Genomic DNA, 144,179 nt, shown 5'->3' with positions numbered 1-144,179 from the left:
ATCACCTGTAAGGGGCAGAATTGAGATGAGAATGCTGGTCCCATGACTCCAAGACTGGCATCTTACAACTTACCCTGGATTCTTGAGCCCCCTTTATAGCTACAAGATGGAGATACTGAGACTTGGCTTTGGAGTCCTTGAATGAATAGTACTGGATGCTTGGGAATACCAGCATCAGCCACACTGATGTAATCCCAAGCCAGGAGACAAAGTCAATTTCACCTTTTTCCTTTCCATCCCTTGCTTCTTTCTCTCTCTCTCTCTCTCTCTCTCTCCCCCCAAGATTGTAAGCTCCTTCAGGGCAGGAACTGTGTTTCTTTTATTAATTGCATCCCCAACCTTTAGCACAGTGCCTGGCACATCATAGGTGCTTAATGAATGTTTATTGGATTTTCTTTATAGCTCACTTCAGGTCAGTTCTCTCACAGCTCTTGTCTCTCAAATATCATTGGCAAAGTGAAACACTAACCACCCAGGGGTGATAATTATAGCAATAAACACTGAGTTGTAATTACTCCCACATTAGCTTCCATAACCCTGAGCTAATTGAAACTGACTCTGGCTGTTAGATTAGGTATGACAATCTATCGTGGCATAATGGGAACTGCGTTAGGGGATCCAGGATCGAATCTTTGCTGTGTGTGACCTGGGTCAAGTCCCTTCCCCACTCTGGGCTTCAGTTTTCTCATCTAGAATATGAGACAATCGGACCAGATGATCCTATAGGTCTCTTCCAACTTTAAATACTATGAATTTCTATATTGGCCATGGTCTTAAAATTCCTGGGAGAAGTTTCTGGCAGTACATACAGAATCCTTTCACCCTCAGGGTCAGGGCGTCTACTTTTGCCCCCTTCAGTGAAATTTGGGTTGGGTATGCAACATGGAACACTTGGAAGTTTGGAGCCTGAAGAGGTTGGTTTGAAGGCTGAGAGGCGAGTGGGACAGAGGGATGAAACTGGTTCTGGGGCTACAGGACCCGGGTTCAAATCCCATCTTAAATACTTCCCATCTGGGTAACCTTGGGACAGGTATTGAACTTATGAGGGCGTCAGTTTCCTCATGTGTAAAATGAGGGTGTTGGAATAGATGGCCATTGATCTGACGTCTATGATCAGGTGACTGTGGGCAAGTAACACCTTTTTTCAGTCTTTGTTTCCCTAGCTGTTAAGTGGAGGATAAGATGACCTCTCAGGGCCCTTGTAGCTTTAAATCTATGAGTGTAGAGCCAAGGCTTATGTTTGAAAAAAAACCTTTTTCAAAGAACAAGAAACAGATGAGAGGAATCCAGGCAGCCAGGCAGCCAAGAGAAGAGTCATCTCAATGGACGTGGAAGGGCATTGAAAACAAGTGAGAGGAGTTTGAACGCAGGCTATTCCCAGCCCTCATTTGTACTTGGACAGTTGCCTTCTCCCCATCCCCATCCTTAGCTCTTTCTCTCTTTTTGGTACAGAGGAACAAGGGCTGACTCAGGATTCAAATCAATGTGTGACCTTGGGCAAGGGCTTAGAAACAGTACCTGGAACATAGTAGACGCTTCACAAATGGCTATTGAGGCGAATTATTGAATTTAAGTCACTTCACTTCCTGGGCCTCAGTTTCCACATCCATAAAATTAGGGAGGTAGACTAGATTGCCTCTGAGATCCCTTCCGACTCCCAATCCATGACCTTATTGTCTCCAGTTCTTAGAGTACTCAGTTGGGAGCCCTCCCCTTCCTTTCTTAGGGAGGCCAGTGGCCTCCTGCTCTCAGGGGCTGGAGTGTTCTTCCTGGGCACCCAATAGTCTTAGCCTACTGTACCTCAGACTTCCTAAGCTCCAGCAGTCCATTGGTCTCAGCCTTTCCCAACAGCAGGAATTACAAGCGTGTGCCACCATGCCCGTCATTCATTCCAGCTTGAAATCTGTGATGCCTAAATGGAAACTACTTAAAATCCCACCAGAAGAACCTCCATACAATATTCTTAGAAATAGATGGATGAGGGGATAGGAACATACGAGGTGAAAAGTTGGATTCCTTTGCCCAATCCCCATATTCTTTGTCTCTGCCAGAAAAGAGGCTGGATCAGGTTACCCCTCAGGTTTTTCCCAGCTCCCAAATTCTAGGATTTTGTGGTTAGTTCCACTCTGTCCCCTGTTCCCTGACTATTGGCTTAGCTGGGGCCCCTGTGGCTCTCTTCTAGACCAACTGGAAGGGACAAGTATGCTGAAACTTAACAAGCCTATCTCTCTTACCCTCCCCTCCATCCTTTGCAGATGTCTCTGTCAAGGTGACCTTGAAGCATCAGGCCCTGAAACTCAAGAGGAAGCAGACAAAGCGGGCCAAGCACAAGCTGAACCCAGTGTGGAATGAGATGATCATGTTCGAGGTGCCCGATGACCTCCTGCGGGCCTCCAGCGTGGAGCTAGAGATGCTGGGCCAGGACGAGGCCGGCCAAAGCCACATGCTTGGCCGCTGTAGCCTGGGCCTGCACTCTTCAGGCACCCAGCGCAGCCACTGGGAAGAGATGCTTAAAAATCCCCGCCGGCAGATCGCCATGTGGCACCAGCTCCAGATGTAGCCCCATGAGGCCTCCACCATGATGCCAAGGCCCCTCCTCCTTGTCTCGCCCACCTTCATCCAGCCATGTCCCTGCCTTCTCCCCATTCCACTCTCAGTAGACTGAGGGCTCAGGAGACCATGGAAGATGCTTGGGAAGGCTGAGGCCCCCAAGGATCCCTGTCTCCATCAGTCAGGACATCCCTCAATGAGCATTTATTAAGCACTCACTGGGTGCTAAGGAAAAGGCCTTTGATCTCTGATCACAGAGCAGATATAAGACCTCGGTGGTCATGCTACTGAGTGCATACAGTGATTCTCTTCCTACTTGCCAAAAAGAAGGGTGAGTTATAGCCCATGTACATGAGACAGCCCACACACAGATGGGCAGACAAGCCCTGGAAAAAGGCAAAGGAAAGCTTGATCTGACAAACATTTCATTATGTTTGAAATGCCTGCTCTGGAACACCATGTTCCCTTTTATTGGGTAAATAAAAGTTTCCCTATTTTTTAATACTTAAAAGAACCCCAGAATGTCAATGGGGAAGGACTTTCAAGGTCCAATCTCCCATCCAGAATAGGCCAAAATGGCCCAGGAATAAATTCTACAGCATATCTGAGACATAGTCTTTCAAATTAATCAAGAAACATCTATTAAACACAGATCCACCTTCTGCTTGAATACATCCAGTGATGGAGAACTCAGACGCTAGGTTTGGAGTCAGAGGGCCTGGGTTTAAATCTCTTCTTAAATCTGCTTCTTAATACCTGTGTAGCCTTGGGCAAGAGAAGTGAAGACCTCTCACTTCTGTAAAATGAGATGGGTTAACTAGACTCTAATAATGGAATTATTAACTAATTAGCATTCATAACTAGACTCTAATTAACTAATCTCTAACATCCCTTCCATCTCCAAATCTATGATCCTAGTGAGGCAACCAACTATTTTTTAAAATAAATTTTATTAATTCCTTTTTGTTTTAAAATCACAGTTCTGGAAATGCCTCTCTCTCCTTTCCAGCTTTAAATCCTATGCCCCTGTGAACCAAAAATAATCTGGATTCCACTTCTGGCCCCATCACTTACTTTCCATGTTAACTACAGGCAAGTCACATCACGCCTCTGGGTCTCAGTTTTCTCATCTGTAAAATGGAGACACTAAGACTACTACCTGCCCTACTGGGTGAGGGAGCCCTTTTGTAAGGAGTAAAGTGCCACAGAATTATCAGCTACCATTATTTATTTAATTGTGTAGTCCTTGAATCAAGCTTCCCTCTGCATTTTGGCACTGTACAGAAGGGTCCACCCATTAGTGAATGGGCAGTTGCACGAGGCTTTGTGACATCCACACCAAACACAATGTCTGAGCTGAACTGATTTCTTGGTTCACATTTATAAGGAGAGTGGCCTCCGTCCAATGTGACTTATTGGCCATAATATTGGAAGACAGCTGTAGTACAGTGGGAGGTCCTGGCTCTAGAGCCAGAGGACACAGGTTCAGAAACCGCCTCTGACATTTACGACCTATGTGACTTTGGGTAAGTCCCCTCCCAGGGCCTCAGTTTCCCCATTGTAAAAACAAAGGGGTTGTCTGATACCCCTTCCAGATCTAGGAATCTCCTTTTCTAGCATAAGAATCTCCAAAGAGCTGGACACATGAAGAGAACATGCATTGTAAGATGATACAGTTGAGTGGACAGAACACCGGGCTATGAGCCCAGGGACACCTAGGTGCTATGTATTCCCTGCCTTTGATTCACTGAGGAGCACAGGGCACCTCCCTTGGTCTTTAATTTTCTTGGTTTGGCCGTATCTAAAATTAGATGAACGATACCTGAGCAGGGTGGAAGTTGTAGGTAGAAGAGATGCCCAGACAGTCTTGGGGGCCTCCTGGAGGATTTTTTTAAATGAGGAATCCACAGTGTTATTATTATTGGCTTGGTTCACTGTCTTTTCCTCCTGATTTTCTAGGAGGAAACATCAGAGAAGCTGTAGAAGTGTGCACAGCTATGGTTTCTAGATCTGAGAGGATGAGCTCAGGTACTCAGAAGTATCTGGACTTTGGAGTCCTAGTAGTCAAACACTTATCTTTCAGTGTTCTAAAAGATGAAAAAGTAGATCCCTTGCTCCAATGGGAAAGATAAAGGCTAGAACTCATAGAATATTTGTGCTTATAAAGTATGACATCAGTGCTAGAAGAGACCTTATAATCTGGAACACAGAGTGCTAAGCCAATTGGGACCTTAGAATGCAGAATATGAATGTCACAGCCAGAACATAAAAGCATAGAACATATAATGTTAGAGTGATAAGAGCCCTTAGAACACAGGATGTCAGAATTGGAAAGGACTTTAGAACATAGAATATCAGAGTTTGGAGGGGCCATAGAACATAGAAGGTCAGAGGTGAAAGGGACCTTTGAACGTAGAAGGTAAGACCTGGGAAGGACTTCAGGACATAAATTGTCAGAGGTGGGAGGGCCCTTAGAACATAGAATGTCCAAGTTGGAGGGGTCTTAGAACATAGAATACTGGAGCTGAAGGGACTTTGGAGATCATTTACTCTATCCTTTATTGAACATATAGGGAAACTGAGGCCCCAAGAAGGGGACAGACTTGCCTGAGCTTACAAAGAGAATGAGGAGCAGCATCAGGACTTGAAAGCACATCTCCTGAATCTTACCCCCTTGCTCGCTCCTGTGTGCCACATAGTAGAGAGGTCAAAATAGCGTGTCACCCCATCTGTAGATCACCCCTGACATCTCCTATTCGAATTCTACTGCTGGAACTTGGAGCCTTTGTTCCCTGCTGCAGAAGTTTCTTGGGAGCTCTCCATTTGTCTTCTGGAATGGGAACTTGATGTACCTGGTAACTGGAGGACTGGCACTGGAGAGAGAGAGAGAGCCAAGGAGCTGGAGCTGGGGAGGAGCAAAGCCAGCCTCTGAGCAGTGACCTTGGTGCAGAAGGTTGTGGAGTGAGAGTGGCCAGACTCTGTGTCTGGATTCTTTTTTGTTCCTTTAATCACAGACGTGCTTATTATTCATTCATGGCCTCTTGGCTCTGCCTCACAGGCATCTTCCCTTTCCCTCCTGTTAATAAGAGAGTGTGTGCATGATAGGGTGAAGCTGTGGGGGCAGCAGTATACATGGCAGCTCAGCCACACAGCAACCTTGACAGCAGCCCAACTAAACCATGTTCCTTGTGGCCTGGCTTGATGAATGCCATCCAGCAGGCCAGCCTGCATCCTAACTGAGCTCTGGTCCCTCCCCACTTGGATCTATTGTAGGCAGAGAGTTCCAGAGGAGTGCTTGGGTGGCTTGATTTCAAGGGTCCCAAGAGGGCTCAACTGACCCTAAAAAAGCTTCCTCCTCCTGGCTTACTTGTGACTAATATTGAAATTAGGGCTTCATTCATTTGACTTAAGGCTTTATCATCTTGTTGAAATATAAACGCAAAGGGAGGGGGTTGGACAAGATGGCTTCTGTGGTACTTTCCAACTCTAGAACTATAACCCTATGGTCTCTGATGTCTTTTTCGGGACTAATTTTATGATCCTATGGTCCTATGATCTCACTGGGAGAGGCTGTTAGTTCTTTATAGTTCAATGTAGTTGAGTTTTTCAGATCCCTTAAAGGGACCGAGTTCAGAGGAGGAAGAAAGTAGAAAGATTAGGAGGCTCCTGGGTCCTATGGAACAGAGGGGTGGGGGAAAAGGAGTGAAAGAAAGAGGAGAAAAGTGACAGGGCCCAGAAGAGGATACTGAGGACACCCAAGAGCAGTCTGTCCAAACTCACAATTTGTTTGTAGGTGCTTGTAAGGGGTGTCCCATGCCTAGTTACAAGAGGAAAGACAATTAGCTCCATTTTTGAACATATTGAATTTGAGGTGCCTATAGGACATCCTAGTCCCTTCTTTATCCATCAGAAAGGGATTCCTACTCAAATTGAGTCTTGACAGAACCCAGCTAAAGATGAAGGGGAAGAGAGGATATCACAGAAACCAGGAGACCCACAGAAGTGGGTAAAGGCAACCCCACTGCCAAGTTCAACTATAAATATGGCCTAGATTGAATTAAGCAGTAGGCTTCTGATGAGTAATTCTATTCATTACCTACCAGTCAGTCAGTCAACAAGCATTATTTAAGCTCTTACTACATGCTTGACACTGAGCTAAGTTCTGGGGATACAAAGAAAGGCAAAAACATATTCTGCCCTTAGGGAGCTCCCATTCTAATGGGGGTGATCACATATAAATTATTAAGTACATTCAAAAGACATGCAGAACAAATGGAAGGTAATCTGAAAGCAGAAGCCACTAGCAGCTTGGGGTGGGGTGGGGAGACTAGGAAAGTCCTACAGAAAGTGGGATTTGAGCTGACTGAGTCTTGAAGGAAGTCAAGTGGCCAAAAAGTGGAAGTGATGGGTGAGGGTCTCTGGCCATGGGAGACAAGCACTTCAAAAGCTCAGAGATGGGTTGGGAAGAACAGCAAGGAGGTCAGCATCACAGGGTCCCTTGGCCCAGCAGATGGAAGAAAATGAAGCATGCGAGCAGAAAGGAAGGAAGAGGCCAAGTTACAGAGAGCTTTAGCTGCTAAATCAGAAGTTCTATATTGAATCTTGGAGATCACAGGGAGACTGACAGAGTAGAGGGGTGACATTGGGCAAATCTGGGCTTTAGAAAAATCACCTTGGCAGCTAGGTGGAGGATGGATTGGAGTGGGGAAGGTCAAAGCGAGAGAGGAAAATTAGAAGGGTATTTCAGTAGTCCAGCTGAGAGGCAATGAAGGCCTGATCTAGGGTGGTGGTTGGGTGACGGGAGAGAAGTACATGCACATACATACATATATACATACATATGTGTGTATAATATGCGATATGTTATATACTATAGATGTGTGTATATGAGAGAGTGAGAGAAATATGGAGGCAGAAACAAGAAGAAATGGCAATGGATTGCATATTTGGGAGTGAGAGAGAATGAGGAGCTGAGGAAGACACCCAGGTTGTGGTCCTGGGTGATTAGGAAGTTGATGGTGCCCTCAACAGTGACAGGAAAGTTGGGAAGAGAGGAGGTGGCACGAGGGGAGAGACAATGAGCTCCATTTGTGAACACAGTGAATTTGAGGCGCCTACAAGACAGCCAGCGGAGATATCCAAAAGGCAGTTGGCGATACATGATGATAGCTCAAGAGAGACTGAGTATGGATGCGCAGGTCTTAGAATCATCTGGATGGAGGCGATAATTGAACCCATGGAATGAGAGGACCCAGGAGAGAACCCAAGGTTAATGTGTGTGTATGTGTATGTGCATGTGGGTATGTGTGTGTCTGTGTGTCTGTGTGTCTGTGTGTGTGTGTGTGTGTGTGTGAGAGAGAGAGAGAGAGAGAGAGAGAGGGAGAGAGAGAGAGAGACAGAGACAGAGACAGAGAGACAGAGAGAGAGAACGAGAGTGATATGAATGAAGAACCAGTAAATGAGACAGAGAAAGAGCAGTCAGATACGTAAGAGTAGAACCAGGAGACAGCAGTGTCGCAGAAACCCAGTGAGGAGAGAATATCCTAGGGAATGTGGCAATGGTCTCAGGTGCCACAGAGAGGTCATGAAGGATGAGGATGAAGAATAGCCCATTAGACGTGGTAATTCAGATCACTGGTACCTGTGGTTTTCTTGGCACCTCTCCAGTGCGCTCACATGCAGTGAAAGGATTCTATATCACATCTGTTTTCAGGTTCATAGGGACCTTAGAGATGACTTGATCCAGACCCTTCATCGAAAAGATGGATATTTTTGAGGGTCAGTCTTGCTGTCCTGTGTCCTGGTCAGATTATACCTGCAGTATAGTGTTTAGTTCTAGGTGTCACGTTGTAGGAAGGATGTTGTTAACTTGGAGAGTATCCAAAGGAGAGCAGCTAGGATGGTGAAAAGACTGAAAAACTTATTATTCAAGGATCATGTGAAGGAACTGGGGATGCTTTGCCTAGAGAAAAGAAGATTCAGAGCAGGACATGTCCTTCAACAGCCAAAAGAATGAATTGCTAATGGTGGAGGGGCAAGTAGTAGAGTTGATATTGTGGGGCAGTAAATTGCTGGTTAAACCCTATCATGAGTTTTGTATTCAGTTTTCTTTTAAAGGGGAATTGACAATTAATAATATCTGGAGAAAAGCAATGAGGATGGTGGAAAGCCTGTCCTAGAAGGGATGGGTGAAGGGATTAGAGATGGATAGTCTGGAGAAGTCTTGCTGGGAATGGGAAGGATTTGGCAGCCATTTGTGGATGGAAGTCACACCTTGACACTGTAAACTTACTTAATTTCTCTGGGCCTCAAGTTCCCTCATCTACAAAAGGAAAGGATCAGACTAAATGATCTTTAAGGCTCTTTCCAGTCCTGGGTCCTATCATTCTATGAAATAAAGTCAGTGAGGAAGAAAGACAACAAATTCCACCAGCCTGGCCAAAGATGGAAAACATGTATACTTATCCTTAAAACTAGAGCTCTGAACATAGAATGCCAGGCTGACGGGGACCTTAAAACAGCAATAAGGGCATAAGGAACCTTAGCATAAAGGGACTCTGAATATTAAAGTAGACAGAAAATTTTCAAAATACAAAGTTGGATTCCAGAGCTGGAAGGCTCCTTTAGCAATTGAATATCCAAGATGGAAGGGAGCTTAGAACATTGAATGTCAGAGATAGAAAAGACTTCACAATGTAGAATGTTAGAGCTATGTTACAGCAGTAAAAGTAGAATGTCAGAGCTGAGAGGGACCTGAAAACAGAATATAGGATGTCGAAACCAAGAGGGACTTTGAACACAGACAAAAAATGCCAGATCTCAAAGGACCCTAAAAGCACAATATTATAAATGAAGGAGGAGCTTAGGACATAGAATATGGGATGTCAAAACTGGGAGGGACTTTAGAACACAGAAAAAAGAATGTCAGATCTCAAAGGACCCTAAAAATAGATTAAAATGGAGGAGGAGCTTAGAACATAGAATAGGGGATGTCAAAACTGGGAGAGACTTTAAAACACAGAAAACAGAAAGTCAGATCTGGAAGGGACCCTAAAAATAGAATATTAGAAATGAATGGGGAGTTTAAGAAGATAAAATGTCAGTGGTAGGAAGGACCTTAGAACATGGAATGTCAGAGATGGAAGAGACTTCACAATGTAGAATGTTAGAGCTATGTTACAACAGTAAACATAGAATGTCAGAGCAGGGAAGGACCTGAAAACATAGAATATGAAATGTCAAAACCAAGAGGGACTTTAGAACCCAGAAAATAGAATGCCGGATCTCTAAGGACCCTAAAATAGCTTAAAAATGGAGGAAGAGTTTAGAACATAAAATATTGGATGTCAAAACTGGGAAAGACTTTAAAACACACAAAAAAACAGAATGCCAGATCTCTAAGGACCCTAAAATAGCTTAAAAATGGAGGAGGAGCTTAGAACATAGAACATGGTATGTCAAAACTGAAAGGGGCTTTAGAATACAGAGAAAAGAATGTCAGATCTAGAAGGGGCCCTAAAAATAAAATACTGGAAATGAATGAAGAGTTTACAAAGATAAAATGTCAGTGGTAGGAAGGGTCTTAGAACATGAAACACCAGAGCAAAATGGGACCTTAGACCATTGTCTATTAGCACTGGGATGGACCTTAGAACATAGCCCATGGAATGTCAGAAGTTAATATTCTACATACCTTGATGTGTATTCATATCTTTAGATCATGAGATGAGGATAAACATTGTGGGACTCATTTCAGAATGTCTTTTGACTTCAGTTCTATGTAGCAAATATTTACTTATCAGTCAACCAGACTTTATAAGCACAACTATGTGTCAGACATTGGGCTGAGTGCCAAAGAGAAAAAATAAGAAAAAGAAAAAAAAAAAGAAAGGCAAAAATAGTGTCCTCCCTCAAGAAGCATATATTCTAATGGATGAGGCCCCATATAAATAACTGGGTACATACAAGATAAAGGCAGAATAGATAGAAGGCAATTTCAGAGAGAAGGCAGTGCAGCTGAGAGGCCTGAGAAAGGTTTCTTGCACAACGAGGGCTTGGGCTGAGTCTTGAGGGAAGCCAGGGAAGTTAGGGGACAGATGAGAGGAGTGGGAGCTCTCCAGGAGTGGAGAACAACCCATGTAAAGACACCTATGTGCAAAGTTGTGGCAACCATAGTGCAAAGAGCACGGGGTTTGGAGTCAGGAAGACTCATCTTCCTGAGTTCAAATTTAGCCTCAAATACTAGCTGTATGATCCTGGCCAAGTCATTGTTTACCTCAGTTTTCCCATCTGTAAAATGAGCTAGAGAAGGAAATGGCAAACAACTCTACTATCTTTGCCAAGAAAACCACAAATGGGGTCACAAACATTTGGATATGACTGAAATGACTGCACATGTGCTAGTTAGTTCAATAAGTCAGCAGTATAATTTGGCAGCTAAGAAAGCTGCAATGTTAGGCCACATTGAGAAGCCTAGAATCCAGGAGTAAGAAGGTGAGAGTTGAGATTCTCTGGTCTAATCACAATACGTCTGGAATATTGTGTTCAGTTCTAGGTGATATATATTAGTAACTATATTGCTAACTTAGAAATAGCCCAGAGGAGGGCGAACAGCATTGAGAAGGGTCTTGAGACTGACAATGTGCAAGTGAGTTGAAGGAGCTGGAAACGTATAAGCTAAAGAAAACTTAGGGGCAGGGTATGATCAGAAATATGCTGGTAAATGTTTAACATCTGGCTCTCTGGAAAAGAAAAAGCATGCATGATACACTTTTAAATTTAATCTACATTATTAACATTTCCCCCATTACTTGAAGTCTAGACAATCAGCTACGTGATAAATTGTCTTGGTTTGTAGCATTTGTGATTTCTGAGGTGCAAATGCTTTCAAAGAAAAGTTAATAGTTGGTTCCTACGAGCTGGTATGAGCTGGCCCCAGCACATCCCTGGGTACAATAGTGGATTTTAAGCATCTGAAGGGCTGTTAATGGAACAGGAATTAGATGAATCCTGTTTGGTCCTAGAGAGTAGAACTAAAGGCAATGCATAGAATTTGCATTTAAATTTGGGCTAGTTGTCTGGAAAAACTTTGTAACAATTAGTGCTGTCCCAAAGTAGGATGCACTATCTGGCAAGGGGCAGCAACCTCTTCACTGGCCATCTTCCAGACAAGGCTGGATGACCCCTTGTTAGATGCATCATAATGGAGATTCCTCTTCACAGGTGTTGTTAGGGGATAGAGATAAGACCTATCATTTCATTGATGTAGAGAACTGTCAGATGAGGAAACTCCTTAGGGATGAGTTGGTCCAAATGACTGCTAAAATTGAAATTCTGTGACTGTGAAACCCAGGTCTCCTGACTCTAAACCCAACACTCTTTCCACTATGCCAGAGGTGTCAAAACCAAATAGAAAAGGATCTCTACAGGTGGCTTTTTGACTTAGAAAAGCACACACTAACATTCTCTATGTTATGTTGTATGTTTATCGATTTTGTTAAACATGTCCCAATTATATTTTAATCTGGTTGGGCTACACTCTCAAGATTTGTGGGCAATGACCCTTTTTCATTACTTTATATGTCCTTGTGCCATGACAAGGGACAAAGAGATCCGATGTCCTTTTGAGGCCCACTTGTCTTTGCTATATTTTCAAGGTCTTTTTCAGGGTTCATATAGAAGATTTTCTAAGATATTCGACCTAGACTCTCAAGGAGGTAATCTGCCAGCCATAATTCATTGCTTATGACTTCTCATATCATTTTGGTAAAAACACTAACTTTCATATACTGAGAATTGAGGCATTGAAGGTGGACCAGCTGTGTGGCAGCTGGAATTTCTGACATGAGCCAACACATTCAGGAATTATTCCTTAAATCATCATCTTTTTACCTGACAATGCTCTTGGGTATGCTGGGCCACAGGGACTTGAGTAGCTTTACCCCCTCCCTCCCACCAAAGGCTCTCTAAGCCTGGCTCTTAAATTATGCCCATTTTTGTTGTCCTCATTGTTCCAAACTTGAGATGCTACAGATAACTTTCATAATAACGGAGAGTGTTGGATGTGAAATCACAGGACCTGAGTTTGAATCCATTTGGAGTTCTTTAAGAGAAGGGAGATTGTGTCTTAGCCATTGGCCCCCAAGCCTAGTATTCATAATCCAGATCCAATTATAATTATCTTGATTTCATTTACAAGAGCTGAATACAAATGCCTCTTGGTATAGTGGATAGAATGCTGGATTAAGAGTCAGAAAGACCTAGGTTTAAGTCCCACCTCAGATACTTACTAGCTGTGTAACTCTAGTCAAACCATCATAGGGTCAAACAATCAACAAGTATATGTTAAGCCCCAGTGATTTGCCAGGTACTGTTCTAGAAAGAAACAACTTCTACTCTCAAGTAGGTTCTCAGATTGTCATCTAGTCCAATCTCCTCATTTTAGAGGTCAAGATACTGAAATAATGGTGAAATGAGTTGCCCAAGGTCACACAGGGCCAAGTTGACCCTGAGACTTCAAGCTCTCTCTTTCCACAGTGCTGTTCTGCTTCCCAATGGCATTAACTTCTCTAAACCTCAGTTTCCTCACCTTTAAAATGGAGAAAACAATAATACCCCTCCCAGAATTATTGAATGGATCAAATGAGATAGTGGATTGTTTTGCAAACATAAAACACCTTGAAAATATGAGCTGAAAAAAAGAATAGGACACTAGTCTTAGAGCCAAGAAGACCTAAGTTTAAGTCCCCATTTGACCACATACTGGATGTAAGGCCCTGTACAATTCGCTTAATCTCTGAGTGTCCAAGGCAACTCACTAAAGCAAATAAATTGCAAAGATGCCCATCTGCATTGGCAGAAGAAGTCACTCACTGGGGATGTGGGGGGGGGTCCCTAAACCAATAAAATCATAGATCTGGTAAAAATTTGAGCTTTTTTATTTTTCCCATTTTGATGTTTGGCTATAAATGGTTCTGGGTCAATCAATTATCATCCTTTCATTTCATATTTGGTTAACTACTGCACTGGTGATTAAAATGACTGATTTTGCAATTGAATCAAAGTGTTGGGATCAAGGCCCATCTGTAGATTGAGTAAATTATTATTATATCATCACCACCATCACCATAATTATTAGAAGGCAGGTTGGTGTAGCAGAAAGAAAGCTGGATTTGGAGTCAGTCAACCTGGGTCCAAATCTTGGAGCTAACATTGCTAGCAGGGTAGACATGGGCAAGTTGTCTCAACTCCAGATTCCTCCAAGCTCCTGGCATGTAAATCAGTGACAAGTGCTCCCTACCTCACAGAGTTGTTGGTAAAGAAAACCCTTTGCAAACCTAAACATGTGATATAAATGTGTATTATTACATTGATGTAATGAACAAGAAAGAACAGTCCCACCATGATTGTCCCTCACTGGAACTCTATCCCAGAGAATTTCCAGCCTCTGATTGTTTCCAGTTGCCCACATGTGAGAAGATCCTTTGTTATGTCATCTGACTATGTGTGTAATGGATTTGTTTGTGGTGGCCCCCAAAGTCAGGGTAATTGACCACATGTAAAGTGAGCACATCATTCTGGGATAGACCCATGTGCATTTCACTATGGAGGAGTTTCTAAAGAATTGAATGAAGGACCGGAATCAGAGATGAGACAATTAAGAGATACCAGTTCAGGCAGGGACATGGTTACCGCTAGAACGCAAAAGAAAATATCTACTCCCTCCAGAGCTCAACTGAGGTCCAGGAGTAGACATGTCTTAGACCATTATGTCTTGCACTGAATCTGAATGGACCAACCACCATTTGCTAGGTAGTTGCTATGGATAAGAGATGCTGTGTGCAGATGTATGTCTATCCCAGATGGGGTCCTAGATGTGAATCCTTCAGTAAAATGGCCAAAAGGAATCCCAGGAAGTGTTTATGCCAGGAACCTCATTGCTGCTGGACCTCAAGGAGTACAAGGTGTGGGAGGTGAATGAAAAGACAAATGGCATTGGGGGATAGGTAGCTGATGAAGAGAGTCCTACCCCTGTGATCCCGTGTTCCTGTTTCCTGTTGTCCATTCAGTGCTGAATGTTTTGGTGTTTGCATTTTAACCACGATCTGAAGCACAAGGAGACAGCATGGGGTTTCTGTTGTTCTTGTTATGTGTCTGGTGTGATGGTGTCAGAGAACAGAAGAACTCTGTGATAAATAAATAACCTTCAACTGGGAGATCTGAGTGATAGCCTCTTTTTTGCCCAGGCTCCAATATCTATCTGTGTTTGGAACTTATTCAATTCAGTACAACAAATACTTTAAAACTATTTTAATTAAATTTTATTTTATTTTCAAATGAAGATCTGCCTTCTCTGCCTCCCACCTCCCCTCCCCACCCACCACTGACAAAGCAAGAAAAACAAAACCCCCATTACAGACATGTAAACTCAGGTAAAAACAAATTCTTACATTGGTATTGTCAAAAGAATAAGCTCAATATGTATTCTGAGACCATCACCTCTCTATCTGGAGAGGAAGAGCGTGTTTCATCATGAGTCCTCCGGAATCGTGGCTGGCCATCGTGTCAATCAGCGTTCCTAGGCTTTTAAAAACAACAATATTGGAAGGACAAAATTGTTTGTCCTTCCAATATTGTTGTATTGTATAAATTTTTCTTCTGGTCCTGCTCTCCTCACTCTGCATCAGTTCACATAAGTCTTCCCAGGTTTCTTAAAATGTCCCTTTCATCTCTTCTTATAGCACAGTAGTATTGTATCACACACACATACCATACTTGCTCAGTCATTCCCCAGTTGATGGATACTCCTTTAATTTCCAATTTTTTGCCATCACAAAAAGAGCTACTATAAACATTTTTGTACATACAGGTCCTTTTCTTCTTTCTTTGATTTCTTTGGGATATAGGCCTAGTATTGATACCTCTGGGTCAAAGGGTATGTACAGTTTCCTAGCTTTGGGGGCATTGTTACAAATTGTTTTCCAGAATGGCTGGGCCAATTTATAGCTCAACCAATAATACATTAATGTACCCTGTTTTCTCATTACCCCCCCTCCAGTATTTGTCTTTTTCGAGGGGGTCAACTTGGCCAATCTGATGCATGTGAAGCCAACGTACATTTATTAAGTGCTTACTATGTGAAAGGTTAGAGGCATGGTAGATAGAATACTAGAGTTGGAGATGGAAAAACCCAGATTACAATCCAGGCTCTCACACTGACTGGTTGTTTACCATGGGCAACTCATAGCCTTTCTGAGTCCCTAATTATGCTCTAAGATTCAGTTAACTTACTGTGATATAGTTAATAAGAGAAGGTATCTTGTGGTCATTCCCACACTTATCCCAGTGGAATTTAAACTACTCAAGAGGATCCATCAGTTGTATCTACTAAGTGATAGCTATTTGTGGTCTGTCTTGGTGGTCTCCACTGTTGAAATCCTAAAGCCTTGACTTAATAATGTATTCTTAAGTCATCAGGCTACACATTTTTTAAAGGATGGGGTGGGGGGGCAGACAATGACAGAACCCCTGGTTTTGAGAGGCCCACAGTCTGTTTGGGTAGAGAGGGGGAAGAGAATGACATGTTCTTGAGTTAGGTGCCCAAAGTCAGAAAGTTCACATCAAATTTGAGTAGGGGGCAATGTGGTGTAGTGAAAGAACATTGGAACTTGAGCCAAGGTCATAGGATTAGAAGGTACCTTAGAGATTACTTAGAACAACCCTTTCATTTTATAGATGAAGAAACAGTGCTAGCTAGGGTTGTGGTTTGCCCCAGGTCCCACAAGTAGCTGGAATTCAAACTCAGGACCTGTGATTCCAAGTTCAGCCTTCTTTTCACTGACCCTCACAGTTCTCGGTTTGAATACTGGATGCTTCTGTTTGCTGACTTGTGTGACCTTGGGCCAATCACTTTTCATCTTTAGGGTTCTCAGTTTCTTCCTCTGTAAAACAAGTAGATTCAACTAGAAGATCACTAAGATGTAGCTCTGAATCCTTCAGGCCCAGGATCCCAAGAGATGTGTTACAAAGGGACCTTTAAGGTCCTGGCAAATAAAAAAAAGTCAAGAAGCCACATCGCCTCCCTTTGGACAAAGGGTTGGAGAAGCTGGGCTGATGTCCACACACCCAAGGATGAGAAGGGAACAAATGGATTCCTGAATTCCATTGACCTCGGCCATCTGTGGTCAACTCCTTGGCCATGAGCCTCTCTGCACTGAGCTCTCCAGCATCCCCATCCCAACCTCCAGCACTTTCAGGTTGGTCAGATCTTCCAGAGCTTTCTCTCTAATGGCGCAGATTTCTACAACTCAGGGAAAACTCCGCATCACGTTGGGCATTCAAGTGAAACTTTACTGGCAGCACTTGTCTATTACCTACATACTAAAAACTTCCCTTCTATTAGAGCACTTAACTCAGACACTCCCTGCCCCCCCCAGTCCCCAAATTTACACGTGTCTAAGGTACTGCCCTTTGGCTGTCCCAATGGCTGTCCTTCCTCATCCCTAGAATGGATTAGATGACTTCTAACATCCCTTCTAGCTCTTACATTCAATGTTCTATGTTCCAATGAGCCTTCCAACTCAGACATTGTATGTTTTTTTGCGCTAATGCCCTTTCCAGATCTAACATTCCTTCATTTTTCTTAGGTCCCTTCCAGACTGGCCATTCTAAATTCTAAGGGCCCATCTGGTTCAGACTTTCATTGTCCTGTTTCATTTCTCCCTTTCAGTTCAGATATTCTTTGTTATATGGTCTAAGGTCCCTTCCAGTGCTGATAATTTTTTTCTAGGTTCCTTCCAGATCTAATATTCTATGTTTTAAGTTCTAATGCTTCTTCTAGCTTTAATATGCTCTGCTCTGATGTCCTTTCCAGTTTGGATATCATGTTTTAAGTTTGTATTTTTTTAATTTTTAATTAATTTATTTTGAATTAACAACAATCATTTCCATAAGCTTTTGAGTTTAAAATTTTTCTCCCCCTCTCTCCCCACCTCCCTCCCCAAGACCGTGCTCAATCTCATATAGGCTATACATATACATTCCTATTAAACAGATTTTCACATTAGTGATGTCTTAAGTAAGAATTAGAACCAATAGGAGGAACCACCAGAAAGAGGAAATAAAACACAACAGAAGGAAAAAAATAGCAAATAATATGCTTTGATCTGCATATTTTAAGTTTGAATGCATCTTTTAGCTATGACATTCTATGCTCTAATGTCTCTGTTAGCTCAAACATTTAGTTTTCTGAGGCCTTCCAGGCCTTGGCACTCTGCCCCTAGCTATGTCACTTGAGGACCCGGATAAACCATTTCTCATTTGTTTAAGTGCCCAAGTGGTATTTTCCACCAAACACTTTCTAGATCTATAGAGCCAGTTGGAAACACTCCACCCCCCACCCCATGGGAAGGATAGGCAAACCATCAGCTCCCATCTTCCTCCCAGGGCAGACACCTGGCAAGGAGAGAGGTGCAGAATGTGGTAAGCAGCAACCTCAGGGTTCCAGCCATTTCCCTGATGGAAGTACTGGATCATTGCCCTTATTTTCTTCTCCTTTACCCTGTGAAGGTGAGTCAGCCCAGATGGCCCTTTGGCATGAGCTCTTGCCTTAGTAGGTCCCTCTGGTCAAATGGAGGAGGCACCTACCTGTGAAGGGAATAGAGCAGAGTTAACTCTTGGCTTTGAAAGGCAAGTGTTGCCATGGAAACCAGCCTAGAGTCAGCCTGTTTCCCAATGGAGAAATCCCACATGGAAGGCTCCCACCACATGGAGGGCACGACAGGCCCTTGGTTCTGCCCACTTTCCAACCACCTCTCAGACACTTCATGTATAGGTCCTTGTGTCTCCCCCTCATTTCCTCAGCCTCTTCTTGAGACAGCCCATTGTCAAGGGGCCAGTGATTCTGCCCCACACAAGTACTATTACAGCTAGAAAAACTGACCCAAGGCTTGGACAAGGAGGGACCTGGTCATCAGGGGGAGAAATGACTCTCTCCCCTCTCCTCCAATTGCCAAGTGTTACAGTGGTTTCAAAGCAAATTTGGGTCATGGAAGGAGGAGGGAGGGAAGAACTTCAGAGCCCTAATGTGCTTCTGAAAAGTAGTGGCTAAAATGGATTTGGTTCTAGCCATCAACTTAAGCATGATGATTAAATGATCTCAAGCCTGGCATACGGGCAGGTGAACCCCAGTCTCATGAAATGCTGCCTAATGGCTACCATTTTGCTAAAGGAGCCACCATGGCATAAACCAATGAAGGTCTCTGTCTTGGGTATCATCAGGAGTGATGAGGGAAAGACACTGGCAGCAAGGAAGAGCAAATATTTCTTCTGCTCTCACTCCAAAGAAATTTAAGCAGCCATAACCAAGTGGAGGATATTGACTGCATTTGGTGTCAGGAGACTTGGGTTTGAATCATAGCTTATATATATTTACCAGCTGTAGGACCCTGGGCGAGTCACTTAACACCTCTGAAAGGCAATTTCTTCACCTGTAAAATGAGAGGGTTGGATTAGGTGATCTCTAGGTTCCTCCCAGCTCTAACACTCTAAGTTCTAATGGGATCCCCAACATTCTATGTTCTATGGTTCTAAGGGGCCTTTCAGCTCTGATATTCTATATTTTAAAAAATTCAAGCTGAGGGAGTAGAAGGAGAACTAATCAGAAGCCCTAGTTCAAATCCCAGCCTAGCCATCTGACAAGTCACTTCTTCCCAAAATGAAGGAGTAGGGGTGGAGTCAGACCAGATGGTCTATGAAGTTCCTCCCACCACTAAATCTATAATCCTACCGTTCCTTCTTCTAAGTGCTTCTCCAACTGACATCTTATGCTCTAAGTGCTGGCATGCTATGGTCTAAAGTTCTGACATTTTGTGCTTTGTGTTCTAAGGTCCCTGCCAGCCCCAAATCCAGTGACTGTGACCGCTATCTCTGTACACAATTCTCCCAAATTGAAGATGAGAGTTGCTCTAATCTGTCTTGGCTTTTATCATGGAATTAATATCCAATAGTTCCTCTCCCCAGGCCCCTGGCAGCTGCCAACTTCCCTTCTTGGAGAAAGAATTTAGGATTTAGTGAAACGAAGATGAGGTCTCCCCACATTCTATCCAGTTTTCCTGTTTTTCTATAATAATTGTGATCATTGTCACTGCTTTTGTCTGGGCCTGTACTTTTGTGGGAATAGTCATCTCCTGTGACAAAGCTCCCTTCCTCGGCATGGACTGTAATCTGCTCAGCAATTTTTGTTCAGAGCTGCCCAAAGCTTGGAGGGTTGATTGACTTGTCCACAGACACACAGCTGTCAGAGGTAGGATTTGAACCTAAGTCTTCTTGACCTAGAGGCTGGCTTCTCTCCATTGTCATGCAGCCCCTCCATATTTATATTACATATAATATATCATTAATCAAAAAGCATTTATTTCACGCCAACTTTGTCAGGCACTGTCCCCAGTTCTAGGGAAACAAAGGCAAAAACAGTCCCTGCCCTCGAGGAGCTTACATTCTAAGGGAAGGAACAGCATGTACAGGACCTTGGAGAGCAGCTAGTTCAGCACCTCCCTCCACCCACTCAGTTTGGCTGGTGTTCATCAATTCTCCTTAGCATCTCTCAAATCTATCTCCTTCTTCCTACGTGTATGGTGATTACCCTCGCTCTGTAGCTGCTATGCTCAGGTTAGTACATAGCACACAGTAGGTACTAAATAAATGTTTATTGATACTAGTTACAACAAATAATGGAGAACAACAGGGCCAGGGTTGGGAGGTGGGGGAGTGGGGGAAAGGCAAGGATTTGAGGCCAGCAAGTAGATTTAAATGATTTTATTAACAATCATCTTACATTACAAGGATAATATGACAAAGGGAAAGTCTCTGTGTACATACTATGATATACCAACATAGCTCTATTTGTATCCAGTGTTCTAGGGCCCCTCACACAGGTACTATAAAGCAGAGTCTGTCAAATAATAACATTGAGAGGTTTTTTTTTTCTTTCAGAAAGGTGATATTAACATATTAATACATATGTAATAATAGACTTCTAGATACTCCCCTTTAATTCCCCCCTTTTTTATTTTAGCTTTTCTTGGTGATTGAAATGAACTGTTCAGCAGCAAAGGGAGAGAGAGAGGGAGGAGAGAGAACAGGGTGGGAAAAGCCCCCAAACCAATCTCTTGGTTTTCCCAGAGACAAAAGTGAGGAACTGGAGAGAGGGGATGGAAGAGGGGAAACCTATGCCTTCACTTTGTTTTCAGCATTGTCCCTCCAGGGACCCCCTGTCTTCTCTCATGGAGGGTCTGGGATTGCCTCCATGCCCCAAGGAGCTGAGGTACAGTGCATAAGGGATCCCTACCTACCCAGGGAATGCCCCATTTCCTGACAGTCCACTTGATTGGATTTCTGTGGAGGGAGAGGCAGAGATCAAGCCAGGACTGTACATATCTCAAGCTGGGCACTGAGGGGCTTTTTGAAGCCTGTTTGGCAGTTGTAGCCCAGCAGAGATCATGATGGATTGGGTGGTGGGGAGCACTGGTAGAGCTGGAGGTTGGCACACCAGAGGCATGATCCCGAGACCCTGGTTTGCAGTAGAAATGGGGATCTATTGGAAGATGAGGTACATCGGTAGAATGGTGAGGAGGTGGGGACAGGGCCAGGGTCAGAGGAGGCTGCTTCATCTCTCTGTGTCTGTTTCTTCATCTACAAAATGAAATGGGGAGGGGGGTTGGACCAGAGGACCTGCTCAGAGATTCTAGGAAGTGACCCAGTCTGAGAGCTGGAGAGTGGAGCTGGACAAGGGGTCAGCCCATTTCTAGGGTAACCACCAGGCCTCTTCTGACCCTTTCCTTATCCACCCCTCCCTACCTCCTGCAGAAAGAAAACTATTTGGCTACACGTGCATCTGATTCCCGTCAGGGCTAGATGAGCCCTCCGTCTATGGTACATACAAGATGGTACATACAAGCTGCTCTATTTACAGGGCTCCTGCTGCCTCTGATACCTTCCCCCCTTCCCTTCCTGGGAGCTGGGAAAGGGCAGAAGAAGGAGGCCCTGATGGTGGGACCTCAGTCATTTGCCCTGGAATCACAGAATCAGAACAGTGTAAAAGGACTAAATAAACTTGCCTAGGGTGGGGTGGGGCTGAACCTCTTGGGAGGAAGAAGAGGATGGGGGAAAAAAGTGCTGTCCTGAGCTGAAGCCAGGTTGTGCAAAGTTGATTGGGCTGAAGCCCTTGGTTCTGAACTTGAGTAGTTTGTGTGTGTGTGTGTGTGTGTGTGTGTGTGTGTGTGTGTGTTTTGACCCCATTCTAGCAGCAGGTGCCCACCCTGACCTCCTCAGTGTCATCCACTTCACATCTTCACCTGCAAGGACACTGGTGAATTAATCAAGAGAGGCAGACCTAGGCTGCTGGGCTTCAGGGGCAGGGGCTGGAGAGGTCTCAGACACTCTGGCTAGGATACCTCACTGAGCTCTGTTTGCTGGCCCCACTGCAGTGCCTGGTCCCACTCTCTACCTTGTGGTGTCCCTCAGGTACCAGGCACTGCTGGGTAGCAGCCACTCTGAAAATCCTTGGCTAAACTCCAATGGCCCCCTGAATCCCTTGCCTGGAGTTAGGGGGAGAGGAGGAGATGGTACTGCTAACCTCATGGGGGACACCTATCTCCTTGTCCAAGACAAAGGACTTGGTCCCACTGGGTGGGGGTGAGAGATGAAGCTCTTGGGAGGAAGGCAGTAAGCTTCTCCCCCTCCCCCTACACCCCTCAGGGCCATCCCAGCAACCTAGCACGGGATAAGAACGTCTCTTGGATTCCAAAGCTCCATGAGGAAAATGTTTCCATTTCCCCCCACCTCATTCTGCCCTTCAGAGATAGGCATTCCATGGGGCTGCCTCAGCTCCCAATAGACTCTATTTTTATATCTATTCAAAACGTAGAAATGTATAAATATATAGGATATTATTTATAGATATATAGACATGATTTAATCTGTTCCTCTGCACGTATACATACTGCATATGTCCATATATACTCTCTCTATATATGTATATATATATATATGTATGTATGTATGCACCTATATTATATTATACACTGATATAACCCCTGCATCCATGCACACACTCTATGCGTCTCCGAAGGAGACTGGAATTGCATAGGTCTTAAGGGGGTGATACCATTTTAAAGATTTGGGAGGGGAGGCTCTATAAAAAGAGGCACGTACCATTTCCTCCTACCTAAGAGGACACCTTTCTTTAGGTTAACATGCAAAGATGAACTGGGCGCCCCCTTCTCCACCCAAGGAAAGCATACTGGCCAATGGGGCAAAAGAGCCCTCCCTCTGAATTTCAGGAGGGGGAGGGCCTGGATGATCTCACTGACAGGTTTCTTCCAGTCTGAGGATTCTGGAAGGCTAGAATCTCCAGAGCAGCCTGCAGGAGGCTGGAATGTGGAACAGGGGCAAGAGGAGAGTAGCATTTGGATCTCATGGGTCCCAAAAGGGTCCTGCTCTTCTCTAAGAAAGTCTGACCTCGGCTTAGGGCATTCTGCTAGGGTCAGGACGGTCACATCAGACCTTGAGTCAGACAGAGTCCCTGAGCCCCCTGCCCAAAATACTGGGTGGACAGGCTCAGTAGAAATGATGAGGGGGACTCAGGTTTGGTAACCAACTTAGTGCTTAGAGGAAAAAGAGTCAAAACATTTTCCAAACTGAAAAGAAAGTGTTCTAATTCCGATTCCCAAGTCCCACTGTTGCACATTGGAGCAGATGGTGAAGAAAGAAAGAAAGAAAGAAAGAAAGAAAGAAAGAAAGAAAGAAAGAAAGAAAGAAAGAAAGAAAGAAAAGAAAGAAAGAAAGAAAAGAAGAAAAAAAGAAAGAAAGAAAGAAGAAAGAAAGAAAGAAAGAAAGAAAGAAAGAAAGAAAGAAAGAAAGAAAGAGAGAGAGAAAGAGGGAGAAAGAAAGAAAGAAAAAGAAAGAAAGAGAGAGAGAGAAAGAAAGGAAGGAAGGAAGGAAGGAAGGAAGGAAGGAAGGAAGGAAGGAAGGAAGGAAAAAGAAAGTAAGAAGAAAAGAAAGTAAGAAGAAAAGAAAGAAAGAAGAAACCTTGATGTTCCTAGTCCAAAAGCTGGAGGTTAGATGTAGAATGCTTACTCCTGGAGAACAGGAAAAGAGAAGATGGAGTCAAGGAGGAAACTGAAGGAGTAAGAAGGTAGGGAGAAGAAAAGAAAAAATGGAGAACAAGACAGGAAGGTAACCAAGGTTTGCATTTGGAGCTGCCCCTGGCTCCTGACACTATTTCTCAGGGCAAAGAACGTCATTAGCTGCCTTTCTGATATCTTCTCCCATTTAGAGGGAACTTGGCCTCCTATCTCATTCCCTCAGGCCACCAGGTGAAGGATGAGAGACTTCCTTGCCTTCCATCATCAGCCTTTCCCATGAGGCAAACCTAAGTGCCTTCAACTCCCCCATTCCATCCTCTGCTCTACTGTCAAGAACCTATGTCCTACCTCTTGGTATGCTTTTGAAAAAACACACACAAGCACATAACAAAACTGAAATAAAAAAATCCCTTTCCAGAAAACAAAGAAATTGGCACCAACTGCTAGGCAGGGACACTGGTGAAATGTGACATAGAAACACATAGAAAGGACCCAAGTCATAGATGCACAACCCTGAATATTATTAGTGGGATGGTGCTCCTTCCCAATGCCTTGGAGGCAACAGAACAGGGAGGGCCCCATACCTAACTATGGATGAAGGTGTGAGAGAATGAGGTTTTAGGGCTAGAAAGGACCTTGGATAATGGAACACAGAATCCAGAACTAGGAAGAACTTCAGAATACAGAACAAGGAATGTCATAGCTGGAAGAGAGCTCAGAACATAGAATGTTGGATTTGGAAGCACCTTAGTACATACAGAAGTTGACAGAATCCCATCTTGCATTAAAAGGCTTAATATGACAATAGGAAAGTCTACAACACATACTATGAAATGTCAAAGCTGGAAAAGATCTCACTCAGAAAACAGAACATAAAATGTTAGAATGTGATGGCTCTTCAGAACATAGAACATCAGAATTGGAAGGGAGCTTAGAACTCAGAATTCAGAGGTAGAAGGAATTTTAAAACATAGAACATTAAAGTGAAGAAACTTTAGAACATAGACTGTCTGAGCTATAATGGACCTTAGAACCTAGAATAGAGAATATCTGAGCTGGAAGGAATCTTAGAACATTGAATCTCTGAGGTAGAAGGAATCTTAGGACATTAGAACTAAAAGGAACTTTAGAACACAGACTGAGCTATAATAGACCTTTGACCCTGTAAAACAGAATGTCTGAGCTGGAAGGAACCTTAGAACATAGATGTCTGAGGTAGAAAAGATTTTAGAACATTAAAACTAAAAGGAACTTTAGAACAGGCCATCTGAGCCATGATGGACCTTAGAACCTAGAACACAGAATGTCTGAGCTGGAATGAATCTTGGAACACAAGACTGTTAAAATTGAAAGTGACCTTAAAACCTAGAATGTCAGAGCCAGAAGAAACCTGAGAACACAGGAAATTCAATATTCAGAGATCATCTAGTCTAATTCCATCCTTTTTCAGATGAAGAAACTGAGGCCCAGAGAAGTTGTGATACAATTTTCCCGACATCCTACAGGCTCTTCCATCTTGAAACTCTCTGGTCTTGTGTAAATGGAAGAGCTGTTATGAACAACTCAACAGCAGGTTGTGACCTGGGTTTTGTCAGGGATTAGGAGGTCATTCAGAGAAGTCACCTCTCAAGTGCTTAGTCTGAAGACCACATATGGAAGGGTAACAATGGACCCCCAGTTGAAAAACACATAACATCTCTGTCATGGGGGCTTCTCTCCTTGTCATGGTTCTATTGCACCCACTTGACCAGTGCCCTGACCTTGCCCAAGCACAAGAGACTAAATTTTCTTCACTTAGCCCATGGCCAGTGCCCCAGAGCACTGAATGCTGAGTCCACAATTCTCACTTGGGAGCCAAAGAATAGGTAAAAGGTCCTGCTCTAGACTAAAGTGACAGTAACAGGGGGGCTTGGGGCCCCAAGAGAATAGGAGCCTGTCAGTGGTGACTCAAAGGGGAGGAGGTCTGAGGATCAGCTTAAGGGAATGAGAAATATAGTATTCTGGGCAGTTCACCTGAGAGTGCCATCCACCAGAAGACCCCTTTCAAGGAGGCTGAAGGGGGAGAAATAGTTTGGGAGCATTGGAGCATAAGAATTCACAGGTTAGATCTGTTGTGGAGGTTTAGATCTCTTAACAGCTCAACGGCATGTGAGAGAAGGCCTAACACTATGAGGCGAGATCAGCGAGGATGCTGCCCTGGGCCTTCGACCTGGGGGGCCCATGTCCCCCTGGAAGCCTTGCCTGGGACAGCCAGAAGCTCCTGCTTCTTCAGGCCCCCCTGCACATTCTATGACATCTTCGGCCTGGCTGAGGGTACAGACGTCAACCCGACCTTAGGAGAACAAGTCTAGAGAGATTACTGTCCCTTGCTAGTGTACTCTTCTGGAGGCTGGAAGGGCATCGAGGGAGGACTTAGGACAGCAAGCTGACCAAAGAGCCCTGGGGACACATGTGTATCCACCCTTCCAGGACCAGAGCCTAGGGCTAAGCCCCAAAGGCCAGCACACGGAACCTCCCCTCCTGATTCTACATTGAGTGGTTTACACATGAGTAAAAGAGTACCCACCCTGTGAGACAGGCTAGGAAAAGGTGCATAGGGCCCGTTGGCCTCGTTTCCTTTGCTTTGGGGCTGCCTTGGCACTAATCTTATTAAAGTCCAGCCCCGCCCTCACACATTTCTCCCTCTTGTCCAGCCTTCCCAAGCTGCCTCAATGGAAATCTTACTGACAGATATGATTGTGGATCTAAGTGTGGTCCAGATGGGGAAGCAAAGGGGAAAAGGGAGGGTCCAGTCTAGTGCTTTCCAGAAGTACAAACCCAGAGCTGGAAGGGACCTTTGAGGCCATGGACTCCAACACTCCTATTGGACAGAGGAGGAGGCCAGGAGTGAGTGACTTGCTCAAGGTCACAAAGGGAGTAAGTGACAGAGCCAGGATTTGAACCCAGGTCACCTGGCTCTATATTTAGTGCTCTTTTCATGACATCACCACTGCCTCCCATCACCATACCTACATGATGAATGCAGGGGAGTCAGGGGTCAGTGCGAAGCCAGGTCAGTGGGCCTACTCTTTGGGGGTAAGGCAGGAAGTGCTTGGGTCCTTAGGTACAGGTCCTGCCCACCTCCCTCCTAGATTAGGGTGGGAGAGGGTGTGAGGGTAGGAAGCGGTGGGGGGACGCTGAGTGAGAGCCAGGCAGGGTTGCTTTGTTTCATTGTAGAAGGCAGCTTATGAGGCCCGGCAGTGAAACAAGTAAGTGGGAGAGACTAGATTTTGACAACATGCTACATCACTGTTGAAAACAAACAAACAAAAAAAGTTTCAAAAATAATATATATATATATATATAATAGATATAATAGATTTATATAATGAAAAGCTATCGACTAGCAGCAATGGTTCTAGAGTTCTCTTAGCACCAAAACCAAGGGGGATGAGGAATGGGGGTGGGAACAGGAGACAGTGGAAGGACAGGGAAGGGAGAGTGTGAAAGGTTCAGTGTTGATGACGTCTACACTATAGGTTTAGGTTCTAGACGGCCAGCTTCTGGCAGGGGACCAGGTCCTCTGAGAAAGTGAAGGAGGAAACCTTCTCAGCCCTGGTGTTTCTCAACAAGCCAGGCTGAGGATGCTGGTGACCCGACCAAGCTGCTCCCCATCTGACCCATTCCGCTGCCTAGGATGAGGTGTGTGAAATGTGAACGGTTCCCACCCCCACCCAACAAAATGGACCTGCGTCCAGAGTATAGGGAATTGGGTTTTGATTTAAATACACATATATGTCATCCTTATAAATAAGTACAAAAGTTTATCAGCCCACACGATTATTTTTGATTTCCTTAGGAGGTACAGTGGTAGCAAATGAATGAAACAGCCCTAATTTAGACTTCCTTGGCCTAAATTGGTACTTGTCTTAGAGGGCAAGTAAGTGGCTATTTCTAAAGCTTATGATATTTTCATTTGTCAGTGTGTCTGGTGTGTGTGTGTGTGTGTATGACTATGCATTTGTATGCATTCAGGTATGCTTTGCTTGGACCCATGTCCAAGCACGTAAGCCCATATGGGACCATGTGCATGTTAGTGTGTCCAGGTATGTGCATTGTGAAAGTGCATGTGTGTGACCATGTGTGCAACCATATAAGTGTGGCTGTGTGTAGGCTAATTCACTGAGAGGCCTGTCCCACTTTTTGCTTTTTTCATTCTCTTTAGGACATTTTTACCCTTCAAAGAATAAAGATTTCACAGGGATAGACAAAGCATCCAGCTTCCTGCCAGGCTGTGGACTGACTGTATGATCACCTTGGTCACAAGAGAAGGAGTGAACCTCTGGGAAGTCCCCAATATGACTAACCCAGGACTCACCTTGCATTGATAGCCCCTGCTACTGAATAAGAGCAGGTATTCTGTGATTCTATTACAAAATAATAATAACAACACCATCCCACCCCCCAACACAACAATCTATGCCTATAGAATATAAATAATTAGAATATCTTTTTGTTGTTGTCATTTTCTCATTTTCAGCCCCAAATCTTTGCCTCATTTTGAGTCTGGACTTGGAGGCTTGTTGACTGTTCCCAAGGGCCCTGGAACTGAAAGAAGTGTTACTGTCTTATCCCCTATGACATCACAACAGAGATGTAAAAGGTTCACCCTCTCTTCTACCTGGTTCAAACCACATCATCTATTGCTGGGTGGAGACCAGGGGAGGAGCAAGGGGAGATCAACCGCTTGGCTTTCTTCCTTCTCCTCCCACCAGCAGGAACTGGGGAGGAGGGGACGGATGAAAGGTGTCACGATTTGCCCGACATTTTTGCTTCTAAGACAGTGAGGAAAATAAAATCAGGAAGTCAATTCCCAAATTGAAGTAAATGGAGAAAGGAGAAGGGAGAAAACACTCCATTTTACAAACTGCCGTCAGAAATAAGAAACCCGACTCCAACTGGGCCAGAACCAGTGAACAAAGCCACCTTCCCCCAAAACAAACATACAGACAAATAAACAACAACCTCCTCAGATCAACCAGAGGAACCAAAAAACAAACAAACAAACAACAACAACAACAGGAAAAAACACCCCCAAAAACCCCAACAAGAACATACATGAGGTGAGCTACCAGAGAGGTGGTTGACAGAGACCCGTCATTTTAGCTTATACTGTTGATCGGTTGTTAGATTGGAATCCCAGTGGCCCCCAGCATGGGCCAGGATGAGGAAGAGTGAATTGCCATGGATACTGCAGCTGCCAAGTTTTGTAGGTAAGAGGAAAGTGTTTGACATCATCCCATTCTGAAAACTCCAAGTAGCTTCAGTCAGATGCATGTCCCCTTAATTTTTTTTAAATTTTCAGTGTGGGTTTATATATATATATATATATATATATATATATATATATATATATATATATATATATATATATATATATTTATATAATATATCAAAGCTTAGGAGTATAGATATTATTCTTTTAAAAAATTATTCAACAGCTTGGTAAAATCTGAGGCAATGACTTCCTAAAGATCTGAGTAAAACTCTGACCCGTGGTCCATGCTTGGAAGCATTGGCTTCTGGTCCAGGGCAGACATCCTACTGAGCACTTCAGCAGACAGTGTGTAACTATTGCCAGACTTCTCCTCGAACCAGCTATCCAGTGCCCTTTTGGCATCAAAATTGGCAATGGGCGGTCCGTTTACAGCAATTGTCAAAAGGTCACTGAGCTGTTCCAAGGTCAGGCGGGAGCGGTTGTTTTTCCGCACTCGTTGGAGGGCCACTCGGCCTTTCTCACAGCAGGCTGTGGAGGTGGGGAGGACCTTAAGGATCTGGATGATTTTATTCAATAGGGGAAACCTCTGTTTGTACTTGCAGATGTGGCTGATGAGGTCTTTGAAACCATTTTTAGTGTAGTAGTCAGCCTTGAGTTCCCGCCACTCCATCAACAAGCTGCCCCTCGGGTCCATTCCTTCTCGGCAGATCTCCCTGGAGAACGATGGGATGGCTTCCAGATGATCGAAGATCTGGACCATGTCCTCTTTGCCATAACTCATGAGCTCCTCGGTGCTCCTGGGCCAGGCTGCCAGGTCAAACACCTGGCAGGCCTTCACAAAGGTCCGGCTACGGGAATCAAACCTCTGGGCCAAGATTACCTGGGTCTTCTGGCAGATCTTCTCCCTGATGGACTGGAATTTGGCCTCAGCCACCCGCAGGTTCTTCACGGCAACACCGTTGAAGCTCTCTCGGAAATTCTCCTCGAACTCTTGCAGGTACTCCCCAGGAGAGTCGGCCAGCCGACTGATCTCCTGGATGGCCTCTTCGATCTTGTCATCCACCTGGGACACGAGGAGATACTCACCCTGGAAGATGTAGGCCAGGCGGGAGAGCACGGCGATCACATCTAATAAGAAGTAAATCAGTTTGATTGACTGGTAGTCCATGAGGAACTGGAGGAGGGCCAGAGCGATGGCAGACGCATCCGCGCGTTGCGTTTGCCCGCTGACGTCCTTAAGGTGAGCAACCACTTCCAGGTAGTCCTTGATTAGTGCATTGAGAACATTCTGCTCCCCGATGATCCACCTCACGGCCCGGATATCTCCCAGGAACTCCGTCTCCTCACAAAGGGTAGAGGCCGTCAAACGAAGTTCACACATCAGGCGGGGTGAATAGCGGTAGAAACTCAATAGCTGTTTCAGGTTATTCTCGAGCTCCTCCAGGCAAGGGAGCTCCTTTCCACTGATAGCGTCCAAAATTTCCAGGTGGGGCCGGTGCACCATGAAGGGCAAACAGAGTAGCCAGGGCAGAGTCTTCCTGATTGTCATAAACATGCTAGCGCGCAAACTGGCCGTGATGTTGGCTCCATCCACACCCAGGCCAATGGTCGGCTTCTCATCCTGCAGCCTGATCCCCAAGGAAGAGAACGCCCGATCTAATGCTTGGAGATAACTATCCGTGGTCGAGAACCCCAGCTCCTGTAAGGACAGGAATTCTGTGGCAGGGGGCCCATCACTACTCGTGTATTGGACATAGACGGCCACGGTGTCAGCCAACACGTCGTCACTCTGCCCATCCAGGATGATGCTAAGGAATGGCGACTGACGGATGCGCTCCACGAGGTCTTCCCGCAGAGCCCTGGCGATGTGGTGAATCAGAATTTGGCAATCCCCTTCGTTCATGTATTGGTCCACCACCTTGAGCTCACACTTCCTCAGCAATTCTGCCAAGGGCCGGAAATCAAAGTAAGGCCTGCCCTCCAGGGCCAAGTGGTAGGCAGTATTGAACAGCAGAGTCATGTTCCGGCACATCTCTTCTGTCTTTTCCGGGTGCATCCGGAGCTTATAGAGCTGCAGGCATTTCTTATGCAGGTTGCTTTGGCTATGGAGCTTAATGGTGTGGATCTTGAACTGTTTGGAGCCGATGATGAAGGCGGAGGTCCGGGAAGACTGCACCGTGTACTGCCGGCACACGTGACACCACATCTCATTGAGCGTGGGCGAGTACCGTAGAAACCAGAACTTCTTCAGCCACTCCTGCTTGAAGCGCCGGATCCGGCGTCCCGTGGCGGAAGACATCTTTGAAGGCTCATCCGTCGCGGTGATCATCTCATTGGAGACGGACTCATCTGCCGAGTCCACCTCCTGGTCATCGTCCTCCAGCATGGTTGGGATGGAGACCACGCTCTCTGAGGCTGAAAGAGAAATTGAAAGGGAAGTTTATGCCCTGTTGGAAAGGACATGGGTCTTCCGAAGCTGACGCCTTATTGTCCAAGGGCTCTACTGTATCAAACAAGTTAATGCCTCAATTTCAGATCCCATTTTCTAAGGGATATAATTTAATTTTGGTTTATTTTAAAATTATTTTTTATTTATTTTGTTAAATATTTCCAAATTACATTGTTTAAAATTTTTCTAATTTGAATCTTTGGAAATGTTGAGCATCAAATTCTCCCCTGCCCTTCCCCCTACTCACTGAGAAGGCAAACAACATGATATCAATTATACATGTCAAGTCATGCAAAACATATTGCTATATTAGTAAGGGATCTGATTTACCAATAACACTAGTGACCCATATCGATCATCCACCTTCCAGGGCATGCCTATAAATGCCACCCTGGCTAGTTCCCACCACCCAGCTGCCTCCCTTCACCCAGGGTCAAGGCATGCTCTTGAAATGAGAATAAACTTCCAGTATTCTGGCTTTGACAACTAACAGCATTTCCTAGGCAGTGAGACTTTAAGTAAGTCCCTTGCCCTTTCTAGGCTTCACCTTCCTCAACTGAAAAATGGAGGTGATAAAGATGTGTACCACTTACCTCTCAGAGTTTCTGTAAAGAAAAGGCTTAGGAATTAGTGAAGCACTAGGTTCCTGAGTATTACAAAGAATTGCAGTTTCTGCAGATCACAAGCCCTCCCTGCCTTAGGGGACACTCTTCTGCCTATTATGTTGTCAAGTGAATGGAAATCTATTACCCAGAAGCCAACCCAGAAGAGATGAACTTGTATGTGGTAAGCAGGGCTGGCCCTCAGAGGACAGACACATGCCATTTGTCCAGCTTGGAAGACTTTATCAGAGCTAAATCCAACTGTCCTACCTTTGACAGCCCAGGCTCACTTCTCTAATGTGATTAGACATTGAAGCAGGATAGAGAGAAGGTATGTGCTGTTATGATAACAGAATAGCCAATATTATACTCTATATGTACTCAGGCTGGGTGATCTAGCAAGGCAAACTGGATGCCAATGCACAGAATCAGAGAAGGCATTCATGAGATGGAGCAATGACTTCTGGGTGATCTGGGTCACTGTTTCCAGCCATGTCTATAGCCAACTGACAGCTAATAGACCTGGAGACAGTTGTCACATAAGGGTGTGATGAGATTTTAGCTAATGCCCCCTCCCCACCCACCATTCCATCATTCTCCTTCTTACAAGTGACCTTGTATTTATTTTGACAGCATGGTATAGGGGATTGATATTTAGCTTTAGAACCAGAAGACTTGGGTTGAAGTGCTGCCTTGACATGTATTGGCTGTGTGACCCCTCTCATAGAACCTTTCATTGCCATCGGTAATTCTCTCTCTAAATTTGCATTGATAGAGGCAGTTTCTGAATTGGGAGTTCCCTACACTTATGACATCACAGGTCCAATCAAAAAACCAACATTTGGCATATACTGTACACATATAGGTACACATTGTCTCCCCAAATAAATGTAAGCTTCCAGAGAGTAGAGCCTATTTTACTCCCATCCTTTTATCCCCAATACCTAGCACACAGTAGACACTTGGTAAATGCTCGCTGACTGACAGACTGATTACACCACTAGGAAGGTAAATCAGTACTCCTGATGGCTTCAGTTGCATGGCCAGCCAGGCCTAACAGATAAAGGTGGTCAAGAGTTAGAGGCAGGTCCATAGAACCAAATGTGACTACCAGGGGCTCTGCAACCTACCACCCAAGGACAGTCTGTTCCTCTGGTCACTTTAACCCTGGATGCAAGGACGGCAGCATGATAGAAGGTGGGAAGGTGGGGGGAAGTTAAAGGCAAGGCTCAGACAGTTCCCTTGGGAGCAGTATTCTCAAGCCATGCTACCAGATTAAATTACTCCATCTCATTCTTTGGGGTTTTGAGAAAGCTTCACAAATGCATAAACAGCAAACATAGCTTCTGTAAACTGAATAAATATGTCTCATACATCCATGCACTGCTATTTTATCTGTAGGTACAGATGTATATGTATAAATATGTATATGTATGTATATACATATATATATCAATATGTCCTTGTGTGTGTGATTAAGAAATACACATTTATTTCTATCTTAGAGATTTTTGTCAATTTCCTTTCAGTTTTAAATGTTCAGCCTTTGTCAGAGACATTTATTTGAAAGGTGTTTTTTTTAACTCATTCTATATCTTTCTTTCTGATGTCAACACTGAATTTAATTATGCAAAACTCTTTTAATTTTACATAACTAAGTCTGCTGATCTCAGCATTTGTGATCTCTTCTGTCTTGTTTCTAGTTACACATTTTTCCTCTATCTCTAGTCATGACAGATTTAACCTTCCATCATTCTCAATTTGTCAAACAGACAAATGTCAGGTATAGGTTCACAGTAGCTTTTTGTCAGAGATCAGGGATTTTTTTTCCAGTCAATAGATACTAAGAGGATAACTACTATTAGGTAGCTAATGTTAGAAAGGGGTCCTCATATCCCAAAGGCTGGGAACCACAGGACTAGATTGTATGTTCTATCACACCAATAAGTGGCATTTACATAGCGCTTTAACATTTGCAAAGTGCTTTACAAATATCATCTCATTTTATCCTCACAACAAGCTTGAGAGGTAGGTGCTATCATTATTCCCATTTCACAGATGAGGAAATTGAGGCAGAGGTGAAGGAACTTGCCCAGGGTCACACAGCTAGTAAGTATCTGAGGCTGGATTTGAACTCATGAAAATAAGTCTTCCTGATTCCAAGCCCAGTGCACTATCCACTATGGCACTAGCTGGGCACGGACTACTCCTTGTTTATATTTCCTCCTGCATAGAACAGGCACTTCATACTGGCTGGATTGATGTAGGTTAAGGCAGACAAGGCAACATGTCTTTTTACTCTCTGAATACCACCCCACTCCTCTCAATTTTGGCCCCCACTCCAACCTTGGGCACAGTCAAATTGGGAATAGAGACTGGCTAGACTCAGTAGCCAGGTTCTGGAAGACCCTCCACTGGGTTCCACCGCGAAGATGTCAAGAACACAGCACACACCCCCTTCCTGCAGTGGAACTTGCTTTATTGACAAGGGGTGGGGGTACAATGGAAAGTCCTGAAGCAGTCCACCTGCTGGAACGTAACCCAGACATGTGGGACCCTCCCCACCCCGAGGCCATGGGTGCCCTCTGCCCAAGATCTGCCCTGTCTCTAGACACATCACATCTCCCCTTGGAAGGCTCAAGCAGTGGCATTTCCGGCCACCTCTACACTGCCTACTCTGTGCTCCTCCCTCTAGCATCATCTCAACCAGGCCAACTCACCTGCGGGGTCTGAAAACTCAGGGAGCTCCGGTACCTGGGGTGGCAGCAGAGGGGGCTCAGGCAGCTTCCCGGACTTGAGCATGTCCAATTCTGCCTGCAGCTCTCGTATCTTCTTTTTTAGGCGGATACAGTTAGGGCAGAAGGAGGTGGTGGGGAGCTCGTGAGAATCGGATGCGAGAGAGGCCTCGGCTGGGCTGTCTGCCTTGAACGATGAAGGCTCTTCCTCCTCATCCTCCAGCAAGCCTGTGTCTTTGGAGGGGCCATAGGAGGCCCCTTGGGGAGCCTTCCACTCCTTCTCCCCCTGGTTCCTGGAGAGGTCCTGGGGCCCATGGGGTATGGCCATCCCACACTGATCATACATGTCTTCTGTGTGGAACTTGGGAGCTTTCCTGAGGACAAGTGGGCTGCCTGGGGCCAGAGGGTGCTCCTCTATCTTCGAAGTCTCCAGCGAGGCCTCCAAAACATCCTTGAAGATGAGGTCAATCTTCTTCTTCTTGGGCGGAGGGTGGGCATCTGCCTCATCCAAGCCACGCTTGTAGGCACTCTTGCCATGCCTCAAGACCGTGAGCTGAAGAGGGCCTCGAAGGTCCTCCTGGTGATCCAGGGCCTTCTCAGGCTTCTCTCGCTGCAGTCTTCTATCTCCTAGGAAGGAAAACCAGGGTATGAGGAGGTGGGGAGAAAAGATCAAATTGGAAACACCGAGCTAGATCAGCACAACTATCCTCTGGCCACCCATGGCTGGTCCTGGCTTCCAGATCCTGCCCAAAATGGCAGCTGGGTCACCCAGAGGATGATGAATGGAGGACCCCAGGAGCAGATGTGAAGATGGAGCCTTATGGGCAAAGCAGTGTGCTGGAATGGAAAGAACCCCAGAACTGAAGTCGGCAGACATGGGTTCAAATCTTGGCTCTTCTACTGACTACTTACTGCATTACCGGTAATAATAATAATAACAATGACAAGTAGCTAGCATTTATATGGTGCCTTAGGGTTTGCAAGGGTATATTATCTCATTTGATAATTTGGTTTGAACCAGTCACTTCCTTCTCTGGGCCTCAATTTCCTCACTCTATAAAATGAGGGGTTTAGACTAGGTGAGTTCTAAGGTTCTTCCAGCTCCAAATCCCAAGATCTCATGAGTCATTCATTCATTCATTGAAAAGGGGAAAACTTGAACAACCTTTATGATCCCTACCATCTGCAGGACGCTAGAGGAAGAAGACTCACCTAATCCACCTTGGGGGAGGATGCAAGGCCAGCCAAGGGAAGTCACTCATCACTCCCCCCACTTCCCAAAGACTCCTCCTTCTTCCCTCCTCCCGCCTTCACTCCTAATAACCTGAGAATGACAGCTTCAACTTGGTAAAAGGTGTCAGGCACATAACATGTTGGAATTGATATTTTCCATGAGTCACTGACTTCCCTGTTCCCCTTCCCAAGACAACCTATATTGCAATAAGACTTTTCTTATAACGCCCTCTCTGGTGGGAAAAACAAAACAAAGAAAACACTGGTTCTGGAGTCAGAGGGCCTAGGTTCAAATCCTACCATAGCCACTTACTACCCTTGTGGCTTTGAGTGACTTAAGCCCTCTGTGCCTCAGTTTCCTCATCTGTAAAATGAGTGAGTTGAACTAGAAGACCTGTGACTCCCTTCCATGACTAGACCTAAGAATCTTTTTCTTGATGAAAAAAGCTGGATGATATAAGAGCAAGCAAGGTTTTTCCTCATCCCCATAGCTGTTAGTGTTCTTCCCAACAAAACCCCTCTCCAGAACACACACACACACACACACACACACAGACACACACACACACACACACAGAGAAAGAGAGAGAGAGATAGAGACAGAGAGAGAGAGAGAGACAGAGGAGAGAGGAGAGAGGAGAGGGAGACAGACAGAGAATGGTTACCTTAGAGACAGTGTGGTACTGAAGAAAAGAATGGTATGTTTGAAGCCAAAGGACCTAGCAAGAAATTTAGCATGCTTGGCCCCACTTTTCCTCTCTAAAAAATGAGGGGGTGGGCTAGATGGCCTCTGGGGCCCCTTCTAGCTCTTGATTTGTGAAATTCTGTGTATATCTTGCATTTACTTATCTGTGTTCATGTCTCTTCCCCTGGAGAGGAATGTAAGTTCTTTGAAGGTAGGGATCATTTCACTTTTGTCTTTACCTACCACGGTGCCTAGAATGTTGTAAGTACATAAGTGCAAGTTAGATTGACTTGAACCTCCTACTCAAGACAGTAGGAGGAAATGCAGGATAAGAGACAGTGCATTTCTCCGAAAAGTACACTAAGGTCAAATTCTGGTGTTACTGACTGAGTGACTCTGGGTAAGTCACTGCCCTCTGATGGGCTTTGGTTTCCTCATACATAAGATAATGAGGTTGTATTACATTAAACAGGCAGCATGGTGTAATGAGAAAAGAAATGGCTCTGGAGTCAGAAGATTTTGGTTCAAATTCTGCCTCTGATCCTGACTATCTATAAGACCTTGGTCATCACTTAATCACTCTGGGCCTCAGTTTCCTCTCCTGTAAAGTGAGTAAGCTAGACCAGATGACCTGCGAGGTTCCTTACATTTCAGTGTCTATGATGCCAGGTTCTCAAGGTCCTGTCCAGCTTTAAATCTATCATCTTATGGGAAAATACACTCCCAGGTGGGCAGGAAGACTTTGACAACTCAAGGGAAAAATGACATTGACCCCCAAAGTCATAATTTCTAGAATAAAGCTGGATTTCCTCGCTTGGAAATTTAGAAAGCATTCCAATTTTCATGACTCTTCTAGCTTTGAAATGATTTCTTTTATGTTCTGACACAGGGTGACCTCACCACCACAGGATTAGTTTACCCTGAGTGACACACGGTTCCATATCAGGGAGGTGCTACTGTCTCCTAGAAGGGGGGAGGCAACGGAAAATGGAGCTCCTACCAAGTCTGAGCCCTTTTCCAATCACACTGTGGCAGCATGAGTGCTTCAGCTTTCAGTGGGCTTGTGGCGGAAGGTCCTGATCCCTTTGGGGATTGAAGGAGAGGCAGCAGTGGGGAAAAGATGATTAGGTTTAGAGCCAGAAAATGTGGCCCTGATGCTTCTTAGCTGTGGGAACATGGGCAAGTTGACTTCTCTGGGCCTCAGTTTTCTCCTTTGTAAAATATGGATATCAATACCTATAGCACTTATCTCAGGGGCTTGTCATGAGGCTTAAATGAGATAATACAGGCAAACATTAAAGCACTCTAGAAAGGGGCATGGTCATTAGCCCATCCTAATCAGTGATTAGTTCATTTTGAAGCTATACCATAAACCTGAGATTATAAAGGTAGTTAGATAGATAGCTAGATGGACAGCTGGATGGATGGATGGATAGATAGATAGACAGACAGAGAAATAGCAGAGAGAGAGAGAGATGGTTATATGGTTGTACATGCATATAGATAAATGGATGGATGGATGGATAGAATTATTTATTAAGCACTTACCATGTGTTAGCTACTATGCTAATCTCTAGTGATACACATATAAGTAAGTGTAATGGCATAAAATTTATAGGTAGGAGGGACCTTAGGAATAACCTAGTCCAATATCCTCATTTTACACATGAAGAAACTGAGACACACAGAAATTAAGTATTATTATCCCCATTTTACAAATTTAGGAAACAGACTCCGAGAAATTAAACCTTTTCATCCCCATTTTACTGATGACAAAACTGAGGTACAGAGATACGATGTGATTTTCCTAAAATCCTAGAGCTAATAAGCAGCTGAGCTGAGATTTGAACTCAGGACAATCAGTCAATATGCATTTATTTAAAAACCAAACCAAGAACTTATGAAGGACTCATGTGTTATGCCCAATATTAGCAACAGGGATCAAAATTCAAAAACCATCATTGCCCTTATGGGGCTTCCATTCTGTTGCCAGTCATCTGACTCCTAATCCAATGTATTTTCTATTATACCACACTCTAAGAGAAGGTGTTTCTAACCCTCCTTTCAGCCAAAGACATTTGAATTGATGATCCCAGAGCTGTTCTTATCAAAAGAGAGCCTGGGTGCTCTCCAGGGTCCTACAGCAATGTAGCTGCCTGAATACTGGGTGCTGGCATGCATGTGTGTACTGATGTTTGTCGATATAAACACACATGTGTATTGCTATAGATATGTGTGTGAATGTATATAAGCATGTATACATGCATATATGTATGTATGCATATAGATGTACATGCATACACACACACACACACACACACACACACACACAGTAATTGCCCTGATAGTCTTAACATACTTTAAAGCTACTAAATACTAAAACTGCGCTAAGATTTTGGGGATACTCTGTATATATATGAAATGTGCTGCATTCTTCCTTGCCTCTGAAACCATGCCTCACAGAATCACAGAACATTAGTGCTGGAATGGACCTTTGTTTCAGTACTTTTCCAGTCATGTCTGACTCTCCATGACCCTATTTAGGTTTTCTTGGCAAAGATACTGGAGTGGTTTGCCATTTTCTTCTCCAGCTCATTTTACAGATAAGGAAACTGAGGTAAACAGGGTTAAGTGACTTGCCCAGGGTCACATAGTAAGTGTCTGAGACCAGATTTGAACTTAGGAAGAAGAGTCTTCCTGACTCCAGGCCCAGCATTCTATGCCCTATGGAGCCACCTAGATGCCTTACAGACTTTCTAGAAAAGGTTAAGGACTCCTGGACTGGAAGGACCTTAGAGATCTTTTAGTCCAGGAGTCCTTAACCTTTTCTGCATCCTGGACACCCTTGGCAGTTAATCTGGTGAAGCCTATGGACTCCTTCTCAGAATCATGTTTTTTGAATGCTTTGAAATGAAAGACATAGGATCACAAATGAAATCAATCCTATTGAAGTAGTTATTAAAATGTTTTTTTTAAAAACAAGCTCCTGGGGGTCAGCTAGGTGGCGCAGTGGATAGAGCACTGGCCCTGGATTCAGGAGGACCTGAGTTCAAATCCGGCCTCAGACACATAACACTTATTAGCTGTGTGACTCTGGGCAAGTCACTTAACCCCATTGCCTAACCAAAAAAAAAAAAAAGCTCCCAGACCCCCAAGTTAAGAAGTCTTGACCAAGACAATCTCCCTCATCTTACAGGTAAAGAGACTGTTGCCCAGAGGCGAGGAGTGGCAGGTCTAAGCTCCTACGGGTTTTAAATGGCAAGAGGCAAGATTCAAACCATGTGCTCTGGTTCCGAATTCACATGCTTGAATGACTCCTTCACCTCTACACCTCCTGAGCCACGAGGGAAACTGAGTCAGGAGAGGAGGGAGAGACACAGCAAGCCTCTTCATAAAATACACCATTCCTTGCTTATGAGTCAGAGGAAATGCCTGCTTATATGAAGCCCCTAAAAACCAGGGGCTTCCCCTTCTTTCTCTCTAGCTAGACAGAGGCTGCTTTTTTTTTTACCGGAAGACTTTTTAGAACTGCCTCTGTTAGTGATGTTGGGAAGCGTGGATAACAACTCACCAGCACTGAACCCTGCTTCTCTCTATTCCCAGGCTAGGTGTTATCTGCTTCTTGAGGGTGTCTCTTTGGCCTTAGGATTACATGAAATCTGAAGAACACTGTGGTCAAGGAATACATCCCCTGGTTTCCAGGAAAACTTGAAAACCCCATAATAAACCAATAGAATCTTAGAATCGTAAAGGAAAGTGGAAAGAGGAATCAGGTCAAGTCTTAGCTCAGCCACTGAGCCAAGTGACCTTGGACAAGTCATTTTCCCACCTTGGGCCTCTATTGTTTGCTCATCTGTAAAATGAAGGTGTTAAAAAAAGATGATCTGAAAAGTCCCTTCCAAGTTCTGACATTCTGGGACCTCAGAAGTCATCTAATCCAATGCATACTCAAGGAAGAATTTCTTCTATGCCATCCCCGACAATAGCTCCAACATGTGGTCGTCCAGATTGAGGTTGAAGACTTTCAGTGACAGGGAACTCACTCCCTCATGAGTTGGCTCATTTTAGTCCTGGGAAGCTCAAATAGTTAGGAAGTCCTTTCTTATACTGAGCCCAAATCAGCCTCTTTGTAACTTTACCTATCAAATCTTTGCTGAACAACTCCATGCATCCATGAGATATCCTTTTCCTAAAGATTTATGGAGAAAAATATCCCATGACATACTCCAGACAACAATGAATATCTACAGTTTTCTGATGAATACAACCAAAGCTTACAGTTGGAAAGGCCTTAAAAATCATCTAATCCTATACCCTCATTTTAGAAATGAGGAAATCAAAGACCAGGGAAGATGAGTCACATATTCTAGGTAACGCAGCTGGTGAAGAGTTGAGGAGGCATACAGATCAAGGACCTCTGAGACCAAAGACAGCACTCTCTCCACTATGCCACACTGATGATAGACAGTTGCATCTCTGGCCATGGGGTACCTGGCCGTGGCCAACCTCATTTCTAAGAAGTTTGAGCTGTTGTATCCTTCTAAACAGACCCTTAAGAGAAGGAGGTAAAAGGATTCCAAATCCAGTGTTTTATAGATGATTATTGAATTGAAGTGAAATGAAGGGGGCAGGTCCATGAGGATGAACAGCCTCAAAGCATGTTCAGTTTCTGATTCTCTGTGTAACCTTGGGCCGGTCACATCACCTCCATGGAAATCTCTTCATCCCAGCGTGGGCCTATCCAGGAGAAGAAGAACTTTGCCAAACACACACACATACACACACACACACACACACACAACACACACACACACACACACACACCCCATACTCTGATCCATAAAGTTGAATGTATCAGTACTTCTGGGCTTTCAGTCTAAGCTCATCCATTTCTTTCGTCTTGTCTCTGCATCTCTTTATCTTTCCTTTTGGTGAAGATCTCCATCGATAGGGCCCTCATTACCACCTGACACAGACTATGCCTTTGTAGGCCAAAGCTTACGGTTCTTGTCCTCTTTCTTATTGCTTTCCTCTGGGCAGGAACGTCATCTTGTGCATCCCTACTTGTCTTCACACCTCTCCCCATGTGTGCTTTGGGATCACCTTCCACCAAAGCTCTCTTCCAAATGGCTCCCTATCGCTTACTCCCTTAAACAAGATTTCCCCTCACATCTCTCAGCCTCCCCTGACAATGATGGGCATTTGAGAAGGCGCCAGGAAAAAACCAAAAAGACATTGTAAGCACTCCAGGGAGAATCCAAGAAAGCTGAAACTGAGAGTTAAAACATGGACGGCCCCAGACAAGACTTCTCGCTTCCTTTTCTTCTGGCCCCATGCTGCCTTCAGAGACCACTTCACTCCACTGCGTAGCCCCCGGTGCATGGCTGATGTTCAATAGAAGTTCTATGACAATATTCAGGTCTCTCCAAAGGTCAGATTGAAATCACACTGAGGAAACTTTCACCAAGAAGTGCTAATATCCCCAAATGCAAGAACTAGGGCAGTCGAGAAATGAGCTTGGCCAAAACTGCCCTTCCCAGTGCCCACTAAGTCACGAGACACCTTTTACCAAGTCAGGTAGCTGCTGCATGCTTAATGGAATTCTGGAATTTCAAAGCTGAAAGGGACCTCTGAAGTCATCTAATCCAACCTGTACTTTCATAACCCCCAGTGATGGAGAGCTCACTACTTCCTAAAGTAGTCTCTTTCACACTTTAATAGCTGTGATAGTTGGTAGTTTTGATTTTTTTCTTTAAAATTCATTTTAATGGGCCACTTCCATCCCTTTCCATCTCCTGCACTCTTCTTCACATGTCAGGTTCGTGATCTAGTGAGTTTGACCTCATCCCCTAGGGGTTGCAGTTAGACCGAGTGGACTCTGGGCCTACTAGACAAATTCCATTTATGAGGACTAAGAAGAGTATGGAATTCGTTTGAAAGTGATACTGGGAAGAAGTTGGCTTTCATGACTGACTGCCAAGGCCAAAAGTGACTCAGCTTGTTGGGATGAGGCTATTCTAAGCTACTCCTTCTTGTAGAATGCACATGTCCCTGTGGACAGGGACCCATTGCTCTCACTCCCTCTGGACCTCCAAAATTTATTCACAGAAGTTTTCCCACCTCCCATCAACATTATCTTTTGTTCAGACGCCTCCCTGGCCTAAAGGCAATGGAAGAAGAGGGAGCCACTGGCTTAGCAACCTATAAAGCATGAGAATAGTGGGAATTTGGCCTTTAATCTAAGATGGAGTAACAGGTCTTACTGAGGCCCTTTACCTCCTCCCCTGACTTTGAGCCTCCACTTCTCCCTTCCTGTGATCAGGGTCTCTGTTCCTCTGGTTATCCAGAGAAGGAAATCTATAGGGTGAGCTCTTGCAAATGTCCAACCAAAAACATCTCAAATCTCCTCACCTGGTTCCATTCATCCTTCTTCTTTTTTTTTTCTTTTTAATTAATTCCCCACAAGTTTTCCATGAGAAATTTAGTTTTTCCCTTTCCTTCACTCCCAAAACAGTGGCAATATGAGCAGTATATTGAGCTAACGAGAACTGTGAAGAAGCCTGGGACACCTTGCTTACAGTCCTCATTTAGGCAACACTGCATCAAACCCGAAGGAGGGTCAGAGGGGCCACAGCAGTAGGGGCAGGGATAGGGTCCATGGGGAAGGAAAGGCTCACCTCTGGTCAGGTTGCGCTGGATTGTTTCCTGGGACATGCTGTGCAGACGTTTCATGTAATCCTCACTGTACCAGACTCGTAACCGCTCCCCAGGTCGGATGTCACGGCACACTCGGAAGTAGATTTTCTCACTGTGCTGGAAGGCCATCAAATTCTGCTCTCTCTCCTCTCGTGAAATGACCACATATCTGGGCAACCAGGGTAAAAATGACATGAGTTCAAGCAACAGATCCTTGACACATCCCCACATGTGCATCCACATACACATAAAGGCAAAGACAAAGAATACTAGAATAGGGGTTGGAGGACATGGGTTCAAAGCCCAGGTCTGCTTCTGTGACTTTGGTAAGTCACTTAGGTTAGGATGGTCTAACCCTAGGTAACTCTAGGTAATTCACTGTTACCCTGAATCTCAACGTAATCATCTGTAAAATGAGAGGGTTGCACTAGATTGTCTGTCTGGTCCCTTCTTGAGCTCCTTGAGCACCAGGCCCCTATCACCAAGTGCCCAATGTATAATTCAAATTATTTTTCTTGTAGACATTTCAACCTCAACAGTTCAAAATGGAACTCACTGTCTTGCATGTGAAAGCCACTCCCCTCCAACATGCCCCTTTTCTGTTGAGGAAATCATCATCCTTCTGGTCATCTAGGTTCAAGAAAGCCATCTTTGACTCCCCTCAATTCCACTACCAACAGCTTGTCACTTATCAAATCTGGTCAATTCCATCCCATCATCTCTCATACGTATTGCCTTTTCTACACTTCAAGGCCATTCCTCTAGGTCAAGCCTTCATCACCCTTTGCCTCAACTATTTTAATGGCTTCATAATCAGATTCCTGATTTCTGGTCTTTGACCCTTCAATCCATCCTGCATACCATGGCCAAAATAGTCTTCTAAAAGCTGTCTCCCCATGGAATTCCTCTGCTTATGAAGCCTTGGTGGCTTTCTTTTGCCTTTAGGACAAAGTACACATTTCTGAGCTTGGCATGTAAAGCTCCAACCTCCCTTCCCAGGGTCATTGCATGTTGCACTTCTTCACTTTGTGGACAAATTGGAATACTGGGTATCTCATCTCCCACCTCTAGGCATTTGCATAGGCTGTCCTCCATGCCAGAAATGTACTTCCTCCTCATCTCTGGCTCTTAGAATCCCTAATCCCCTTGAAGACTAAGCTCACATGTCATCTATGGAAGGGCCTTCTTGGTCTCTTTAGTTATCTGTACTCTCTCCTTCCTCCTCAACTAATCAGGTATATACTTACCTGTTTCTATATTGTGTCCACCCAGTGGAAGTCAGCTGACTGATGGCAGGGGCTAGTTTTGCTCATTTTCATTATTTCCAAACTTGGCACATAATAGGTACTTGATAAATGGTTGTTGGTTTGCAATGGATTGTAAGATGGGGATAATAATAACAGCCCTCTTCTGCAAGGCAATATGGCATATTGACAAGAATTATGGTCAGGTGGCTGGGTTCAGATCCTGACTCTGCCATCTACTCTCTATATCCTTGGGCAAGCCATTTCTTTCTCTGGGTCTCTATTTCCTCCCCTACTGAAAGGAGGGGGTTGCTAGATGACCTCTGAGGTTCCTTTCAGTTCTAGATGGAGGATCCTGCAATCTCACAGGGGTTGGGGATGGGTGAGCCCTGCAAAAAGCATGAAATGCTATTTCAACAATGAGGGCTCTTTTCTTTTTACAGATCAGGAAACTGAGGCTCAGAGAAATTAAGTGACTTGGCCAAGTCCCCACCAGCAGTAAGCATCAGTGATAAGATTTGAACCTGGATCCTTTCAATCCAGAGCCAATGAGCTTTCTCTTACTAAGAAGGTTTGCTTTACAAGCCTGCAAGTAGCTTATGTTTTGAAGAGTGCCTGGCCAAGACCTCAGCTCCCAAATTTTTCTTCTACTGCCTGTCACCCTGCTTGAAATCCTACCGTTTGAGCTCCATCCTTTTGAGTTCTGGGAAAATCCAGCTGCCCTCATATGGATGAAAAATATCTTGAAAAGCTGTTCTTTTATAGTCTCAAGAAAATACAGATGGTCTTGGGACAGAGGATAAGCTGCAAGAAATATTGCCTTGAGGCAGTGGAAAGGACATAGATTGTGGTCTAAGGTCCTGGGTTCAAGTCCTGACTTTACCTCTTCTTCCCAGAGTATTCTTGGGCGAGTCATTTCCCTTCTATGGCTCTCAGTTTCCTTCCCTGAAAAACGAGTGGGTTATATTAGATGGCCTCTGAGATCCCTTCCCGTTCTAGATCTTGGGTTCAGGTCAGGGGATCTGGGGTATGAATCCCATCTCTACCCCTGACTTCTTGGGTGACTGTGGGCACCCCAGTTTCCATCTCTTAGCCTTAATTTCATAATCTGCATATTGAAGAGCTTGGACTAGATGCATTCTAAGGTCACTTCCAGTTCTAAATCTTATAATGTCTGAGACATGGGGGCCAACAGGTTGTCCAAGAACTCTGCCTACTCAATTCGACAACCAAGGCTTATTATCTGGCCCCCAAGTTCTAGCAGCCAGAGTTGGTTCCTGCCCTCAACTTTAATTAGGAAGAAACAAATAGGAAATAAACGGGTTCTTATTTCTAAAAACAAGTCCTAGGGTGAGTCAAAGGATCCAGCACAGATTGATGATGAAAACTGCTTTCCAGGACACAGATTCTTGAGCTCTACAGGATTCTGAGTGTACCCCTTGAATTCTATAAGAAAGAGCATTTTCCATTCAGGAGCATTTTAGTCCCCTGTCCTCCTTACTATTCTGCCTTGATGCCTCATTCATCATGGCACAGAGGTGACCCTCAGTCTCTGAAGGTTGTGCCAGCAACCGCAGGCAAGTCACTTAACTCTGTTGCCTCAGTTTCCCCAAGTCTAAAACAGGGATAATAATAGCACCTACCTTGCAGGGTTGTTGTGAAGATCAAATGAGATAATATTTGTAAAGCACCTTAGCACAGTGCCTGGCACATAGTAGGTACTTTTGTTGTTGTTCACTCGATTTAGTTGTGTACAACTCTTCATGATCCCGTTTAGGGTTTTCTTGCCAAAGATACTGGAGTGGTTTGCCATTTCCTTCTCCATTTTACAGATGAGGAAACTGAGGAGAACAGGGTTAAGTGACTTGCCCAGGGTCACACAGCTAGTAAGTATCTCAGGTGAGATTTGAACTCATGTCTTCCTAACTCCAGGCATGGTGCTTTATCCACTGTGCCACCTAGCTGCCTACAGTAGACACCATATAAATGCTTACTTCTGCCCTTTCTCCCTTCTCTTCCCTAACCCACTGATAGCAAAACTTTGAGAATGTCCCTTTTAATGCCTTGCATTTCTACAGTTCAAAGAGTCCTCTCAATAAAGGCGGAAAGGTTCATCACCTGAGTTGGTCACTAGGGGACAATTTTCTAGTCCAGTGCCTGGCATATAGTAGGAACTTAATGATGGATTTGTTGATTGAGTGATTTTTAGCCTACAGCAAGCACCATCTACATAGGTCTTGGAGGGGCTTCTATGACCTGTGCCTGTGAAGCAAGTAACTATAGTAATGAAATCATGGGGCTTTCAAAGTCCTGGAGCATCATTTTAGTTAAATTAATGCTAGTATGGAATGTCCTAAAAGCCTTACTGCCGGTTTAAGATTTTTATTGGCTTAAAACTGAACCAAGACTTTTGGGACACCTTATATTTAAATAGTGCTTTAAGGTGTGGAAAGCGCTTTGTGTACCTCATCTCGTATCTTTCAAAATGTCTTTTGATGTCTATATTTTGAGTCTCTGAACATTAGTCCTCCAGGCATAGCATAGGTAATAAGTCTCAATCCATCCAGATCATCAGAACCTTTTTGCCTCACTATTCCAGATAACTGAGCGTCTTCTCTCCACTTAGGGACCTTTAAAAACATTAAGGCATCTGATCAAAGATTTGGGGCTGGAAGGGACCTCAGGGGTCATCTAGTTCAGTCACCCCATTCTACCGCGGAGAAAACTGAATCCTAGGGGAGGAAAGTGACTTGGCCAACATAGCTCAGGATTTTAATATAAGACCTCTGACTAAGCGCTCTTTCTACTGTCCCAAGCCATTTCCAAATAATGCTGGTTTCCTCTTACAGAAATGGTGCATTTGAAGATACAAAGGAGTTTAGATGTGCTCCCAGGAGCCCAGGTCTTCCCCCCATGTGATGAATATCTCCATAACAAATCCCGAACGACTTCAGTTCCCTGTTATGTGTCTGCCCTGCCCTGTGGAAAGCACATGGCAAGCAGCAATCTTTCCTGATTGTTCTGGGACAGTGATTATTTGCAAGTTGGCTTGATGGAGCTCCTAGGTCATGTTATGTCATGTGCCATGGTGGAAGAAGCCATATTACATCCTTGGAAGGTAGAATGCACGATAGGGGTTGGAGGGAAGGAAGGAGCTGGCAAAAACCCTTAAAAAAAAATAAAACATCAGGATGACTGCCAGTAGTTGAAACCTCAGTAGCTATTTCTGTCTCATTTGAAGTTAGACAAATCAATGAAATACCAAAGAGTCCTAGACTAGATGTCTCAAGGCAGTCTCAAGGTTTTCCCCTCAACACTGCTGACTCTGATGTGGAACAGCTCCAAGCAAACATTCCTCCACCTAACGCATTGTCTGCTGGTTTTTCTCTAAACAAAGCAGGTTTTCTAGCCAGGTCCAGACATGCCTCAGATCCAACTTAAATTAAAAAAAACCCTCTGTAGATCCAGTTTGCTGGAAGGTATTAGTAAGGAGTGCTTGGGAGAAACCTCAGTGGTGAATATTTCTGATGTAATAAAACTCCTAAGGCAGTTGACTGAGGAATGGGAATGTGGGCAGAGGTGGGCAGGGGTTGGGGGGAGGAAAGAAAGTAGGTCTTTCAAGCATATCAAGGAAAGATTCTAAATCTCCTTCCTGCTCAGTAGTGAGAGGTATATTTTTTTTATACATTCTACCTTCTTCCACCCATGCAAACCAAAAGGACTGGTGCTAAAATTTGCATCTCTTGCATTTGGGACAGTATATACAGTAAGTGCTTAATAAATTTATGTTGACTAAGACTAAAAATACTTCAGTTGTTTTATGTGTATGTCACCTCCCCAAAGGCACCATGAACTGTTTGAGGGTAGGGACTATATTATGTTTCTCTTTATCTATCACAAGGCCTAATGAAAGGCTAGACACATTTTTCATTCATTCATTTGTTCATTCATTCCTTCATTGTATGCTTCTCTAGACCACCAATAAGGCCTGGTGCAAGGCTGGGCTCATTTATTCATTTTATTATTTTCTACATTCATGCCATGGCCTATTGGAAAAGTAGGTCCAAGTTTTATCCATCTACCTACCCATCTATCTATTCATCCATCCATCCACCCACCTATCTATCTATCCATCCACCCACCCACCTACTCACCCATCCATCCATCCATCCATCTTATGGTTCTCTGTATCCTGAATAATATCAAGAACCAGGTTGGGCACATTCATTCATTCATTCATTCATTCATTCATTCATCTATTTCTTAAGTGTCTACTGTGTGGGATGCATGGCTAACAGTGCTGGGGAAGGTACAAACAGAATTAGACACAGTCCTTGACTCAAGGAGCTTACAATCTATTAAAGGGGATCAGGCACAGGCAGATGGATATAATACAAATTAGAATATGGTAAGTATATGAGAGGAGTACAAAGTACTATGAGATTGGATCAGGAAGAACTCATTTCCCATTAGAAGTAGTCTTCTCTGAGGAGGTAGCATGGGCCTTGAAAGATGAGTCAGACATCAATAGTTATGATGGGAAGGAGGACAGTGCTCCAAAGATAGAGTGGTATTTGAGGTAATCAGAAAGCAGGTAAGGCTCTTCTGCCCTCTGGCTTCTTTGCAACCATCTATACTAGCTCCTCAAGGGCCCAAGAATACACATGGTAAATTGGGTGAGGGGTGAGTGGGGGTGGAGGAGGATAGGAAGTGAGCACACACCAAAGAAAGAACTTGAAGGCTAGGTATGTTAGACGTGTTAGATATTTCTTTTTATTACCATTTTAACAAAAATACTTCCAAGGAAATTTTTTTTTTTGGGGGGGGAGCAGGGGTGAAGCATAGCCATGGATTATGGGATAAGGGATTCTCAGCTCAAGTAGCAATGAAATGCTATTCTAAGACATCAGCGTGGAGAGAGAAGTTTGAAGGAAGGCTCTGGGGCACCCAATGTCTCCTCCCCTACCTCAAACTTGAGGACATGAGGTTTAGTTTGCCGTGATGAGTCTGGGAGAGACCCACTTTTCCAGTCTAGGTGGGCATGGGGTGTCAGCCCTGACTTGGGCCAGCCTTGGGGACAGGAGGCCAAAGTGAAAGCACAGTGAGGCTCACTGGGCTGAACTCCCCCCAAACTCTCTCCCTGACACCATGAATGCAGCTTTCATGCCATAGGCCAAACATCAAAATGAAATCCAGAGAAAGCTATAGATGTGTGTATTTGTACCCTTACACATGTTATCTTATCTACAAGAGAGCTCTGGACAACTAGAGCAACTGAAGGGATCCCAATGCCACTGGAATGCCAGGAGGAAGGGAAGAGAATTGTCCATCTCAAATGCTCTCTTGTGACCCACTCCTCATCCATTCAGACCTCCCTTCTGTCCCAGGACAGAGGAGAGGAAGAGAGACTGACCAGACTCCTGGGAAGTCTGCTTCCTCAGTGTCAAAACCAAGGGATGAGGGTCAAGAACAGCTACAGGATGGGAGACGGGGCTGGAACAAAGGCCAGGCTCCCTCATCAATAAAGGCAGATACATCCTCCTCCTCTTTTGCTACCAAAGATTGAGCTCCTGGCTGGTGGAAAAGAAGGAAGAGAGGTCTAAAGACAGAAAGACCCAGATATATCCACCTATTGGCTCCCTGACCTTGGGCAAGTCACTTAAAACCTCCCTGGGCCTCATTTTTCCCATCCTGTAAAATGTGACTCACAATCTCTCCCTTGCCTCCCAGTCTCACAGAGGTGTTCTGAGGATCCAGTGAGATAGTATGTTGTGAGTGAGCTTTATAAAATACGGTGCATTAGCTACGGGAAGAGGGGCTATTCTTCAGGGGATTCCTTTCTATCTCATCCTGTCTTTCACAGACATCCCACCCTGCCCCACAAAAGGCAAAAACACAAAACTAAACTCACGTAATGGCTCACACAAAAGCATGCAAGCCAGAGCTGAGTCCAAGGGCCCAGGTAGGGGCACCATCAAGCAGAGGGCATGGCCGGTTTGTCTGAATGTGCTGAGCTCCAACCACCACCCTCTCCCCATCTTTCATCAGCACAAATCTTGCCTAGGGGCCTGTGGTCAAGAGAGTGGAGCCACCTGCCTGCACCACACAGTCAATCACCATTCCAGTCTCTTTTGAGTGGGAAAGTCAGATTTCCCACCCAGACCCACCCACCTTAGGTTGGCTGCCCAATGGGATGAAGACTTCAGGGGGTGACTCACTGAAGCTAGTGAACACCTGCTGATTCCTGACAGACTTCCAACTTTGGCAGGACACAAGAAAGAGGAGGTGATGGCTTGTCCCTAGACATATCTAAGGAGTGAGCCTGATGAGGTCCTGAGACAAGGAAGCTCTTCTTTGTAATGAAGTCCCCATGCTCAGAGACAGCTAACCCTTTTCTGCTTGTTTTTCTTTCCAGCTCAGCTTGGCTTGGTTAGAAATGGTGTTTTCGCTTCCGAGATCGAGTAGTCCTTGAGGGTGGGATTGGCTCCAGGCTGGGCTCTGCTCGGTGGGGCTCAGGCTGGTGTGGTATGTCTGTGGCAGTCGCCAGGCCGGGTGCTTGCTGGAGTGCCCGGACTCCATCTCGGATCTCGCTCAGCATCTGGCACATCTGGCTGACCCACCCAGTCAGTTCGGCCATAGACTGGCCTATGGTGTGCATACTGTCTGCCATACCCCTGTGGACGGTCACCAGCTCCTGGCAAAACCGTTGGAAGGGCTCAGACTCCTGGATGTGAGACTGGAAGCGATGCCGGTCAAAGCCTGATAGTGGGGGGCTCTGGGAATGGGAGGGCGGGGGTGCCTGGGCTGATGGCGGTGGCATGTCCTCTGGCTTTGTTTCCACTGTCTCTGACTGGTTGGAAGAGGATAAAGAATGGAAGAGGGCTGGCCTGGCCAGGTGGGCAACTTCTTCTTGATCTTGATGCAGTGATGTCAGAGGGGGCTGATGTGAGGGTCCAGGAGTCTCCTCATCTTCATCATCTTGGGAGAGAGAAATCAGAAATACAAAGGATTAGCAAGGCAGAAAAAACTGGCTGCCCCAGAGTATCTGTTGCCAGCTCTTTCTTACTTCTGCCAGGGACAGGGGTGGTGGTCCTCATAGACTAAACTAAACAAGGCAGCCTCCTTCCCCTGGAACCTACTATCCTTCCTGTGTTAGTGTCTGGGACCCCCTGATTGAATGGAGGCACAATCTAGGCAGAGATATCATGCTCTTTGGTTAGGGGCACACCTGTGGAGGGGAAACAAGGGTCAACAACACCCTTTAAAGCTGCCCTCCTGTCACTGGGAACTATTTCCCTGGAAAAGAGTCTACTTTGGACAGTGCTCTGAACGAGGAATAAGAAGACCAAGGCTTTCCCAGCCACGCCACCAACTGCCTGTGGCTCTTTGGACATCTCTCTGGGCATCAATTTCGCCACCATAAAACAAAGTATTAGACTACATGATTCTAAGGTTCCTCCCCACCCTGGTATCCTATGGTCTATGTTCTAAGGTCCTTCTAAGTTCTAATATTCTACGTTCTGAGATCCCTCTAAGCTCTAATATTCTATGTGCTAAGGCTCCTCCAAGTTCTAACATTCTGTATTCTAAGTTTCCTCCAGCTCTGACACTTTTTGTTCTAAGGTCCCTTCCAGCTCTAACATTCTATGTTCTAAAGTTCCTCCCCGCTCTGACATTCTATGTTCTAAGGCTCCTTCCAGCTCTGACATTCTATATTCTAAGTTCCCTCCCAGCTCTGACATTCTATGTTCTAAAGCTCCTCCAAGCTCTGACATTCTATGTTCTAAGGCTCCTTCCAGCTCTAACATGTTGTGTTCAATATTTCCCTTCTAGTCCTGATAGTCCATATTATATGTTTGAAAGCCCCTTTCAACTTTGATGTCTTGTGATTCTGTTAAAAGGCTCACACTTCTCTGGACTCCAAAGCCTTGGGTGGCCTTTAATGAGGTTTTTGGTGCCACCTTGTGGCCACATGGACACTGCAGCTTTAAAATGTCAGTTTCCATTAGAGTTAGGGTAGGAAAAAGGAAGTGGAGGGAAGACAGGAATTGTTTTTGAAGCTGTGTGTGGACACAGGATGGTGAAGAACAGTAGAAACCCCAACCCCCAGGTCTAACATCGCCACCACTATCACTTTCCGGTCACTAGAACAGATCCTGAGCCCAGAGGTAGGACTAAGGAAGAAACACAACAAGGAGTCTTCCTTCGGGGCTGGCCCTTCACATCCCCTAGTTCACATACAAAGGCCATCCTGAGCAAGACAACTAGCTGAGCATGGAGTCCCTCAGTGACTGAAAGAGGAATCTCCCTCCACACCAGCAGGCTCCATGGTCTTTCCACCATCTTGCAATGGGAAACTTTCAAGCTGCAGTCAGTCTCCAGAGACTACACTCTGACTCAATCTCACCTATCGCCCGAGCACTGCTCTTATCTCCCTGGGGAACATGCCACCTATAGAAAGATACACACCCATACACACAGTCCTAGCCCCACAGCCGAGATCTTGGAGACCAGACAATCCACGACCAGTGAGTGATGAGGGACCTGTTTTTTAGGAAGGGAGTTTCATAAGTTGATGGGCCGAGGGAGTCAGGGTTCAATCACTCCTCTTTGTACCCTGTAGTTGGGCAGGGTTGTAGAGTGCTGGCAGCATGGCGTAGTGGATGGAGCACTGAATTTGGAGTCAGGAAGGCATGGGTTCAAATCCTACCTTGGAAATGTAATACTTATATGATGCTGGACAAGTCACAATCCTAGCTTCTCTCTGGCCCTTAACTTTTTCCTCTGCAAAATGGGTAGAGTTGGACTTAATGGCCTCTAAAATCCCTTCTATCTAGAAATCTATGATCCTATTATCTCTAATCTACCTTACACCAAGAAGCCAGCACAGGTTCAGATGACTACTCTAAGGAGTGACTTTTGAGACCATGAAACATGCAAAGTGTTGAACTAAGAATCAGGAAGACCTGGGTTCTAATTCCACCTCAGATATTAGTGTTTTGATCCTGAGCAAATAACTTAACCTCCCTAGACCTCAGTTTCCTCATCTGTTAAAAAAAAAGGCTGGGACAGATCTAAATCAAAAGCTACGCTCTTATGAATAGGCTCCCAGACAAAGTCCAACCTGGCCCCAAGTCTGTGTTCCATTGGCACAGGGCTTTGGGCAAGAGGCTCAGGCCTCCAAAAGTCAACTTCCCATCAGCTGGGCTCCCCACGCTCTAACTCTCACCCTTGCACTCCTTCTAACTCCTCAGTAGCTGGAGAAGATATTTCAGTTTTTAAAGAAGGGCAGCCCTCAGCAAGGACAGTGGGGATGGAACCAAAGTGGAGCCTGAAGAGTTTGGAAGCCCTGTGATAGGAAGAGAGGTAGGTCCCTGGATGGGCTCCCTCACATGCTCAGCAATTCTGAATGATAGCAAAGTCCAAAATGACTCCAGGAGACTAGAACAGGATACTCTTCTCCCCCAAACCCTGGCCTGAGAGTCAGTCTGTGTGATATGCAGGAAGGGATTTGTGAGAGACAGAAAAAAATAATGAGCAGAAACAAGGAGACAGAAGTGAGAGACAAAAGGAAAGTGTGGAAAAAAAGAGATAGAGAAGGTCGAGACAAAGGAGAGAGAAAGCAGAGAGAACTGTGAGAAGCCAGAAAAGATGGAAAGAGAATGAGGAAAAAGTAGAGAGATGGAAAAACCCAGAGGAGGCATAAGGAGCCAAGAGGCCCAGCAAGAAGAGGGAGGAGTCAGCAGGAGACAGAGAACAGGGAAGAAGGTTAAAGAAGTGATACTTACAGCTAGTTGAAGGACTGTCCACGCCATTCAGATCTGTTCTTGGGAAGCCACGGACTGAGTGGGAGGCGTGTAACGCGGACTCAATGGCTCTCTCATGGGCAGTAAGGATAATGGTGGGGGGGTGGCTTCCACCGCCAGGGCCAGACAGTGACTTCTGCATGGCGGCCAGCTTGTCTTTGGCACGTCTCTTCAAATCATCCCATCTGTGCTTAATGTCCTTCACTGAGCGGGGGACTTGGCTAACCGAGGTGATTTTCCGAGCTATTCCTTCCCAGATCTTGTCCCTGTCGGCATGGGACAGCCTCATGGTCTCCCTCCCAAAGAGGACAGCTTCGTTGCGGGTCACCTCGGTGACCAGAATGTCCAGCTCATCCTTGGAGAATTTAGGCTTCCTCTTACGTTCAGTCATGGACGTCATGTTCCTTGGGTTGAATATCCCACAAAGCACAATTGGGTAAATAGAAATCAATGAGTGGTGGGGAAAGGGGGTCCTGCTCCTACCTAAACTGCTGGACTTCCCCAAGGGGGAGCCGACAGGAATTGGCTTCTTGCCCTCATCACCACGCCTGTCTAAGTTAGCCCCCTCTATCTTGCCCCAGCAGATAGAGGGGACCACCAAGTCCAAGAAAAAATTGTAGCCAGATGAATGGGTCAGAAAGGCACTTGAGGAAACGAGAATGTTTATGAATTCTGATAAGAAGTAGGCTGTGTAGTATCTGTTGGAGGCCCCAAAGAAAAGAATATGGCTAGCATCCTTCCTCTGCACCCCCAGGGGCAAAGTAGTCACTTTGCAACTCAACGCCTCTACTAGCCTTGTGGCTGCAATCACGTGGCATGACTCACAATGACATGAGGTCTTCCAAAGAACCAAGAAAGCAATGGCAAAAGGAAGAAGGCACCTGATTTGAATGCAAGGGTGACATGAGACAGGGCAAGTTGGCAGTAGGCTTAACTTGGTGTCACTTGATGTCCCATTGGTAAAATGAAGGCGTGCCTGAGCTTTGACGCCCAGGAGCCAAGCCCCACATTGACCAACTTCCCAAACCTAAGCAGGATGGGGGCAGGAACATCCAGGAAGCTCACAGTCCCTGCCTGTCCTCAGCAAGACCTTTTCTGAATACTCAATATGAGAACCAGCCCTGCTGAGCTTTCTACCAGCACCAAGATCTCTACCTAAGAAAGGATGTCAAAGAAAATGGAGTGAAAAGAGGGAACCATGGCCAAGTCTACAGCTTGGCTCATCTGTAGAAACCATGGTGCAAGCTAAGGGACTAGGCAGACAGTCTCATTCATTCCTCATGTAATCAGCCAGTCAGCCAATAAGCATTTATTAAACACTTACTACGTGTCAGGCACAGTGCTAAGCTCCGGAACTATGAAGACAAGCAATGGCTTGGAAAGCAAAGGACCTAGGGACAAAAGGAAGTTCTGCTACTTGCTTCCTGTGGGACCAAAGAGCCTAGGTTCAAACCCTAGCTTTGCATGACTTGCATGACCTTGGGTAAGTCACTCAATCTCTCTGTTATGGTAAAATGAGGGAGTTGGTCTTGAAGGCCTCTAAACTTTCTTCCAGCTCTAAACCTAAAACCCTAATCCTGTAATCCTTCCTCTCTCTTGTAAAATAAAGGAATTAAATGAAATAGCCTCTAGGGTCCCCTCTAGATCCTATGTATGACTCCAAAGCATCTCCACTTGCAACACCATTTTGGGGGCACAAGGAGAAAGTGAAGGAAGTTGGCAACCTGGTTCTCCTGAGAGGTCTTGTTTCTCTGGAAGCCAACCAGCTCATTTCAACCAGTCCCAAGTTGTCGGATACAGGCAGGATTCCTGGCCTCTAAAAACAAAGCTGGTGGTCTCAAGCAAGCCCAGAGAGTGGAAAGATGTATGACCACTTGTTGGGAATATCATAGAACAGATAGCTGTTGAGTACAGTGGACAGAGCACAGAATCTAGACTCAGAAAGACCCAAGTCTGAATCCTGCCTCAGACTTCCTAGCTGTGTGACCCTGGCAAAGTTATTTAATTTCTCTCAGTCTCAGATTCCTTATCTGTAAAAAGGGGACAATAATAATATTTATCTCACATGGTTATAGTGAGGATCAAATAAGATTATACATATAGATGAGCTCTGATCTACCCATGCATCTATCTATGTATGTATCTATGTATCTATCCATCCATCCAACTACTTGGCTACCCATCCATCCATCCATCCATCCATCCATCCATCCATCCATCCATCCATCTATCCATCTATCCAATCTGTCCACTTATCTATCTAATCGATCTGAGTGTCTGTCTATCTATCTGATATGTACATACACAAATATTATGAGTTCTGATAAGTATATACATATATACAGTGCTTTACAAACCTTTAAAAAATCATCATCATTTTCATGGTCATCATCATTATTATTATTTGCATGCTCAGGAATGCGTATAAACATGAGCTTTTTAAAAGGCTGGAGAAGAATTTTCTAACCCTTATCACTGACTCACCCCCCTGGAATTAATTCATTTTTATTCATTCTGACAGTCAAAATAGTAGCTATTCCAATGCTGCAGTGCCTCTGAAACCAGGGAGCCTCCAGTTCCTCCAAACAGTCTCATCTCATTTGCATCCAGCCCATTTCCTGACACCCCCACCCAATCTCCCTTGCATTTTCCCAGTGGTTCTCTTTCTAGGGACCTCCCTACTGCAGGTAATACCTTGAACAGAGAGTAGTTAGACTACATGAGCTTGCCCCCCTCTCCTCTGTCCATACTCATATACTTTGGCCAGTGGTGCCTCACCCCCAACCTGAGAGGTCAAGCTCACTGCTCACGTGCCAGACATCATAGCTGTGCCCATGGCACCACTGTGGGTAGATGGGAATTTCTCAGCCTGGTCTGGAATCCTACTTGAATTCACTTAGGATTTCTGTTGAACATAACTTTGAAGTACAGTCCATAGCTCCCCAAAGAGCCACCTCCTCCTCCTTCCCCAACCCCAGCCATTGAAAGAGAAGTGCTCTGTGTGCACAGATATAGACTGATGGTTCTGGAATCAGAGGACCTGGATTCCAGTCTTGCTTCTGCCATTTACTGCCTGGGTGACCTTGGGAAAAATCACTTGACCTCTTGCTTCTGTTTCCTTAGTTGTGAAATGCTGGGGTTGGTCTAGAGACGCTTCTCAGTCCTAAGTCCCCTGATCCTCTGACAATAGTGGCCTATCCACATAGCTTGTCGGCGCTGTGAGAGCTACAGAGGGCACCTAGGGTACCCTAAAGGGTACTAAGTTTCAGGACAAAGATGGCATCCCCTGAGTGGCAGAAGCAATTAAGGAACAGTGGGGAGGCTTTGGGATATACTGTTGAGGTGGAGAGATTCACTCCCTACCTTCATCCACAGCTTCCTAAAAAGGCTGGCTTCTCCCAGACAGAACACAGGCAGCAAGACAGTACACAGCCCCAGAAAGCTGGGGGGAAGGCTTCCCCTGTCTCTGGTCCCAAGAGGCCTGAACCTTCACTGCCTGGCAGCAGCCTCTTTAAGGAAAGCCTAGTGGAAAGCTAGCAGTCAGTCCATTTCCTCCCAATTCTCAGGGTTCCCATGGGTTCAAAGCCATTTCTTCTGACCCCTTTGGCTGAACGGTGGCAGGAAGTAGAGTCACACTGAGGGAGGTATTTCCAAAGCATGGGAAGAGACAAGAGGATGGAGGCTGCTGCCCTGTAGGCTCTCCTCCCTGCCATGCCCCCCCGCTCCCTGCCTCCCTCATTTTGGGGGGTGACGAGGAGGCACCCATGACAGAGAGCCTGACTCACCTCATCCAGTTGGCTTTGGTTTCATCTGTCCCATCGATCGACTTGTAATGGTTATTCTTGTCCACAATCTGAAAAGGCAGAGAGAGAGTCTGGCACAACCAGAGCAGGACCAGACCAGGGCAATTCCTCCCAGTACTGCCGAGGGCTTCCCTCAAACTCAGAATGGAGAGTCCCTCTCTTGCCCACCCTGCTTGAGCTCAGCTCCATGGGACAACTCCCTGCAAATGGCACCCAGCATGGCTGTGTGGTCTTATGGAAGAGGTCAACATTCTAAGCCCAGCTCTGGATGAATGAATGAAGGCATTTTGTTAAACATTTACCATGTCTCCAATTTGGGCAGCTAGATGGCACAGTGGATAGAGTGCTGGGCCTGGAGTCTGGGAGACCTGAGTTCAAATCTGGCTTCCCTCAGACACTTACTAGCTGTGTGACCCTGGGCAAGTCATTTAACCCTGTTTGCCTCAGTTCTTCATCTGTAAGATGAGCTGGAGAAGGAAATAGCAAACCACTCCAGTAACTTTGCCAAGAAAACCCCAAATGAGGTCATGAAGAATGAGACATGACTGAAATGATTCAACAATCACATGTCTCCAATCCCTTGCTAAATGCTAGTGGTATAAAGGTAGAGCAGTCTCTGCCCCTAGTAGGCTTACATTCCACTAGAAGAGATAATAAATACATGGGGTGGTGGTGAGTGATCTGATCTGGGAAGTCACAGAGATGGTGAGTGTTGCATTGGGCAATCTAATCACAACTATTCTAGAAGCAATGGTGACAATCTTAGCTAGTACCTAGATCGTACTTTAAGGTTGGCAAAAATGTTTTACCAGTATTATCTTATTTGATCTGCCTGACACCCAACGAAAGATGGCGTTTCCTATGTTTTGAAGACAATGCAGGCATCCTCGTGAAAAATAAAGACAAGGTCAAGGTTCAGCCATCATGGGGTCTGTTGCCAAGAACTGACCAACAACCCTGAGAGGTAGGTGCTATTTTTATCCCCATTTTATAGATGAGGAAACTGAGGGAGACAGAGATTAAGTGACTTGCCCAGGGTCACGCAATTAGTAAGTATCTGAGGGAGACTAGATTCGAACTCAGGTCTTCCTCACTCCAGCTCTGGAGTTCTCTCCACTGAACCACCTAGGTGCCTCAAATGGCTTATCACTGATTCAATTATGGTTCCCATAGTAAGAGGTTGAAAGGATGCACGAGTGGGGCAGAAGGATGTTTATGTAGACAGCGAGAAGATGACAGTGGTAGACAGCTAGGACATGAAGCATGGCCTGGCCTAGGGCCAGCTACATACAAGAACATCCAGGATATGCTAAGAAAAGTGCAATCTGTCTGCTAACTGCTCTCTACTTTCCCATCTGTATGATGGGGATGGGAATGGTATAAAGCACTATTTAAGTCTGAGTTGCTCTTTTTATTACAAATCCCTGCCAGCCCCCTTCCCAATATCTCCTCGATGCTAGAAGGATAAGTGAAGTGCCTGGAGCAATGTGGGAGGGATTAGGTAGATAAGGGTATTGGTGAAACATCTCACTTATTAAACGCTCACTGATTGGTCTCACAATCAACCTCCATTTTCTCTTCAACACTGTATATGGGAAAGTGCACTTTGCATTCCTTTGAAAATGAGATATTTGTAAAAGCCCTTAGCATAGTGCCTGGCATGTAGTAGACACTACATAAATGCTTATTCCATTCTCCCTTCTTTTTCAGTGCTCATTAAATTCATATTAAAAAATGAAATTTAAAAAATGCTGCTGACAGACTGATTTTAGGAAGGATATTGGCAAGCTGAAGATCAATCAGAGAAAGAGAACCAGGAAGCTAAAGGGACTGGATATCATACCATGGAGAAGAGAAATCAGCATGCACGGTATGGTAAGAGTGACAGATTTAAGGTCAGAGGACCTGAGTTCAAATCCTATTTACTACCAGAGTACACTTAACCTTTATGGGCTTCAGCTTCCTTTTCTGTAAAATTAGAGGACTGAACTAGATGATGCCTGGAGTTTCTTTCAACTCTAAATCTATAAGCCCATAAAATGGGGGTGGGTTATGACAGCTGCCATATTTGAGCAGGGCATAACCAGAGGAAATGGATGGGGTGATCAGGGAGGCAGATTCAAGCTCAGTTTCCTCATGTGTAAAATGAGGGGATTGGATTCAATGACCTCTGAAGTCCCTTCTAGATTGAAATGATGCCACAATTCTATGATACGAATGTGAGTTATCATCATCATCATCATCAAAGTGCTCTTGAGGTGCCCAGTCCACAGGTTAGGGAACCCCTGGCTGGGCTGCTCCTGTCGCCCCTTCTCCTGAGTGCCCAGTCCCTCCCAGGGCCTCCATTTTGGTGAAGAGTCCAGGCCAGCCATGCTCATTTCTCCTCCCTCTCTGGGCTCCTCATGCTCTGTCTTCTTTCTCCATCATCCTCGTCCTGCCCCCTGTCAGCTTCCTCTTGAGTGTGGTCTTCCCCATTCGAATGTAAGCTCCTTGATGGTCAGAACTCTCTCTTGTTGGCTTGTGCTCATATTCCCTGCTCAGCCCAGTGCCTGGTACATAATAAGCACTTAAGAAATGCTTGTTGACTTGACCAAGAGAAGCTTCAAATATCCGGCCCCGTACAGAGTAGAGAAGTGTCGTGATATGAAGGGAGGAAGACCGGACTTGGAGAAAGAAGAATCTGGTTAAAGTCTGGCTTCTGCTCCCAACTAGCTGGGTGACTTTAGATAAATCACTTCCTCCTCTTCGGCCTCAGTTTCCTTCTCTGTGAAATGAAGGGGCATGAACTGGATGGTCTCTCAGGTGTCATCAGCTCCAGAAACACAGTATTGGGGGAAAGGTGCTGGGCTTGGCTTCTGCGAAGGCAGGGGCTCAAACCCTGACCTTACTGAGTGACTGTGGATGGGCAAATGCCTTCACCTCCCTGTGCCTTAGTTTCCTCATTTTTCAAACAGGAGTAGCAATTCCCAGAGCCTGTCTCACCGGGGTTGTTGGAAGGATCCTATGAGATAACATGGTAAAGTGCTTGGAATATTCAAAGAGACACATAAATGGCCATTGTGGTGACATGTCATCTTCCCTGGAAGAATGTAAGCTCTCTGAGGGCAGGGACTGTTTCATTTTTGTCACCCCAGCACCTTTAAAAGAAGATGTGACTTAAAAAACTTGAATGGAAGGTGCTAATAGTCCTAGATTGAGAGCTGCAAGGGCCCTCAGGACCATCCATCCAATCTCATTTGACAGATGAGAAACCTCAGGCCCAGAGAAGGAACCTCATTTCTTGTCCGAGGGCCTTCAGGGAGCACATAGTATGGCAGCGATTCAAACCCAAATCTGCCAACCCCAAGGTCAAGGCTCTAGCCCTGACACTACACTGGCCTTGAAATCGGGCCATTTCTGCCTTTGTCACAGCTAGGCAGGAGAGGTGCCCCCAATCCACCAGCCCCATATCCAAGAGGGCTGCCTCTGTCCTCCTAAAACCCTGGCTCAAGCTTCATGGGGGACATCCTTCTTCAGAAAGAGTCACAGTGTGCTACCAACTCCAGACTGGGAGTCAGGAGATCTGGGTGAGGGTGAGGGCTCTTTTCCCTACCTAGCTATGGAACCCTGGCAAGTTCTTGTCTCTCTAGGACTTGGTGTCATAAGATCATAAATTTACAGCTGGAAAAAGCCTTTTTAAAATGTCTGCACAAAAAAAAGGAGAGGGACTGGATCAGATAACATCTAATCTCCCTCTCAGTTCTGACATTTTGTGTTCTAGGGACACTCCTGGCTCTAACATTCTGTATTCTAAGCCTCCTCCCAGCTCTGACTTTCTATGTTCTAAGGTCCCTCCCAGCTCTGAAGTTCTGTATTCTAAGAACACTCCTGGCTCTAACATTCTATGTTCTAAGATCCCTCCCAGCTCTGACATTCTGTGTTCTAAGGTTCCTCCCAGCTCTGACTTTCTGTGTTCTAAGGTCCCTTCCAGCTCTGACATTCTGTGTTCTAAGGTTCCTCACAGCTCTGACATTCTGTGCTCTAAGGACCCTCACAGCTCTGACATTTTATATTCTAAGGTCTCTCTGAGCTCTGACATTCTATGTACTAAAGACCCTACCAGCTCTGACATTCTATGTACTAAAGACCTTCCCAGCTCTGATGTTATGTGTTCTAAGGTCCCTTCCAACTCTGACATTCTATGTTCTAAGGTCCCCCCCAGCTCTGACATTCTGTGTTCTAAGGTCCCTTCCAGCTCTGACATTCTGTGTTCTAAGGTCCCACACAGCTCTGATATTATATGTTCTAAGAACACTCCTGGCTCTAACATTCTACGTTCCAAGGTTCTTCCTAGCTCTGACATTCTCTGGCCTAAGGTCCTTCTCAGCTCCACATTCTGTTTTAAGTTTCCTCCCAGCTCTAACATCCTATTTCCTAAGGTCTCTCCCTGTTCTGACATTCTTCTCCTCCTTTTCCTTTTCTCCTCTTTCTCCTCCTTTCTTGTTATACAGACATTTTAATGAGGCATTTTTACAAACGGGCAGTAAGAGAATCAGGCAAAGGTATTAGCCTTGGATGTAATCCTGAGTCCCAGGTCAGCTCCCTTCTTGGCAACAGGCGCCATGATGGCTGAACCTTGACCTCGTCTTTATTTTTCACAAGGACGCCACCATTGTCTTCACAACATAGGAAATGCCATCTTTCCTTGGGTGGCCCCTTCACCACCAGAATGCCCCTGCTGGAGGGACCTCCCTTTGGAGCTCAGCTTTGCCCTCCCTGACTACAGCCATCATCACCTTGTCTCTCACACCAGCTTCAGTCTGTTCCATCTCCCCTTAATCTCTTTAACTAAGAAGAAGTACAGGATTTTGCCCTATCTTACTGGCATAGTTGGTAAGGGCTTCTGCTGGGAAACCTGAGGAAGTATGAAGCTTTGCTCCAGACGGCCCACCACATCCTCACGTAGGCATCTTGCATCCCAGAAAGCATGAAAGAGAGAGGAAATGCAGAAGACTACAGCACGTCCATCCAACTCTGACATTCTTTGTCCAAAGGCCACTTTGTTTGAACCTACCTCGGCCACTTCCCTATCTCCCAAGCCATGTTGTACTCAACTAACTTGTGTTTATTAGTTTATATGTACTTCTAGATACCCTTGTTGTCTATCCCATTAATGTCAGCTCGTCGAGGGCAGGGATCGGTTCATTCTTATTATTTGTATCCTTAGCATCTAGCATGTGCCAGCTACATAGTAGGTACTTAATAAAGTCTTGCTGAGTAATGGCCAACCACAATTCTAAGGATTCCCAATGAAATATGCTACTTATACCACATGATCATAGCTTTAGAGCTGAAAGGGACTTTAGAGGTCACTGAATCTAACCCCCTCATTTTACAAATATGGAAATGGAGGCAGAAAGAGGTCAAGTGGCTTGACCAAAGTCACATTAGTAGTAGACCTGGATTTGAACCCAGAGCTCTTAAATCCAAATCCAGCATCTTTGCCAAAGTACCACAATGTTTGCTATTGAATTGCCCTATTGTAGGGTGGACTCCTCAGCCACCCTGGGTCTCAGTCTGTGGGCACAGCAGGATTTACTACCCACATCTCTTATGTGATGGAGGAAAGGCCCATGAGCTGAGACCTAGGCTCTGGCACTGAATCCCTTCCCCAGTGATGTCCCAAGTGAGCAGCAGAGGGGAAACTCACCAACCAGGAGAAGAAGCCGGCCGATTTATCCTGCGTTGAGATCTGCCCTTCGTAAGGCCCGAAGATGTGTCCCTTAGGGATGACCTCATTCATGCAGCGCACATCATTCTGCCCACTGGCCTCCTTGACCACCTCCATGCCAGGTGGGATGGTGAGGGCCGCTCGGTCAGGGATGCCCATGGGCACAGGCGTGTCAGACACAAACACAGGGGGGCCATGGTTGGGGCATTCATCGACAAAGTACTCTTGGCAGGACTCACAGACTGCAGGGGCAAAAGGCAGAAAGAGGGAATTAGCTATTGGGGAGCAGGGAGGTAGCATTCACACCTAACAGGCACTTCTTATTGGCCTCGCCTGGCTCCCAAGGAAGGGACTGCAGGGACACTTGGAACAAGAGGGCACGGGGAGGCAGCATAGTAGAGTGTAAAGCACACTGAACTTCAAGTCAAAAAAATCAGGGTTCAAATCTCACACCTGACACTTACTACCTGTGTGACTCTGGGCAAGTCACAACCTTTGCCTGCCTTGGTTTCCTCATCTGTAAAGTGAGGATAATAATAGCATATACCTTCCAGGATTGTTGTGAGGATCAAATGAGAAAACACACTGAGCACAGCGCCTGGCACAGAGCAGGAACTATAAATATTTAGCTGCTGTTATCATTACTATTGTTGTTTAAATGACAGAGCTGGACTTAGTCTAAAGCTCTGGCCGGGGTTTAGGTCCAGACTGCCCCAGTCTCTTCTTGCGGGACCTTGGGCATACTACTTAACCTCTCGTTGGACTCAGTGTCCCCAGGCTTCTTCCGACTCTCAATTTACGATCCAGGAATGAGATCGTCTCCTACAGGAAGGCTTTCCCAAGACCAGTTCCCTCCCTCCCAAGCCATGTACTCAGCTACATTGTGTTTATTTGCCACTAGTTTGTATGTATTTCTAGATACACTTGTTGTCTACCTCATTAGTATCAGCTCCTTGAGGGCAGGGGTTGGTTCATATTTACCATTTGTATCCCCAGCCCCTAGCATGTGCCAGACACATAGCAGCCATAGCGATGGCCAACCACGATTCTAAGGATTCACAATGAAATATGCCGCCCTCCTCCTTCCAGAGAGGTGACAGGCACGGAGTGCAGGTCGGGAAGCACGGGTTTTTTTGGCTGATAAGGGAATTTGTTTGCTTGCTACACACATTCATTACAAGGATTTTGTTTCTGTTTTTCTCTTTTCAAAGGGGACTGAAACAGGAGGGATTAAAAAAAATTAACATTAATAAATAAGATCTTGTTGACTGATTGATCTAAGGGCCTTCTAATCGTAATAATCTCTTTTTCAAGGTCTCTTCCAGCTCTAAGATTCTTTGTCCTCAGGCCCCTGCCAGCTCTGACATTCTAAAGCCCCTCTTGGCTCTAACAATTCTCTGTTCTAAGACCCCTTCCAGTTCTGACATTCTATGTGCCAAGGTCCCTCCTGGCTCTAACATTCTGTATTCTAAGGCCTCTTTCAGCTCCGACATTCCATGTTCCAAGGTCCCTTCTAGCTCTGACATTCTCTGTTCTAAGACCCTTTCCAGCTCTGACACTCTTTGTTCTAAGGCTCCTTCCAGCTCTGACATTCTGTATTCTAAGGCCCCTTCCAGCTCTGACATTCCATTTTCCGAGGTCCCTTCTGGCTCTGACATTCCGTGTTCTAAGGCTTTTTCTGGTTCTGACATGCTATGTTCTAAGGCCTCTTTTAAGCTTTAATATTCTCTCTTCTACATTTAGAGGGGGCCTACTCCAAGATTCCAAGTTCATGCTATTTGAGAATCAGCTGAAGAAACATGTGATTAACATGGAGCAGAGAAGATGTAGGCAGAGAGACGGCACCTGTCATCCAATATTTTAAATCCAACATTTATGCACAAGGGAGAGTTGACTTGCTGTGCTCAGTGTCTTCCCAGGAGCAAGACATAAGTTTCCAAGAAGCAAATTTAAGTGTGCTATCAGGAAGACCTTCATAATTACAGCTGTCCACAAGAGCTGCCATTGGAGATAAGGAGCTACCCCTTCAGGGATCGTCTTCAAGCTAAGGCTAGGCCACCACTACTCTGGTATTCTATAATGAGGTTTCTCGTGTCAGGTATGATGGGCTTGGATAGGGGAGCTAGGTGGTGCCATGGTGCACTGAGTGCTGGACCTGGAGTCAGGAAGACTCATCTTCCTGAGTTCAAATCCAGCTTCAGACACTTACTAGCTGTGAGACCCTGGGTAAGTCACTTCACCCTGTTTGCCTCAGTTTCCTCATCTGTAAAATGATCTGAAGAAGGAAATGGCAAACCACTGCAATATCTTCGCCAAGAAAACCCCAAACAGGATCACGAAGAGTCGGACATGACTGGAAAACAACTGAACAATAATGTGTCGGACTAAAGGGCCTCTGGGGTCCCTTCTGCCTCTGAGGTTTTGTAATTAAAATATTCCATGAAGCTAGAGTCAAATGGCCCCTTTCACCTCCTCTTTCCTGATGCCCCTCCATCTCCCACTGCTAGCTCCTTCCTCTTGAGATTACCTCCTATTTACATTGCATCCATCTTGTAAGTATGTGGCTGTTTACATGTTTTCTCCCATTAGACTGTAAGCTCCAAGAGGACAGGGATTGTATTTTTTACTTTCTTAGGCCAATGTCTGGCACATAGCAAGCACTTAATTAATACTTGTTGAATGAATGACTGATTGACTTTGTCCATCACCACCCTCCATTCGGAAGGCTGAGCCCATTTGCATGGAGGACTGGGGCCACCAAGTTCTATGTTCCCCACTGCTTGAGAACTGCATGGGAAGAAGCGGGTAGAACACCATTCCAGGTTGTCTTCCTGATTAGGATTCTGAGCTATGGGCTTAGACCTGGTCTCCGGCCCCATTCCACCCCTCAAAATGTTTAGGCTCAGAGAAGGAGCTCCTGACCCCTCAGTTCTGAGTCTCTCCTCACCCATCCTCTAAGGTTCTACGTTCTAAGAGTAGTTGCCAATGCCTACCACTTCACCATAATCTTCTAGTGTCTCTAGAACATGTCATCGTGCTCCGAACTTGAGGTCCCTCCTGACCTCCTTCCCAGGGGGTGGAGGGAGACTTATCGAAAGGGAGTGGGGAGCACCAGCCAAGGCCCCACTTACACCAGAAGTCTACTTGCTGGAAACTCTTGGTCATGATCAGCTCTCGTTTCCCCTTCGGCTTCTTGGATTCCACTTCCATGGATGGAGGGTCAGGCCTCCCGGAGCTGGTAAGGTCAGGGAAGGAGACAAGGAAACAGAGAGGAAAACTTGGTTGGGCCGAGCACTAAGGGTAGGAAGACAAGCTAGCGGCCAGGCAGGGATCCCCCTGCCTCCACCCCTCCAGGCCTTAGCCTAGGCTTCCCATCAACTCCAGCTACCCAATTAACTAAGCCAGACCTATCCCACCTGTGGACAGGGCATGCGCCCATCCCTTACCCACCACAGTACCCTATGAAATGTCTCTTGGCTTCATCAAGGACTGCTTAGACCCTTGAGCTAAGAGTAATCTTCTATGTGGCCTCAGTGCAAAACTGGGCAGATGTACATATTAAGGCAGTGTGGTAGCAAATCCCAGCGTGGGAAGAACCCAGCACTGGCACTCAGGAGAACTGGGCTTAAGACCTGGATTTCCCATTGTGTTCTGGGGACCTCTTTGACCTTAGGGTGGTCACTGCAACTTCTCTGGGCCCTCTTTTCTTTGATTCAATGGGAGGAGGAAGTGTGAATGACATGATCTCTAAAAATCCCTTCTAGATACCAGTCTACGATATTATGACCTCTCTAGCATTAATATTCTAAGATCTTTTTGTTTCTAAAATGCTATGCTCTATTTTCTAATGTCCCTTCCAGCTCTGGCCTTCTCTGTTCTGTCTCCTAAGGACACGTTCATCTCTACTATTCTATATGCACTGTTCTTAAGTTCATTCTGCTCTAATAGGTAACATCCACTTCTTACATTTTATGTTCTAAGGTCCCTTCCAGCTCTGACCCTCTATGTTCTGAATCAATACAAGTACTCAGCTAATATCCCAAAGAGATCAAAGAAAAAGTTAAAGGACCCTTATGTACCAAGCTATTTATAGGAGCTTTTTATAGTGGGAAAATTACTGGAAACTAAGGGGGATAGCCATAAACTGGGAAATGGCTGAACGAATTATAAATGTAATGGAATACTACTGTCCCATAAGAAATGTCAAAGAGGATTATTTCAGAAAAATCTGGAAAGACTAATATGAACTCACTGTGAGTGAACGATGCATTCAATAACAAAATGGCAAAAAAACAAACAACTTGGAGAGATTTGGAAGAACCCTGACCAATGCAACGACCAGCCACTACTCTAAGGGGACAGATGATGAAGCTCACTACCCACTTACTGACAAAGAAGTGATGAACTCAAGATGGAGAAGGAGACCTGCATTTTTGGACATGGCTAATTAGGGAATTTGTCTTACTAGGCATGTGTTACAAAGGTTTTCTTTTTCTTTTCCAATGAGGAAGTAGAAAAAAATCAAATGCTTGTTAATTGATGGAAATAAAATAAATTTAAAAATCTCTACTCTAGGTTCTCAGGTCTGTTCCAATATTGAAATTCTATATTCTATGTCCTAAGGTTCCTTTTTTATCTCTCAAATGCAATGATTCCTATAACTTGAGGCTTTTCCCTTGATGAGCCAAATGAACCCAAATCCAGCCCCTACCCAAAACGCCCACCCTGGCAGCCTGATGGGAGATGCCTTACCAGGGCTGACCATACTCCTGGTCCCGTCGGGGTGAGCAGACCTCTGTCTTCACAGTCACCATCTCCCCCATGGAAGCCTGGGTATGAGCCAAGCAGGCCTTCAGGTTCTCAGTCATTCTGTTCTAGGGACAGGGGAAAAGGGGATTGGGGGAAAGGAACAAAGAAGGAAGGGGAGAGGCGTGAGTGATGGAGTGGGCAGGCTTGGGAATGGGTGAGAGATAGCAAGTGGTTTCTTGTTACCCTTGAAGCCAGTGAACTCTGGCCATTGCTGGGGGAAACTCCAAGAACATCAATGACAAAATCAGTTGTATCCTGGCCAAGAGGAAATTTCGTTTCTACCCCAAGCTAGTCTTGGGGTTGCCTGAAGCCATGTAAGGGGGTTGGGGGCGGGGCAGGCATGAAGCAGCCCAAGCTAAGTAGGAAGTTACTCAGAGACATCAAGACCCAGTGGTTGGTATGGGTACAAGGAAAGGTTGCCCTCAACCATGCCTCCACCCCAAATCAAAGAGTACAGGCCAAGAAGGTCCCACCCAGTTCCTGGGCAGGTAGCAGAACAGACCAGAGATGTGATGAGGACAAGGGAGGCAGCTCTAAATTCAAATCCTGAGCTCTGAAGTTTTGAGAGTCCTGCCCATTTTGTGTGCCCACCAGTGGATACATATGGTCACAGGATCAATGGTTTAATGATGATTATGATGATGATGATGATGATGATGATGATGACCATCATAATAGCCAACATATACATGGCTTATAAATTACACAAAGTGCTTTGGAATATTAACCTGTTTTATCCTCACAACAACTCTGGGGAGGGAGGGAGGTATTGTTATTATCCCCATTTTACAGATGAAGAAACTGAGGCAGGCGGGTTAAGTGATATGCTCGGGGTTAACCAGATAGTAAGAGTCTAAGATTAGATTTGAACTCAAGTCTTCCTGAGTCTAGGTCCAGCACTCTGTCCACCTTGCACCTAGCTGCTTTAGCACTGAGAGGGCCTAGAGATCACCAAATCCAACTTTCTCGTTTCACAGATGAGAGACAGGCCCAGGGATGTTAAATGACTTGACCAGGGTCACAGAAGCATATGTGGAAAGTTGTTAAATATTATTGCAGCTAGGTGGCCCCAGTGGATAGAGCCTGGTCAGGAAGACCTGAGCTCAAATCCAGCCTTAAACACTCACTACCAGTGTGACCCTGAGCAAGTCACTTAACCTAGGTTTACCACAGTTTCTCCAACTGTCAAATGTAGATCAGAGCATCACCCATCTTCCAGGGTTACTGTGAAGATCCAGCGTGAGCACATTGCCTACAACATAGAAGGTGCTTAATAAACACGTGTTCCCTCTTTCTACCATGCTGTACCAGACTTCAATGTCCCTTTATGTTTTATTGATAAATTCTCTTTTAATACAACCCCTTGTCAAGAAGCAACTCTTCCTACCCCCCTTCCCCAGTACAGGCACATGTACGTCGGGCTTTTTCTTTAAAAACAGCTCAACAAAACCATCCGATATGGTAACTATGACTGGAAGCACACACAATTCGCTGCTATTTCTTAACAGAAAGGAAGACAGTGTGTTTTGTTGTCAGTCCTCCAGAACCAACCCTGGCCACTGCTCTCGGTCTGAATTCCTTGCTCTTGTCTGCATTACCGTAGACACTGAATGTATTTTTTCCTGGTTTTTCTTTCTTCACTCTGCAAGTCTTTCCCTCTTTCTCTATATCCTATATGCTTCATATTCATCATTCCTTTGAAGGTGGAAGGGGATCTGGACCTGCCATTAAATCAGTTTGGGGGAAATGATGGGTCCTGGTACGGAAATTCCCTCTAACTATAAAGAGAGGCAACTCCTCTTCCACTTACAGTTGTTGAACATTGCCTTGGGCCCTGATGATCAACCAACCACCTAGCATGTACTAAGTGTCAGGCAGGCTGCTACGCTCTGGGGATACAAAGAAACCAAAGAAACAGCCCCGGCTGGAAAAGAGCTCACAATGTAATAGAGTAGACAACATGTAAACAAATTCGCCAGGCTACATATTGGATGATTAGGAAATAATTAACAGAAGGAAGGTAAGAGGGAAATAAGAGGGCTAGGGGAAGTTGAAGGACTAGCCAATGGTCACATGGCCAGAGACAAGGCATGAACTTATGTCTTTCTGACCCCCTCCCCCTTCCCCTCCCCACCATTCCCTCCCCCCATCCCGAGCAGCTGTCTGTCCATAACATCCTCTTTTTCTTCACTTTTGTTGTTCCTTGAAGTTCAGTGATCATTCAACATTAATTTTCTCCAATTTCAGTAATCATTTCCCAGTCACTGGGCGCCCACTCTGCTTTCAGCCTTTTGCTATCCTAAAAAATGCCACTGTGGGTATTTTGATGCAAATGGGGCTTTTCTTTCTGTCCACATTCTTGGGGTAAAAATCTAATAATGATATCCCAAGATCAAAGGTTATGAATAGATTAGTCACTTTTCTCAATCAGTCAATCCCTCCGACAATTGCAGGTTCCAGGTACCAACTACAACAAAGAACCATTTAAAAGAAAAAGTCGCTGCTCTCCAATAATCCCCAAACCTTTTCCAGAATGGGTGGGTTAATTGAGCTCCATCAATAGTGTGTTAGGGTGTTTATCTTCCCACAGACCTTCCAATAATGACTATCTCCATCTTTGCTGATTGATGTAATAGCCTTCTTTCCCTACAAAGTATAAGCCTCAGAAGTGGAGGGGGTGGCCCTTTTGAATGAGAGATAAGAGATGAGCATTTAAATCTTGGCTGGGCACCCCTGATTTTGGGAGCGTCACCAGCCAATGCCCTGGCATCTCCCTTCCCCCAGGTTTTAGCCCCTCCTATTGAGACCCATCGTCTGAAAATGTCTCCAGGTTCCTGTGAACTCATGGGAAGGATGGGTCACAGGCCACAGTCTCCCATCTAGTCAAGGAGGACCCCAGCTGCACTTCTGACATAAAAAGCCACTCCTGCAGGCCTTGCCTGGTCACACCCATCTCAAAACAACCAAGTCCCTTTTAGCCACAACCCTGGGGCCCCAAAACCCAGCTGGCTAGCAGCATGACTCTGGTAAACACAATGACTCCACACATCTCCTTTCCTCCCAACCCTCTTTACAGTTTGCAAAGCACTTTCCTCTGAAGCAGGTAGTGAAGTCAGTATTAGCCCCATTTTACAGAAGAGAAAACTGAGGCTCAGGACATATGTGGCCAATATGGTCATTGAATTGTAGTCATGGGACCTGAGTTCCAATCTTGATCCATATATATTACCTGTGTGATTGTACAATCCCACTGAGCCTCAGTGTCCTTAATTATAAAACGGGGAATAATCTTCAGGATCCCTCTGAGTACTAAACCCTATGATAGATTAGAGTGAGACTCAGACTTTGCCCATAGGCCCAAAACAGGGCTGTGGAGTTCCAGCCCCCGGCCAAGGTGGCAATGTGGAGTACTGTCAATGGAGGCTAGAACTTGGGGTTCAAAGCCCAGCTTTGCCTGTCAATGCAAGGTAACCGAACAAGCATTTATTAAGCACTCACTATATAAACGAAGCTCTCTGTCAGGGGCAGGGGATAGGAAGGCAAAAATGAAAGCATCCTAGGTGACCTTAGGTGAGTCACTTCCCTTTCTTCCTCTGTAAAAGAGGGGTTTAGCATCAGATGGCTTTTGAGACCCCCTGCAGTTCTAGGTCTGTGATTTCCAAAACCATCTAGTCCAACCGTTTTATTTTACAGAGAGGGAAACTGACACCAGGAGCTGCTGAAAGATTTCCCCCAGACCACCCAGGTAAGGAGCAGATGGTGCCAGATTCTGGGCTGTTCTCACCCTCCCGGCTGACTCTCAAACGTCAAGCCCTGACTCCTAGCAAGGAAAGGGAGAGATAAAAGAGAAGAGCAGAGCCCAGAGACAGAGGCTGGGCGGAGGAGACTGACCTAGGAGAGGAGGAGGAGAGCAGCCCCGGGGGAAGGAGGCCATAGGGGCAAGGGAGGGGGGAGAGATAGAAGCTCCCTTCCTTTTTACTAACCTTCCTGGCAGGCAGCAGCGGGGCCACATTCTTTGCAGGGACATGTGCCTTCATGCTGGCCTTGGGGGCAGGCAGTTGGCTGGTGTTTCGGGAGGGTGGCGGAAGCTGGGAGGCCAGAGAGGGGGGCAGCTGGGCTGCTGTGTGCCCAGGAGGGGGAGAAGGGGGGAGCTCCCTCAGAAGCTCAGCTCCCCCTCCCACCCTCAATGCACAGAGGCCTTTTGGAGGCAGGCCCAGCTAGAGAGGGCCCCACTTACCGGGCCCCTGGCTTTCTTCCCAAGGAGTATATGTGTGTGTGTGTGTGTGTGTGTAGGAGGGGGAAATCAACAGAGTTCCTTTTGGGGGCCTGAAGCCTCACCAGGACACAGGACTGGAAAAAGGGAGGGGAGGAAGAAGGAGGGGGTGGAGGGGGACGGTGGAGGAGAAGAGGAGGCGGGTGTTTGGGTGTCTGGCTCTGTGTGATAGGTGCTGGGGTGGGGGCAGGGCTGAGCACTTGAGGATGGGGGAGGAGGGGCAGGGGGCCTTGCACAGGCCCTGGGGGCCAGGGTGCCTTCGGCAGAAGGAGAGGGAGAGCTGGCCTGCCTGCCTGCCTGCCGCCCGCCTGCTGGCCTGCTCGTGGAAGGCGCTAGCTCTGCAAGCTGCGGGTTGTTAGCCTTGGGCCAGTGCCCTGAGCAATACCTGGCTGAAACTACCTTGGCACCCTTCTCTCTTCTGTTTGAATCTGGGAAATGGAAATGAATGCTCCCTACTCGGGAGACTTCATGTTCACTCCCTCCTGCTTATGTCCATATACAGACGAGAAGCGATCCGACTAAGGTCAAAACCACAACTGAGCCTCAGAGGTGCACCTCGAGAAGGTCAGACCTTACCCAGGATGATTGATAACAACAACCCAAGAGAGCCAGTATTTATCAGCACTTTAAGGTTAACAAGGTGCTTTCCAAGTACTATCTCACAATGACCCTTTGAGGTAGGGGCTATTACTACCATTTTACAGGTGAGGAAAACAGAGGCTGAGTCACATAGCTAATGTCTGAGAGGCAGGATTTGAATTTAGGTCCTCCAGATTCCAGACCCAGGGCACAATCCACGATGCCACTCAGTTAGCAAGGTCAGCCCCGTGCCAGGCACAGAAATGCTTAAAAAACACTTGTTTCCTCCTTTCCCTCCTTCCATTCCTTTTTTCCTTCCTTCCTTCCTCCCTTCCCCAGTTTTCTCATCTGTCACAGCTCAGCTGGAAGGCTCCAATGAGATAATGTGACAAGCCCTATATAAATGTGAGTTACTACTATCTTGGAGATCAAGTCCACTCTCCTCATTTTATGAGGCCGCCGAGGCTCAAAGATGCTTATGTTTGGTACAAGGTCACAGTGATAGTTAGAAGCAGAGTCGGCATTGAATCCAAGTCTTTTGACTCCAAAGTCAAAGCTACTTCCACCATACAACACTGTCTCCCAAGAAAAAATCCTTATTCTCCATCCCTACCACCACCACTACCCCATTCAAGGCGTCTATGGGCCCCTAGCAATGACTGGACAAGACACCCACGTAGTGGGCAGATACATAGACACCTGCTAAATGGCCGACTCCTTCTCCCTCCTGGGGGAGCCCACGGCTGAGCCTGGCCCTTGGCCATTTGCTTGGCCAGCAGAGTGGGCCAACACTGAGCTAGGATCCCTGGGATTTCAGGGAATGGCAGTGTCCTTCAGGTCACTTTCCTTCCATTTGAAGCTTTGTTTGGATTTTAGAGCTGAGGGTCCTGAGAGACCAATCTGATCCGACCTCTGTCCCCCTCACCCTCATTTTAAAGATTAAGGGCTCAGAGCAGGAAGTCCTTTGCCCAAAGTCACCCTGGGAATTAGTGGTAATACTTGGTTGCCTCCTTCTGTATGTGTGTGATCCTTGAAGGGAGGTCCCCCTCCCTCTCCAGACCTTACCCCTCACCCTTAGCAGGGATGAGGGAAAGGGAACAGGAGAAGAATGAACTGCTTAATCTCTCTCTCTCTCTCTCTCTCTCTCTCCTCTCTCTCTCTCTCTCTCTCTCTCTCTCTTCTCCTCTCTCCTCTCTCTCTCTTCCTCTCTCTCTCCCTCTCTCTCTCCTTTCTCTCTCTCTCCCTCTCTCTCTCACTCTCTCTCTCTCTCTCTCTCTCTCTCTCTCTCTCTCTCTTCTCTCTCTCTCTCTCTCTCTCTCTCTCTCTCTTCTCTCTGTCTCTTGTCTGTCTGTCTCTCCTCCCTCCCCAAGCCACTCTAATTCTATTCAGAGAAAAATCTGTCTGAAGCTTCACTGGCTGTGTTTCATTGCTATTTGCTGCCCCCACCCATTTCTACCCCAAGCTGGCCTAACCCAATGTGCCACAGCAGAAGGTATTAAGGGATAGATTTATATATTATAAACTACAATCTTGGAGCTGTAAGGGACAAAATGTCAGAGCTCGGAAGGACCTTAGAACAGAGGATGTCAAGAGCTGGAAAGTAACTTAGAACATGAAATATCACAGTTGGAAAGGGGCTTTAGAATATAGATTGTCAGAGCTGGGAAGGGCCTTAGAACATGAAATGTTAAAGCTGGAGAGGACCTTAGAACAGGGAATGTCAGAGCTGGGAGGGGCCTCAGGACACAGCATGCCAGGAATAGAAGGGACCCCAGAATGCAGGCTCTGAGTTAAATAGCTTCTGGATGTATAATGCTTCAGCTAGAAGGGATTTTACAGCCTGCTTGCCTCCTCCAAACTTTTCAATGAACGTGAAAGAAAGCAGAGGCCTTGGGAGGGAAATGATAGATGAATGTCACATGGCTAGATAACGGAAAAGAGAGCATTTGAATCCATTCTTCCCACTCTAGATGGAGCTCCTGCCTGGAGTATCCTTGCGGAAAAGTCTAAGGTGACCTGGGGCTTGGAGAGAAGTGGCCTGCAGGTGCCCCTCCATAAGCACAGGCCTCAGTGCCAGCTGGCTGGGCAGCCCATGCCAGCTGGCTCCTCTGAGTCTGGAGGCTTAGAGATTAGTCAAGCTCCAAGTCCAGCAAACAGTAGGAGCTCCAGGAGGCCCTGGGGGCGGGAGGAGGGCAACTGGCTGGGCCTCAGGATCCTGGAGCCCTGTGTGGGTACTAGGACCAACCCCCAGGGGTCCTGAAATGCCTCCTCTTGCCTGACCGGGGGGTCATAGTATCCCATGCTGGTGAATGCTGGGGTGTGTCAGCCCTTGTCTCTGCCAGGATCCCTTTGATGGGAGCAGTGTATCATAATTAAGAATAATAATAACAATTAATAGTAATACAGTAGCTTATACATACTTTGGACCCTTTCATCAACCCTGGGTAACTTGGAAGTAGACCTGTTGTTAACCCCTGGACCATGGGACCTATTTAGAGGGAAAGAATCTACTCCAATCACTCTGGAAAATAACTGGGGAAAGTAAAATCACTAAATTATTCCTATCCTATGATCCAGCAATCTCACTATGGGCCAAGACGTGGAGGAGGTCAATGGCAGAAAGAAAGGCGACATGCATACCAAATTCTTCGTGGCAAGCAGTGTGGAGAACTAGGAGAAACACCAGACATGGTTGATCCTTACAACAACTCCATGAAGTAGGCATTATTATTATCATCCCTGTTTCACAGATGAGGAAACTAAGGTGTAGAGAGGTAAGGGGTCATCCACCTAGTGACTGAGTCAGGATTCAAACTCAGTATTTCCTGACTCTAAGAGGAATATCTATGCACTATGCCACCCAGCTGCCAATTAAATCCTTTGAACCTCAGTTTCTCCACCTGTAAAATGAAAGGGGTTCTTAACTTTTATTAGGAGTCATGGACCTTTGGGCAGTCTAGTGAAACCTGTGGATGATTTCTCATAGTAATGTTTTTTCTTAAACTCACAATTGAAAGAAAAGCTAGATTTTAATTAGGTTTATGAAAATTAAAGATAATTTTTCCCCATCCAAGTTCACAGAGCCTCCCCTAAAATCTATCCATGGACCCTCCGCAGGGCTTTGAGCCCCAGAAGAAGAGCCCTAGAGTTAAGCATGGCTCCTTTCTATTTAAAACCTAAATTACCCTGATTCTACTTATAGCGCTCAAAAGCTAAAAATAAATCAGGTACTTAGAGACCAGAGGACCGCAGACCAAAACAGGACACAGTCATTCATTCGATAAGCAAAGCACGACTCTAGACAAACCAGGAGGCGATGCCTTCAAGGAGCTCACATTCTAATAATTATATTTATGCAAAAGTCGGGACTAGAGATTGGGACCTGACCAGGGATTTTACTTCTCCCAATGCTAACTGGCAACATGATGCTGAGTAAAGTAAAGAAAGCCGTGCCTGGGGAATTATATAGCAACGAGAACAATGCCATAAGCTGAACAGTCTAGTTCAAGTTCAGATTCAGATGAACCACAATGGCTAATGCTGATTATTAATGGAAGAGTAGAGAGTTCACCATTGTTTTGTTTAAATTCCCCCCACCTCCATTTAGAGGAAAGTACTAGGTGGTATGGTGGATAGAGCGCTGGGTCTGAAATCAGGAAGACTCCTCTTCCTGAGCTCAAATATGGCCTCAGACACTTCCTAGCTGTGTGACCCTGGGCATGTCACTTCACCTTGTTTGCCTCAGTTTCATCATCTGTAAAATAAGCTGGAGAAGGAAATGGCAAACCACTCCAGTATCTTTGCCAAAAAACCCCCAAGAGACCCAGAGACTTAGAACTCATATCTTGGAGGGATCAGAGAGGCCACTTACTACCATCTTCTCATTTTTACAGATGGGGAAACTGAGGTCCAAAGAGCTTGCTTACAGTCATGCAACAATTGGCAGAGTTCTTAAAGCTCACACCCAGGTCTCTTTCCCTTTCCAATGTACCTTCTGACATCATCATTCTTAGTGAACCCCTAAATCGCCCACATCAATAGAGGGATGTTCATAAGATTAAGTGGTCCAAGGTTACACAGACTCAAGAAGGGCAGCATGGTGTTGTGGAAAGAACATTGAACTTGAAGCCAAAAATCCTGGGTTCAAATCCCAATTCAGCTACCTGGATGACTGTAAGCAAACCACTAACACTTTCTGGGCCTCAGTTTCCTCATCTATAAAGTGAGAGAATTGGACTAATCAGGGCTTTTTAACCTTTTTGTGTATCTTGTATTTTGGAGAAGTTTGTGGACTCCTCAGAATGATGTTTTTAAATGCATAAGAGTACAAAGGAAACCCATTATACTGAAATGAATTATCAAAAGATTTTTTTAACAAGTTCCTGGACCACAGATAAATCTGACATCTCTTCCAGCTCAATATTTGGTTTCCTATATAATCTCCAAAGGCAAGAGATCCTGGATCCCCAGGGAAAAAGACACTTGGGTCATTAAGTGCCAGGCTCTGGGTAAGGGGAAGGGGTGTCAGGCAGTGGGAATGGATGGGATGGAGAGAGAGGCTCCCTTGATTGAGGCTTACCAGCTAGAAGGGGTCAGTAGGACTGAAAGAGGCCACTCTGCAGCTGACAAAGCTTATGAGCTTTTGGCATTAGGTCTGGAGTTTGGGAGTCATAGCACCATAGGTTTGGGGTTGCAAGGGACCTTGGAGGCAGTAGAATCCATTTGCAAATAAGGAAACTGAGGTACAGAGAGATGAAGTGGGTTGCCCAGGGATATGGAGCTAGTATGTATCTAAGGAAGGATTTGCGGGGCAGAGCCAAGATGGCGGAGTGAAAGCAGTGACTTGCTTGAGCTCTCCCTCAAACCCCTCCAAATACTCATAAAAAATGGCTCTAAACAAATTCTGAAGCATCAGAACCCACAAAAAGACAGAGTGAAACGAATTTCTAGCCCAAGACAACCTGGATGATTGATCAGAAAGGTGTATCGCACCGGACTGGGAGCGCAGTGCAGCGTGGCGTGGGCCTCAGCGAACCTGGAGTAGGCCTCAGAGGACTGAATCTCAGGCAGCTGTGGAGGTTTCCAGACTCCTCAATCCACTAATGCCAAAGACAACTTAGAAGGTCAGTGGGAAAAGTCTGTTTCTGTCGGTGGTCAGAGAGGAAGGCGGGGTTTCAGCTCCATTCCCCAAGAGCGTGGCCCTGGGGGGGGGCAGCTGCTTCCCAAGCTTCTGGCCCACAGAGGGAGAGGGAATCCAGTGGCTGATCAGAGAGGGACTGCAGGGATCTCTTTGCCAGTGCTGAGGCAGGAATCTCTTGCTTTGCCCTGTTTGGATCTGGGTCACAGTTCTGGGGGCAGTGCTGGGGTGAGGAGGAACGCTGGCGTGGTGGAGCTTGTAGTGGCTGTGAGAGGAACCCTCCTCACAGTTACAGGACAGAAAGGAATACTTGTGGTCACAGGCCGGGAAAGGAGCAAACACCTCGCCCCTTATCATACCACCTTGGAAGAACTGAAAATTTACAGGTCCCTACAAGTATCTCTGAAAACAGCTGTACAAACCCCTGAAGCTTGGGACAGTACATTCTCCACATTGGAAGCAGACTCTTACCTTAACAAAGAGTTTAAAACTCAAGTAATTGGCTGGGATCATGAGCAAGCAGTGCAAAAAGAGTCAGACTATATTATCTTACTTTGGTGAAAAAGAAGATCAAAATATACAACCAGAAGAAGACAACAAAGTCAAAGCTCCTACATCCAAAGCCTCCAAGAAAAATATGAATCAGTCCCAGGCCTTGGAAGAGCTCAAAAGGGATTTTGAGAAGCAAGTAAGGGAAGAAGAGGAAACTGAGAGTGATGCAAGAAAATCATGAAAAACAAGTCAACAGCTTGCTAAAGGAGACCCAAAAAAATACTAAAAAATAGCCTAACCCAAATGGCAAAAGAGGTCCAAAAAGCCAATGAGGAGAAAAATGCCCTAAAAAGAAAAATTGGCCAAATGGAAAAGGAAGTCCAAAAGCTTACTGAAGAAAATACTTCCTTAAAAATTAGAATAGAGCAATTGGAAATAGTGACTTTATGAGAAATCAGACACAGTAAACAAATCCAAAAGAATGAAAAATTAGAAAACAATGTGAAATATCTCATTGGAAAAACAACTGACCTGGAAAATAGATCCAGGAGAGAGAATTTAAAAATTATTGGACTATCTGAAAGCCATGATCAAAAAAAGAGCCTAGACATCATCTTTCAAGAAATTATCAAGGAAAACTGCCCTGATATATTAGAACCAGAGGGCAAAATAGAAATTGAAAGAATCCACAGATCTCCTCCTGAAAGAGATCCCCAAAGGAAAACTCCTAGGAATATTGTAGCCAAATTCCAGAGTTCCCAGGTCAAGGAGAAAATATTACAAGCTGCCAGAAGGAAACAATTCAAGTACTGTGGAAACACAATCAGGATAACACAAGATTTAGCAGCTTCTACATTAAAGGACCGCAGGGCATGGAATATAATATTCCGGAGGGCAAAGGAGATAGGATTACAACCAAGAATCACCTACCCAGCAAAACTGAGTATAATCCTTCAGGGGAAAAAATGGTCATTCAGTGAAATAGAGGACTTTCAAGCATTCTTGATGAAAAGACCAGAGCTGAATAGAAAATTTGACTTTCAAATACAGGACTCAAGTGGAACATGAAGAGGTAAACAGGAAAGAGAAATCATAAGAGACTTATTAAGATTGAACTGTTTACATTCCTGCATGGAAAGATGATATTTATAACTCATGAGACCTTTGTCAGTATTAGGGTAGTTGGAGGAAAAAAAATTATATGTATGTATATGTAGATAGATAGATAGAGGGCACAGGGTGAGTTGAAGATTAAGGGGTCATATCTGGAGAATAAAATTAAGGGATGAGAGAGGATTATACTCGGAGAAGAAGAAAGGGAGAGGTAGAATGGGGTAAATTATCTCACAAAAAAAACAAAAGAAAAGTCTCTTACAGTGGAGGGGAAATGGGGGAAGGTGAGAGGGAATGAGTGAATCTTATTCTCATAGGATTTGGCTTAAGGAGGGAATAACATACACATTCAATTGGGTATGGAAATCTGTCTTACCCTACAGGAAAATAGGGGGAGAAGGGGACAAGAGAGCAGGGGATGATAGAGAGGAGGGCAGATTGGGAAAGGGAGTAATCAGAAGTAAATACTTCTGAGGAGGGACAGGGTCAAAAGAAAGAATAGAATAAATGGGAGGGCAGGATAGGATTAAGGGAAATAGAGTTAGTTTTTCACAACATGTCTACTATGGAGTGTTTTGCATAACTGCACATGTACAACCTATATTGAGTTGTTTGCCTTTTCAATGAGGGTGGGTGGGGAGGGAGGAAGAGAGAAAATTTGAAACCTAAAGTTTTAAAAACATATGCTTTAAAAAAAATGTTTTCACATGCTACTGGGAATAAGAAATACAGGAAATGGGGTACAGAAGTGTATCTTGCCCTACAGGAAAATAGAAGGGGAAGGGGATAAGAGAAGGGGAGAGAGATAGAAGAGAGGACAGAGTAGGGGAAGGGATATTCAGAATGCATGCCATCTTGGGGTGGGAGGAGGGGGGAGATGGGGTATAAATTTGGAATTCAAAAACTTGTGGGAGTGAATGTTGAAAGCTAAAAATAAATAAATTTATATTGAGGTAAAAAAAAAAGGATTTGAATCAGGTCTTTCTGACTCCAAGTCCAGAACTTATCTGCTGAGCCATCTAGCCACCTTAGCTACCCATCCACCTCTCTATGAAACTCATCACCTGCCTGGGTGTTTCCTCCCCTATTCCCACCATGCTTGGCAAGCCATTTGTCCACAATGCTCCAATCTCTCCCACTGCTGCCCAGAGCACCAACACCAAGTTCTTTGTAGCAGTATTTTGAGAGCAAAGTGACACTTCCTTTGTACATCGAAAATGGAGCTCTGCCACAGGCACTGGGAGGAGGGGAGAAGAGTCACGGGGCACAGGGACCCAGAAGGGAGCCCTAGGGAATCACCTCCTTTCCTTGTTCCTGCTGGAAGTCACAGAGTACAGATGAAAAGACAGAGGGAATGAGTTTGAATTCTGATACTTGCTTCCTGTGTGACCTTGGGCGAGTCCCTTAACTTCTGGGCAGCAGATTCCTCCTCTGTAAAGTGAGGGATTTGGATGAGATGATCTCTAAAGTCCCTGGTACTGGTGAAAGAGTCTGGCACAGAGGTACAATAGAAATGCTTATTTCCTTCCCTTTCAGCCCTAAATCTTAGGATCTTCCTCCTGCCAAACTCTCCCAATACACATAATTCCCCATCAGCAACCCCCAGTGGTTTTTATTATTACAGCTTTATTATTTATCATATACCTATATTATGTTAATGTTACATATCAGTTATAATGTAATCAATATAATTGTTATCAATATAATATTATATATCACATACAATGTAATCATATGTGAAGCAGTTATATATTGTTATGGTCTTTATATTATTATTTTATTAATAACAGTATTCATTATTGTTATTCACATTTCCATAGTGACTCAGGGTTTACAAAGCACTTTCCTCATACCACCACTGTGGTGGGAGGTTGTGCAAATATTACTGTAGCTAGGTGGCTCAGCGAATAGAGCACCGGACCTGGAGTCAGGAAGATCCCAGTTCAAATCTGACCTCAGATACTTGCTGTGTGATCCTGGGCAAGTCACTTAACTGCTATCAACCTCAGTTTCCTCATCTGTAAAATGGGGATAATAATAACACCCGTCTCAAATGAGATATATGTAAAATGCTTAGCACAATGCCTGGCACATAGTAGGCACTTAATAAATGCTTGTTCCTGGGGGGCAGCTAGGTGGCATAGTGGATAGCGCCCTGGCCCTGGAGCCAGGAGGACCTGAGTCCAAATCTGATCTCAGATCAGACACTTGACACCTAGTAGCTATGTGACCCTGGGCAAGTCAGGGTCGGTCTCCCTCCCTCCCTCCCTTTCTTTCTTTCTTTCTTTCTTTCTTTCTTTCTTTCTCTTTCTTTTCTTTTTTCTTTCTTTCTCTTTCTTCCATCCTTCCTTTCTTCCTTCCCTCTCTCCCTTCCTCCCTCTCTCTTTTCCTCTCTCCCTTTCTCCTTTCCTCCTTCTTTCTTTTCTCTCTTCTTTCCTTCTTCTTTTCTTTTCCTCCTTCCCTTCTTTTTACTCTTTCTCTTATTTTCCCTTCTTTTTTCTTTCTTCCTATCCTATCCCTAGACCCCTCTTTTCCTCATTTTCTTCTTGCCCAATTGTGGTCAATTGCCTCACAAAAAAAAAATGCTCCTTCCCATCCTTATGTCACAGATCAAGTTCATAAAACTTAGGGCTGGAAGGGACCTGGGAGACGGAGTTCACATGTAGAGTGGTAAGGTAGTTTGTCTGATTCCTTCATTTGAGAGATGAGGAAGCTGAGACTTAGAGAGATTAAGTGGCTTCTAAGAGTTACATGGTAAGTGAAATGTCACAGGCAGAACTTCCTACCTCCAAGGACAGCACACAAGCCACTACGATATCACCCTTCATTTTACAGATGAGGAAACTGAGGCAGGCAGAGTTTTTTTTTTTTAAGTGACTTGCTCGAGATCACCCAGCTAGTAAATGTCTGAGGCTGGATCTAAACTCAGGTCTTCCTGGCTCCAAATCCAGCTCTCTTCCCACTAAACTAAGGTTCATAAAGATGGTTAAGTAATCTGTCCAGCATCACACAATTAGGATCCCAGGATTTTGAGTGGAAAGGGCTGGAAAAAGCATCTAATCCACCCTTCATTTTGCAGATGAGGAAACTGAGGCACAGGGAGATTTAAGTGACTAGCCCAAAGTCCCAGAGTAAGTGTCAGAGTCAGGATTTGAATCCAGGTCTTCCTGACTATGAGTCTGGCACTTTCACCACTGTGCAAGGTTCAGAGCAAGGATGAACCCCATCCTCTAAGTGCAAAGCCTGCGCTTTTCCCCCAAAACTGGGTTCAAATAACTTAACTGACTTGCCCAAAGCCACTGGCCCAAGGTATGTCCCTAGAGTGCATCATCATCCCTCCAGTCACCCTTGCTCACAGCCTCCAAATCGACTCCTCACTCTCACTTACCCCAAGGATCCCACTGTTTGACAAATCTTGCCATTTTAACTTTTGCAACACCTCTCATCCCCATCGCTTTCCTTCCATTCATACAGGCACCACCCTATCATGGGGGGCGGGGGAGCAAGGGCAGAATGAGGAAAAGAGGGGTCTAGGGATAGGATAGGAAGAAAGAAGCAAGAAGGAGAAAGAAGAGAAAGAGTAAAAGGAAGGGAAGGAGGGAAAGAAAAGAAAGAAGGAAAGAATAGAGAAAAGAAAGAGGGAGGAAAGGAGAGAGGGAAGGAGAAAGGAAGGATGGCAGAAAGAAAGAAAGAAAGAAAGAAAGAAAGAAAGAAAGAAAGAAAGAAAGAAAGAAAGAAAGAAAGAAAGAAAGAAGAAAGAAAGAAAAAAAAGAAAGAAAGAAAGAAAGAAGAAAAAAGAAAGAAAGAAAGAAAGAAAGAAAGAAAGAGAGGAAGAGAAGGAAGGAAGGAAGGAAGGAAGGAAGGAAGGAAGGAAGGAAGGAAGGAAGGAAGGAAAGAGGAAGGCAGGGAGAGGAGGGAGGAAAGAAGAAAGAAAGAAGAAAAAAAGAGGAGAGAAAGAGGAGAGGAGGGAAAAAGAATGAAAGGAATGAGGGCATGTAAACATTTTTAAGCACTCAGAAGGGAACTGAAGGCAGGCCACAAAGGATCTTGTTGAAATAGATATATGTAGATGTATATACACACACGTGTATATGTGTGTGTGTGTGTGTGTGTGTGTGTGTGTGTGTGTGTGTATATATATATATATATTTTTTTTTCAAAGAGAAAAGCAAGCTGTATATAATAAAGGAGTTTCCTGCACAATCCTCTTTTCTGCTCTATCACGTCTATGGAAATGCCCAGAGTATCTGGTGTTTGTTAAGTTCAGAACAATCACAAAGACACACACACTCAGCTTCCATTTCGGCTCAGGTTTTCACCACTGCTTCTCTAGCCTATCTCCTGGGCGAGGCTCTCTCTGCTCTGCTCTGCTCCTTCTTCCACACAACTACCATAGAGACTTCCCTTAAGTACAGGTATTATCATGCCATTCACTCCCATTCTTAATTAACTCCAGTGGCTTCACAGAGTATCAAAGGTAGGATTTGAATCCAGGCCCTGTGATGCCATCACACAATTTCTCTTCCTCCATACTCTCTGACATTGTCTGTCATGAAGGAGGTGCAGCAGCTAGGCCTTGAAGATGGAATAAGACCTCAACAAGTGGAGATGGGGTTAAAGCTGACTTCAGTGAGATGAAGCATAAGGAAATTAGCCTTCCTTAGTCTAAATAAAGGGACAGCTAAGTAGAGTCAGGAAGATCTTAGTTCAAATGTGGCCTCAGACACTTGCTACTGGGTGTCTCTGGGCAAGTCACTTAATCCTATTTGCCTCAGTTTCCTCATCTGTAAAATGAGCCGGAGAAGGAAATGGCAAACTGTTCCAGTAACTTTGCCAAGAAACCCCCAAACGTGGTCACGAAGAGTTGTGCACAGCTGAAAACAATTAAAATAAGTCTAAATAAAGTTCTAGAATTCAAACGAGTCCAATGTCACAAGCATTTATTAAGCACCTCCTATGTTCCAGATTCTATGCTAAGAATTTGTGTAGCATTTTAAGGTCTGAAAGCAGTCTACAAATATCATTTCATTTTATCCTCACAAAAATCCTGGGAGGTAGGTGCTACTATTATCATTTCCATTTTACAGGTAAGAAAATTGAGGCAGATAGAGGTTAAATGGTTTGCTCAGGGCCACACAGCCAATAAGTATCTAAGGTCAGATTTGAACTCAGGTCTTCCTGACTCTAGGCATAGTGCGCTACCCATTGGGCAATCCAGCAAACAGTGGAAGTGAAGAATGAGAGCATCCCAGGCAGGAAGCACGGACTGCCTGTGGAGCTTCAGAGATGAATTCTAAGGTCTCTTCAGGTTCCAAGTCTATGAGCTATATTTAATCTATATCCTAAGGTCTCTCCCAGCTCTAAAATTAAAGGCTCACATAAAAACTAGGCAATGGTTCCAGATTCCTGCCTCTGAGGGCAGTTTTGGAAGTACAGTAAATAGTAAGGCACGAAGGTACCCCCGGCGTGGTGCTGGATGCTGCGACCCATCACTATTACTTTAGCACATGACACACCTCTTCCTTCCTACTCCTTGCTGTATGCTTATAGCTGAAAGGGAAACTCCATGTTCTGTCCAAGAAACAGCCCCAGGAGCTGCTAAGCCAACATAACCAAAGCAGGGCTGTTTGGGGGTGTCAATGTGAAGGGGTCTGCTACAAGTTTAGAAAGCTAACTCTGAGCCCCGGGCAGGTACAACTGATCTCCAAATGGGCTCATACAGAGCCAGTAGCTGAGACCAGAAAAGTGTGGCTTCCTGGGGGAGGTTCTGTTTGGTTTGGCAGCTCTGTGTGTGCCTGTATGGACTAGGGGCTTTGGGGTGGGGGTTGGGGAGACAGACAGAGAGAAAGAGAGAAACAGATAAAGCAACAGAGCTGGATGGAGAGACAGAGAGAAGAGAGAAAGGAGGGAGAAGAGAGAGAAACAGAGAGACAAAGAGAAGAGAGAAGAGAGAGAGAGGAGGGAGGAGAGAGAGAGAGAGTGGAGGGAGGAGAGAGACAGAGAGACAAAGAAACAGAGATGGACAGAGAGACAGAGAGATGAGAGAAAGGAGGGAGAAGAGAGAGAGAAACAGAGAGACAAAGAGAGAGAGAGAGGAGGGAGAAGACAGAGAGAGAAACAGAGAGATAAAGAGAAGAAAGAAGAGAGAGAGGAGGAGAGAGAGAGAGAGTGGAGGGAGGAGAGTGAGAGAGTGGAGGGAAGAGAGAGACAGAGAGACAGAGAAACAGAGATGGACAGTGAGACAGAGATGAGAGAAAGGAGGGAGAAGAGAGAGAAACAGAGAGACAAAGAGAAGAGAGAAGAGAGAGAGGAGGGAGGAGAGAGAGAGAGAGTGGAGGGAGGAGAGAGACAGAGAGACAGAGAAACAGAGATGGACAGAGAGACAGAGAGATGAGAGAAAGGAGGGAGAAGAGAGAGAGAAACAGAGAGACAAAGAGAGAGAGAGAGAGGAGGGAGAAGACAGAGAGAGAAACAGAGAGATAAAGAGAAGAAAGAAGAGAGAGAGGGGAGGGAGGAGAGAGAGAGAGTGGAGGAGGAGAGTGAGAGAGTGGAGGGAAGAGAGAGAGAGACAGAGAGACAGAGAAACAGAGATGGACAGTGAGACAGAGAGATGAGAGAAAGGAGGGAGAAGACAGAGAGAGAAACAGAGAGATAAAGAGAAGAAAGAGAGAAGAGAGAGAGAGGAGGGAGGAGGAGGGAGGGGGAGGGGAGAGAGAGAGAGAAGGGAAGAGAGGGAGAAAGAGAGAGAAGAGAGAAAGAAGAGAGAAAGGAGGGAGAAGACACAGAGAGAAACAGAAAGACAAAGAGAAGAGAGGAGAAGAGAGTGGAGGGAGAAGAAAGAGAGGAGGAAGAAGAGAGAGAGAAGAGAAGAGAAGAGAAGAGAAGAGAAGAGAAGAGAAGAGAAGAGAAGAGAAGAGAAGAGAAGAGAAGAGAAGAGAAGGGAGAAGAGAAGACAAGTGCATCAAGAATCTTTGACTGGCATGCATGGCCCTTCCAGCTGGCAGGGGCCGCTTCCACTTCTCACACACCCGCCCCCGGATGGGAAATGATTCATGAAAATGTAGAGGGTAAAATTAGCCAGAAGGCAGCAAAATAATTTATGCGTCCCAACAGTCCCAGGCCGGCCAGCCCACGCTCCCAGCTCCACCTGGCATCCCCTGTGCCCATAAGGGATCTGCCCAGACGGTGCCTTCTGTCTCTGGGCTCAGCCTCTTTAGGGAGATGGGGGGGCAGGGCTTGCTTGAGAACAGGTCCGAAGGAGGTGGCATTAGGCATCGGGCTTTGGATTGGCAGGAAGAGCCACTAGTTTGGGAGTCAGGAGACTGAGGTTCAGGGGATGACAGGTCCTTGAAATGCTCTCACTGAATGCTACCACCCTCCCAATCTATCGTGCTGTATCTCTGCTCCCTTTCACAGTAAGCCTCCCGGGATGGGGGGCAGGAAAGTGATCTACTCCTGCTGCCTCTCCTCTCACTAACTTGCCAACCCTTTGCAGTCTGGTTTCCAATTTCATCACTCAACTGAAACTATTCTGTTCAAAGTTATCAATGATGTCTCAATTGCTGAATCTGAAGGCCTCTTCTCAGTCCTTGTCCTTCTTAATCTCTCTTCGTAGCATCTGATGCCGTTGGACACAATTTCCTCTCGAAAGCTGACTCCAGATTCTCCTCTTATCTGTCTGACCATTCAACACTCTCCTCTGCAGTATCTTCAGGGAGGCCAAGCCCACTGGCTGTGGGCATCCCCTCAAGGTTCTGTCCTGAGTCCCCTTCTTTTCTATCGCACACTCTCTCACTCGGCGATCTCATCAGCTTTCATGGGTTCCACGATCATCTCTAAACCAATGATTCCCAGATCCAAATATCCAGCCCTCACTTTTCTCAGAGGCTACAGTACCCGGTTACCAACTGGCTGTTGGACATTTCCAAACTCCTCCAGAACTCATTCTATTTCTCCTCAAACCCTCGTCTCTTCCCCCTCCTTGTTTTGAAGGCACCACCAGCCTTCCCTTCTCCCAACCTCAGCGACCCTTGCCTCCTCACTCTCCCTCCACCCAATCTCTAATCATTTATCAGGTCTTATCAGTTCTACCTCCATATCTATCAATTCTAAGTCCAGGGCTCTTTCTATATCAGAGACCCAAGTTTTCAGGCTGGGCAGAAGGCAGTGCCCTGGGCTGTATGCCACAGGGACAGAGAACTCATAACCTTAGCTCTACGAACAGAATGGCCCAACTCACCACACTAGCTAGCCCCAGACCCAGAAGAATAACCAGCAGCCTGATCTGCCTAGCACACATTATCACCTCTCTCCACTTTTTCCTGCTAGTATTCTGAGTCTTCATATCTTCACACCTCCACCCCAGCTGCCTTCTCACCCTAGAGATGCCTTTACCTCTGCAGGCCCTTCCTCCAATCCTGTCCTGTTCAGTAGGTATTCTCCCCAACCTCTTTTCTCAGTGTTGTCTCTTTTATACGTTATCTTGCCTTCGCTGCGATGTAAACTTCTTGAAGGTAGGGACTGTTGTTTTTGCTTTTAATTGTATTCCTAATGTTTAACTCAATGCTAGAACAGGGTAAGTAAGCTCATTTACTCTTTATCTATGTATCTATCCATCCTTTTTATCCTTCCTTTCCCTTTCTTTCTTCTTTCTTTCTTTCTCTCTTTTTCTTTCTCTTTCTTTCTTTCTCTCTCTTTCTCTTCCTTCCTTCCTTCCTCTTTCTTTCTTCTTTCTTTCTTCTTTCTTTCTTTCTTTCTTTCTTTCTCCATTTCTCTCTCTCTTTCTCTTCCTTCCTTCCTCTTTCTTTCTTTCTTTCTTTTTCTCTTTCTTTCTTTCTTTCTTTCTTTCTCTCTCTTTCTTTTTTCTTTCTTTTTCTTTTTCTTTCTCTCTCTTTCTCTTCTCCTTCCTTCCTTCCTTTCTTTTTCTTTCTTTCTTTCTTTCTTTCTTTCTTTCTTTCTTTCTCCATTTCTCTCTCTCTTTCTCTTCCTTCCTTCCTTCCTTTCTTTCTTTCTTTCTTTCTTTCTTTCTTTCTCTCTTTCTTTCTTTCTTTCTCTTCTTTCTCTTTCTTTTCTTTTTCTTCTTTCTTTCTTTCTCTCTCTTCTCTTCTCCTTCCTTCCTTTCCCTTCCTTCCTTCCTTCTTCTTTTCTTTCTTTCTTTCTCCATTCTCTCTCTCTTTCTCTTCCTTCCTTCCTTTTTCTTTCTTTCTTCTTCTTTCTTTCTTTTCTTTCTTTCTTTCTTTCTCTCTCTCTCTCTCTCTTTCTTCTTCTTCTTTCTTTCTCTCTCTCTTTCTTTTTTCTTTCTTTTTCTTTTTCTTTCTCTCTCTTTCTCTTCTTCTTCCCTCCTTCCTTCCTTCCTTCCTTCGTTTCTTTCTTTCTTTCTTTCTTTCTTTCTTTCTTTCTTTCTTTCTTTCTTTCTTTCTTTCTTTCTTTCTTTTCTTTCTTTCTTTCTTTCTTTTCTCTATATCTTTGGTTTGTCTGCCTGTCTCCTAGACTTCAAACCTGGGGCTATGAAGGTGGGCAGAGTAGAACTGAGGAAAAAAACTCTTGGATTTAGAAGACCTGAGCTCAGATCTCACCTCTAACATTCAGTGTGTGACCTGGCAAATCAGACACTACTCACAAGCTACTTATCCTCTCTGGGTCTCAGCTCTTTTGTCAAATAAGGGGGTTTGTGTCATGGGCCCCTTTGGTGGTCTGGTGAAGCCCATGGACTCCTCAGAATAATGTTTTTAGATGCATAAGACAAATAGGATTACAAAGGAAATTAACTGTATTGAGATAGTTATCAAAATATTTAATCACACACATACACTCACACACATATACAATGCACACATGCACATCCAAGCACACACACTCACATGCACACACACACATGCACTCACATGCACAGACCCCAGGCCAAGAAGGCCAGTCTCTAAGGGCCCATCTAGCTCTAAATTCTATAAGCCCGTGACAAAGTAGAACAGACCTGAACTCCTGCCACTGATAAGCTTTTAGCCTATGGTGAGAGGCAGGTCCCCATCCAGGACAAGCCAAGGTTAGCAGAGGTGGACAGAGTGGCCTTCTCGGGCCAGCCAGGAAAGGGGAGGGGATCCAGGCCTGGCCCATTTCTTCCCCAATGCACCTCCCTTGTGGAAGGCGATAAAATCAGCTGGTACAACAGGCCCCATTCAAAGCCAGTAAATCTGTCTGCCATCCAGGATTCGGGTTACTGTACTCCAGTGACCAGGGCCAAGTGAGAGGGTCAGTTTGACCTGCTTCCCTTCCACTCACTGGGTACTGGCCTGGAATCTCCAGGGCTCAAATGTGTCAGGAAATTCAATCTCTAATAACTGCATTCCCTGGGCGGTAGCCCTCCATGGGAACATTCCCTTCCCAGAACCCCCCAAGAGAGGAGAGACATAGCTCAGACCTTGTGCTCTCTGTAAGCAATGGATTCTTTCCATTGGGTCATGGGTCTAAAGTTAGAATGGACCTTAGAGGTCATTTAATCCAACCCCTCATTGGACAGATGAAGAAACTAAGGCTTGGATAAGGGAAATAGGAAGACTTGCAATTCAATTCAATTTGACAACATTTACTAAGCACTTAATACATAAAAATAAAAAGTTAATATTCATATAGTGCTTACTATGTGCCTGGCACTGTGCTAAGCCCTTTACAATTATTATCTTGCTTGATCCTCACAACAACCCTGGTTCACCAAAGGGAGGAGGAGGGGAAGGGAGGGAACGATGTATTTGGTAATGAAGGGGATATAAAAACAAAAGATGCATAGATATTATATTATAGCATATATTATAGTATAGTTTATTTTAGTATAGTATGGTATTTGTTATATTATAATTTACTTTATATTATATAGTTTATACTATATTAATTTTGAATTCTGAAAGAAGCAAAGGATTAAGAGCTATTGTATTCAGGCACCCCATACAAATTTAGTCGTTTTTCAGTTGTGTCCGATTCTTTGTGGCCCCACATGCAGTTTTCTTGCCAGAGATACTAGAGTGGTTTGCCATTTCCTTCTCCAGCTTATTTAACAGATGAAGAAACTGAGGCAAACAAGGTAAAGTGCCTTGCCCAGGGTCACACAGCTAGTAAGTGTCTAAGGTTAGATTTGAACTTAAGAAGATGAGTCTTCCTGATTCCAGACCTTGGCCACTATGACACCTAGCTGTCGTATCCAACCCATACACAATGAGCATTTAATAAATGCACGTTGACTGAGTAATTTAATCTCTCTGGGCCCCACTTTCATCTCCTACAAGATGAGGGAACTGGACTAGGAAACCTCTAAGGTCCCTTCTAGCTCGAAACCTATGATCCCATGACCTTTCTGAGCCTCAGTGTCTTCATCTGATAATTGGGGACAATACTCTACAAACCCCATGAGGTTATTTTGAGGGAAGCCCTCAGTGCACCTTCAAGTGCTGTCTAAACAGGTGTTTCTGTGATTACAAAAATGTGATGAGACACTATGGGAAACAGAACTCATTGGCTTTCTTCACCGATTCTTTTAATGAAAAACTTGGATTTTGTGAAATATTAGTGACCAAGCCTGGCCTCAGCGAAGAGAGGAGAATGCACCATCTTCTTTGCTCTGCAGAGGTGGGAGACTACAGATGTGGAATTCTGCATGTACCATTGGAAGGGGGCAACGTGTTTGTTGGTCAGCTTTACTCAATAGTTCTTTTCTCCTCCTTTTTATTCTTTGTTATAAAGGATGGTTTCCTGGGAGCGAGGTGGAAGAGGGAGGAGCATATTGGGAAATGTACAAAAAAACCCCAAAACAATAAGATATCAATGAAGACCATCTTAAAAGAAAAAAGTAGCCTAGAAATCTAGCTATAGATCGCTTTCAATAAAAAAACACTTATAAATCACTTTCAATAAAAAGCCCAAAACCAGGGATTTGTCCCTCACTGTAGTGTAAAGGAAAGAGAATTCAATTCAACTCAACAAGTATTTATTAAGCACCTACTGTATTTAATTGGGAATATGACAAAAATAAACAGGTCTAAGAAGCCAAGGTTAAGAAATAAGATCAGGACCCCTCTTTTACTAGTAAGGATCAGCATGACTCTGTACTTCTCTTTCAGCCTTACTTTTTTTATCCATAAAATGGAACAATAATCAAACTTGCCTGGCCAACATGGTTAACAGAAGTGACAGGTCATTGGAAAAAAGAAAAGCGGTCTACAGAGACTCAGACACTAGGAGGGAACTCAGAGGTCTTCTGGTTCAAACCTGCACCTGAACAGGAATCTCCAAGACAAAGTCCCCAATAAGTTGAGGGAGCCTTCCAGAGACAGGCACCCCCCTACCTTCTAAGGGAGCCCATTTCCTGTTTGGACAGCTCTGGCTGTGTCATATGGGGATGATACACAGGCAAGGTGTTCAGACTGATGGATTTTACTGAGCTGGAAGGCTTAAGTAACCAGCTTACCAGCTTTCACTAGGTCCCATATAGGAGGCAAAGCAGGGCTTTTTCAGATAAGTAACCATGTTTCACTCTCAATAGGAAGGAGTATTTTCGAGCTTTCAGAAGGAACCTCACAGTTTATATGTCTGTCTTATTCCTCTACTAGACTGCAATCAAGGGGACTTTATTTTATCCAAGCTTTCACTATTCCCCAGCACTAGTGCTTTAATTAGGCACTTAATATTTACTCAGCAAAATGAGTTGGGTAGACCTGAGTTTAAATCTGGCCTGTACACAATAGGCACTTAATATTTGCCTAATGAAATGAGTCAGGAAGACCTAAGTTCAAATCTGTCCTATATGCAATTGGCACATAATATTTGCTTAATGAAATAATTTGGGAGAATGAGTTCAGATGTGAGGATCAAATGAAAAAATGTTTTTAAAGAGCTTAGCATAATACCTGGTACATAGTAGGTACTTAATAAATATTTGTTTCCCTTCCTCTTAATGAATGACTGGATAAATGAATGAAATCAGTAGCTGACTTCCAAATCAGCTTTGTTGAGTCCCATGACTTAGTCCTTGGGTAAAGTGTGATTGTAATAGCTAATAAATGATTGTTGATCAATTCATAGCAAAGAACTTTCTCTCTTCCTAATGGCCAATGATATCCAGGTACTATCATTAAACCCACATTACAGATGAGGAAGCTGAGGGAGGTAGATAAGATGACCTCTAAAGTCCCTTCCAGCTCTAAATAGATAACTCTATGGGGCTCAGGGAGCTTATTTTGTTTGCTCAGAGGAACAAAGCTGGTAAGTGTCTGAGGTGGAATTTGAACTCAGGTCCTCCTGACTCCAAGTCTAACTATGCCACCATGCTGCCTCTCTGCAAAACATTTCCCATGTAACAGCCCTGTAATATAGATAGTGTAAGTAGTATTGTACCCATCATACAGATGAAGAAACTAAGTCTCAGAGAAGCTCTGTGATTTGTTCAGGATCACACAGCTAATAAGTGGCATTTTTTTTTCTATAATACTACCCTATATCTCCAAAGCTTTCTATCCAGGTGAGAAGATGAAGAAGACTTGTCAAACTGCCGCTTCTCAGGCCACCCTGAGGTAGCTTCCTTCAGCAGGGAAGGCGGCTAGACCTTGGCACTTCCCTGGCTACCATTCTGCCAGGGGCCAACCGAGAGCTAGGACCTCTGTAGGATCCTAGGGGGCCATCCCACCTTTGACAGGGATCTAGCTTCATCCTTCAGGGGGCTCTCAGAATCCAGGAGATCAAGTTCAAAGGCTCTGTCCTTCTATGGGAGAGTTCTGTTGGTTCAGAGAGCAGCTTCCCAGGACAGCACAGAATGTCTCCCCCTGATCACAGTCACAGATGTGTCCCTAACCCGCACAGTATGCAACACGCCTCATCTCACCCAGCCACTCCACGAACTTATCCTCTTGCTCACAAGAAGGACTGAGCAAGGTAGTGTGACAGAATTTTCACCTTGCTTTGAATTTTTGAGGGGCCCAAACTGACATTTTGCTGGTATAGGGAGCTCCCACTGACTCATATTAATGTCCCTGGGCACTTACTCTGAAACTTGGAGTCTTAAAAAGTTTCCCTGGGAGAATTATGGCAAACCTGTGTCACAGGCAGGACTTGAATCCAGGTATTCCTGGCTTCATAGCTATATTTCTACCACTAAGAAACCTGTCTTTCATTTCAGATATCAGATATAAAAATCATGGAATGTTAAGTCCGGGAGGGACCACAGAGAATACGATACCCTTAATCACCATTCCCTGATGGGCTCAGCCATGCTCCCTTCATTCTTTACATGATTCAATGACCAGATTTCTCCACTTCCTTGAACCTACCTAGGAACCTCTCCCACTTACTTTCCAGCTCCCCTTTATGTACGATTGTCCCTGGTTAGAATGTAACCTCCTTGATGGTAAAAATTGTCTTATATTTGTATAAATCTGTATTTGTATCCCAGGTACTTAGCTCAGTGCCTGACACATAGGAAGAGCTTAATAAATACTTCACCTAATCATCCATCCATCCATCCATCCATCTCATCATCATTTATCTATCCATCCATCCATCCATCCATCCATCCATCCAACCATCTATATCATCATCATTTATCTATCCATCCATCCATCCATCCATCCATCCATCTATATCATCATCATTTATCTATCCATCCATCCATCCATCCATCCATCCATCTATCTCATCATCATTTATCTATCCATCCATCCATCCATCCATCCATCCATCTATATCACCATCATTTATCTATCCATCCATCCATCTAGCCATCTATTTCACCATCATTTATCTATTCATCCCCCTATCTATCCATCCATCCATCCATCCATCCATCTCATCATCATTTATTCATCTATCTATCTATCTATCTATCTATCTATCTATCTATCTACCCATCAGTCTATCTGTCTGTCTGTCTGTCTGTCCATCATATGGTCTAATTCTCTCATCCTACTGCTGAAAATGCCAACAACCAGCAGGGAGAAGTGATTTGTCCATGGCGACACAGCTAAAATGTAGTAAACCTAAGCCTTGATCCTAAGTCTTCCGATTTGGTATACAGTGATAGATTCAAGAAACTAAAATTACATAATCTGTTGTATGTGATATTGGAAATGAGGAGATTTGGGATTTGGTCTTGGCCCTTCCACTAGCCATTATGTGACTTTGGTCAAGCTTAGTTAATCCTTCTGGGCCTCAGCTTCCTCCTCTATTAAATACAGCCATTGAAGTAGATGATGCTACAATTTCCTTCCAGCACCAAAGACCTAAGAGCACAGACCTTAAGACCATTCTATCCTGGGAAGAGCCTTTGAGGGCAACTAGCATCATCCGCTCATTTAACACATGTGGAAATGGAGGCCTTGAGAGGTTGTTAGAAGGTAGGGGAGTGGTAAAAAGATGGGTAGAGCAGCTAGGTGGCGCCACAGTGCTCAAAGCACCAGGCCTGGAGTCAGGAAGACTCATCTTCCAAGTTCAAATCTAGCCTCAGACACTTCCTACCTGTGTGACCCTGGGAAAGTCACTTAACTTTGTTTGCCTCAGTTTCCTTATCTGTAAAATAAACTGCAGAAGAAAATGGCAAACCATTCTAGTATCTTTGCCAAGAAAACCCCAAATGGGGTCACCAAGAGTTAGATATGACTGAAAAAATGACTGGACAACAAAAAGCAAGGGTCATGCACCTCCTGTCCTTCTTTTTGGAAGTAAGGGACTATGGAATAGGATGTATACTGACACTGGGTTGATGTACTGCTTAGTTTTGCTGAAGTGACTTTTTTTTTTCTTTTAGTTACAGGGGATAGATAGCTGCATAGGGCTAGAAACATACTCAGGGGGAGTAATATACTCAGAAATTAGGGTGATGTTAGAAAGATATCAATTTTTTAAAACACCACCATTTGGAGGTATCTCGGGCCCAACTGATCAGAGTTTTGTTGGATTTATCTTGTGCTCCCCTTAATCCCATCCTGGTCACCACTGAGATTTATTGCTGGAAGGGACCATAGAAATTCTCAAGTCCATTGTCCTTGTTTTACAGCTGAGGAATTTGAGCCCAGAGAGGCAGATCTTGGACTCAGCTTCCTGACTCTCAGACCACTGCTGTTCCCATGATAACATACTCCTGATGCTTGGCCCCTGGCAGGCCCCCACACTCGCCCTTCAGGAGAAAACCAGAAGGGCCTGGATCTGGGCACCTGAACAAGTACAGTCTGTAGAGAGGCAAGGTGGAGAATCCAGGCTCAAATACCAGCTCTGACTCTTCTCATCACAGAATCCCAGGATTTTAGAGCCTCAAGACAGTTTGCAGTACAACCCAAATTAAGTGTGTGATCTCCCGGGATTATCGTGAAGAAAGTACTCTGTAAATCTCAATTAAGCCAAAAATTCAAGAGACAGGGTGGGGGGAGAGGGAAGGAGGAAAACTAGCCCATCCCAGCTAGGAGAACCATCCGGAGGTCTGTGACAAACAATGTGCCCAGGAGATCTAGCCACCCCTCCTCACCCAATGGATGCCACCCAGTCCTGGCAGAAGAGGTGAGATGGGGAATAGGAAGGTGTGGTTTATGAAATACAAAAGGGAAGGTGAGCCAGCTTCCTTTGTCTTCTCCCCAGGCAGAAGGAAAACAAGCTTAGGGAAAAGGGAGAGGTAGAGACCTAGGGACAAACGCCGGCCTCCCTCAGCCCGAGTCATGTGGATCGTAGGGTCACAGATACAGGGCTGGAAGGGACCTCAGGGGTCACCAAGTGCAGCCCTCTTATTTTATAGTTGAGGAAACAGAGGCCTAGAGAGGTTGAGATGGACTACTTGGCTGAGGTCACATAAGCAGCAAATTCCAGTGCCATTCCTACGTAGGTCTTATTATTCTGAATCTGAGGGATACATGAGAGGACCCTGGCAGCCGTGAGGCAGCAGAATTCATAGTGTTCTAGGAGGAAGGGAAAAATACATACCTACCAAGCCTAGAGAACATTGGAGTTCACACTTCCCCCACACACATGCTACCTCCCCCCACCCAAGGTCTTCCAAAGAAGCCTGAAAAGAAGCTTGGAGATCAGATCAACCCCCTTCTTTTAAAGATGAGGAAATTGAGTTTCAGAGAGGTCCAGTGATCTGCCCAAAGTTGCACAGGCTAGGGATTCGAACCCAGGTCCTCTGACTGCAAAGGTCCTTCCCCAGAGCTGTCAGCTACAATCACTTCTGTTTTTATGATAATAATTGACGATGGTCCCAAGGTTCCCCAGGTGACCAGCTGACCTTGGGCTCCAGGGTCCGTAGCCCCACCCAAAGCCTGCAGGAAGATTAAGCATGGCTAGGGAGGTGGAGGAAACCTATCAAATGATTCTTCCTCCAACTCAGCTCCCCAGCCCCACAAAAGGACTTCTCACCAGGACGGTAGAGTCAGAAGAGAAGAGTCTGAAGTCAGGAGAATTGGGCTGGAATGATGGCTTTGCTACTTACAGATGGTGTGACTTTGCACAAGTCCCCAATCTGGGCCTCAATTTCCTCATTTACAAAAGGAGGGAAGTAGGTTAACTGACCTCTAAAGTCCCTTTCAGCTCTAAATCTTACCATGATTGATTCTAGAACTAAATGGTGCATTTGTGAATTTCCCTTCTCCGCCCCCCACTTCTTACTTCACCAGACCCTGCCTCGTCCACACTGACAGTGCACCAATACCTCCCTGGTCCTGTGGACACACCCAGCCCCCCACATATGCCCACTAGGAAAGCCTGACTCACCGACCCATGGGCCCCAGGGACCCTCAACAGCGGCAGGGCCTGGAGGGAAGACCCTGCTGTGGCAGCTCCTGGCGCTCCCAGATGCCAATCCAGTGACCTGGATGGAATAGGGAATGCTGTGTGGCGCTCACACCCTGGGAGGCCCAACTGCTGAGGAATATTAGCTCACCGAATGACTCATTGGGCAGCGGGCGAGAAGCCGTCTGGCTTCATCAGAAGGAGCCCAGCTCTCCATAGGGGAAGGAGCAGACGGCTCCATTTGCTGACACAATCAAAACATGGAGTTTTGGGCAGTGAATAACAGTAACTGATAAATAATAATAGCAATGCCAACAACCTCATGCATATTGCCTCATCTGTAAAACGAGAGGAGGTTGCAGAGGGCAGCATGGCCCTCTGTGAAGAATCATAATGATGTTCAAGGTTGCCCTAACATGCAATGTTCAAGGTTCTAAGATCCCTCCCACCTCTGACAGTCTCTGTTCTAAGATCCCTCCCAGCTCTGACATCCTCGGTTCTAAAGTCTCTCTCTCTCAGTTCTGACATGCCATATTCTAATATTTCTCTCAGCTCTGACATTCCATGTTCTAAGGATTTTTTCAACTCTGACATTCTATATTCTAAGGATCTTTCCAGCTCTGACATTCTACATTCTAAGGTCCCTCCCAGCTCTGATAGTCTATTTCAAAGATCATTCCCAATTCTGACATTCTAAGGTTCCTTCCAGCTCTGACATTCTGTGTTTGAATGTCCCTCCCAGTTTTGACATTCTATGTTCTAAGGTCCCTCCCAGGTATAATATTCTAGGTTCTAAGATTGTTCTCTGCTCTGACATTCTATGTTCTAAAGACCTTTCCAGCACTGACATTCTCTGTTCTAAGATCTCTCCTAGTTCTCACATTTTATGTTCTAAAGACCTTTCTAGCTCTTATATTCTCTGCTCTAAGATCCCTCCTAGTTCTCACATTTTATGTTCTAAAGACCTTTCTAGCTCTTATATTCTCTGTTCTAAGATCCCTCCTAGTTCTCACATTTTATGTTCTAAAGACCTTTCTAGCTCTGATATTCCGTATCCTAAGGATCCTCCCACCTCTGACACTCTTATGTTCTAAGGTCCCTCCCAGCTCTGACATTCTTTGATTATGTGCCATCAGACTTTTAACTTTCTGAAACTCTCCCAGCCCTTCTCACATTTCATCTCTTACAACGCCCTCACCAGCCAGATATTATAGATTCACCAATTCCATCAAATTAAATTCAACAAACATTTATTAAATGTCTACATCATGCTTGAGAGAAACTAAAACAGCCTTTCCTGTCAAGGTGACTACATGGGAGCTCTGGCGATGGACATGAAATCAGGAAGAATTGAGTTCAATTCCTGACTCACACTCTGTAACTGTGGGCAAGCAAGTCACTATACCTCTCTCTGCCTCTGTTACCTCATCTATAAAATGAAGATGTCGAACTCCATGATTTAAGGTCCCTTCTGCTCTAGATCTATAATCCCAAGACTCTACCAGATGAAGAAACTGAGGCACAGAGACTGTAAGTGACTTATTTGCCTAAAGTCACCTAGCTTGTTAGTGGGCAGACTCCCACCTCAGGAGGACTAATGCTTTAGCCCTGTCCTCCCTTTCCTCTATATCTCACCGTGATTGCAAAGTAATCAGAGAATTAGTCCAGAATCTCCAAGTTTGAATGGAATTACAAGATGACTTCCATTCCAACCTCCCCTTACCCCACCCCCAAGACAAGAATCCCTTCTACATCCAAACCAAACAATTACAGAAACCTTGGGATGATTTGTAAGATAGATATGGCTACTATCTATCTATCTATCTATCTATCTATCTATCTATCTATCTATCTATCTGTCTGTCTGTCTGTCTATTTCCTTTATACTGAGTTGTCAATTTCTCATTTTTCCTCCCCCCAAGAATCTGTCTCCTTACAGGCTTTGGGGTTAGAAGGGACTTCATATATTCCATAGTCTTGCCCACTCATTTTGAAACTAAGGACCAGATTATAGGCTCCTCGATTTAGGGTTGGAAACCATCTTAAAGGTCAGTTAGTCCAAACACCTTTTTTTACAGATGAGGAAACTGAGACACAGATAAGTATCAGAGGCAGGATTCAAACCCAGATCCTCTGACTCCAAAGACAGTATGCTCTTTCCATTATACCAACATCCTTTTCCATGTGTGTTTCTTCCCTTCTTCCCTTTTCTTGTTTCCTTCTTTTCCTGGAAGACATCCACACCCTTATCTCCATCCCCTTAATCTCTCCCTGAGTTCCCCACACACCCTTCTCTTAAGTCTCCTCTGGTTTCTTCTCTTCCCCTAACTCTTCTATCCATCATTTTCCAGAGATGATGCCCTCTGCACTGGGCTCTCTGTCATGCAGCTGGCTCTGGGGAGGAGGAGGGAACTCGGCCAGCCTTGACAAAAAAAAAACAACAGCACAGACTTGGGGGCTGAAGGAGCTCTGCCTTCTCCCCTCTCTCTCTGTAGGGTGAAGTCTGGAAATATCCACCCCAAGCCAGCAAGAGCTGGACTTCCTTGGTCTCCTCCTTGAGCCCTCCCTTCTCACCCAATCTGCTGACCCTGGCATACCAGGACACTCAAGATTCTGTACCTTGGAATGAGGTAAGGCTGAGCCAATCCCAGGAGGATCCTAAGTGGGGCTCCCCCAGGTGCTTCATCCAAGCCAGGAACCGGAGTCACCCCTCTTTAGGCAGCAGTGAGCTCTCCCCAATCCATGACAGTAGGTCCATCTGCCTATTCTCAAGCCCTCAGCTTCCTTCCCCCTACCCACCCCCCCCCCCAGCCCTCTCCTTTTGTTAAAGTGCAGAGATAGTCAGAGGAGCCGCTTGGGGAAAAATGACATTGTGGGGGCGGATCCATATATATTCCCTCAGTGACGTCCAAGCCAGCCCCACTCAGGCTCCCAAGTCAAAAGTTAATCTGCCCGGCGACTGGCACCACACACCCCACCTGGGAGATGGGCAGCCTGCTGGGAGCTGGCTGACTCTCCCACCTGGGAGGAAGCCTGGCCAGAGGCTGTGGGGGAAGGCTCTAAGGACAGCCTCCAGCATTGGGGATGGGTGGGCAGGAGGGCCACAGGAGACCCAGGACCTAGCGCAGAACAAGGGCGACCCAGGTGTGAGGGGTAGCCTGTTGGGCATGGGTCAAGGGACTCAGATTCCAATCTAGGCTCTGCTAACTGATACACTAGGGAACCTGGGCAAACCACCTAGGCAATCCCAGGCTTCCCATCCAGAAATGGAGGAGGGCGAATGACAGGATCTTTCACAGTGCTGACATTCGGAGTTCTAAGGGCTTTCTAAGCTCTGGCATTTTATGTTCTAAGGTTCCTCTCATCTGTGACATTCTATGGTCCAATGTCCTTCCCAACTCCGACATTCTCTGTTCTAAGGTCCCCTCCAGTTCTGGCATTAAGTGTTCTAAGGTGTCTCCAGCTGTGAGGTCCTTCCCACCTCTGGCAATCTTTGTTCTAAGGTTTCTCCCATCTGTAACCTTCCATGTTCTAAGGTCCCTCCAGTTGTGACCTTCTCTGTCCTAAAGTCCCTCCAGCTGTGACTTTCTCTGTTCTAAGGTCCCTCCAGCTGTGACCTTCTCTGTTTAAGGTCCCTGCAGCTCTGGCATTAAGTGTCCTAAGGTCCCTCCAGCTGTGACATTCTATGTTCTAAAATCCTTCCCAGCTCTGATGTTCTCTGTTCTAAGATCCCTCCCACCTCTGACATTCTATGTCCCCATGTGCTCTAGGTCAGCTGGATTGGTTCTCATGACTCTTACTTCATTCATTTTTTAATAAAGGTTTTATTAATGCTTTTTGGTTTTATATCACAATCTCTTCTAAATATTCCCCCATGAACTTTGTGCCCACTGAGTTTTCCCTTGAAGCAAAGAAAAACACCTAATCAAAACTAACCACCTCAGCCATAATACTTGATAATATATGCAACAGTCTGCATCCGTGGTCCCCCACCTCTACAAGGAAAGAGGAAGAGAAATGTATTTTCTCTTGTCCATCACACCCAGACTGGTCATTACAGAGCAGTCAGCTGCATTGTACTGTCCTTCTCCTTTCCATGACTGTAGTCATTCTGCGTATATACTATTTTCCTGATTTATGAGCCTATTTAACAAACAATGGTGGGATATCCCAGTGACCTAAATTTTAGTTTAGTTAAGTTTTCCCCTCTTATATAAAGGTGTAATCGGTCTCTATGCAAGTTGCCTACATTAGTGCTGGCTTTGCTCTTTGGGACCAAAGAGTACCTAACTTCCAAAAGCAGGTTATCTGAACCTTTTCCACTGGACCATGATACCCAGCATCTGCCCACTTCTCTACCACCTCCCCAGTGTCTTTCCTTCAGCTGTTCCCCAACAGGATTCTCACTCCACCTCTAGCACAGAGTTCACCCTCCAAGGCATGCCTACTCTTGCCATGAGGTGATGGGAGGAAGGCAGATTTTTCCCAGTGGCACCTGCCTAGCTACTGCTGTAGGGTTCTGGGAGCCCTACAGGGATGACATCCTGTTGGGAAAAGGAGAGGTTAGAAGCTTACACAGCAGAAGAAGGGACAGAGTTGGGGAATGCTGGGGGACTGGGTAAGGTGTGGCTATGCTGAAGACAGACCCCAAGACTGGCTACTGGAGCAAGGGTAGGACATGACTGGTGATCACACCCCCATGGGGGTCAGTCCACCCCCATCTCCCACCCTTCTGGGGCACAGCCAGGTGGTCTCTTTAGATCACAGGAGGTAAGATTTAGAATGAGGAAGGTCTTAGAGGCTCTCAGATCTGCCCAATGACAACACGAAGGGAAAAAAAAGAAAGGCTACTCGCTTTCCCGAAGGCAGGCCTTCCAAACTCTGAGGAGAGTAATCTTAGTACCCTAAGTCTTTTCTCCTCTAGGTTAAACATCATCAGCTCCTTCAAGCTGGTGTTCCTGTGTCCTGGCCTGTGGTCCCTCACTATCCTCAGCTACAAGATGAGGGGGGTTGTACTCTATATTCTCTAACCCTTAATTTATGATGCTGGGACTGGGGTGGGGGAGGGGAAGAGAGGGAGAGAAAATAAATGCATGTTAATTCTTAAAATATAATGAAAAAATCTCTGATACTACAACTCAAAGTCAAGTCCTCCAGATAGAAATACTGCGCTCCTCCCACTAAACCATGTACCCTGACTATCCCTACCTACTCTAAATACACCTATGGGATAATTTCCTTGTATCTAAGAAGAAAGGCTGCCTCTCATTTGGAATCCAGGACTCCCGGAGTGAGCTTCCTCTACTCCCCTCAACCCTCTTTCCTATTAGTCCCAAGATCACCTTCTCATTTCCAAACTGGGAGGCACCAGCTTCTGCCCCAGGGACCCAAACACCAATGAACACCAAAACGGGGCTCTACAGTGCAGGGGTGGAGGCTGCCCAGCCTCCCTCACCTCTAACAGGTGCCCAGCCTGGAGGGCCACATTCCAGCTGCCCCTCCCCACCCTCAGCTGTTTATCTACACCCCTAGATATGCCAAGGTCAACACTTGACAGGAACTTTTACCTGGTAAGTCACCTTTATTGTGATTGCTTTTTTATTTTTAACATTCTCATTTGTGCCTTTCAATGTAGATTTAAACTTGTAGGGCGAAAGCTGCTTCTTCAACATAGCAGCATTTCAAAAAGGGGTGTGTGTGTGTGTGTGTGTGTGTGTGTGTGTGTGTGTGTTGTGTGTGTGTGTTTTTCTCTTTTAAACAAACCAGCATATTTCCTGGAAGAAGGTGCTCATTCGGACTCCCTTTTAAAACTCCCACAGTGAAGGTGGACAGGGTTCCAACACACCAAGAGAGCAAGAGAAAGACACAGGAAGCAGAGCTAGAGAGTGATAATGGCTCAAACTGATAAAGCATCTTCCTGTTTCCAAAGCTCTTTCTCTCACTTGACTCTCACAACTCTGTGACATGGATGCTATAGGTGTCATTACCTCCATTTTACAGCTCAGGAGGCTGAGGCTGAGAAAGGTCAGATGACTTAGCCAGGGTCACACAGTTAGGAAGAGATGGACACAGATTTAGAACCCAGCAACAAACTGAAGACAATTATCAGGTGCCTGTTTCTGCCAGATAAGAGACAATTTGGTGCTGCAGAGAGAGGGGGCAGCCTTGAAAATTAGGAAGACTGGGGTTCAAATTATGCCTCAGATACACACTGGCTTTGTGACCAAGAAAAAATTTCTTAACCCCTTTGTGTCTCTAAACTTTGAGCTGCAGATGAGTAGAAGAAACTGCAGGACCTAATAAGCATGGCAGCACTGGATTTTGGAGCCTTAATCCCACCTCAGATACTAAGTCATTTTGGGACCCCTTGTGAGTAACTGGATCTCTTAGAAATTTTGGATTTTTATTTACAACTGGAAGGAAGCTTGGAGGCCAACCTTGTCATTTTGAAAATGAGGAAATTGAGGTTCTGAGGAGATTAAATGATTGCCCAAGATTACAAATTGTACATGACAGAGGTCTGATAGTTAGATTTCAACAACTGCCTTCCCCTCCCAAAAAAGTATGCAGAAAGAGCTTTAAATTGAATCCAAATTATTAGCATTTTTCTCCATCACTTTCTAAGTCTAGACAATTAATAAAACAATAAATCCAGCCTGAATTTGTAATGTTTGCCAATTTTCAAGGTGTAAATTCTCACACTGAAAATTTAACTATCAGTTCTCAGTGTGAGCTGGTTCCAGCACACCCCTGCCTCTGTCTCAGTTTCCTTCTCGGTAAAATGAGGAAAACAATAGCACCCACCTTACAGGGCTGTGGCAAACATCAGGGAGAAAACATGAGGAAAGCCCTTGATGTGCTATATGAAATCAGCTATTTTTAGTATTATAATGAGTCGGTGATTAGGTGATTAACAAGTGTTCCTGGATTAATTAGGATCAAAGGTTTAGAGCTGGAAGGGCCTCTAAAAGCCAGATTGATGGTTTATCTGGACCCATGGAGAGTGCTTCTTTGTTACTCACACCAATCGGTCAGGACCAAAGAATGAGGAGGGCACTGAGCTAAGGACTCTGGATACAAAGTCAGAGACAAAAGTAGACCCTGTCCTCAAGAAGCCTACCTTCTTCTAGGGGAACACGCTAGTCTCTAAGTACAAAATACGTGCAAATAAGTTTCAAGAAGAGATATGAAATGGGGGCGTCAGAAAAAGTCTCCTGGAGAAGAAAGCCCCTGAGCTTTGAAGGGAGCCAGAGATTCTAAGAGAGAAGGGTGAGGAAGGAGTGGATTCCAGGCTCGGGAGGGAAGAGATGAGGGCAGAACCATGGACAGTACAAAGGCAAAGAATCTTCCTGACTCAAACTCTGCCTTCTATTAATCAACCAATCATTGAACATTTATTAAGTACCTACTAGGTGCCAGACGTTGGGCTATGTTCTATGACATGCTGCCTATGCAAGACCAACCACAGAATATCATTAAACATTGACTGTGTGCAAGACTGTGAACGTAGGAGCCAGAGATATTAAGAAAGAGACAATAACTTTCACAAATAACTGGGATCCGAGAGTAGGTATGCTAGAAGGCACAGAGCAGCTGTATCACTTTAGCCAAATCCCATTCTGTCTGGAACTCCGTTTCCTCCTTTGCTAAATGAGGACTTAGGGCTAGACTGCTAAAAAAAAAAAAAGAGGTATTAGTAAATGTTTAACTACCAATTCTCCAAAAAAGAAAAAAAAAGTACCCAACCCCCTTTAAATTTAAGGTGTATTATTAACATTTTCTCCATCACTAGACAATCCATAATCAACAAAACAACGAATAAAACCCTGAGTTGTAGCCTTTGCTGATTTCAGAGGTGTAAATGCTGACAATAAACATATAACAAGCAGTTTGCCCTTCCAGCTGGCCCCCGCACAGCACTGTCTCTAAAAGCCTTTTCCAGACCTGCAGTTGTATGAAATCGTTATGACAAACTTGAGGGGGCAAAGACTACTTTTAGCAGGAAAGGTAAGAAAGGCTGGGGGAGGGGAATGGGGAAGGTACAGGATGGCTTCATGGGTGAGGGAGTACCTGAAAAGAGCCCAAGAAGGTTCTAAAACCCAAACAGATTTCCACTCTTGCTTTTCACCCTGAATTTGAAAACTGTACCTGGGACCCCAGCAGCCAGGACCTCAGCTGCATGTCCACTCACAGCATCCTAGGCTTAAGAGCCAGAGGGGACCTCAGAGATCATCTAGTGTGACTCCACTGATTTTTCACTTGGGGAAACTGAGGCCAAACAGGTTAAGTGACTTTCCAAAGTTACACAGGTACTAAGCAACAGAAAGTAGGATTTGAAACCTGACTTCTGACTCTAGAACCAGGACTGTTACTAAGCTGTCAGTCTGAGCTGACTGAGCAGAGAGAGCCAAATACTCAATGATAAGGCTGGAAAGGGCCTTAAAACAGTGTTCTGTAGCAAGCCACAGAGCCAAAATTTGAACTCAGGATCCCTGACTCCAAGTCTACCACTCTTTTCACTTTGCCACTAGAGCCCTGGGCCTGGAATCAGGAAAACCTGAGTTCAAATTCAGCCTCAGATATTTACTAGCTGTGTGACCTTAGGCAAGTCACCTAACCCTGTTTGCCTCAGTTTCCTCACATGTAAAATGAGCTAGAGAAGGAAATAGCAAACCACTCCAGTATCTTTGCCAAGAAAACCCAAATGGGGTCACCACCACCACCACCACTACCACCACCACCACCAAAGATTATTTCCTGTTGGGGTTGAATCCTATTCCAGGAGCAAATCAGGGGCCTGTAGTAGTTATTCAGCCCCCCCTTTCTGCAACCTCACCCCCATCTTACTCCACATTCCATATTTTTTTCTGCTAATGCTAGAGTTGTGGGTCTGCTCAGCTGCTACACTTTATCTGAACTACTTCTAGTTCTTCTGTTTACTAGCTCAGCAACTAAACCACCTCACTTCACTGGGCCTCAGTTTATCCATCTGTAATTTGAAACATTGCACTAGATCAGGAATTCTTAATCTGGGGTCTATAAACTATAAAAAAGTTTAATAACTGTATTTCAATACAAGTGCCTTCATTTGTAACCTTATGTATTTTATCTTATGCCTTTAAAAACATTCTTAGAGCATAGAATGTCAGAAGAAGTTTAGAATATAGGATGTAGAACGTTAGACCTTTAAAAACCTCTAGTCCACAGACTCCTTTGGCAGCAGTCACCTGGTAAAGCCAATGATCCCCCTGCTTGGAATGTTTGTAAAGGCATATGATAAAAAGAAGGCAGGCTTTTTCTGAACCTCTGGCTGGTAGTGTTCTCCCCAAGAACATCTTGTATAGATTACAGATGTAGCAGGAGTCCCAGAAGTCTCAGTGCAGCCTGAAGCTTTAATAGCTCAAAAGAGCTGTAATAACTTAAGGTTGCACTGGAATTTTTGGGATGACCTGTATATTAAATATCTATCTGCCTACTGATCTATCTATCTGTAGGTCTATCGATCTATCTAGTATGTAACTATATAAGTACATGTTGCCTCCCAACATAGACTGTAAACTTCTTGAGGGCAGATGTTGTCACTTTTGCCTTTGTATCCCCAGTGCCTGGCACACAGTAGGCATATAATAAAGACTGACTGATTAATTATTGGTTATTTTTATTATTGATTAATTGATTGATCAGATGGACCACCCAAGGGGTACCTTCTGTCAATGACATTCTATGTTCTAAGGTTCTTTCTTGCTCAAACATTCTATGTTGTAAGGCCCCTTCCACCTCTGACATTCTATCAATCAATCAATGAGCATTTGTGTGTCTACTGTGTGCCAGGCACTGTGCTAATCCTAGGGGTACATATATATGTACATATAGACTGCTTTATTCTTTGTATGTATGTATACATGTATATGTATATGTATATATTTTGTGTACGTGTGTGTGTACAAAGCCCTACTCATAAGGACCTTACATTCTAAGGGGGGAGGCAATAAACACATACTATAAGTATATACAGAAAAAATATAGAGAGAAAAAATACAATCAATACAAAGTCATGATATACAAGGTGGTCTGGGATGCGAGGCACCATAAGGAAAGGCTATGTTCCAAGGCTCTTTCCTGCTCAGATAACCTGTGTTCTAAGGTCCTTTCTGGTTCTACATTTTATAGTTCCTCAAACATCACTAGAGTGTAAGCTCTGTGAGGTCAGAAGCTTGGTCTTATTTAACTCGGGTATCTCCCCTAGTGAGCACAGTCATTGTCTCTCTGACCTTAAGTTTCCACATCTGTTAAACAAGAGTGAATGCCTTCTTCACAAGTCACTGTAAGGAAGATAAATGCTTTGCAAACCATCAGAGCCTGAGGCAACATGAGTTGATATTAGGTGTCCTTGAAATTGTTTTGCACAATCTACTCTCTACTCTCCACCTTAAGGAAGATGGTGGCCTAGGTAAACCAAACAAGTCTATTCAGAAGGCCAGACTCTTCCTCTCTCTATTAGTAATGTTGGATCCCATCTATCCTGACTTCAGTCTGTTTTTCATGATTCACCTCCTTCCCACTCACCCAAGACTTCCTAGAAAAAGGATGTCAGAGAAGGAAAGGAGCTCAGAAATAAATCGTCAGATCTTGGAGAGACATTAGAACATGAGATGTCAAAGCTGGGAGGGATCTTAGAGCACAAAATGTCAGAGCTGGGGAAGAATTTAGAACATAGGATGTCAGTGCTGGAAAGGAGCTCAGAACAGAGCATGTCAGAGCTGGGGGGACCTCAGAACTAGAAGGGAATCTTAGAACCTAGAATGTCAGAAGTGGGAGGGAATTTAGAGACCATCAAATCCAATTCTAACTAACTGAGACTCAGACAAGGTAAATGACTTACCCGAGGTCAGCCGCACAGCTTATTATCAATCAAGGATTCATCTCTTTGCCTTTGGTGTGGCCTTTACATTTTCCACTTTAATAGTGTAAATGTCCCTCAGCCAAGAGCTCAGAACACCCTCATTAAGGCTTCTTAACCTGGGACCCCTGAACTTGATTTTAACTTGACATTTAACATTTTGATGGCTTAATTTCAATATAATTAGTTTCCTTTGTAATCCTATGTCTTTTATTTTATGCATTTAATACATTGTTCTGAGAAGGGGCCCATAGGTTTCACCACACTGCCCAAGGGTTCCAGGACACAAATAAAATTGGGGTTAATGAGCTGATTAGACTTTTCAGTGCCAAGAGAAAGAATAGCAGGAAAAGCAGTGCCCAAGATGGCGCAAGAAAAATGAAGGCAGGAAGGGGGAGCCGAAGCTTTGCTTAAGACCAATTGCCTATTTTACAACCCTGCCAAGGGCTGGCCCTGCCAGGAACCCTTGTAATGGACTGTGAAGGCCTCTAGCTTGCCTGCCAATGATCCTGGGGAAGTCATACCGCTGTTACGATGCCAAGGCATTGGTCGGATCACAAAAAAAAAAAAAGATCGCTATGATTCAGACTGCATTGGCCTGCTCCAGGTTTAGGACTATTCAAAGATTAGTGAAATGCTGGGGGAGGCTATGAGTTCCCTGTCACTGGGGATATCCACAAAGGAGTTGAGTGACCACCAAAGTTCCTTATATTTACAAATCTATGGTTTTTATGGTCTGCTAGGTAGCACCTACCTCCCAGGGTGGTTGTGAGGATAAAATATTTGGAAAACATTTAGCACCCTGCCTGGCATATAAGTGGTTAATAAACACTTGCTTCCTTCTTTCCCTCCTTCCCTTCCTTATTTCTTTCCTTCCTCCCTTCCATGACTTAAAATCCAGTGGCATTTCCACTGTAACATCCTCTCTCCCTATGAGGAAAAAGCCCTGTAAACCATAGATCTGTACCTATGGTAGGAGTGGTGTTCATGTGTGTGTGTGTGTGTGTGTGTGTGTGTGTGTGTGTGTGTGTGTAAGAGAGAGAGAGAGAGAGAGTTCCTTGACACTCTTTGAGATTACTGTCCGCTCCAATCCAACTTCCGTTATCACTAGAAATAGTGGCAATATGATGCAACTGAATGATGTCCTGGATTTGAATTCTGCCTACTTCCCATCTATATGACCCTGGACAAGTCACAATGTCTGGGGGTTTTATTTACTTTATTGGTATAATCAGAGTGTCAGAAGAGATGCTCTCCACAGATCTTTCTAGCCTGAAGCCTCCCCTGAATCCCAGCTTCACATCACCTACTGGACAGGTTCAACTAGATATCCCAGAGATGTCTCAACCTCAGCGTGTCCAAAACAGAACTCCTAACCTTTCACCCCAAACCTTCCCTTTTTCCAGCCTCCCCATGACTGTTAAAGGCACGACCTCTCCTTGGAGTCATCCCCAGTTCCCCACTCTTGCTCACCCCACCTTTCCAATCTGTGCCCAGATCTGCACTTGGAGACTGGTTGATCCTGTGCTGTAGTATGCAGTGTTTAACAACGGGCTCTCTAGAAAATCCCAAGCCATTTTTAAGCTTAATCTGAATTATTAACATTTCCTCCATCACTTTCTTCCATCTAGGCAATCAAAAAAATAAATCAATCAATCAAGCCCTGCTTTGTAACTTTGTTGATTTCTGAGATGTAAATGCTCACACTGAAAATATAAAAAATCCGATGAATTTTTACTGGTTTGAGTGAGCTCCAACACACTCCTGTGTGGCATAGGGGTTATCCTGGGTTTCTAAAGGCTGTATCAGCAGAGTATCACTTATGTTAGGTCCTACAAACCTGGAAAGGCTTTGAGTGTGGGTCCTGAAAAGCACCGAATACCTGACTCTGAGGACCAGCTTAGCTAAGTTGGGAGAGGGTCACCTGGTTGGCCAAGGTGTGATGAATGTTTCTCTCCAAAGCAACTGGTGATAACCATCTACAAAAGAACAAGGTGGGGGGAAGGGCTGGGATCTCCGTCAATAGACTGAGTACCCACAATGACGAAGTCATTAATCCTTGAAATAGTACACGCATTGACTGCACATGTATAATCTATATCAAATTGCTTGTCTTCTCAAGAAAGGGGCAGGGGAGAATTTGGAACTCAAAATTTTTTAAAAATCATTAAAAATGCTTTACATGTAATTGGAAAGATAAACATTTTCCAAAAAAAGAATATGTGTATGTGTCTGATTGGAGACAGTTTTGCATAGTGGTTAGAGAGCTAGCCTTGAAGCTGGGGACACCTGGATACAGGTCCTGCTGCTGTCTCATGCCAGCTGTGTGACCCTGATTAAGTCACCTCACCTCTTAAAGCTCTAGTCAATTCTCTGAGTGGCAGAGAATGAGCCAGCCTGCTTTGGTAGAAGGCATTTCCCACTTGAGAGTTCCCTAGACCCATCACATGTGAACTATCACTTTACAGACATGCCAATCAAATATTGTTTCCTCCAGTAGAGCTATCAAGGCAAAGGAAGGGCTCTCTCAGTTACTGTAAGAGTGTATGGAGACAGCCAGAGACTGCCTGAAGACCTCCATGTAGAATCCCTATATTTATTACCTAAGTGACCTTGGGTAATTCTCTTTCTTGCCTGGGCTCTGATTCTCATCTGCCAAATGGAAAGTTGAACAAGAACGCCTCTGAGGGTCTCTTCTAGTTCTAGATCTGATCTAAATCAGACAAGTGGCTCACCCTCCCTAGGCCTCGGTTTCTTCATTTGTAAAATAAGGGGATTAGCTTAGATCAGAGCTGCCAAACACACAAAACTTCCCAGCGTGTCCCTAACTATATTAAAATGTAATTGGGAGATGCTTAACAAAATAAATAAAAATACAATGCAGGACATAATGTTAGTTAATTGGTGGTTTTCTAAGTCAATATGAAGCCTGAAGGAAATCCTTTCTATTTGAGTTTGACACCAACAAACGAGATGACTGCGGAGATCTTTTCCAGCTCTACTTTCAGCCCACAATCCAGGCAAAACACAAACGTCCCCAGGTTTCTCCAAATGCCTTGTACATGATGCGATATTTTGTTCCCTGGAGATTTTGGCTGGGCTCCTTGAGATGGTCAAATTTGTCCAAGTACTTCCCAAAAATGTGGTTGACAAAACAGAACTAAATACACCAGCAGGTTGAGGTTTTCCATAGTACTCAACCAGGAGACTCCGACCCATCAGTTCTCTTCCTCAACTGTTCCCAGGTGAGTCCTATAATCACAGCTAGGACCTAATGCTAAAAAACCAAAAGTCCTCACTCCAACAGGCCACGCTGCCATACCCTGGTGGTGGATCAAGTACATTCTCTACTATCTGACCTGGTGGACCACAGGGTGCTTTTGTTATCAATAAGGGAATTCTACGTCCGAGCAATCATACCTTTAAGTCTTCCCTAATACAGCCCAATGCAACTGGTGAATACTCCGAATACCAAAATCCATGGAATGTTCTCTCGGCCAAGTTCAGACAAAACTCATAAACGTGTGTCTGAACATCAAGAGAAAGCTCTCATTATTACTCCTCCACTACAGTGGTCAGGGAATTGGGCGCATTCTGTGTCATCCCCTTGAAATCATATACCATTGTCCTTACAGACTTGAAGCAAACGTTGAAACAAATGTCAGGGGAGGTCTGATGTTTCCCCGGGCTGTCTCGGGGCAGGAAGACAGAATGCTTAGATTTCCAGATGGAGCACCTGGGTTTAAGTCACCCCTGACCTTGGGCAAGTCCACTTCTCCATACTGTGGGCTCTTTGAGACTATAAGTTTCTGAGAAGGTGCTGACCAGCACCGTGTAAGAAGTTTGCTCACCTGAGAGTTCCCAAGACCAGCAAAATCCCAGGCCTACTTCCCATGCTTACTTATTTTATATATATTTATATGTGCATTCCACTGTAGAATATATACTCCTTGAAGGCAGGGGCAAGGTCTTTGGCTCCACATCCAAAGTGTGGATAGCACAGTTCCCTCTGCAACTCACAGACACTTTGACTGACCAGCGTTAGAATGTGAGCTCAGCTACTTACTACCACCTGATTGACCTTGAGGTACTGGACAAACAGCACGGGGTCTGGAGTCTGAGGACCTTGTTCAAATCTTTCCTCTATCAGGAATTACCTGTGTGACCTTGGCCAAGTCACTTAGCCTGTCGGCCTCAGTTTCCTCATTGGTCAAATAAAGAGGTTGAGCTATCTCTTTCCAAGGACCTCTACGGTTCTTTTCACTTCTAAATCTATAATCTCAGGATACAAGTTACATTTCTTTCCCTGGGCTCCCGGTTTCTTTCTCTGTAAAATGAGGGAACTGAATTAGAAGATCATGCCAATTGTCTCAGACAACTGGCCTGATTTTAAAGGGGCTGAGTCCCTCCCCTCCCCCACCCCCCCAACCTGAGCTCAAAGGGGCCAGGAGAAGGTATCCTCCCTCAACTTTTCCATCTGTATATCACACCAGTGACATCTGCATTCTCCTGGAATCAACCCGCATATATGGCTTCCTGGGCTGGAGAGGAAGGTCACCCTATGACAAAGTTTCTGCAGTTTCTGCATTAGAAAGTACCTTGGAGCTTTAGGGAGAGGAAGGAGAAGGAGGGGTGTGTGTAAATTCAGGAGGGGGAGATTTCCTGAAGACTCAACACTCCCAAGTAAGAGACCAAGATGAAAAACACCGCCTGCTGGTTTAGCCACATTAAGCGGGAAATCCATTACGCCCTTAAAAGAGGCCGCATTACAGTTCCCATCGAGTCTCTGAGTCCCCAAGGCCAAGTGCAACCACAAGCCGAGCCAAGAAGTGAAACTGACCAGGAGAACTAGGCCAGCGGCAGCTGCGATCCCTCCAACATTCCAAGCTCCGCCCAGCTCATGTCACTGCGTTCTAATTCCGAACGCTCGGCCCGGGACCGCCTCTGCCATTGGTTGGCAGCTACGTCAGTCAGAGGAAAGAACGCAAGAGGGAAGGGGGGGGAAGGGGAAGGCTACATTGTAACAACGAGAGAGCGAGTGGAAGAAGGAGGCGGAGGCAGCTGCCGCCCCGAATCCCGCAGCGGTAGCAGCTACCTGCCGAGGGTTAACCCACCTCGGAGCGGGGGCCAGCCTACTCCCCCCCGCCTTAGCCCGATTGCAGTCCCCTTCCCCATTCCGGGCCCCCGGCCACCCCCGAGCCCGCCGGAGCCAGTCCTGCGCCTCCCCCGCCAGCGATCCAGCCCCGCGGCCTCTGCACCGCCGGCCCCGGCTCTCGCTGGCAAACTGCCGAGCGCTCTTCGAAGCCATTTTCATTGGCCACATTGGCGACCAGAGGGGCTGAGCTGACTCACCTTCCCCGAGAATCCGGCAGCAGCCCGGCTCGGTGGACGCGGGAGCGGGGGCGGAGGGGCGCGCGGGGACGGCTCGCCCCCCCTAGATGGCAGCCCCCAGCGGCCGCGGGGAGCGCCCCGGCTGCCGGCTCCCTAGTCCCAGGCGAGGGAAACTTTCACAGCCAGCCTGGGAGCGGCGGCGGCGGCGGCGGCGGCGGCGACTCGCTGCTTCTCTCCCTCCCAGCTTTGACCACCATCTTATTAGTACAGGAAATGACATGGAAAACGGAAGAAAGCGGCGTTTGGGGCCGACGCGGACCCCCCAAATCAGGGGCCGGAGCTGGGACACACCAGTCACTTCCCAACTTGGCCCAGAAGGCGCCTCCTGAGTTCCCCGGGCTCCCACCCGGCGCCCTACCGAGCCGGGGGGGGGGAGGAAGAAGCTCTCCGATCCTGGGGTGGGCAGACTTTGATCCTATCCTAGCTCGGGGGGGTCGGGGGGAGTCCGCGATGGGGGCTGGGAGGGGGGCACCCTGGGGGGGGAAGGAAAGGTGAGCACAACTCTGGGATCGGGGCACATTTCCCGGAACGGAAAGTTATTACAGAAATGTGTATTTTTAAAAAGTCATTCAGAGAGGGGCTCCTCTCCATCCCGGGCTGCCCATTTGGGGAAAGCAACCTCAAGACCTTGGAGGAAGAATAAACACGTTTATATTTTTAACCCTTTCGAGACCCGAACCAGAACACCTGTGCTCCCAACCCCTTTACCATCACCCTCCACTTTCCTTTAACCCCTGCAGTGCTGGATTGCTTGAGGAGCAAATGCAATTTCGGGGCCTCTTTTGGGGAGAACGGGGGGGAAAAGCACAGAGAATTAACTATTTAGAGGTGGCGAGAAGGCAGAGCCGCAAAATCGCAAGCATCTTCCTCTCCCTTTTTGCCTCTTATTGAAATGCTTACAAAGAGCTTTTTCTTAATGAGTTTGATTTTTAGCCTGACTTAGATAAGCTGTTAAATCATTTATCCGTCATTTGCCTTAGTTTCTCCCAACTGCAAATCAAGACCAGGTAACTTGGGGGAGGGGTGGACTGCTTTGGATGGGAGTAGTTACCGTGCATTTCTACAATTTTGGAGTGTATGGAGTGTACCCTATGCGGGTAAGTGGGACAAGAATTGTCAGACACACCGCCGACCCTCTCCTCTCGCCTGGCACTGAGCAGATAAAACTACCCGTGCAAGGAGAGGTGAGGTGACTTTCCCGGCCTCCTACTGGGACTCAGTTTTTCTGATTCTAAAATAACTGGGTTGGATTCGTTGAACTCCGAGGTTTCTTCCAGAGCTAAAAATGCTCCTGAGGGTCCGAGCCAGAGCCGAAGAACAAACAAAACCAACAGCTTTCGTGAAGTGCCAAACTCGTCCTTGCCAATTGTAGAACGATGGATAGGAAAGGGAAATGGGTCCAATTTAATAAACGACAACAATATTTTTCTAAGAAAATAAATTTCGCTTGGAGTTGCCTACCAATTATGTAGCCAATCGCATGCTGCTGCTGCTGCTTTGTGCGTGTTTTTTCCTCCCAAACGATTAAATGATCTTTATCCATGTCTGATAAGTTAGAGGTTATGCAGAGTGCATCAAAGTAGTTAGATCTGAAAGGGACTATACAATATAGAAGTCAGAGCTGGAAGGCACTTTGGAAGTCCGTTAGTCCAATCCCCTAATTAGTATTATTTTAAGAAAAAAATGGTGAAATGAATTGCCCAAGATCACAGGGCTGGCCAACCTGGGGTACGATTGGGTTGCACTGATGATCTGAGGTCCTAGGAGATCACTGCCAGCTTCACAGGGTGATGGTTGGCAAACCCCTTAATCTCCCAGAGCCTTAATTTCCTCCCCAGGAAAATAAAGAAAATATGATAGTGGAAAAAACCACTCAATTTGGAGAGAGATTATAGGCTCATCGCTTGGGAGATGGAAGGGACCTTAGAGGTCATCTAATCCAACTTGCTCATTTTACAGATGAAGACCCAGGGGGGTTGTGACTTGTCCAAATTCTCCTGTGTATTAAGCCCCAGAGGCCAGATATGAGCACATCTTTTGGAGCCAGAGTCAGCGGGTGCTCATTTTACTGCATCATAAGAAAGACCCAGATTTAGGTTCCAGCTGGACACTTGCTGGTTAGATGATCCAGGGCACTCCATTCCTTTGTGCCTCAGTTTCCTCAGTGGTGATTTAGGGATTATAATGTTTACACTGCTTGTAGAACAGGTATGTTGGGAGCATGCTGTTTGATATGCCTTAAGGTGCTATAGAAATGACAGTGGTTATTATAATCTGTAAAATTAAGATAATAGTTCTTGTACCACAGACCTCATAGGGTTAGTTGGAAGATCAATTAAGATAATGACCTTGAAAGTATCTAGTAACCATAAAATGCTATGTAAACATAAGCTATGAGGTGAGTGGTTCCAATTAGAAGTAGCTGAGCTGGGACTAGAAGCTAGGTGGTTATTTCCATTGTTGTCCATGCTGGCAGTCTGTCCAATTGGTGCCTCCACCCACCCACCCAGGGAACTTCTTAAGTGGAACTAGGGATATTTGGCACATCTTACACTAAGCCACACTGTCAGGATATCAGCAGTCTTTCGGCACCAAGTGGTTCTGTGTCATGAGAAAAATAGAGAAGCTTGGGAGAAGTGTGTGGTAGACAGCATTGGATATTTGGCTTTGGATAAATGGAAGTACAGTCATTGCACCACTTCATTTGTTTTCTTGGCTCCTGGCAAGAAAGGCATGCATCAATTCTGGATCTTTAATCTGAAATCATAGAACGTGGAATGTCTGAGCTGGACACGAGAGCATATGAGAGCTAGGAGGGACCTCTGTTCTAACACAGAATGTCAGAGCTGAGAGGAACCTTAGAACATGGAATTCCAGAGCTGGCTGGAACTTCTTAGGATATGGACTTTCAGAGCTGGGAGGACCTTCATAGAACATGGAATTTCACAAAGGGACCTTAGTTCATGCCTGAGAAGATGGGGTAATGCTTCCAAAGGACAAAGGAAGATATAAAAAAAGTTTCAAGGAATTGAAAAGTGGTAAGAGAGTGAGGTCCATGACTTCAGTGGCTCCGGAGCCTTGTTGACCTCACGTGGCATTTTGTTTTATATCTTTTTCATGCATTACAAGCAAAGTATGGCCATCACACTATCACCTGCCATGTCCAATCAATTTCCAAGTCTGGTAGATTCTTGATCCATCATACCTGTCTTGTCTGTCCCCCCCTCTTCAATGACAAAGGTGCCACCAGAGTGCCTTGTCACCTTTCAATCCCCCCTCCCACTTCCTACCAAAAGTTCTCACACCCTCCCAAAAGTTCTTTACAATTTGGCTACAGCCTAGTACTAGGCGTACTGCCCCTCATTTCTCTTTATACTACCCCCTAACAAACACAATACTCTTCTCTAAACTTGGCGTTCTGTGTCCTACTGTGCCTTTGCATAGGCTGTCTGCCTTACCCGGGGCACGTGTCTTTCTCACTTATGCCTCAGAATCCAGAGCTTCATTCAAGGTTGATCAGACCTGACCAAATCCAGATCCCTAATTCTCTAACCTCCATCCCAATGACAGTGCTCTCCTCCTCTTCAAAATTTCAAATAGTGTCCTTTTTACTTCTTGATGTAAATGTAGTATCCTTTACCTTCAATTATTGCCCCCCCCAACTGCCTCATAAATTCTTTCAGAGACTCCCTTTCCTTTTCTTTCTTTCCCTTGTGCCTAGCTAGCGTAGCACTTAGCACTTAGCATGTAGCACATGAAACATAGTAAGCGCTTAGTAAATGTTTGTTGAATTGAACATGGAATACCCTTTCATCCTTCCATTAACCAATATTAGGTGCCTATGTTCAAGAGAAAATGGCGCTGCTTAGTGGCCAGAGGGCCAGCTTTGGAGTTTGGAAAACATTGGTTCAAGTCTTGGTTTTGATCCATACTGGCTCTGTGACTATGGGAAAGTCACCTAAATATTCAGGGCCCTGGCTACTGTCTCGGACTGTCGTTTTTTACAAATAAGCAGATAAAAGGAAGTTGTGTCCACACTGAGTTAGTTCTCTACTCTGAAGTAGTTACAGGTTTTGGCAAAGAAAATAATATACAAGTACATACATTGTACCACTTGCTGGGAATATAAAGATCGAAATGACCTAGAATCTACCCTTGAAGAGCTTATGACCTAATAGGAGGTGAAGATGTGTAGCAAATCACTGTGCTCCTATAAGAGAGAGTGAGAGAAGTGCTGAGAGGTCCAGACAAAGATCTACAAGTTTCTGGAGGGAGGGATATAGTAAAGCGCGCAATGTCAAGCTGGTTTAGAGAACATTAAGATACTCAACTGGTCAGCTAGGTGGCCATAGTGCATAGAGCGCCAGGCCTGGACTCAGGCCTGCTTATCTTTCTGAGTTCAAATCTGGCCTCAGACACTTACTAGCTGTGTGACTCTGGGCAAGTCACTTCACCCTGTTTGCCTCAGTTTCCTCGTCTGGAAAATAAGCCGGAGAAGGAAATGGCAAACTACTACAGTATCTTTGCCAAGAAACCCCCAAATGGGATCAGGAAGAGTTGAACATGACAAACGAGATACTCAACTAATCTTTTTAAGGAGGGAATCAAGGCTGGATCCCTCCCTGCTCCCATCCCCCACAATTTTTTTGTCTATAGTTTTATGAGAGGTATAGAGTACTGGATTTGGAGTCAAGAAGACCTGGGTTCAAATCCTACCTCAGATACTTGCTATGTGACCCTGAGCAAGTCACCTGACCTTTCTGAGTCTCAGTTCTCTCATCTGTAAAATGAGGATAGGTATTAACACCTGTCATGAAGGGGGCTTTTGTGAAGATCAAATGAGATGCTGTTGGTGCAGTGCTTGGGACTTGAGTGCGAGAAGATTCATTTCGATGCGATTCAATTTAATAAATGTGCTTTGCACACTTACTAAGTCCAGAGCCCCATTGGCAGGATAGAGTGATCTCTCCTCCATCCCCAGCTTACAGTCTACTTGGGGAGGGATCCTTAATCTTTTCTGTGTCCTGGCTCCCTTGGGAAATCAGTCTGGTAAAGCCTATGGACCCCTTCTCAGAATAATTTTTATTAATGCATAAAATAAAAAAGTAGGATTCCCAAAGAAACCAATTATATTGCAATGCAGTTATCAAAATATTTAACAAACAAGTTCATGGATCTCCAGGTTAAGGATCTGTGATCTGGCTACAAACCAGACTAACAAGCAGGAAGCAGTTACTTAAGACAAAGTAGTGATTATTTGACCTTTTTCAAAGAGGACCGATGACGTGATGGGGTGATGTCTTGACTTGTGAGTAAATTAGATTTAAGTGAGGCAAAGTCATCAGCCTCACTCTGTCTTCCAGAGTCATCAAAGTCCAGTGGCAAGACAAACATCAAGATGACCGGTGATGGCCTGAGATGTAGTGGATGACCTTGGCATCTTCAATATCTGAACAAACTCTAAGTGCTTCACAGTGCCTGCTTCAGCTGCCTTCATGGCCTTTGGAACAAATTGTTCTCATCTGCCCATTCTGCCAGGGGAAATCTTCCCATGCTTGGGGTAGACAGCCCCCTAACTCATGGGTTTTATGCCTATAAGTTACCCTTAATGTGGTTTAGCCCATTTGCCAAGACAGTTTTACCAGGGTGTGGCTGCTGCACATGCTACAGCTTCTTGGAGCCACAGGTGAGAGGTGGGTGATAGGTGGACACCAAAGGTAAATGAGCAACCCTGAAAAGGGCTTGGCAAGCTTTCACACCAGAGGCGCTAGTCCTCTCTGAACACCCCATATACCCCAACAGTCCAAGATAGTATATGATCAGTCAATGAAACAAACATCCATCATATGCTTATGAGGGATACAAATAAAAAATGAAACTACTTGCTTTCAGGAAGTTTACATTCTAATGGAGGAAACATATATAAATATATATACACATATGTGTATACATACACATACGTATGTATACATATACACATACATACAGATATGAATATATAAAATACACAGGGGTGGTAGGAAGCAGTAGCACCTGGGGGAAGAGAGAAAGGGAATTCAGGAAGAGCAGGTTTGAAGGAAGCCAGAGATGAGAAGAGGTGGGGAACAGGGGGAGGGACAGCATTCTAGGCAGGGGGTAAAGCCTGTTCAAAGACAGAGCAGAAATGAGAGAACGAATCTTAAGGTGATTCGAGAATTGTCAGACTTAGCCTGGGTCATGAAGGACTGGAAGTGGAGAGCTGAGTCATTTTTCCAACCTTGATTATTGTAGAGGGCTGAGGTGAATAATACGAGCCTCCCTTGAGATTGCCCCAACTCCATCCTGTAAGCATGGAAGAGCTGGGCTATGTAACAATGTCACGTTTTATATCACTTAGCTTCCTCACGACAACTGTGGTAAGCTGTGCAAATGTTACTATCCTCATGTTTATTTGTTTTGTTTTGTTTAAATTTATGATTTTATTGGTCTAGGGACTCTTCCTGGTTCGGCAATTCTGGCCACAGAGGCATTTTAGCATCTTATCTGTTGACAAATTTAAAGAGTCTTCTCCTTCCCCTCCCTCCCTCACTGAGATGTTAAGTGACTTGCCCAGGATATCACAGCCTGTATGTATCAGAGACAGGACTTGAACCCATCTTCTTCCTGATTCTGAGCTCAGGCTCCCTTCCTATATTACATGGCATCTCTCACTCCCATTTTAGAGAGAAGGAAACAAATCAGAGAAGTGAATTGTCCAATGTTAACAGAGGTAAGACTAAGGACCTAAGTTTACCTCTGGGCTTCACTTTCTCCATTTGTAAAATGAGAGGATTAGATCATCAGGTGACCCCAAGGTTCCTTCCAGCTCTGTTCTCTGGTCCCTCTCAGCTCTGACATTCCATGTTCTAAGGTCCCTCCCAGCTCTGACATTCTAGGTTCTAAGGTCCATCCTAGCTCTGACATTCTATGCTCTAAATCTAAGGTCCCTCCCCCCCACACACACTGTTCTGAGGTTCCTCACAATTCTGACATCCTACTGCATTCTAATGCCTCTCACAGCTCTGGCATTGTGTTCTATGATGTAATGTGCCTTTTGGCACTGAGTCCTCTGCCTTGCCATCAGCAATAAGATCCTCAAGGACACTGTCTTAGACTTTCAGATCCACTTCCTTCCCCACCCCAACCCCAACAGTGCCAGTAACAGTTCTCAAACACATATCAGCTACTTGAGAAATACTGATTGAATTGAATTGACGTCCATTTCTAGGTAATTCTCACCTCAGTAGCTGCCTGGCTGTGGCTGCAATACTTCCCCAGCTTTCCTCTTCAGCCGAAGGACCCTAGGGGCTATCACACAAAAGGTGATGGACTGGCTCCAGCTTTTCATAAAGACAAATGCTGAGATACTTGATCGAAGAGTGTTAAAGCTGGAAATGACCTGATTGATCATCAAAGACAAACCTTCCTTTTCACATATGAGATAAATGAGGCTCGGACAAGGAAGCAACCTGCTCTAGGTCAGTGGTTGTCAAAGTGTGATGTGGAGACTTCTAGAGGTCCCCAAGAGCCTCAGTGAAGGGGGTGCGGTCCATGAGATCAAAGCTATTTCCATTTAAAAAAAAGACATTTTTGTTTCCAATATGGTAAATATCAATAGATATAACCTTCAATAATTTTTAAGAATTTTTGTAAAAAGGTCCTGAGACCAAGAAGCTTGAAAGTACTGCTATTCACTGGTAGTAAGACTTATAGTAGCCAATGGATCTCCAGGTAGAATCTGGAAGGTTATTCTAGTTTGTCTTGGATTTGGGTGATCAACCAACAGTTCTTCTTGAGGGCTAGAAGATAAGCCTAGAGGAGGAGAGGCTTCTGGGTGCACAGGAGGGGCAAGGGGTGGATTTTGGAGGAGGTGGAGGGGAGCATTGGATAGAAAAGCTGTGGCAACTTCCTCTCCTCAAGCAGCTTAGAACCTACTTTTAGAGACAAGACAAATAAACCTGGGACAGAAACAAATCACATTAGATCAGAAATCAGGGCATGTTAAACTGGGTAGAGGAGGCTTGGAGTGTTACAGGTCAGTAGGAGCTGAAGTGATCAAGGAGAACTTCCTGGAGCAGGTGATATATGAAGGTTGATAGGATTGGGATCATTGAAGGAGAAATATTCTAGGTGGCGGGGAACTGTTCTGGAAAGCAAACAGCAGAGAGAGCAGCTGTACAAGCATGCCCATGGAATCACAGCTTTGGGAGGAGCAATGTCAAGGTCTGTAAAAATGGCTTTTCCTTAGGGGAATTCAGGGAGGCATGAACTGAGCTCAGGGAAGTAATAATAATGATTCTCTGTCTGTCTGTCTGTCTGTCTGTCTGTCTGTCTGTCTGTCTGTCTCTCTCTCTCTCTCTCTCTCTCTCTATATATATATATATATATATATATATATAAAATTATTATTACCTTCATTTTACAAATGAAGAAACTGAGGCAGCAGAGGTTAAGTAACATAGCTAGTAAGTGTCAAAAGCTGGATTTGAGCTCAAGTCTTCGTGACTCCAGACCCAGGCACTCTATCCACTGTACCACCTAGCTGCCCCAAGTGACTAGAGCTGAGGATTTATGTTGTGGGGCATAGGAGATCAGGTTAGGGGAATGGGGATGGGTTTTCATGGGCTTATAGTACCTACAACTTAAAGAGACTTTAGATCATGTCTGGTCTAAGCCCCTTATTTTGCCAAGAGGAAACTGAGGTCAGAGAAGTTAAATGATGTGATGGTAGAGCCAAGAGTCTAAATCTGACTCCTCTGACTCCAAATTCATCTCTCTTTTCACTGTTTCATGTTACTTTTCCACACTCATCCTGCAACTAGGAAATTTCCCTTACCACTGTTACTACACAAAGACAAAAGTAAGGTGAGTAATAATCATTATCAGCATTAATGGTATAATAACCAGCCTCTGATCCATAGGTTTAGATAATGATGTTTATTGTGATTATAATAATCACTCCCATTATTATTAATAGACGGAGACAGCATATCACAGTGAGTAGGATTTTGGCTTGAAGTCAGGAAGACTTGGTTTCAAGTTTTGCCTGACATTAGATTGTAACCCTAGGTGCTTCTGTAGATGAGGAAACAGATTTGTAGGGTGCAAATAATGGAATTTCAGAAATCAGCAAGATACACACCTGGAGGTGAACTCTCTGATACTCCTCACATCCCACTACGATTTCTGCAGCCATCTACTCTCAGAACTATAACTAGTCAGTCTAGCATCCTGGGCAAATTTAGGTGAGAGAGGATGGAAGGAAGGAGGGAACAGCAATGGGAGAGGAATCCTCCACTGAGTTCAGCCCTAGTCTTTGGGGCACAAAATCCCCAGACATCTCCACAGCCCAGAAGAAGAGTGTAGAGGTAAGGGGCCCTGCAGGCAAGAGCTTGGTAGTGAGGAGTGTGGCCCAGTAGATAGCCAGGACCCTCAGGTGTGCTAGATGATGTATTAGACCCTTATTTTATTCCAATCAGCATTAATTAGTTGAATGTGATTCCACAGAAGTGGTGGTGATAAGTTCTGCATATTAGGTCCCAGAGCTGTGAACTGCAGATTGGAAGTTCACTTGCTCAGTCATAGGATGCTAACTAGACAACGTCATCCCTTGTTTTTGCCTTGTTATGGTGACCAAGTGCAACGTGGCAGAGAAGACCTGATGATATGGAAAGTCCCCCAGCTATTTTTTGTTGGCCCTTCTCCATTGTCATCCCTCTATTGCCCAATACAGAGAGATGGCCGTGAGCACTTGACCAACAAATGGCCCCATTTGCCAGCCTGTGGCCTGCCTTTCTACTGGCCCATCAACTCATGGAGCTGTTTTGACATCTGTGCATCAGCCCAGCCCATGAGTCTGCTCATGAGCTTGGTAGGACCTTCTGAAAGGTCACGATAGGTCTGTCAAGGTCTGCTCATCAGCTTGTTTGTCAACCAATAGGATCCTGTATTTTGTGCAGATCCCCCCGGAGGATCAAGATCACGAGCTATCAGCTAATGAGGCTCTGTATTTCATGGTGCCTCTTCTGTATCATCTGGGTTTCAAGCACTATAAAACTAAGACTCTGGAGGAATGGGGCATCTCAGGTCACGAGGAAGATAATGAAGTGCTATCAGCTCAGAGCTCTGCCTCAGTTGCTTTGATTGTAGGTTGGGTAATTTTGGACCCCACACAGGGGTGGATAGGAGGCGGTAGATAATAGACCTCAGGTAGTCATTCCACCAGAGACAGGATGGTAGGCCAGATGGCTAGACCAAGGAGACGCCCGCTGCCTCACCCTAATGCCAGCACCCTCGGGCAAAGTCCCATTAGCCTCATCCTAGCTATGGCTCTGTCTCCTTTGTTTGTATACAGGTAGAAAGTGTTGACTTTTTACATGTGGACATTTTGGTTGCTATGAAAGGGACAGAAATCTGTGTAAGGAAAACTTAAAAAATCACCTTGAGAAAAAACAGCCTCTCATATAAAACGTTGAGGAGAGATACGGAGTGTTTGGAGAACCTAAAAGGAATTGCTCCATGGATAAATGTACTGAGAGGACTCATTCAAAGACTAGGTATTGGCTGAAGTCTTGATATTTGTGGGCATCATGGTCCATCAGCTCACTTGCATATTGTAAAACAGAGGTTTTAAAGGTTATAACTTATAAACTGTAAATCAAATTACTGGTTAGTTCCATGTGGAGGTTATAAAAGGATCATTGGGTCCTGCCTGAAGGAAAGATAAAATAGTTGAGATTCACATCGGTTAGAAATGGGTAACAGCTTATAAAGAGGAACTGATCTGAAGTTCCAGAAATAATAGGAATGAAGGAAAGGAGACTGGGGGAGGGGCAGCTCAGTCACACAGCACAGCAGATCGGGGCCAGATTTGGAGTCAGCAAACCTGGGGTTGAATCCTGCCTCAAATATTGACTAGCTGTGTGACTCTGGGTAAGTCACTTAATCTCTGCCTGCCTCAGTTTCTTCATCTACAAAATGGGTATAACAATATCACCTATATCTCAGAGTTATTGGGAGGGTAAAATGAAATGACATATAAAAAGTGGTTCATAAACCTTAAAATATTATAAAAACATCAGCTATTATTATTATGAGAAACTCTCTTTCCCACCACTGCCTTGTCATGGCTGGGTGGGGGGGAGCAGAGAGGGCTTTTGTAGCTCAATGAAATTATGAGCTATGCCATGCAGCATTCTCCAAGATAGATAGATCATGGTAGAGAGTTCTGACAAAAGGTGATCCACTGTAGAAGGAAAAGGCAAACCACTCCAGTATCTTTGCCAAGAAAACCCGATGAACAGCACTAAAATGATAAAAGAGATGACACTAGAAGATGAGCCCCTCAGGTCAGAAGATGTCTAATCCACTGCTAGAAAACAGCTGAGGACAAATACAAATAGCTCCAGTACTATGGAAGCAGCTGGGCCAAAGCCGAAAGGAAGCTCAGCTGAGGATGTATCTGGTGATGAAAGGAGAGCCTGGTGCTCTAATGATCCATATTGCATAGGAACTCAGAATGTAAGATCTATGAACCAAGCTAAGCTGGATGTGGTCAAATAGGAGATGCAAAGATTAAATACTGACATCTTGGGTGTCAGTGAAGTTAAATGGACAAGAACGGGTGAACTAATTCAGGTGATCACTACATATACTGCTGTGGGCAAGAATCCCTTAGAAGAAATGGCATAGCCCTCATCATCAGTAAAAGGGCAAAAAGAAAAAACAGTACTGGAGTATAATCTCAAACATGACTGAATATCTGTTTGAATCCAAGACAAACTATTCAACATCACAGTAACACAAGTCTATGCTCCAACTATTGATGCTAAACAGGCTGTAGATGATAAGTTCTATGAAGACCTACAATATCCTCTAAAAATAACACACACACACAATATCACATTCATCATAGGTATTGGAATGCTACAGTAAGAAATCAAAAGACATTAGAAAAACAGGGAAATTTGGCCTTGGAGTACAAAATGGAGCAGGGCAGACACTAATAGAGTTTTGTCCACAGCAAACACTTTTTCAACAACCGAAAAGGTTACTCTACACACAGATGTCACCAGAGGGCCAATATCAAAATCAGATTGATTGTATACTTTGCAGCCAAAAATGGAGAAGTCTATGCAGTCAGTTAAAACAAGACCTGGAGTTAACTGTGGCTCAGATCATAAGCTTCTTATTGCAAAATTCAGGCTGAAATTGAAGAAAGTGGGGAAAACGATCAGACCGTGTAGATATAACCCAAGTAGCATTCCTTATGAATATGAAGTGGAAGTGATGAATAGATTTAAGGAATTAGACCTAATAGATAGAGGGCCCAAAGAACTATGGACAGAGGTTCACAATATTGTACAAGAGGCAGCAGCACAAAACATTCCAAAGAAAAAGAAGAATAAGTAAGCAAAATGGCTGTCTGATGAAGCTTTGCAAATAGCTGAGGAAAGAAGGAAAGGGAAAAGAGAAAGGGAAAGATATCCCAACTGAACACAAAATTCCAGAGAGTAGCAAGGAGAGATAAGGTTTTCTTAAATGAGGAATGCAAATAAATAAAAGAAAACAATAGAATGAGATAGACAAGAAACTTAGAGATATCAAGGAAACATTTTATTAAAAAATGAGTATGATAAAAGACAAAAATGGTAGGACTTAACAGACGTGGAAGAGATTAAGAAAGGCAGCATGAATGCACAGAAAAACTATACAAGAAGGGTCTTAACATCCCCAATAACCACAGTGATGTGGTTACTGATCTAGACTCAGACATCCTGGAGACTGAAGTCAAGTGGACCTCAGGAAGCATTGCTAACAATAAGGGTAGCGGAGGTGATGGAATTCCAGCCGAGCTATTTAAAATCCTAAAAGATGATGCTGCTACAGTGTTGCACTCAATGTGGCAGCAACTTTGGAAAACTTAACTGTGGCCACTGGATTAGAAAAATTCAGTTTATATTCCAGTCCTAAAGAAAGGCCGAAGAATGTTGAAATTACTGAACACTTGCACCTGTTTCATATGTCAGCTAGCTAAGCTTAAGATTCTGTAAGCTGGGTTTTGGCAATCTGTGAACCAAGAATTACCAGAAGGGCAGGCTGGTTTTCAAAGAGGCATCAGACCTAGAGACCAAATTGCCAACACTCGCTGGATTATGGAGAAAGCAAGGGAGTTCCAGAAAACAATTCTGCTTCATTGACTACACTAAAGCCTTTGACTGGGTGGATCACAACAAAATGTGGTGAGTCCTGAAAGAGATGGGAGTGCCAAATCATCTTACTTGTCTCCCGAGGAACCTGTATGCAGGCCAAGAAGCAACAGTTAGAGCCCAAAATGGAACAACTGATTGGTTTAAGATTGGAAAAGGAGTAGAACAAAGCTGCTTATTGTCACCTTATTTAATTTATATGCAGAGTACAGCATGTGAAATGCCAGGTTGGATGAATCAAAAGCTGGAATTAAGGTTGTCGGGAGAAACATCAACGATCTCAGATATGTAGACAATACCATTGTGATGGTAGACAGCAAAGATTTAAGAAGCCTCTTGATAAGGATGAAAGAGCAGAGTGTAAAAAGCTGGCTTGAAGCTTAATATGAAAACAGTGAAGATCTTGGCAACTGGTCCCATCACTTCCTGGAAAATAGAGGGAGAAAAAAAAAAGAAAGCAGTGTCAGATTTATATTCTTGGTCTCAAGGACCACTGTAGATAGTGACTGCAGCCATGAAATTAAAAGACGCTTGCTCCTTGGAAGCAAAACTATAGCAAATATGGACGGCATACTTAAAAAGCAGAGATATCACCTCGCTGACAAAGGCTTGTAGTCAAAGCTATGGTTTTTCCAGTAGCAATGAACAGCTATGAGAGTTGGCTTATAAGGAGAGCTGAGCACTGCAGAATGAACACTGTAAAATAAAACTTTTTGGCTAGGCAATGGGGTTAAGTGACTTGCCCAGGGTCACACAGCTAGCAAGTGTTATGTGTTTGAGGCCAGATGTGAACTCAGGTCTTCCTGAATCCAGGGCTGGTGCTCTATCCACTGTACCACCTAGCTGCCCAAGAATGAACACTTTTGAATTGCAGTGCTGGAAAAGACTTTTGAGAGTCCCCTGAACAGCAAGGAGGTCAAATCAGTCAATACTTTAATTCAGGCTATAAACTGGAAGGTCAGATACTGAAGCTGAAGCTTAACTACTTTGATTACATAATGAGAAGACGGCACTCATTGTAAAGCTGAAGCTGGGAAAGATTGAAGGGGACAGAAGGAGAAGGGGACAGAAGAGGATGAGATGGATAGATAGTGTCCTGGAATCAGTGAGCATGAGCTTAGACAGACTTCAAGAGATAGTAAAGGATAGAAGGTGCTGGAGTGCTATGGTCCATGGGGTCACAAAGAGTCAGACATGACTGAATGACAGAAGAGCAACAATTATGAGAAAGAAGATATTGAAAGAGAAAGAGGATCAGGTGAAGCTAGAACCAGGAGAGAGAGCTGAAGCAAAGTCAGAAGTCACAGAAAGGATTGGTGAAAGGAGCTGTTTGCAGAAGCCAGAATTCTGCAACCTGAGAGAATTCACTAAAACCTGATAGACCCTGAAGCTGCTGGAAACCCATCAAAAGAGACTGGAATCTTGGAGCTTTGTGGGCTCATATCTCTTCAGTGCTATATCTATAGCCTTAGAGAGAGGAAACTTCTCAGGCCACCTTTATTGCCCTCTATTTTCCTCTTTGGTATAAGAGGAAGAAACAGATGGGAAAAAAAACAAGGACTTCACATCTACTCTGCTCTGAGAAGGGGCTGGGTATTTCTGAGAGCTGATTGGACAAAATTGAATCCCCCATTTGAAGAGGTGGCTAGGGATAGTCTACTTGGCCTTATCACTATCTTTATCTTGAAAAGGAAAGACTCTCCAGAGCCCCAGAGCAAATGTGAAGAGCTTAAAGGTTTTTCAATTTAAGGGAATTGTTAAGATCTTAACACTTTCTCAGCACCTTGACAATAGTGGCTCTGTGCTAAGAGTTTGTTTTACTTCAGTGGCCCTAAGATTAGCTGAGAAGTGGCTTTTCTTAGTAGGAGAGAGAGCTGTGAGACCAGAAAGGGAACAGATATCAGAGACAATGTTCTGTCCAGTAGGTGATACGTGGTGCAGACTATTTTCCTAAGAAACCAAGGATATATCAAAGACTGCCATCCAATCATTAGTTGCCCCAGCACATAGGTTTCCCTGTTCATGGGTTTCCCTACTAGTACACTAGCATGTACTCACTCCTCTCTCTTCTCTCCTCCCAGTCCACTAATGCTGTCTGCATTGGTGGTAAACTATGACCCAAGTTTGTTGGGTGACCATTTTTTTTTAATTATTCCTGCTCTAAGCTTCTATTGAATAAACACTATGATTATTCATGTTTTTACCTTTTATGGAGTAAACATTATTATCATTATTATTATGTTCAGTTTATTATTTATTAAATGCTTTGTATTTAAGGGTTAGTAGTGTCATGTTAGTTGCTTCTGTGTAAATGGGAAACAGCGTGGGGTGGGGGAGGGAGAAAGAGAGAGAGAGAGAGAGAGAAAGAGAGAGAGAGAGAGAGAGAGAGAGAGAGAGAGAGAGAGAGAGAGAGAGAAAGAGAGAGAGAGAGAGAGAGAGAGAGAGAGAGAGAGAGAGAGATTAGTTTGTAGTTTCAAACCATTCTGGGAACTCCCAGTCCTACCAATGTGATTTCAGGTTGGGTGAGCAAGCCATCCCAGAGTGAGACTGGGGATCTCTGCAATACCCAGGACACATAAGGCTGGTCCTACTGATTTACCATAATTTAGGTGAAAGAGATACAGAGTATTTTGAGAAGGTCAGAGAGACTAACTCAAGGTCAGTGTTGAATGGCTTTCAAGGTCAGGAAAGTCAAATGGCTTTCTACTCCCATCTAGCTTCCTGTCATTGTTATACTCTGGGAAGCTCCACTACCTATCTTGCCTTTCCAATCAATCAACCAATAAGCTTATATTAAGTTCCTATTATGTGCCAGACACTATACTAAGCACTGGAGATACAAAAAGAGGCAATGTGAGTCTTGGTCCTCAATTATAGTCTACACACTGGAACCTCCCCTCCCCCCATCCTTCAAAGATCATTTCATTGCTTTTTGCATTATGTTTCCTGATACATTTCTTGCTGACTTTGTCTAAACAGCTGCTGTATCATATTCCAGAAATGGCATCTTTTCACTGATAGATAAAGCTTATCTTGGTAGAGATAGAACTCAGGATATACAAGAGCTTCTCCTCCCCTTATCTCTGTCCTCCATTCCCAGCTTATTCCAAATATGTCCATGTCGAACAGAGATTCCCAGAATTATAGAGTTCAAAGGGACTTCAGAATTCATCAAGCCATACCGTCACCAAAACATTAAAGCATGCTTCACCATACCTGACAAGTGGTCATCCAGTTACCTTATTTATTTAACTTACATGTAGATTACATCTTATGAAATGCCAGGCTGGATGAATCCAAAGCTAGAATTAAGGTTGCCAGGAGAAATATCAACAGTCTCAGGTATGTAGATAATACCACTCTGAAGCCAGAAAGTGAAGAATTAAGAAGCCTTTTGATGAGGGTGAAAGGGGAGAATATAAAAACTGGCTTGAAGCTTAACATAAAAAAAAATGAAGATGTTGGCAATTGTTTCCACACTTCTGGCAAATGGCGGGAGAAGAAATGGAGGCAGTGTCAGATTTTATATTCTTGGCCTCAAGGATCACTGTAAATGGTGACTACTTTCTGTGTCCTTTACTCCTCTGCCATGTGGTGGAGGCAAAATCTCCTTCTTAGTCCTTTTACTGAGTGGGAGGTGGTGGGGGGGGGAGTCTTTGCCTCTGTTGTCGGAAGGATTATAGAACTAGAGATGGAAAGAAAATTTTCATGGGACTATAAATGTAGAGCTAGAAGGGACCTTAGAGGTTGGCTAGTCCAACCCCCAGGACAGGTAGATGGCACAATGGATAGAGAGCTGAGCCTGGATTCAGAAAGCTCATCTTCCTGAGTTCAAATCCAGCTTCAGACACTAGCTGTGTGACCCTGGACAAGTCACTTAACCCTGTTTGCCTCAGTTACCTCCTCTGTAAAATGAGCTGGAGAAGGAAATGGCCAACCACTCCAGTATCTTTGCTAAGAAAACCCCAGATGGCATCACAGAGAGTCAGACACAACTGAAACAACTCAACAAGAACAACAAAAGTCATTTTACAGATGAGGGAAGTAAAACTGAGGAAGGTGAAGTTTCTTGGTCCATGTCACAAGTGAGTAAGCAAGTTTGAAAAGTGGATTGAGTGATCAGGAGGTATAGACAACTCTTTCATGGAGCTTGGCAGTCAGAAAGAGACCAGCTCTGTGACAATAATTTGAGAGGATGGCAGGGTCAAAGGAAGTTTTTCATTTGTTCATTTTTGGTTTTGAGGGTAGATAAGATCTGAGCAGGTTTTTAAGTACCAGGGATGGAACAATTAGCAGACATGAAAAGATTGACAGATAGAGACAGAGAACATTCAATGGCACCTGAAGGAGCCAGGAGGGAACGGGGTCAGTGCTACAAATGCAGTATTAGTCATCCCATTCTCTGTGGTTGTTCATCCTTCTTTCTCAGAGAGGACCAATGACATCAGGAGAGTGATGTCTTGACTTGCAAGTGAATTGGATTGAAGTGAGGCAGGCTGTGCAGAGCCATCAGCCTCACTCTCTTCTCCAGAGTCTTTAGAATCCAGTGACAAAACATAGGTCAGGATGACTGGCAATGGCCCTCTCTCATTCTCTAAGAGTGAGGTAAAGGAGGAGAGGATGAATGGAAAGGGGTTTTGAAATTAGAGAAGGAAGACAAGATAGCTCATGGAGGCTGACCTCAGCCTTCCTGGTAAATTATGAGGCAAGGCCACCTGTTGAGGGAAGTCGTTTTGGGAGTAGAGTTGGTGACTTGAGGGGAGAGAAGGTTTAGAAGAGACATTGAAGGGTGTTTCATGTGAATTAATTAGAGATGAATAAAAAGAATTTTCTACATCAATGAGAGCCCTTTTGAGACCAGATTACATGTATTTGTCTTGTTAGCATATTTTCAAGACTTTCTCTACCTGCATTCAAGTGATTCAGTAGTAGGAACAGAAAAGGCAGATAGTGGGGATGATGAAGGGTTGAGAATTAGCAGGGAGCAAACAGCAGAGAGAGACAAAGAAACAAAGTATTTAAGGGTGAAGACCAATGCAAACTCGAAATTGTTGGCCATGGGATTAAGGCTGAAGGGTTCTTAAGAAAGTGAGGCATGGACAGGTGTGCTGGAGTGAGGAAATGAGAGTTCAAGGAGGGAATGAAGATTGGTTTAGCAGAGATCTTCCAGTTCAGGGGACAAAGAATGACATATGATAGTTATCAGGAAGGGGACATTTCCGAGTTCAAGATCTTGAAGGTGAAAAGTTTGGAGATGACAGTGAGGTTAAAGGTATGATCAACCCTGTATGTACCTGAAGTAGATAAAAGATTTGGGATTGGAGAGGCTGCTGAATTAGGAGACCAGGGGGTTAAAAGGGTCATGAAGATGACCATGGGTAAGGGTTGTGATATTGAGGACATTGAGCCAGGCGTGACCTGGGGACCAGCAATTGTAATACTGGTTTAAATTGGGTGAAATAGATGGAGTAAACCTTAAAGAAGAAACGTTAACTGAATGATTTTGGCAGAGAAAGAGTATGGAAGCAATGGGGGGAGTAATAGTGAGGAGCTAGAAATATGCCTAATTGTCCTCCTGTCCAAGTGTGTCAGAGCGCTTGCCAGGAAGAATGGCCAGCATTGGAGTGGGTGACACGGAGGTGGCATCTTCAGCAGCAAGCCAGTTTTCGGTGACTTCCAGAAGTGGAGAGGAGTTTAGAAGGAAGAGATCTATAATGGAGAAGAGTTTATTAACAGCAGAGCAGGGGCTCCAAAGCACACAGTGGACATCCGGGCACAGAAGCAAAGGGCCTAGGGAAGGTAGGAGAGGAAAGGGAATTAAAGATAGCAGGGGAAAGAGGTTTTTAACCCCTTCTGGGCAGATCTTGTTTTGGAGTTATTTGGATTAGAGGAGGAAGAGCAATGATTTTGCTAATTTTGGGGCAGGGGAAAGATCAAATAGGGGAAAGTTTATAAAATGAATCAGCCGTGAGGTTTTGGTTGAAATTTTGGCATAAAGATGTCCCTGCTGCTGGTTTATACCTCTGCACTGGGAGTGAGCAGGAGAAGAGAAATATAAACCAGCCAGATATATTCTACAGTACAGAATGTCGAAGCTGGAGAGGACTTTAAAACATGCAATGTCAACTCTAGAGGGATCCATTTAATACTGTAGCAATTACTATGACAAAATCTGGGAATTTTCATTGGCTTTCTGTCATTCAAGTTCTCCCTGGCTCCCACAGCTTGCTTGGGTCAGATTATACATTCTGACCTATAAACCCAACTATACCCACCCCTTTCTTCCTCAGTGTCAAACAATCTGAATTTTGTTTAACCTGATCCAGTAAGATTATTCAATAGAATGCTTTCCATTTCTCTTTGGCAAGAGGAGTGCATGGAACATTAGGGGTGGAGTGGATGGGGAAAGGGAAGCCATTACTCCAGCAAGGTAGCAGAGTGTAATGGGAAGACGCTTGTAGGAGTTGGAAAATCTTGGTTCTAGTTATAACTTTGTCACTGTAAGTGACTGTTATATGTTTCTTTCTTTCTCCGTAAAAATGAGGGTATTGAACAAGAATAAGTCAAGTCAACAAGCATTTGTAAAACACCTACTATGTGCCAGGCACTGTGCTAAGTGCTGTTGATACCAAGAAAGTTAAAAGAACAAAAAACCAACCAAACAAAAGTCAACCAAACTCCCCACCCTATACCAGGACACTCTCCCTGGTCCTGCCCTCAAGACAATAAGCAAACAACTATGTAGAAGCAAGATCTGGAAGGACTAAAGAGGAGGTACTCTGGGGGAAGGCACTAAAATGAAGAAGAACTGGGAACAGCTTTTTGCAGAAGGCTGGGGCGGGGTTATCAGCCACCTGAAGGAAGCCAGGGAATTCAGGAAGCAGACCAGAGAATTCTTAGAACAGCCTGAATGGCCTAGGGCCTGAAGATCATTCTCTATGAAGATTGGGAAAAGGAATTTGGCAAGTTTGGTCTAGATAAGAGGAGACTTACAGAGGATACGGGAACTGTCATAAAGTGTATAGTTGGTCATATGGAAGAAGGATTAGCCTAATTCTGTGTGGCCCTCAAGGACAGAAAAAGAAGCCCTGTGGAAGCTGCAGAGAAACAGATTTAAGATTGATATAAGCAAACATTCCCTAATGACTAAAGCCAATCCAAAGGGGAATGGAATGCCTTGAGAGCTAGTGACCTTGTCCACCCCTGCCCTCCCTTATCCACTAGAGGAACTTGGTTAAAGCCTGGTCACCACTTGTTGAAGATGTGGAGTATGGAGGGGATGAACACTGCATTATGAGTTTTTGATGATCTCCATGCTGGGTTGGATTAATTGATTTCCAAGGGCTCTTTCATATTGCCTGCTCTGTGATTTAGTGATTCTATGACTAGACAGTCTATAAAGTACACCCCAACTTTGAGATTCTGTGTTCTAAGGTCCCTCTCAGCTTCACATTCTGTTTTAAAACCCCTCCCAGCCTTAACATTGTTTACTCTAAGGTCTTTCTCAGCTCTGACATTCCATGTTTAAGGTCACTCCCAGCTCTGACATTCCATGTTCTAAGGCCCCTCCCAGCTCTGACATTCCATGTTCTAAGGCCCCTCCCAGCTCTGACATTCTATAATAGTAGTAGATGACATTTGTATAGCCCTTGAAACTTTGCAAGGCCCTTTGCATTCGTTATTTCATTTAAGCCGTAGCACAAACCTGTGAGTAGGAATTTCTTCTTTAAGCCAGACCTAGGATTTTATTGGGATAAAGAACTTCTGGTCAGGAAACTGTTGGTACTTTATAAGCTCAGGCAATTGCCTAGAACGCTGAGAGGTCAAATAACTTTCCCAGGATCACAACGCCGTGGTCTTAGGAGGTAGGATTTGAACCCAAGTCTTCCTGACTGAACGCAACTCTACCCAAATCTACATGCACAAGTGATTTCATTTCATCCAGTTTTCTCTGGCAGCTTGCCCCCTCTATCATCCACACTCTCCCTGCCTACTGGCTGCTTCCCTGAGACATAGAGACTCTCATGTCTCTCCTGTCCTCAAACAACTCTCACTTGATCTGTTTCCCCAGCTGGCTCTCACCCAGTGTCTCTCATCTTAATTCATCTTATGTTATGTTACTAAATTCCTTGAGAAGGTCATCTACACCTGATGCCTCTGCATCCTATCCTTTCAGTTTCTTCCTCATTCTCTCATCCCCCAAATGAAATGGATCTTTCAGAAGTTAACAATGATCTCTTAATTGCCCTGTCGAATGCCCTTTTCTCAATCTTTATCCTTTCCATCCTTAACCTCTCTCCTGATCTCTGTCTCACTGCCTGTTGGACAACCTTGAACCAGATGTGTCATAGACATCTTAGTTCCAACAAGTCCAAAACTGAACTCATTCTCTTTTCTCTAAAACTCTCACCTCTTCCTGGCTTTCCTATTACTGTGGAGACTACCATATACTTACCATCAATTAGCCTTGAAACCTAGGTGTTATCCTCAACTCTTCTCTCTTTTTGACTCCCCATATCTAATCAGTTGCTAAGTCTTGTCATTTTTACCTTCATAACATCTCTCATAGAAGCCCCCTTTTCTCATCTGATGCTGCCACCGTCCTGGTGCTGGCCCTCATCCCCTCATGGTTAGTTTTCCTCTCCCCACTCCAATACATCCACCACTCAGCTATGAAATTCATCTTTCTAAAGAGTAAGTCATCTCTCTTTTTAAACAACTCGAGGGGCTCTTCCAGGACCAAGCAGAAAATCCTCTGATTAGCTTATAAAGATCTCTGTTACCTGCTCCCTCCTTTCCTTTATCGGTCTTTATACAGCCGGGTTGCTCAGTGTGTAGAATACAAAGCCTGTGAGTTCAAAGCCAGCCTCAGATATTAACCAGCTGCTTGACTTTGAGCATGTAAGTTAACCCTGTTTTCTTCAGTTCCCCTCTCTGTAAAATGAGCTGGAGAAGAAGATGGCAAACCACTCCAGTATCTCTGCCAAGAAAACCCCCATTGCGGTCACAGAGAGTGAGACAAGACTGAAAATGGCTGAATGGCAACAACAGCATACCTTACACCTCCCCACATACTCAGCAATCCAACGACATTGTTCTCCTTACTGTCCCTCACACACAAAACTCCATCTCTCACCTTTAAGCATTTCATTATCTATTCCATAGGAACTAGAACTCTCTCCCTCCTTATTTCTGCGTCCTGGTTGCCCCTGCTTTCTTTTAGTCTCAGCTGAAGTCCCACCTTCTACAGGAAACCTTTCCCAATCCCCTTTGATGCAGGTGCCTTCCCTTGAATTATCTCCAGTTTATCCCATCTAGCTTGTACGTAGTTGTTTACATGTTGTCTCTCCTCATTAGCTCCTTGAGGGCAGACATTTTTTTAAAACACCTTTCAATACAGTCCCTGGCACATAGTAGACACTTAATAAATTGCTTGTTGATTTGACTTCCTGACTCCAAGTGTGTGACCTGTCCACCAGGCTATGTTGCCTCTTTATTTCCCAAGTCTCCATTTAACCCATCATTCTGTATTCTATGAAAGGAAGGGTTGGCATGGGCCACAAGAGTGGGACTCTGCCCTTCACACTGGGAGTGCCCATATTCTGCTGGCCAGCCTTGCTTCCACCCCCCACTGCTGGAGAGTGGAGTCTAACCTCCAAGAGCTTTTACTGGTGGAGAGTTTGTTTTTCTAATGTTCAGCCAACATTTTCCAGGCTTTAATTACATCCCATTAGCCTTGATTACATGTCTCTGCCAGCCTAAACCATTCTTTTCCTTCCTAGATATTTACACTTCTCAGTTCTCCTGGGCATGCCATTTGGATTTACACATGACTGTTTCTTTCTCTTTCTTGTTCTGTCACTTTCTTGTCTCTCTCTCTCTCTCTCTCTCTGTGTCTCTCTCTGTAACTGTCTGTTTCTTTCTCTGTCTCTGTCTCTCTCAGTTTGTGTCTTTCTCAGTCTCTGTCTCTCTGTCTCTGTTTCTTGCTCTGATCAGGGCCATAACATTAGATGTTTGCCCCATGATACCGAATGTACAGGAGCCTGGCTGTTTTTCAGCAGCATGGAAACACCAGAACTTAGCACCATTTTAGAAAGAATAGTTAATTGAAATAGGAAGTGATTAAATGGTTGGACATGTGAGCTTGTCCCCAACTTTACCCAGCAGCATCTCCAGTATCAGTCTTGTGCTAGCAACCTGAGGATCTCTTCTTCCAACATCCATATACACAAGGCAGCGTTGACCCTGCTCACTTGAAGTCAAAGATTTGATGCTGCTTGCCTTGGACCTGGTTTGGGGTATTTGCCCCAGGCTAAAAAAAAATTCCTATTTATGACCCTGCCCCTGGTCTTCCTTGACCTAGACAAATCTAGAATTAACCAAAAGGGATAAGATTTCAATCTAATCCAACCCTAGTTCCTGGTTTTGGGCTCTCCCATAAGGCTCTTAAATATCTTTAGGAGCTGTGGGAATCACAGAGAGGTACTGTAATGAAAGAAGAGAAATAGCAATTGAGACATTCAAAGGCTCACTGGAGACCAAATTCTTAAAAGGAGACAGAAGAAAACCTCTATTCTCAGCTTTGATATACACAATGCTAAAAGCTTAGGTAATACAAGAAGAATTAGATGTCCTAACACAAGGGGGAGAATTTGATTTTTCAGGAATCCTTGAAACTTGATCATTGGGCAGCTAGATGGCACAGTGGACAGAGTAACAGCCCTAGAGTCATGAAGACTTGTCTTTCTGAGTTCAAATCTAGACGCAGACACTTACTAGCTCTGTGACCCAGGCAAATCACTTAACCCTGTTTGTCTTAGTCCGTCATCTATAAAATGAACTGGAGAAAGAAATGGAAAACCACTCCAGTATCTCTGCCAAGAAAACCCCAAATGGGGTCACAAAGAGTTGGACATGACTGAAAAGACTCAATAATAACAACAAATGAGACTTGATGGGATGAAACCCATGACTAGAATGTGACTCAGGATGGGCATACCTCATTCAAAAGATTTAAGGCAGCTAGATGGGGATGAAGGGAGGTGTTTAAAAGATCTTTTGTATATTAAGGAGGTATACCAGTGTAACCTGGGCATAGTACCATATCCACCTGTGTGAACTGTGTAGCCCTCTCCCTAGTGTCAGACTGGCCTGCCTAGCTCAATCTGGCAGCAGCTGCCCAGTGGAAGAATGTCCTGACCAGCCCAGATTGGCAGTTATTATCCAGCAACTGCTCATCAGAGCAGCCTACCCAGCATAGTACAGATGTTGTGGAGTCTGGTGGGGAGACAGTACAACCACCAAATGACCTGCCTGGCCAAGCTCAGCCTTAGATTGTCCAGAAAAGACACAGAACCCATTAAACTTAGTGAGAGACAAAGAATATCAAGACCTTGATGTTCTAGAGTCTTGAGCTGCCTTGGCAATATGTGTTCTCTACATTCTGCTACCAGAGTACTTTGGGTTTCTGCCTTCTTTTCCACCTTCCTAGGTTCTGGGTACATTTGTGGTCAAATGTGTGCTTGGTATTGGGAGAAATTATTTGTAATTACTATTCTTGAGATTATCACTTGAGTAAATGCCTTTGCTAAAGATCAAACCAAGTCTATTGGATGATTGTCAAGAGGAAGCCCACCTGTAGGGGCTCATGAGGTAATCTTTGAGACCATAGCTACCCACATAATTACCTCCTCCTAGAACCCCTTTTCTGGGTATCCAATGATTCACTGGTGGTATGAGCCGAATGAGTGAACCCTAGTGAGCCCATAATTGCTTTTTTCTACCCTTGCAGCAATTAAACCATTTACACACAAAAAAGTTATTACTTTATACTCACATGAGGAAATCCATGAACTAGATGAAGAGATATAGTGGAGAGTATATGGGTAAAAATTAATAAAAGACAAATATAAGCAATAAATACCTGAACAGAAAGAGAAAATAGAGTTTAAGTTTTGGGAAGAGAGCATAAGCTTTCAGTTTTCTGAATGTCTGCCAGAACTCTCCTAGAAGAAGAGTAACTAACAATTTCTTGAATGCCCTTAATGATAATTGCATTCTTCAAATGGAATTAACAGTAAGGGTGAATTTTATTCTGGATCTGATTCTCACCAATAGGCAGAATCTGTTTATTAGAGTGGAAATGATGGGAGCCTTGGGGAGAAAGGACCAGTCCCTGATAGAGTTTATAGTAGAAAACATGAGAAAATCTGAGCATAGACTGACATTCACCCTAGATTTAAGGAGAGCAGACTTTTTTTAAGTAATGAAAAAGCATTCATTAAGTGACTACTGTATGCAAAGTAAGCACTGTGCTAAGTTTTGGGGGTACAAATATAAAAATATTCCCTACCCTCCAGGAGCTTATGTTCTTTTATAAAAAAATATTATTAATATATCTTAGTTTTTTACACTACCAGAACCTCTCCCAGCATCCCTCCTTCCTGAAAACTGTCCCACATAACAAATAATACTTTTTAAAGAGCAAAAAAGAAAAAGAAGATGGAAAAAACCCAGTAATACATTACTAATACATTGAAAATGTCTGAAAATAAATGCAATTTACTACAACTGTAGACTTCCAACTTTTACAATGGAGTGCATTTAGGTATCTTCTCATGTTTCTTCTTTGGGACCATGCTTTTCTTTGTAATTTTACATTTACTTTTGGTTGTTTTGTGGCTGTGGCTCTTTCTTTTTTTGTTTTGTAGTCATTGTGTTGACTTTTTTTTGACTCTGCCTTCTTCACATTGTATCAGATTATGTAAACTTTCCATGCTTCTCAATATTCATCATATGCATTGTTTTTTATACCCTAGTAATTTTCCATTACACTTACATATCACAGTTTGTTTAACCATTCCCCAATTGGTGGGTACCTATTTTGTTTCTATGTTTATGCGACCACAAAAAAATTAGAAATGTTTTAGTGTAAATGACATTCTTGGGGTATAAGTGGAATTTCTGAGTCAAAGAGTATGGACATTTTAGTTATTTCATATACATAATGCCAAATTGCTTTGCAAGATTGTTGTACTAATTCACAGCTCCATCATCAATGCACTAATTGTTTTTACCTTCCTACAACCCCTCTAACACTGACTATTCCCATTTGTTGTTATCTTTGACAATTTGCAGAATGTGAAGTGAAAATACAAGACTGTTTTGACCTATATTTCCTTTATTCTTAGAGATCTGGAGATTTATTATGGTTGTTAGTTCTTTTCAATACTTCTTTTTTGCCTCTTGTATCCTTTGAGCACTTACCAATTGGGGAATGGCTTTTGGCCTTCTCCATTAGTTGTTTATCTTTACCAAACTCTTACCTGTGAAATTTGATACAAAAATTTTTCCCTCACTCTATTGCTCCCTTCATGTCCTAGATGCATTAATTTTGTTTGTGCAGAAGCTTGCTACTTTCATGTAATCAAAATTATTTAATTTATCTTTTGTAATTATCTCTATCCTATTTTTTGGGTTAAGAATCTCTTTTACCCAGAGCTGTGAATGGTAGTTAATCTGCTTCTTTTCTAATTTTTTAATGGCATGCTTTTGAATGTTAAGATTATGTATCCATTTAGAAAGTATTGTGGAATTTGTAAGGACTTGGTCTAAGCCAGTCTTTTAGCCTTCTTTCCAATTTCTCAGCAGTTTTTATTAAAAAGGGTTTTTTTTCTCCTAAATAATTTGTGTTTTCTGGATTGTTGAATATTGGAGTATTGATTTCCATTGGTTCTTATTCTCTCTTGAATAGTCTGTTTCACTGAGCCACTTCTCTGTAATGGCTTCGATGATTGCTACTTTTTAAGTCCACTTATCCCTACTGTTTTTCATTATTTCCCTAGAAATTCTAGGCATTTTTCCGAATAAGGTTTGTAATTTTTTTTTTAGAGTTGTATAATGTTTGCCTTTGATAGTGGGATTGATAGAACATTAAAACTGTAAATCATCTATTAGAATTATCATTTGTAATGTATTGGCATGACCCAGCTGTTAATACTATTTCTTTAGCTATTTAAATTGTTCTTTATTTCTTTAAGGAGCACTTTGTGATAGAATCTATCCAAATATTTTGGTAAATTTGTCCTCATGTATTGAATATATAGCATGGCCATTTTGAATGGAATTTCCCTTTGTATTATTGCCTCCTGAATTTTGTTATACAAAAGTACTGTTGATTTTTGTAGGTTTATTTTCTACTCTGCAACTTTGCTGAAACTATTAATAAACACAATTAGTATTTTTGCTCATTTCTTGTGATTTTTTAAATTAATGACATGCCATTATTAAATAAGGATAGTTTTATTTCCTCTTTGCCTATTTTTGAGCCTTTAACTTTTCTCTTATCTTACTGCTATTGTTAGACTTTGTAAGTGTTTCAAATAATATCTGAGATATTAGGCATCTTAATTTACTTTTGTATTTATTGGGAAAACGAGTATATTCTTATGGCATATGATATTCGTTTATTTCTTCATTTTTGATAAATAATTTTTATTATATTAAAAGGGCCATTTTTTTCTTATGCTTTGTAGATTAAAATTTTTTTAACATGACTGAGATATATATATATGTATATATATATATACACACACACACACACACACACACACACATATACATACATACATACACACACATACACACACATATTTTGGTGAGGCAATTGGGGTTAAGTGACTTGCCCAAGGTCACACAGCTAGAAAGTGTTATGTTTCTGGGGCTGGATTTGAACTCAGATCCTCCCGATTCCAGGGCTGGTGCTCTATCCACTGTGCCACCTAGCTGCCCCAATGAGTTATATTTTGTCAGAGGCTTTTTCTGCATATATTGAGATAATCACCTGGTGTTGGATGTCTTCGCTTTTAATATGATTCATTATGTTGATAATTTTCCTAATGTTGAATCACCCTTGCACCCTAGGTATAAATTCAAACTGGTCTTAACGAATGATTTCTTGGGTAAATGGCTGTAATCTGTTTTACAGATTGTTTTATAGAGCTGTGGATAGATATTTATTGATTACACTGGTCAATAGTTTTCCTTCTTTGTTTTATTCTTTCCTGGATGAGGTACTATATTTGTTTTATAAATGGTAGAGTGCTTTCTTTCTCAATTTTTGAGAATAATTTGTGTATTATTATTATTACTAATATTTCTTTAAAACTTGGATAGAATTTTGCTGTGAATACATAATGACCGAGAGTTTTTCCTTCGGTAGTTTTGGATAATTTTTTTTTATATAGGATTATCAAGATCTCTTCTTGGTCTTCTGTTAGTCTGGGAACTTTATATTTTTGAAAGTACTTATCTATTTGTTTTGTATACTCAGCTTTGTTAGAACTTAACTGCTTAGTAGGTTCTGAGGATTTTTAGTTCTTCTGATTTTGTTGTGATTTCACACTATTAATTTGCTATTTTTGTTGATTTGATTTTATACCCTCTTCTTTTCAATTAGATAAGTTGAAGTTTTATCAATTTTGTTAGTCTTTTCAAAGATGCAGTTTAAAATTTTATCATTTACACAATCTTTTCGGTTTATAATTTCTTTCTCCTCTAATTTTTATTACCCTTTCTTTTGGGCTTATTTTGGCTTTAATTATTGGCTTTCTATTTTTAAAAATACCTGGTTTTTTTCCCTCAAGTTGATTAATTCTTTCATTTTTTATTTGGTTGATCTATGTTTTAGGGGTATAATTTTCCTCCTGAGGATCACTTTAACTTAATCACATAAATTTTGGTATGTTGCTTCATAATTATAATTTTTTCACGTAATTATTAATCATTTCTATGATTTGTTCTCTGACCCATTTATTATTTAGGATTGTCATTGTTAACTGTTCTTCTGAGTCTGTCTTTTGTTTGTGCTTCCTCAACCACTTACTGTTTTTATTGTGTTATATTCTCTAAAGAATATATTTATTATTTATGCCTTTTAATATTTATTGTGCCCTAATATATGGCCAATTTTTGTGCAAGTTCCACATAGTACTGAGAAATGGCTATATTCTTTAGCATTCCTATTTACAAGTGCCACAAGTCATTTAGTTCTAGTTCAAGCTTTTATTTTTCTTTGTGTTCAGCTTTCTGTTAGAGTTGTCTAAAACTGAGAGAGACTTTAAAGTCTCTTAATACTAGTGTATTACCCTCTATGTGTCCTTGAAATTCGGCCATTTTTCCTTTATAGATGTTAAAAAATTTAAAGAATTAATTTAATATTTATATTGGTTTTTTGGTGTCTGTGGTTCCATTCAGCAAAATGTAGTTTATTGTCTATTTCTATGTTGTGAATGTTGGTTTTTGCTTTGTCAGATAGCATGATTACAATTTATACTTTTTTTTAGATTGCCCTGATAAATAGTAAATTTTGTTCCTCTCATTCTTATGCTATTCATGCCTTTGCCTTTTAGGTACTTCTTATAAGCTACAGATTGTGCAGTCCAATCACTCCTTCATTTAATTGGATTGTTTAATCCATTCACATTTAAAGCTATGAGAGTTGGATTTATTACCCCATTTGACTCTCAATTTTTTTCTGAAGTATATTTTTCAGTTTCTCTTCAACCATAAAGGCAGTGCTTATTCTCCTCAATTATGTT

At 44.3% G+C, this 144,179-nt stretch overlaps 2 protein-coding genes across 5 annotated transcripts in view; one reads left to right on the top strand and one right to left on the bottom strand.

The window, feature by feature from the left end:
- Positions 1–14,765, top strand: part of SYT13 (synaptotagmin 13) — a 69,188-nt gene extending 54,423 nt beyond the window's left edge. Inside the window, exon 6 of the mRNA XM_021009794.2 lies at positions 2,256–14,765. Coding sequence (XP_020865453.1) covers positions 2,256–2,560 — 305 coding nt within the window. The 3' untranslated portion in view covers positions 2,561–14,765. The remainder of the gene's footprint in view (positions 1–2,255) is intronic.
- Positions 14,766–29,105: 14,340 nt separating this feature from the next.
- On the bottom strand, positions 29,106–114,398 carry PRDM11 (PR/SET domain 11). Of its 4 annotated transcripts, XM_078148994.1 has the most exons (8): positions 114,317–114,398; positions 68,666–68,787; positions 67,045–67,148; positions 63,893–64,155; positions 58,186–58,253; positions 43,332–43,519; positions 34,722–35,363; positions 29,106–31,365 (listed from the first exon to the last, which is right to left on the bottom strand). In XM_078148994.1, the coding sequence occupies exons 2-8, from the start codon at positions 68,779–68,781 to the stop codon at positions 29,201–29,203; spliced, it is 3,546 nt and encodes a 1,181-aa protein (XP_078005120.1). In that variant the 5' UTR covers positions 68,782–68,787; positions 114,317–114,398; the 3' UTR covers positions 29,106–29,200. The 4 variants fall into 4 exon arrangements, with proteins under 4 accessions (XP_078005120.1, XP_078005119.1, XP_020865438.1 ...); XM_078148993.1 differs by lacking the exon at positions 29,106–31,365 and having other exon boundaries at positions 34,460–35,363; positions 68,666–68,782; XM_021009779.2 differs by lacking the exons at positions 29,106–31,365; positions 34,722–35,363; positions 43,332–43,519 and adding exons at positions 49,341–51,572; positions 54,383–54,804.
- Positions 114,399–144,179: the final 29,781 nt, after the last annotated feature.

This window comes from Phascolarctos cinereus, unplaced genomic scaffold, assembly GCF_003287225.1.
Source record: "Phascolarctos cinereus isolate Bilbo 61053 unplaced genomic scaffold, phaCin_HiC Scaffold_9;HRSCAF=440, whole genome shotgun sequence".
Taxonomy (NCBI): domain Eukaryota; kingdom Metazoa; phylum Chordata; class Mammalia; order Diprotodontia; family Phascolarctidae; genus Phascolarctos; species Phascolarctos cinereus.
Note: the sequence above shows the minus strand (reverse complement) of the source record. Positions and strands in the feature narration are given on the sequence as shown.

Bases quoted from the DNA above. Each gene is read 5' to 3' on its own strand.
- PRDM11 (XM_078148994.1), bottom strand. From the start codon at position 68,781: ATGACTGAGAACCTGAAGGCCTGCTTGGCTCATACCCAGGCTTCCATG. The intron at 58,254-63,892 runs GTGAGTTTCCCC...CTGCCTTTTCAG, and splicing joins CCGGCTTCTTCTCCTGGTTG to ATTGTGGACAAGAATAACCA. The intron at 43,520-58,185 runs GTGAGTCAGGCT...CTGGTTGCCCAG, and splicing joins ACCAAAGCCAACTGGATGAG to ATATGTGGTCATTTCACGAG.